At 35.9% G+C, this 144179-nt stretch overlaps 5 protein-coding genes and 1 pseudogene across 7 annotated transcripts; 2 read left to right on the forward strand and 4 right to left on the reverse strand.

The window, feature by feature from the left end:
* Positions 1-22742: 22742 nt before the first annotated feature.
* LOC116114502 lies at positions 22743-31015 on the reverse strand (annotated as a pseudogene).
* Positions 31016-40727: 9712 nt separating this feature from the next.
* Positions 40728-41721, reverse strand: LOC116114535. Its single transcript, XM_031400680.1, has 2 exons — positions 41416-41721; positions 40728-41348 (listed from the first exon to the last, which is right to left on the reverse strand). The coding sequence occupies exons 1-2, from the start codon at positions 41611-41613 to the stop codon at positions 41103-41105; spliced, it is 444 nt and encodes a 147-aa protein (XP_031256540.1). The 5' UTR covers positions 41614-41721; the 3' UTR covers positions 40728-41102.
* Positions 41722-43168: 1447 nt separating this feature from the next.
* Positions 43169-71394, reverse strand: LOC116114503 (mitochondrial Rho GTPase 2-like). The gene is given in 11 exon segments (XM_031400647.1): positions 43169-43341; positions 43661-43770; positions 51496-51714; positions 52071-52282; positions 55008-55114; positions 55240-55426; positions 55555-55705; positions 56047-56159; positions 56557-56626; positions 71037-71248; positions 71380-71394. Coding segments are annotated over 11 exon segments (1569 nt in total).
* A 6422-nt stretch (positions 71395-77816) lies between these two features.
* LOC116114527 (nudix hydrolase 23, chloroplastic) lies at positions 77817-81802 on the forward strand. Of its 3 annotated transcripts, none has more exons than XR_004125566.1 (8): positions 77817-78405; positions 79790-79921; positions 80306-80382; positions 80559-80694; positions 80788-80928; positions 81024-81082; positions 81224-81380; positions 81544-81562. XR_004125566.1 is itself a non-coding variant. In XM_031400674.1 (8 exons), the coding sequence occupies exons 1-7, from the start codon at positions 78163-78165 to the stop codon at positions 81282-81284; spliced, it is 849 nt and encodes a 282-aa protein (XP_031256534.1). In that variant the 5' UTR covers positions 77817-78162; the 3' UTR covers positions 81285-81327; positions 81596-81802. The 3 variants fall into 3 exon arrangements, 2 of the variants coding, with proteins under 2 accessions (XP_031256534.1, XP_031256533.1); XM_031400674.1 differs by lacking the exon at positions 81544-81562 and adding an exon at positions 81596-81802 and having other exon boundaries at positions 81224-81327; XM_031400673.1 differs by lacking the exon at positions 81544-81562 and adding an exon at positions 81596-81802 and having other exon boundaries at positions 77818-78405; positions 81224-81323.
* Positions 81803-83410: 1608 nt separating this feature from the next.
* On the forward strand, positions 83411-87350 carry LOC116114532 (metal tolerance protein C2-like). The gene is made up of 10 exons (XM_031400678.1): positions 83411-83849; positions 83947-84055; positions 84365-84404; positions 84553-84629; positions 84880-84968; positions 86205-86274; positions 86364-86402; positions 86542-86692; positions 86793-86882; positions 87032-87350. Exons 1-10 carry the CDS (start codon positions 83525-83527, stop codon positions 87128-87130), a joined length of 1089 nt encoding a protein of 362 aa, XP_031256538.1. The 5' UTR covers positions 83411-83524; the 3' UTR covers positions 87131-87350.
* A 2380-nt stretch (positions 87351-89730) lies between these two features.
* On the reverse strand, positions 89731-91701 carry LOC116114504 (probable L-type lectin-domain containing receptor kinase S.5). The gene has a single exon (XM_031400648.1). The coding sequence runs from the start codon at positions 91699-91701 to the stop codon at positions 89779-89781; it is 1923 nt and encodes a 640-aa protein (XP_031256508.1). The 3' UTR covers positions 89731-89778.
* Positions 91702-144179: the final 52478 nt, after the last annotated feature.

A 144179-nucleotide genomic window follows, 5' to 3' on the forward strand; every position in this document is an offset into this window, starting at 1 on the left:
CTATTCAAGGACGTCTTCCTATTCCTGATCACTTTCCCACTTTGCGAATTCTCCTAAACAGGGTTACCTTCCTATTTGGACATTGGTAAGACAACTCACCACGACCCTAATTCTTCTAGGGTTTACATCGGAGTCACATTAGGACTCCTGCTCCCACCAGGATTGGGAGACTAGACGACCACTATATAAGCAGAGGCCAGCCCTCTCACAGAGGACATCGACATTACACCTTCACACCCGAGACTCTTTGCTCGAGAGTTTCTCTGATTCGCCGTGGTCACAGTCCCCGACTAGACTTCTGGTAATCTCTTATTCCCTAGCCCTCACTATATTAGCCCTCACTATATTAGCCCTTCAGCCTTGCTGACTTGAGCGTCGGAGTGCCTACGGAAAACACCACCCTGGTGTTTCCCGTTCGCTTCACGCGTGTTTTTCTCTACGTGTGCAGGTACAGCAGATCGCTAGTGGCCTCAACCTCCCGGGATCAGACCCTCCTTTCTGTACAGGTAGATTTTTATGTCTACAATAACGAAGGTTGAATTTCCATTATCAAAAATTTTCTAGCTTGTGTTTTGTTATTGTTGGAATCACAGTACCATAATATTATTAACTTTACTTTTGCAAATAGATTCCATTTACAATAATGGAGAGAGAGTGAAAATGAAACAGCATGTGCACAGAAAATATTGTCCTTTGAAGATATTGTCTTCCTTCTTTTAATTGCTTTGCTTATTGCTTCAATAAACTTGTTAAACATCAACGCCATTTTCCCAAGCTTTTGGCTAACAATTTGTTCACAGTACAAGCTATGCGTTGATCAATGAATGGAAACCCACCTCTGCTATTGAATAACTCTAAAGAAAATTTTAACTTTGCTTTTTTTAATTTCTGAATGAATGGTTATATAACCATCAATAGGCCATCTTCATATTGTTAGCCAACTCGTATTCAATTGGCTTTTAACCTTAAATGTACCAAACATTATCCTTTGGCCTTATTTTTAGCAGTTTACCTTATTACTGATAAAATCCCACTATTAAAATTTATGGGTCCCAATCAGATATTTCAATAAGATCTTCATCTTCAACAATAAGTCTATTTGCCTAGTATGAGAATGGTGGTCCCTTTTCACCAATAATGTTGATGCTTGATTTTGACACCAACGGCTCACACATGTAAAGTGCTAAGATGGTCGTAGAAATTACACGTGAATGATTGTAGATAATCTAATGCAAAGACCAAATAATCAATTAAAGACGATTTTTAAAGCGGTTCGGATGCTTAACGTAAGTCCTACGTCCACTGTTCTTTTATATATGAGAGATTACAAGAGGTCACGTATAGCGAACAGCGAGCAGAGATACAATAACTAATTATTCAGATAGAATATTAAGTCAGTCTCTTTCTCGCAAGTTATCTTTGCTATAAGAATATAGATTACAATCAGAATGTGAGTTTTTTGTATTAGAATCCCGAAAATAAGAGGGGGAGTCCTCTACTATAAGTAGAAAAATTCAAGGTAATGATTACAAATCTGCAAGTGGGTAGGTGTTGTGCAAGTCCTTCCTTGCCTCCTATTGGCTGATAACTTAGGAAATATCCTCAAATTACCTAGGGCTTGGACAGATGTGCGGCTCCCATTCACTCATAGACAAAACCTAAATCTGCCAAGTTGGTGACAACCGTATTCTTTCTGTCTGGGGCAACGTGGCAACTCCTGGACGGTACAAAGTCTTCCTAAACTCTAATTGGAGCTAGCTGATGTAAGCTTACGTCAGCCCTAATTTTTTTGGCATAACAGAAGCTCCCCAATTCTTATGGTTCAAGAATTCAATCTTAAGAACTTCATGATTATGCCACGATATGACTTGTCTTGAGGAGTACTTGCTTGAACTAATAGTTGAGAACAGTCAAAACGACATGAGGTTGATAGCTTAACTCGACCAGCGAATTGAGTAGAGGTTGCAACATGGATCTTCGAGAGTTATACAAGCAACTTGAGGTGATTGTTCCAAAAGGTTCAACAACCTATGTCAGATCCTACTCAATGCTATACCAATGTGTTTCGAACTTTATCTGTCATTCGCGACCTGAAAATACTTAGGATATTTTACTATCAAAAACTAAGAATCACCTCGCTTCGAGCTTGACACATGGAGAAGAGTGTTTTATTTGAATGACCTCTTCAGATGTTATCCGTTGCACTTAATAGCTGTCTTGGTCAATAAAATAAGCTTTATTTGACAGACGTGTCTTGGCGCAATAAGTTTCAGCCATGAGCATTAAATGTAAGTCATGTTGAAACGATATTCTCTTTTGAAGCATTAAATGCGGATGAAGGCGCATTTAATGTGGAGGAGATAACCACACCGACGTTTGGTGATTTTAATGAAAGGAAACGTCAATTGGCTTCCATGAAGCATGAAGGTTACTCTTTGCGCAAATTGATGACACGTGGTTACAATCAATGGCTGTAAACGCTTCCCGCCCAAACATCGCTTATAAAAGAAATCCAAACGTCGCCTTCTTCCCTATAAAACCCTAAGCCTATTCCAAGTTTTTCATAGAACTTACACTTTCACAGAGAAAAATAGCGTTTTTACACTCAAGAAATCAATTCATCCTCTTCCGGGTTGATGCACACTCATCGTTACGATATGACGTTCATTCCCAGCAATCAAGAGGTAAAGAAAACTCTTTTCTTTTTCTCCTTTTTATTCCTGTTAAAAAAATTAGTTTTATAATAATGGTGGGTATGAACTTCTGGTAGACTTAGAGGATGAACATTCTCGGGTAGTGTTTGAAAAGAAACACTTTTAAGAGTAGAAACTTAGGGCACATATCCTTAGAAAACCACCCTTAAGAATCTTTAGGGTTTTTAGGGTTCATGGAAGAGAAATTATGGTTTTTTTTTTTTTTTACTCTTTTAAGTCGTCATACGAGGCAATGTGTACGAAGACTGAGTCACTTCTACATGTCGGACATTTTCAAACTTTAAAAGCAATGGACGCTCTTGAGGTAAGAACAACAAGAAAGGAAAGCTTGCAATCATTGGGCACCTTGGCAGGTCCTGGACATGCGATATGAACAACAGTTACAGGGGATGAGATACAAAAAGTGATAGACCAATTTGCGATCAATGTAAACATCTACCAACACAAGTCACACACTACTTTGGATCCTCCCGAGGGAATGGCTGTGATCTTGAAAGCGATCTTCACATGTGGGGTGAGGATACCCCTTCATCCCTACATCAAGTTGATCCTCGATCACTTTCAGATTGCACTATTCCAGTTGACGCCTAATGCATATATGATAACAGTCGATATGTATATTGTATTTGGCAAAAACAACCTTGGTGTGCCAACAGCAGTGGAACTCGGCTACGCCTATTATCTAAAGAGGAGTAAAGACAAAGATTCATACTACCTCTCTAAGCGATAAATGATCAAGGAGGGATATTTGGTTACCCCAACAATAGAGCTTATGAAACCAAGTATTTCTTCTTCAAGTATGATGGAGTCTGTAAATTTAGGGAATCGAGTAAGTTTTCCTTTTAACTTCCAAACCACTTATCCTCTATCTTTAATTCTTCCTTGATAAATAAGGCTAATGAATTTTTTGCTTTCTTGCAAAAAACAAAATGATTAGGTTGTCAGAGTTAGCTAATTTTAGCCGCATTGAGGCATTTGGTCGATTGCCTGACTACAGTCGCGATGTGAGGCTGCTCGTGACTACCACCAATCTTCGAAAGTATGGGTTTTTCAACCCCAAAGCATCCTTAGAAGCTCTATCCCATAAGTAACTTCATATGTAGAAGAATTTTAAGTCTTTTACTAACAAAAGAAAACTTTTCTTACTGATACCTTTTCATGCCATGCAGCAACTATGCCACCAAAGGTCCTAAAGACGACGAAAAAACTTGGGGGGTTCGCATTCCCCAGAATTAACCCGACCGAACCAGTCGAAGTGACCTCCAGTGGTATCCCTATGGGGGGGATGCAAATTGGTGCCGAAAGACAATAATCTACAGAGTGACGCAAAGAAGCTCCTCAGCTCCCGACTGCTTTTGCTTCGAAGAAGAAGACCATAGGCCATCAAGAAAGGAAAGCAATTACCCACCAAAGAAGACATTGAATCTAAATCAGAAGGCTTCGGGGTATTGCCAGGTAGGCTCCCGCCTTACCAAGTCTTCTCTATGGGGGCATCCTCGAGGGATGTTCCCAAGACTTTGACTACTCCTGAGAGCTCACAAAAAGGAGAAAGAGCGACCACAGCTGCCCAAAAGGAAGTAGGTGAGCAACGGGTTGAAGGGGCACCTGCCCCACGAGGCTAGACCCGTTTGTGTTGGATTCATTAGGGCAACTACTGGAACATTTACAGTCGATGGTTTACACCCTCTTAGAATGTCAACTTGCCATAGCCTTTGACGGGTTCGTGGCTTCTTAACCCACCGACCTGGTGGCCACTGCACTCCAAATACAAAGTTAGGTAAAGTGACTCATTCTCTTCGAGAACTCATCCTTACCAGTCGAAGCCTTAGTTTTTTAAGAACTTTGAAAAAAACTAACTTTCCATTCCTTATCCATGCAGTCTTTGCTTGCCTTGAATGTGGCTCAACAAAAGATGGATATGGACTATGCCGACAAACTTCACGAACTGAAGGGAGAAAATGTCAAACTAAAGCAAGATCTCACGGCTTTACATTCAAAGGCAAAAGTTGCTCAAGTTCAGATGAATCTATACCTGATACTCTGCGAGCATCAGACTTCAACAAGGTTAAGCTTGAGAAGAAGACTAATGAAAATAAAGAGTTCCAATGAACAATAGTGAGGCTTACTAAGGAGTTGAGCCAAAGAGGAAAGGAGATGCAAACGAGCTTAAAACGTGAAAAAGCAATAGAAAAGACTCGAGTTGAGTTGCAAGAAAACTCCAAAAAGTAGAAGAGGGCGCTGTAGACAGATCTCAAGCTAGCTCAAGGGTGAGTCACTTCGTTGAACGAACAAATGAGGTGCCGAACCTTGAGCTTGAAAGGAAGGCTACTCACTGGGCAATACAAGCTATATACAGCTTGCGGTCGAGAAATCCAAAAATGGATATCTCCAACCTCTTTGATGATTACCAAGCAATTCTTGTTTCTATGCTCTAGGCCAAAAAGGTCTAACAACGAGAGGAACAAGAACCTCCCCCGGAGGACGATCAGTCAAAAATAGATATTCATGAAGATCGTGTAATCGACCCAGAGGTTAGCGATCAGCCAAACGACCAAGAGGTCGCACCCAGGGATCCCGAAAACGAAGATCAGTGATCACTCTCTTATCTGCTTGAACGAAGTCTTTTTTGCTTATCTTTTGCTAATGTAGCTCCTTGCCATTCCTTGTACACATTTATTGAATATACATAAAGGAATTTTTGATCACTTGTGATAGCACTTTTATAACTTAAACACTTCATAAAACAAATATAGCATATCCGATCATTAAACTTGCAAAATGTTATAAAGAACAAGATTATTAAAAACTTGAGATTACGACACAAGTATTCCTTTGAGAAGAATTGGAACAATAAGTAAATCAACCTATAAGCGAGTTTAGAATTACTAATAATAAGGGTGAAGATGTTTAGCATTCCAAGCTCGCGGCACTTTAAAACCATTAAACCTTTTGAGGTGATACGTTCTAGGTCGTATTACATTAGCGACTTGATATGGACCTTCCCAGTTAGTTCCTAATACCCCCGCACTTGGTTCTCTTGTGCCGAGAAGGACTTCTTTCAAAACTAGGTCACCAACCCGAAAGTCTCTTCTCCCGACTTTAGAGTCAAAGAATCTTTTTGTCTGTTGTTGGTAGGAAGCTATCCTTAATCGAGCCTTGTCATGGTGTTCTTCAACTAAGTTTAGACTTGCACGTAAGAGTGCTTCATTGTCTATTTCATTGAAAAATTCCCTCTGAAGTGAACTAGTCCCTACTTCCACTAGAATCATTGTCTCTCAATCATATGCTAGCGAGAAGGGTGTTTATGAAGTAGAGGTTCTCGGAGTTGTTCTATATGCCCATAGAACTTCTAGGAGATCACTGGCACAACTGCCATTGGTTACGCCAAGCTTTACCTTCAATGTGTGCTTGATAGTCTTGTTGATAGCTTCAACCTGACCATTGGCTTACGGTCTTGCTATTGAAGTGATTTTTTTATGAATTCCTAGCTCTTTGCAAAACTACTCGAATTCCTCATTACTGAACTGTTTCCAATTATCTGAGATGAGTTATAAGGAATCCAATAGCGGTACACTATATTATTGAAGATAAAGTCTTTGAGCTTCTTTGTAGTGATCGCAGCCAAATGTTCTACTTCGACCCACTTAGTGAAATAATTCACTGCGACTACTGCATACTTGACACCCCATTTACCAGTTGGCATGGGTCCAATGTGATCAATTTTTCACATAGAGAATGGCCAAGGACTGGTTATTGTCGTTAGCTGGTGGGAAAGAGCTCACGAGATGTTCGCGAATCTCTGGCACTTATCACACTTTTTCACAAATTCGAATGCATCTTTGTGAAGTAGAGACTAATAATATCCCTGACGGATAATTTATCGGTGAGGGATCGTGCAGTAGTGTAATTACTATATATCCCTTTATGTATCTCTCTCATGATATGGTCTGTTTCATCATCGGTTACACATCAGAATAAGGGAGTGCTAAACCCTTGCTTATATAGCTAATCCCTAATAAGTGTGTAACGAGCAGCTTAGTTCACAAGAGTCTTGCTTTAGTCTTGCTGTCGGGCAAAATCCCATCTCGGAGATATTGAACAATTGAAGTCATCCATGAAATAGACTCGGTTGTAGCTACGGCTTGATCAAGCGAGCTGATGCTGGGAATCTTGATATATCAAACTGAAATACTATCTGGGGCATTGAAATCTAGCAATGAGGAAATATTTTCCAAAGCATCCATGATAGAATTATTGTCTCTCGAAATTTGCTTGATCATATAATGTTTGAAGTGCTCGAATACGGCCTTGGCTTTCTTCAAATAACTAATCATATTCTCCTCTTTGGCTTGATATTCTCCCAAAATCTGATTGACAACCAGTTGGGAGTCGCTATTAATGTCGATCATATCTGAGCCCATTTCTCTTGCAAGTTGCAGACCAGTAAATAGCACCTCATACTCAGCCTCATTATTCATAGCCTTGAACCTAAACTTAAAGGCTCCATAAATGCAAGTCTCTTCGAGATTGATGAGCAAAAGACCAGCTCCGACTCTTCTCTTATTCTAAGACCCATCAACATAGAGGCTCCAGGTTGACAAGTTTCAAACAGTTTCCTGGACAACTTCGTTGGCTGGCTGTTTGGATTCCTGATCTGGTTAATGAGAGAACTCCAAAATAAAATCAGCAACAACCTACCCTTTAATTGTTGTCTTCGGTCTGTAATGCAGATCAAATTGACTCAGTTTCATAGCCCACGTAATCAACTTAGCCGAAGCCTTTGACTTTTGAAGAACTTGTCTGAGTTGGTAATTGGTCAATACATGAATGGTGTGAGCTTGAAAATAAAGTCACAACTTCCTAGAAGCGATCAGCAAGGCATAAGTTTATCGTTCCATCTTTAGATACCATGTCTCGGTATCTAGTCGTCGCTTGCTCGTGTAATATACTGCCTACTGAATTTTGCCTTCTTCCCAAATGAGAGTTGCGCTAATCACATACTGAGAGATAGACAAGTAGAGAAATAAAATTTCCTTGGGAAAAGGCTTGGACAAGAGAGGTGGCTTTCCAAGATTCTCTTTTATACTTTGGAAGGCTCGCTCACATTCTGAAGTTCATTCAAATCTCTTGTTGGCCCTAAGTACATTAAAGAACGGCAAACAACGATATGTTGCTCTTGATATGAAGCGACTGAGAGCCGTTATTCTCTCATTCAAGCTCTGAACTTGCTTTCTGTTGGCAGGACTTTTCATATTCAGGAGAGCTTGGACCTTTTTGAGGTTGACTTCAATTCCCCAATTGTTAACCATATATCTTAAGAATTTTCCCGAAAGTGGATTAAGTTTCATCATATATCTCCAGAGTGTGTCAAACATCTCTGCGGGATTGGCTATGTGATCTGAAGTGACATGCGACTTGACCAGCATGTCATCGACATAGATTTCTATTGATTTCCCGATCTACTCAAAAAACATACGGTTAACCAAACGCTGATAAGTTGCCTCAACACTTTTCAGACCAAAAGGCATGACCTTATAACAGTACAGTCCTCAATCTGTAATGAGCGAGTTATGCTCCTCGTCAGACGTGTACGTCGAGATCTGATTATACCCCAAGTAGGCATCCATGAAGCTTAACAGCTCATGCATGGAAGTGGCATCAACGAGCTGATTGATTTGGGCAAAGGGAAACTGTCATTCGAACAAGTTTTGTTAAGGTTAGTGAAATCAATGCAAGTTCGCCATTTGTCATTGGGTTTCTTCACCAAAATAGGATTGACGACCCAACTCAGGTAATAAGCCTCCCAAATGAACCAATTGAAAGGAGTTTATCCACCTCAATCTTAAGAGCAACATAACACTCTTGGTCCATGGCTCTTCTCTTCTAGCAAACAGACTTGATTGCACTGTTGATGTTGAGTGCATGACATATTACATTTGAGCTGATCTCGACCATGTCAACATGAGGCCATGCAAAAACATCAATATTCTGTCTGAAGAAGCTTGTTCTACATGGAGTTGAGGGCTGAGATTGCTTCTAATTGTCAATACCCGAGTGGACTCATTTTGGTTGATTGATACCGTAGATAGAATCTCAATAGACCCACTGTGGGAACACTCCTCCTGAACACGAGGATTTATGTTGTCTTCCACTGGACTTGGCTGTGGTTCGATCCTGTTGATTATCATAGCCTTCTTAGGAATGCCCATTGGCTTCCTTTTCCCTTTGCATGTCATTTGTACTGCTTTTACATAGCAGTTACAAGATTCACGCTGAGACCCCTTAACTTCGCCATATCCTATTGGAGTGGAAAATTTCACCTTCAGATGATATATGGAGGTGACAATTTTGAAGTTCCGTAGTAAAGGTCGGCCCAAAATGCCATTGAAAGCGGACAGACAATCTACCACCAAAAACTCTGTCATCTTAGTCACTTTATAGGTCTCACCCAAAGTGACAAGAAGTATAATTGTTTCCTTGGGAATCAGATGATCCCCTGTAAAACCATAAAGGGGGATAGAGGCAGGCTTCAGATCTGCCTCGTCCAACTAATTTCCTCAAATGCTCGCTAAAATAGGATATTCACGGTGCTATCATTATCCACCAACATCTTATAGACTTCACATCGACCTATTTTAGGCGCAATAACGAGTGCATCCTCATAGAGGTGATGCAATCGTACTGCATCTTTTTCTGAGAAGGTAATCTCCTCTTCTCTGCGCACCTTAACAGGTTATGACGCCGTACTTATTACACTCACAAGGTCTTGGCGAGCTTCTCAAGCGTACCTTTTCTAAGCACTTCAAGAATTCCTCGTGAGATGTGGTCTTCCAAATATGATCCCAACGAGTTGGAGACCCTTTCGACCACGGCATTTCTTCCCTTAGTCCCTTTGATCCTTTTCCCGAATGGGAGTTAGACCATCAACATACTCCTTGAAGTGCCCATTTTTAATTATGTCTTTAATTGCCTGCTTAAAAGCCTAACATTCATCGGTATGGTGCTCAATATCCCGATGATAACGGTAATATTTCTTATTGTTCCTTGCTAAAGGGGGATTATTCATGGGCTTTGGCTCTATGAGCAGATTAGCTTCTTTTGATTTATCCAGAATAGCTGATACCGATGCATTTAATGGAGTATACTGATTTTTGTCGCGATCACGACGAGGAACTTGGGCATAAGATTTCTTAGGCTCAAACTGTTGTTTCTTTCCCTTTTGTTGATTGTCATTAGCCCATTTACGATCAGTTCCTCTACTATTCTCCCCCTGATTTCTCTCCCTCTGACTAGGAGCACTAGTCGAAGGACCGGAGTCATGGCGATTCAGAGTGGCCATGGAATTCTCGATCAAGAGATATTTTTAAGTAAGATTATAGAAGCGATTGAGGGAAATATCATCCTCAGATTGCAGCTTTTTCCATAGGTCGGTTTGCGAGTGAACTTTTGCGATAATAAGAGTCCGAACTGAATCTTCGGGTGTTTTAGCCACCGTATTCAGCTCCCTGTGGAACCTGTTAATAAAGGACTGGAGGGACTTATTCCTTTCCTGCCTTATATTGCTCAGATAGCTCAACGACATTGAGAACTTCCTATTAGCATAGAAGTGTCTCAAAAATAACGAACTCATCTGCTACTACGAGTTAATAGATCCTAGTGTAAGCTATCTAAACTAGCGGTTGGCATGGGCAGTTAGAGTCACTGCTAAGCAGCGACATTTAGCCAAGTTAGAAACTTGGTGAAGCTCTATGAGATCATTAAACTCATAGAGATGATCCTGTGGATTAGAATTCCCATCGAATGCTCACATGTTGGGCATTCTAAATCTTGAGGGAGAGGAGCAATCAACATTGCTGGAGACAAAAGAGACGCCTTAGCAACCTGCCCAAGCTCATTTTATTGAGCTCTAAGCTGATCTAGAGCTCGTTGTAACTCTTCAGTCTAAGAAAGCGGAGCTACTTGGGGATCATTTTTCGCAACGTGGGTGTGCCTCTCATGATTGTGGTTGAGGAAAAATCACAGATTGTACTTTTCTTCACCTCGGCCGGAGCCTTCGGCATGCCTTGACATACGCTGGCTGGAGCCATGTGAAGGCACTGAATGGCCAGGGGAGCTATACCAACCTCCACGGTAGTTAAAACCATCACGCCAACGATAATGGGATTCTCCCTACCTTACACTCTTTTGGGGGTGCCCATGCAATATGGCGTGGGATGGCTCATGATGCGAGATACCACCAAGTCGCAAAACCACAAGTATCCTACCTACTTCATGACCGGTATTCGCTAGTCCCTTAGAGCCATTTTGCCATCATCTGCCACATGTTTTCTCTTGTCTTTACGCACTATAGTGCGTGTGGCATGGGCTTTCGTCCATTTCCATGATTTAGCGCAACCTATAGGCGTCTTTGGCTGCGGTACCGTCTTGTCAGAATCAGGCGGTATGACTTGATCCAAACGATCTAGCCTTCGGCTAACCGTTTGGAGAGTATTGTTGAACCTCTCTAGATAACTCATCACAACTGGATTGAGTTGTGAGCTCGAGGGAATATATGTCGCAGTACTTTATGGAATTGGAGGTACTTCAGAAGAAGTATCATCATTTACCTGAGGGATCTCCTCGTTGTTAGGGCTAGTTCGCTCGGTTTCAAAACCACAAGTCATTTGTTCGCGAGTGAAACTGATTGATCAGAGATTCTTGATAAAGAGCGGATACTAAATTAGACCCCTCCTTCTAGTGCCAAACTATTGATGCTTGATTTTGACACCAACAATTCGCACGTGCAAAGTGTTAAGATGGTCTTAGAAATTACACGTGAATAATTGTAGATAATATAATGCAAAGATTAAATAATAAATGAAAGACGAATTTCAAAGTGGTTCGGATGCTTAACGCAAGTCCTACGTCCACTGTTCTTTTATATATGAGAGATTATAAGAGGTCACGTATAGCGAACAGCGAGCAGAGGTACAATAACTGATTATTCAGATAGAATATCAAGTCAATCTCTTTCTCGCAAGTTATCTTTGCTCTGAGAATATAGATTACAATCAGAATGTGAGTTTTTTGTATTAGAATCCCGAAAATGAGAAGGGAAATCCTTTATTTATAGTAGAGGAATTCAAAGTAAAGTAGGTAGATGTCATGCAAATCCTTCCTTGCCTCCTATTAGCTGATAACTTAGGAAATATCTTCAAATTACCTAGGGCTTGGATAGGTGTGCGGCTGCCATTCACTCATAAACAAAACTTGAATCTGTCAAGTTGGTGACAGCCATATTCTTTCTATCCTAGGGCGACGTAGCAGCTCCTGGACAGCGCAAAGTCTTCCTGAACTCTGATTAGAGCTAGCTAATGTAAGCTTACGTCAGCCCTGATTTTTTAGGTGTAACAAATAATAATACTCTTTTTTCTTTTAGTTTTCCATGCACATATTCATCTTCAACTTTATGCCTCTTTTGAGCACATGAAATTTCTCTATATGATTATGGAGACCCACAACAATCTAGAAAATTGGATGTGATATGTTTCTAAAATGGTTTACTTTAATTCTCCACCATAATTAATTAACACTCGTTTTCTAAACTTATCTTAACAATCAATTCATCTTTTCTCTCACTTTCAAGCCTTAGAGATTCTTTAATTTGTGAATGATTTTTGTTAATCATTAGTTAATTAACAACTTAATTAAAAATCAAGACTCTCCTCATCAACTTATTTGTTCACTGAGTTGTTCAAAGAAATTAAAAAGTTATGATTAATTAATTAAAAGATTATTAAGAAAGTGTTTTTTTTTTTTGGATTATCTAAAAGTAATTTATAACTCTTAACTAATTGTGACAAAATTTTACTAGATAGATACATAAAGGAGATGGTAAACCCAACTCACCTAAAAATTTTACTTATGTACCCTTGACTTTAATTGCATATAAGCATACCAAACTGGCCCTAAAGTAAATGGAGTAAAATTTTGTGCGTAAAAAAGAAAAATGTTGGGTGAATATAAATGAATTTCTTATTATATCACATAGTCAATGCCACCTATTGAGTGAAATTTTGTTTCACTATGTTCAAGTACCTAATTTTGCATGTACGGAAGTAGGGTTTGATCCTGTGAGATTGAGGTCACTGACAATGCGTTGTACCTGCACAAAGGGCAAACAAACGTGGAGCTTACTTGGACATCGATGTGGTGTCTGCTGTATGCCGTAGGCACTCAAACGCTCAAGTCAGTAAGGTTAAATAAGGTGATTTCAGTGAGGGTAGGGAAAGGAGGGGTTACCAAAGGCCAAGTCGAAGACTAGAACCACGTTGTAGTAGGATAGCTCTTAGGAGTAAAAGCGCAGGTTTAGGTAGGTAGTGTTGAGGCTGCATGCCTAAATAGGGGAGCAACCTCTGTTTATATAGTAGTTGTAGGATCTTTGTATCCTAATAGAACTCTGAATCCTTGAGAGAAGAGGTCTCGTGGATAGGAAAGATCATGATTCACTTGACTTAATAGTAACAAGAGTCTTAATCGGCCTAAGATTCGAAATCTTGGGCGAATTAGGATAAAGTAAAACAGGAAAAATGCAACTTACCTTGGTCCGAAAGGCCTGGCCTTAGGTGCGCTGCTAGAGTCACCCATTCTGGAGGGAAGCTGGATCTGGAGGTCATGATTCGACCTAAGTCACAAGCTCAGATGTTGATCCAACCGAAATTGGATAGCAAGGTTGGGCTGGCATTGTGGAACATTCCTATTTGGGCCTAATAAGGCCTCGTATGATTTAGACCCCCACATTGCACTTTATTGATGCATAGGTCTTGGAAAAGTGATTCCTCATACTTCCATTCCATGCATGCTTTTAGAATCATGAACAGTGGCAAGAAGCAATGAGAAATGTAGCCACCAGGCCGCCAACCAATTTTGACTTAAGAAATTGCACCGCTGACTACCCTGAGAAATTACTTGTATAATTTTACCATTTTTATTATGTTACCAAATAAATATTAAATATTAATTAATTAATATTGTATTTGTTCATATAATAAATGGCTTAATGCTTATTCCATCTTTTATAATATTAATTTTTAATTTTCATATTGTTAGCCTCATACATTAATTTCACATTTATGCTACCATTTTGACCGAAAAAAAAAATTAGATTTACATTTCGTTTAATATCAATAGTAGTTTATTATATAAACTTTTTTTGGTTACAAAAACATTAGCAAAATTTAACATATCTCTTACAAAACATATAGAAAATCGGAGATAGATCAATAATTATTATATAAAATATGCTTGTTCCTTTAACGGTTAATTAATGTCAAGTTTTTTTCATATTTTTTTTCTCATTTTCTCGTTCCATCACTGATACGTATAATAAACAAGTTTTTGAAGGTGGGAAAGGAAGAAATGAGTACTATTAGAGTTGAAAGAACAAAAAAGACTATTATTGTTTTAGTTATAGAAATTTAGTTCTTCCGTTTCAATTATTAAATAAGTATAACCTACATAATCATGTGAGTCAATTAGGAAGGTTTATTATTGTGGAAGAAGTGGTTTTTGCCGTGGTGTGTTAGCTCGAAGGATTTTAGCAAGAGGGAACGTGGGCTGCTCTTTTATGGTGTGCTGGAGAGGAGAGGGATTATGAGTTGGTTAAATATCGGAAAGATTTGGGCTGAACTCTGAAGTCTAACTTGGGGTGGTGTTTTATGGCGGCTGGTTCTTTCCGGGCTGGACAAGGATTATTGGGTTTGGGAAGACTGGGTTACTTTGTTTTGGGCCATGCTGGTCCTTGGGAAGGGGGACCTGCTGTCCATTTCTCCGTGGGCTGTGGTGTGCCTTTCTCCTTTTTCGGGCTGGGACCGCCTTTACGTATTTGTTTGGGCCTGTGCTCTTCTTAGTGTAGCCAGGCTATGCCCACTGTTTTTGGGCTACTGCCTTTGTTTTTTTTCAGTTGTATAACCTTTCCATTTGTACAGGCCTAGGTCTGTCTAGGTCGAGTGTGTAGGCTGTTTTTTATGGGAATCTGTTTTGGTGTTTACCCCTTGGGCCTGTCCAAGGGTTTGCAAGTTTAAGGGTTACTCCCGTATTTCCGTATCATTCTTTTCTTCTCCTAATACATTTACCGAGGTTACTCGAAAACAAAAATTATTGGACTTTCAAGACAAGGAAATTTCAGCTGGAAATTGTATAGATTATTTGTAATATCTAAAGAGAGAAAATGTTATTTTGTTAGACCTAAGGGGAAATTGTATTAAAGTCCTGAATACTATTAAAATTCTGAAAGGGAAATCCATCAAGTGATGGCAAATGAAGAGAACTGTTGCAGGGAAAATGTTATTTCGTAAACTAACAACCAAAAAGAAATTGATATGTTCACATATTTGCGTTAATGAAATTAATGCTTTTGAGAAGTAATATTGATTTCCAATCTTTCTTCCACGGCTTGGTTCTATGTTAAATAATTTATGTGTTGACTTCTTGCCCCATTGGAAAATAAATTTTAAAAATTGTATTAAGTCACAAGAATTATCTTGTTAGAGTCAGTCTTTATGAAATTATATGATCTGTATGAGCTGTGACAATTGGTTTTTTCAATACGACAATATCATCAACTTGAACCATTTTTCCTATTAGTTTCTAAATATCATAGGTTGCGTTTGTTTCCCTATCCTATTCCTATCTTAGCCAAAATACATATTTATTTTTCTATTCTCAAAATTCAATCTTATTCTATTTAACTATTTTTAAACTTGTGACCAAATCTGGCTGTCAACAACGATATTTGACTGTAGATTTGGCATTTTCCGATCAAATCCATGGTAAATATGATTGGAAAAGGCCAAATCGGCGCACGACAGGCCAAATCTACTCGGTCGTGCACCATTATGACGACTTTTAGCCACCCTCCAACGGTGGTTACCAAATAAATATTAAACATTAATTAATTAATATTGTAATTGTTCATATAATGAATGGCTTAATGCTAATTCCATCTTCTTATAATATTAATATTTAATTTTCATACTATTAGCCTAATTATTCATATATTAATTAAATTCACATTTATGCTACCATTTTGACTAAAAAATTTATAGATTTACATTTTGTTTAATATTATATAAACTTTTTATGGTTACAAAAACATTAATAAAATTTATATTGCTAATCATATTTTTAGTTAAATTTAATTCATAATCATTATTTTTATATTTACTTTAAAAAAAAAACTCAAAAATTTAAAGATTTACCCAATAAGAAATTTCAATATATTATTTTAAGTTTAAAAATATATTTCTTATTAAATATATATTTAGTATAGAGGTTGCTAGATGGAAAGAAAAATGATCGCATAAAAATAAATTCATACTGGAGACTGAAACCGCATCAATTAAATTATAGTCTTTTTTACTTCCCTTCTTCTTTACGCATATATTAATTGAGATTGAAAGTGAAACCGCGTGAGATTTTATGGTTTCATTATCAAATAATTAATTCTAGATATTTTCAAAGATACGAAGCCTAAAACTTGGCTTTCCAGGCCAACCCTTCTTTAGTTTTAGCAAATACATCAACTTTCCAACTGTTGATAAAACCGCGTGAAATTATGCATTTTCGTGTAATTAACCAAAATGTCTTTCATGGTTGGTAAAAGCATTTATATGGTTGTCCTATTGCCAATTTTATTTTCCATAAAAGTGGAAACCCACCATTTGGGCATCAATAATTGATCTCTCATCCAAATTTATGAAATTATGAATGCAAGAATGCCCATCTTTTGGTGGATCCCTCATCCAAAATTTTGGTTTAGATTTTAAAAAGAGTTAAGAGACGTGTTTAGACAAGAAAATGATTGTTGTATATATTTAGCTAGATGCATTAAATATTCATGAATTTTCTCAAAGAAAAGGTAAAGTAAAATCGTGTAAGATTTCATGATTTCATTATCAAAGAATAATTTTAGATGTTCACTTAATGAATTAAATTGACATTTTCAAAGATTTGGAACCTAAAACTTTGGCTTTCCAGACCAACCCTTGTCTAGTTTTAGCAAATGCATATATTTTTCACTTTTTTTTAGTATAATTTGTAATCATATTTACCTGATCTAGGTGACCATTGAAAACAAATAACCTAACTGGCTAAACTGAAATTATGCATAACTTTGAATACCCTAAATATCACTAACCCATTAAAAATAAAGTCTATTATTTGCATGAATTATGTCACGACTGAAACCTTATTCAAATTCTACTTTCTTAGAAAAGAATTTCTTAAAGTCATAAGAGTAACAAAATTGGAATTGAATTTGAGGTCCTAAAAGGACATAATAATAATAATTATTATTATTATATCTATATTTTTTTCTATGCGAATCTTTCGTTAACATATATACATCAATTAAGATTATTAGTACAAAGTTTAAAGAATTTTGATTAATTAGTCTTCTGTATGTAAGAGGAATTACTCCACCAAATATGGAAAATAATGATCATGTAAGTTTAGTGGGAAGAGACTGGCTGGAGCTGGACAGTGTTACTCAAAGATGCATATCGTGTAAAGAAAAATCACTTTTTGTATCGTTGTGTCAACACAGTCCCCACCCACGTGTCAACACCTCATTCGTTTCTGTTCCCCACGTGTCGCTCTATCAACGGCCCCATTCATTCCCTACTTGCGTCATCACCTGGTTAATTCCCCTCTTCTCCATCTCACTCCTTTTCTTTTTCTACACACTACTCTGCATGAATTCGTCAACCTTTGCAGTGCATGCTCTTAATGACTAATTTCAATTTAAGGAAAGCTTTATCATTAACTTCTATTGAACGTTTTGCTTATCCAAAAGTTGGTTCATGGGATAGTGTAGAGTATGATGAGTAAACTGGTCATGTGATTGGCCTAAACCTTCGTAGCAGTTGGCTTTACAGTTCTTTCAACTCCAATAACACCTTTTTCCACTTTCCAACCTTCAAAAACTTAAGAATCTTTCTGATACTTACTTTAAAATTAAGTTTTTGAAGGTGAGAAAGGTGGAAAAGGGTGCTATTAGAGTTTAAAGAACCGTAAAGCCAACTACTACTAAGATTCAAACCAATCACATGACCGTTTGTTCATCATACTCTACCCTGTCCTATGAACAACAATCATCATTTTCTCCATGGAGTTTCCATGAAGAAACTTTTTCATCATTGTGGCGCAACTCTTCCTCCTTGGGCGCTAAGATGAATGAATTTTTAATATATATACTTCAGTTGTTTTACTATTTAAGATATATTTTTCTTTATTCTGAGTTTAAAACATTTTCAGGGAGTTTTATTCTGTAATTGTTATGGAATGCATGGGAGGAGTTGACAAGATAATAGATATATAATAAAAATCTCTTTTATTACACCACATATATATTAACGGTTATGTGCTAAAATCCCTCATATATATCAAGTTTACTGTCTTAATAATTGTTCGTCTTGATCACTCACAGAAATCCAAAAGTAAGAAATCACGTTTATGTTAATGTTATATTTACAAAGTTGAAAATCCATGCCTTAAATTATCATTTATAGCACTTTTGTGGAAAATAATAAATTATTATTTGTATAAAAATCTTCAGTTCTAACATCACCTAACTCCGTTAACTTGTAAATTAAAACTTATGTAAAATTATTATTTTTTTATTTTGTTAACTTCTAAATTAAAATTCAAACCTCTAACCAAATATATGTTAATAATATTTTATATAAAATTATTATACAAACATAAAAAAATATATTGAGGAATATAATAATAAACACCCCATTTGATGCTCTAAAATTCGTCCTTGAATGGGTGATGGTTCCATCCATGTGTATGAAATTTGTAATGAAGGTCTGCCGACTGCGTGGTGCATAAGCTATTTTTTTTTTTTTTTTTTATCAGAGATGTCTGAACCAGTTTACGCATACCTCGACTAGTCTTCAGACCTCGAACAATACTTCCAAAACAAGTTAATCCCAGGAATATAATGGCAAGCCAGAAAAGCCGGTAGACTATCTCCACCTCCAAAAACCAATGCCTAGATGCATTTATAATAACAAAGGTAAGCTAGTAGAGATCATTAACACAACTAAACCTACCAATACCATCTTTGTGCAGATTGTATAATCCAACTTCTATAACATAACAACCATTAATTAACCTAACCTTCCATAGTTAAGGTATTGATGTAACTTTAACCATTTTTATTATGTTAGCAAATAAATATTAAATATTAATTAATTAATATTGTAATTGTTGATATAATGAATGGTTTAATGCTAATTCCATCTTCTTAATTACGATATTAATTTTAAATTTTCATACTATTAGCTTAACTATTCATATATTAATTTCACATTTATGCTACCATTTTGACTAAAAAAATTATATATTTACATTTCGTTTCACATCAATTTTAGTTTATTATATAAACTTTTTATGGTTACACAAACACCAATAAAATTTATAATTGCTAATCATATTTTTAATTAAATTTGATCTATAAACATTATTTTTATATTTACTTTAGAAGAACTCAAAATTTAAAGTTTTACCAAATAAGCAATTTTAATATATCATTTTAAGTTTAAAAATATATTTTTTTATTAAATATATATTTAGTATAGAGGTTGGTGGATGGATAGAAAAATGACTGCGTAAAAATGAATTCATACTAGAGATTGAAACCACGTCAATTAAATTATAGTTTTCTTCACTTCTTTTGTTCTTTACGCATATATTGATTAAGATTGAGAGTGAAACTGCGTGAGGTTTCAAGGGTTCATTATCAAAGAATTATTCTAAATATTTTCAAATATTTGAATACCTTAAATATCACTACACGTATTAAAATATTGCGTCTATTAGTTAAGAAATGTTGTATGAATTATGTCATAACTTAAACCTCAATTCAACTCTGCTTTCTTATAAAAAAAAAAAAAAAAAAATTCTTAAAGTCATAAGAGTACATAGTAAAATTGGAATTGAATATGAGGTCCTAAATAATAAATCGGTAATATTTGTATGCGAATCTTTGGTTAACATATATATACATCAATTAACATTATTAGTACAAATTTAAAGAATTTTAATTAATTAGTCTTCTTTATATAAGAGGAAATATTGCGCTTCAAACTTTTAGACACGGGATTCCAACTTTATTATCATGCATTCCTTTATGACTTTTTCTAATGGGTATAACTTTTGGTGCGTGGTTCCAATTCCAAGTTCAATCACCATGAGCCTATCTACCTACCCTTTCACGTTTCTTGCCTTTGTTGAGATGTTATGGTACTTTTATCTCATTAGTGCACCACTTTTATCGCATTAGTGGATGTTTATGGTTACTTTTGTCTGCAGAAAAATGACCAAGCCGTAATACTCTTATTAATAGAATAATATTACAAACACCGAAGATTTACACCAAAATTTTATGTTGAATGACCTGTCATGCAGTCACGTAACATATTAACAAATATTTCGTGAATGAACGGTCATCTATCAAATATGGACGGACGTATGTCATTATTGAATAACCGTTCGAACGTCCGTCCATAGTTTAAATTAAAAAAAATTGAAAACAAAAATAACTTGGTCACTTTCACCAATAGTGCTTACTGTTTTTTTCTCAACCACCGCACATGGGAAAAGCAGAAAAAGTTTACAGCTTATTAAAACTGTAGAGGAAAAATAATTTTGGGATCTCCAAAAGTCTACTGTATAGGATTGGTCTCTTCCATTCACTGAGTTGTCTAACATTCAACATTTAGTATGGAGTTGTTATAAAATAGAAACAAAGAAGATGAAACATAGACCCAATAAATATTTTGTGAAGACGATCTTTCATAAAATGACAAAGAAAAAGAAAAAACTAAACTATTTTAAAAGAAAGAAAAAATGTTCTCTCACTAAAAAAAAAATAAAAAAGTGGCCAACCACCAAGTGTGAAACACTTTGCGTCTAAATTAATATTTATAGTATTGTTTTAAAATCCGACCCGTTTGTGAAACTTGGTAAGGTGATCGGGTTATAGGTTACTAGTTCAACTGGTTTGATCGATGACGTCAACAATAATTTTATTTAAAAAATTAAAATATCCCTTAAATTGTAATATATTACAAAAATACCTCTAAAATTTTCTAATTAGTCTCTAAATTTTTATTATTTAAAAACCCCAAAATTACCCTTAATCCCTAATCTTTTGACAGTATCCAAAACAGCCCTATAAAATCAATTTGTCCCATAAATTGAAATATTACATAAAACCCCCTAAAGCTTGAACCGGACGGAGAAGCTGTCGAGTCCCAATCGGACCCGTCTGGTGGGTTTAAAACAGAGATTATAGTGTGTGAAAATCATTACTTTCATCAAATTTCATTAAGGATAATTGTAATGTATTTAATAAAGTTATTAAAATTTCAAATATTTATTACATGTTAAAAAAAAATTTTTAACTCAATTATGTGTAAATTCCAATATTTTAATTAATTAAAATTGTATAACCAAAATATGAAAGTCATTGACTGACTTTGTAAACTTAGGAAACTAAAATACATAAATAGTTAGCACTTCTTGAATTTACTCCATCAATTGATTAAGATCATCAAAACTAAAAAAATTAAATTTGTTTCCGTGAGCCTAATAATATATTTTTACGGAGACCTCAGTTAAGTGGAAACTATCTTCAAAACAAATGGAGGTAAATCATTATCAACGTTTTTTCTTTCTTTCCTTTTTTTTTTTTTTTTTTTTGGTAATGGGGGTGTCCAAACAGCTTATGGTACCTCGATTAATCCCTCGAGACCTAAGGTTAACAATCGGATAAATCCTCTAGTGTTCACTCACCTTAACAACCGAAGAAAAAAACTCAAGACCTATTAAGTAATACACTCAAAAATCTTTATCGTCCTACCCGACCACCCAAGGGTGGTATTTATTCAACGTTAAGTTAGGCTTGTGATCTTAAATTATTTATATGACTGATAAATGAAACACTTGAAGGCATCTCCTTTTATCATGCTCATGGAGTGATTGAACAACAATTTTTTTAATTTCAAGTGCTATTAATTTCTAATTTAATTTACATCGTTGTGTATATTTTATATAATATTATCATCAAAAATTTCTACAAAATATATATAGAAAATGATCTAACATTATCTTTAGATGACGAGGCATTATCATTCTTAATTAATGAATTGATTTTTTCTATTTATTCATCTATTTATTGTTTACCGCATCACTTCATACACATTTTTATCTTATTTTTTGTAAAAAGACTTTGTATTTGAAATATATCTTATTTTTATAATAATATAAAATATCAAGACTTCGTTGCAAACCTAGCTGCCAATTTTGATAATTTTCAAGAACTTGAATAGTTGAATGTTGTTGATTGGCACATGGGCTGCAAACGAAAGTGAAAAAAGTAAATTATCAAAAAAAAAAAAAAAAAAGATGAAAATTCTATTTCGATTTAGCAACACAAAGGAAATGCATTGCACCAAAATCCAAGGGACATGGAACCTAGATCAATGGGAGGGCATACAATAGATGCCACTAACCACTTTTCCTTTGCAGGCAAATTAAAAGTACAAGATGGTGACTAAATTAGACCCTTTCTATCGGCGACTGAAAAAAAAGAAAGGCGGTAGGGCGCGGACGCAATGAGTTGAATGAAAAACCGATAAAAATCATTTTCTATGAGACAAAGGTGGCATAATACAACGCAGATCATTGCAGGGGGGATGATAAACTGAGAAAGAACACAGCGCACGTGCAAGATCTACAATTCTTAAAATTACTTATCTCTCTATCCATCAGTTCTCTGTCCATATTATCTTTGTGCATCTCCAAAACCTGGATCACAAATAACTATCGGCGTAAGGAACCACATTAACAGTCCGCTGCAGCACGTGTGATTATGAGAGAGATACTATTATGGTAAAATTTAAAGCAAAAAGAATTTAATTCTCGCACCCTGGAGTGTCAACGTCTAGGTCTGGTTTGCAGCGGATTCAGCTAAGAGTGCTATAGATCGGAGGACCACTCTGGAGAAGGAAGCGCGTGTCTTCCTCAAGCTATCCTCATCTAAGAGCTCCAACAAGGACTCCACCGTTAAAGAGTCCGCTGAAAGTGAAAGTTATAATTAAGAATTTACATCAGCGTTGAGAGAGACTCAGAAGAATAGGAGAGAAAGTAAAGCAAATGAAAGCAAACGGTTATGAAAGTTCACCAGTGTAAATATGTAATCTAGAGTGCCGATAAAATTCTGTGCAATGCGTAAATAAGGGTTCATTGGTTGAAGGGTCCATTCTTCTCCTCTGCTGATCCATACCAAGCCAACACCCATTCTTGCGAAGGATGAATATGCACTGACCTGAAACACTTAGAATGTCACGAAGTAGAATCGACAAACTCTAATCATCATTTGCTTTTTCTTATACTTTCCTCCGTAAACCCAAAGAAAAAACAAAAAGGTAAATCAATCAATTCTTAAAGTTGTTAATTCATGTCAATATCATACAGATAAATTACCAAAGGTAGTGAGATTCAACTTCGTGTGAGGACGCAAGTAGTAAGAGGATCTATTCCCAGGTCTGGATGAATGGATCAACCTTTCCCATTGCCAGAAGGCATGGGGAGCACTGCAAGAAAGTTCGAAAGCATCTACAGTTAAGCCACATATACATAGTGATATGAGATAAAATGAATCTCCTATATGAGTTACAACATCAGAATAATAGACAGACCTTCAGGAGTGGAATTAAAATCTCCACACACCAACTTGGGATGTCCGCACTGGCAGCTATTTCTCAATCCTTTTAAAAGTGTATGAACCTAAATGGGAAAATTAAAAAAGAAAATATATATATATACACATGACGAACATTCAGTATGAATAATCAAGAACAAATACAGAGGCACACACAAGACAACAATAATGAATACCTGCCAGAGCTTGACATCCTTTAGATCTTGGTGGATGTGACATGTGTATTTGCCTGTAATAAAAACCAAGAAAAATGAGGTGAGATTAGGCATCTGCAACAGGAGTTACATATAATGTACAAACCACTATATCCATTCATTTACTGGAGCACATTTTCATGGATTTCATAACATCCTTACCACTGTCAGGCCCATTTATTGGCACATAGTTATGGACATTTAAAAGAAAAAAAAACACAAAGAGAGAGCAAAAGAGATAGAAAAACACCAATATTCTCAACACAGAATTTCAAAAATAAAAATTGAAAAAACCGAAAATAAGATTGAAAGCAATAGCTTTCTCCAAGGAGAAACAACTTTGTAAAGCATACAGATGCTACAACAGAAATATGGAAAAGAGAGCAATGAGGCTGATTTTGACATGTGAAGAACTCCAATTATTGCTATAATTGAGCTGCATAAACTCATAGCAAAACTTCATAATGACAGAATTGATATGTCTGACGTGGATAAATGCCAATGATGGGGTATGGAAACTTTCTTCAATACCAGGCCGAGTTGAACACTAAAGATAAGCATTGGAATTAAACAGAATTTAAGTTGACTGTAATACACATTCATGGGGAAAAAAAAGATTCCTCAGCCAGTATATTCAACTTTGGGCATGTTAAAACAATCCATCTAACACAAGTTCAGATAGATTCTATCATGATTATCAGGAGACAGAAATGAAAAGCACATGGCCCCGTAAATCAGCCTAACTAATACCAACCCCAATCTCTATAAGACCACACCAGGGAGAAATGAAAGATATCCACTTTGTGCTAAACTAAAATCATTTCAAAATTTTCCCCACACATAAATTTTATTACAGGAGCACCTATATTCTCTAATATGGACCAGAGTCACTCAGTGAATGCCTACATTTAGGCCAGGTCATGAGCAAAGTGGAATGGTATAGCGAGGTTCATGATTTAGCTTGAAGCAAGCTCAGCGAAGATTCAGTTTGTGGCCAGTCTTACATCAAGGGGAAAATTGCCTTATTGCATAATGGTACACATGGATTATGCTAAGAATCAATAACCCATTGTTTTGTTGAGTTGCAATTCATGACGTGCTAAGGTCAAACTCTTCTATTTACATTCAGAACATGTCAGCATGATGACACATTACCCTATTTATTGTGCTCTCTTACTCTTAACCCCAAAATGACCAAGGACCAAAGCAATTTGCAGCCAATAATGCACCTCAAATCAGAGACATAAAAAAAAGGGGAAAAACAAAGTGTTTGCATCTATCACGATTCTGAATGTTCCAATGTTAAAAAGAGAAAAAGCAAAAAGCGTGAAAAGCAAGATAAAAATAACAACGAAAAATCTTACCACACAGAGAAGCTGCCGTTTCCCAGGATTATCAGCTCCTTGGTTATTGAATTTTGCTTCCAAAACCACTATTAATGCAACATTATCCTGTATACAGAGTTCACATGAGGACAACTGAAAACATATAGACACAGCTATAAGAAAATATTAAAAACTGAAAGATTATCAAGCTACCTTAACCAATCGATTCAGAGCATTCTTTTTCTGAGCACTTGGAAGTATAGCATCAGTCAACGACTGAGCAGCCTTATTAAATTCAACCTGCATACAAGTACAAGTTCCTTCAGCATGTGAAAATACTCAAGATGTAGTATACATTATCAAAGAAAAAAAAAAAAGGCATCCAAACCTCATATTTTTTGACATGTGAAAATCTATCTCTACGAAAAAATGTTGCACAACCATCAATTGTATGTGTATTTCCAAGGTAAACCTGAAATGAACAACTGAATCAGTAACCAAAAGTAAAAATTATTACAGATATGTCCATATCAACATTAAGTTCTTAAACAAACCTCATTCGTTTTTCTCTTATAGAGAGCTTGATATCCATGCTTATCCAGTTCAGGCGCAAAAAATTCCTCAAAATGATCATTTTGAACCTAAAAGAAAGAAAAGGAAGAGCAATCACAACCAGTTCAAAAGTTTCACAAAGACCGTTGGCAAATAATGAAGAACCCAGTTGACAAATAGATTCTAACAATTGATAAGGAGAAACAAATCAGCCTAAATCTAGTTATTTTCATTAGCATCTTTCTCTTTGTTAGAACTTTATGCACTTTCAGTGTCATCAATTTAAGCTTAGAGGCCATTATCATTATTAAGAAGCTTGACCCTGAATCCAATATCAAAAAAAGTAGAAACACAAATTTATTTTTTTATTTACCTATGGTGTCCAAAACAGATAGCAAAAACATATGGCAAAACATCCACTATACAAAAAGGTTAAAGTGAAGAGAGTAATTCCAACTTAAAATTTGCTTGGCTAAAGAGATAAGCAACTTTCAAAAAACTAAAAGTTTAACCTGAAAGTTCCAGAATTAGCTAGCATTGCTCCAAAAATTGAATTCTTAAACAAGGCAGTGCTTATATATACCTCCTGAAGACAAACAATATCAGCACGATAGCCAACAATTTCCCGCAACAAATTCTGTCTGCGATAAGGCCAGGAAAGAGCCCATGATGGGCAATAACTATATGATTCACTTGTGGCATACGCATCAGACAAAATGTTGTACGAGAGTACAGTAAAAGTCCCAGAAGATGAAAGACGACCATCTGAATCTAGCTGCCCCATCATATCTGCTCCATTGACTGGGATCAAGCGACGAGGACTAGGAGAGGGGGCAGGGATAACACGTGAAGTCAATAGGGTGCTACCAGGTCCCACAACTAGTTTAGTCTCTGCATCTACCACAACACACTCAAACTTGAGAACATGGCCAATATCATCAGCTGTTGGAGTGTATGTCTTAGATCGTCCTACTTCAAACCAAGTTTCACCACCACTCCTCTGTGCAACTGTTGCAGGATATAAAGGTGCTGAGCCATTGGTCAAACTAGTACTTGATGCAGAACCAGGTAAGCTAGCATTGATAACTCCAGAGCCTGTGCTATTAAAGCGCCCAAATAACTCATCCTCTTCATTTCCATTTTCATTTACAGCACTTGCAGCACGGTCATGCAGAACACGATGGTGTTGCCATGCATCAGAGAAGCACTTGGGAGAACAATGGTAACTCTTGGCAACAGGTATTTTAGCCTTAACACAACCTAGACATTGCAGTGTGGCCTGCTCAGATGGATGTACACTACACACAGCAACTTTTCTATCACTCTGTATACGATACCTGCAAAATGAGCCCAAAAACATGGTAAGAAGAATCTGTCAAAGTATCACAATCCAAAAGTGTAATACAAATCTCAGAAAACTCAGAGATTAATATTCAGATGCTGGATAAATCACAAAATAAGACAACACAATGATCAGGCATTAAAAGATATTTTCAACTCAACAATAAGCCCTAAAATGCTAAATGCAGTCATTCTATACAGAAAAGTTTCCACTTCAAGGATAAATTTAGCCATTAAAAGATCCAGTAAATACCCAATAACTTTAGTTGTGAATGGCAAAATCTGAAGATTTAAACAAAGTGCTAATGACCATAATGGACATTGTGAGGTAATACTTTCTCTAAGGACAGATAGTAAAACGTACTATTGTATATATTAATTAAAGGATACTTCAAGAACTGCAATATCATTTTTGAATTCCTGAGATATTCATTAATTTCAATATGTGGCTTCCTATCCTCTAATCATTCTAACTACCAGGATATGTTTCATTCCAGTATGTGAGACCATCTCACCAAATTAATACACACCAGACACTACTGAAATCCAAATATGGAAATTAAAAACTTAGAACAATTGAGGTACTTTTGTCCTTTTTAAAAATCCCAGTGCCACCTGATCAGCATCATGGCCATGCACTACTAATACAAGTTGACACACCCAGCAAAACATGTTTTGCACAAATAGTTCAGTCAGTCCCATAATTATCACGTAAATTTAACATGATGTGTCACAACACATTGATACGTGTCACTAATAGTGAAACATAGTAAAGTTTAAGTGTCTTAATCTGTGCTAGAGATTCACACTTTCTTCAATCTCCCATATAGTTGTCTCCAAATCGCTCTTAAATCTTCTAAAACCCTTTTCCCCCCACTTATTTGCTAAATTTGGCCATCAAACTAAATATTGAAAAACTTTTAAGGATCTTAAATTTGTTGGGGCCTATATTCTCTCTCTTCAAAGTAAGAAATATATTTATTGCTTTTCCATCTAAAAATTTGGATTGCAAATAATTAAAATATTGTAATATAGATATGATCCATCCTTCCTGAGGAGATTTGACAGCGAAATACATGTTTAACTGATTGTCTAATTTATGTTAAGTCTTATTATACAAACAACTTATATAAGCAGCAAATAAAAATCTAACACTATTTGAAGTAGTTTACTAATTATACCTAGATATATACTCATACACACTACAACCTATGAGTACAGATATAAGGCTGGATAGAATCACCAACATCTTGATAGTAATAGAGTACTGCACCAACAGTGACCTTTATAGACCACTAAAAGACACAAACAGTTGCATGATTATTCCTTCAGTCTACTTAATGACACCTAGATCTGGTGTCGACAGCCAGATTCATACAGCCATCAGTCTTGATAATCATATATAGCAAAAGTTCCTTTTTTTTAATTTATATTCTTTTCTGGTACCCAAGAATCCCAGCCTTCATAGTTCCTCTGATGAATCTATTTAGTATAAATATAACTTCATAACAATTTCCTTAATGTACATTTCAAAGCTTCTGTTTGCTCATATAAATTTTGCGCAGAACAGCTCAGCTTTTCTTACAGACATAAACTGCATGCAGAATAAAATCAGTGTGCTTTTGCTGTTTACACCCATTGTAACAGAAAAGCAGCAGGCTATGTAATTTTAAGAAAAGTAGTAAGATATTCTCCCTAAATTACACAATGGGACCAAAAAAACATAAGCAAAATTTAAATGCACAGACGCCTGCTCATGATATAATTTAAACATGCAAAGCAAGCAAACCCGTAACTATTAAATGTGATTGTCCCTTGTCACCTTCTTTTCATAGAACTCTATGTCGGATGACAAAAAGTTAAAAAAACACATTTTCTATAATAGCTAGGTTTAGAACATTCCTGAGCTACAAAGTAGTTATTACATCCACATTGAGCTACTATTTGGAGAGAAAACCGCACAAATATATTGCATTGACAACCACAAAGCAGTCTAAATACATAATCTCAACATTATCAGCAGGCAGGTCAATTGTCATCAACACAGACAAATCAAGTACACTAAAAATGCTGTAACTTGAATAAAAAGACATAAATTGAAATTTCTGATGAATAGATAATATAAGTTTGGAAAGAAAAATGTTATGAGATGACTACTCCACTGAGCAAAGCTATATACTGAAAAGGAAAATTCAGGGAAGATTTTGATTTTCATTGATAGCCAGTCACTTTCTCAATACCTTACTAGTGTCATCTTCAGTAATTTTTTTTTTTTTTAAAGAGAAATCCCATGCACATACACATTAGCCGTTAAACTATTTATTCACTTTTTATCAAACAAAAACACTAATCACAGCCCAGACATGTATACTGAAATTCAAACTATAGTCAAGCTTCTGATTTTGGCAATGTTATGGCAATCACAGTAATATGCATTCAGACTACTTCTCATTGTAATAAAATGTTGCAAGCTAATAAAGCCAAGTTCACAAAGAGTTTAGGCTAATCTATCATAACATACAACCTTGGAGTTCTTAGCCAATCCTCCATCATTCTTCTTCAAAGTAAATACAGCAGATTACTAAACTTGATAGATTGGCAGAATCATAGATTTTATGCCCTGCTGACACCTTTGGAATTGATAATTATCTACCGCAACAAAGCCCTAACCTTACAATCCAATAACTTAAAAAAGAATCCAATAACCACACATAAACCACCATACAAGATTGTATCACTCTAGACGGGTGTTATTTGTACTCACTCTATATTTTCAGCTTCAAGCTCAAATGATTAATTATCACATTAGCAAGGTTTACTAATGATTTGCATTGGGCTGAGATGGATTCCAACATTTTGTATTACTTTACAGAGTTAGCACTTGGTTGTTAGCGTAATACAGATCTAATTGGGGTATTAAAACGGTTAGACAAATGAAAGCAAAAACAATGCCAAATTAAAACACCATGCATATAAAATATGTTTATAACCTATGATATATCAGAAATAAATAGAAAAAGAGCAAAAGTAAAATGGTATAACAATAGCCAGGATGAATAATATAGCAATAAAAGAGTGATGCCAACGGTTTTGTATACATCATTTTGTATGTGCAGCATTACTCTAAATGCAAGTACTGAAGTGACCAAGAATCACATATCTATTGAACCTCATTTCACAAAATAACTTCACAAATGCTAATACATAGTCATACTCATCAATTCGATCATTATCACAATAAAACCCTAAAGACTTTCAATCTTAACTTTAAACACCCCCAAACCAACCAACCAACAAAAATTAAACACAAATTCACTTGTATCTCATTACAAAATATTATCAAACTGGGCCAAGATTGATTGACTTTCGTCGTGCACTTACCACTTGTATCTCAAGAAATGACCGTCAACAGGAGCAGATTCCGACACGTCATCGGTGGTGACGGTCTTGTCGGGGCGCCGCAAAAGCACGTACGGCGTGAGTTCACAGCCAACAATTGGAATATCCGACGGAAGGTGCACACGTAGCACGCTCAGCATGCTTTCACTCTTCACTTTCCTCACCGCTCTGTCTTCCTATCAAATCCGCCAATCTAACAATACCTCTCTTCGCTACTACCGCTCTTGTATTATTATTATTACCGTCGCTGCTGTAACCCTGGCGGACACGTGGCGGATCCGCCATTTACTCGACCCGATTACCCGCCAGCCTTTACCGGAAACCCCAAAAATCAAAAACCCTAAAAAAGATCGTGCGTCAACAACGGTTACAGATCTTGTACGACGACTGAAATTGACTATAAATTGAAGGAACACGAGAGGTTTACAGACGGGAAAAGTTAGGGTTTTTGAATGGATCGAGGGAGAAAGAGGAGGATCGATAATTAGGGTTTTACAGAGAAAAGTTTTGAAATGAAAGGAGAGTATTTGATAATAGAAAATTAAAAATTAAAAATTAAAATAAAATAGGAAATATTTATATTTAAATAAAAAGATTTTATTTTTGCTTCTGTTTTTTTAAAAGTAAAATAAAAATAAGGTGGCGGTGGTGGTGGTGGCGGAGAAGGTTGTTTCGAGTCTGCGCGGTATCGTATGCGGGAAATGTTAATACACAACGAGGGATTCTGTGTGTTTTATTTTATTTTATTTTTGGGATAATATTCTTTGGGTCCTGATTTTCTTACAAAAGGATCCTTGTAGTTTACGATATTTACGAAAACTGCTAAGGTAATGGGCCTGATGGATAAAAATTAAAGTTTTTAAAAATAACGAGTTAAATAGTTTTGGTCCCAAAGGTTCAGTCTAAGTCATGGATTTAAAACCTAGCACAACCCGACCAATTCAACCGAGACCCGAGGCCTTCACTGAGCCGGGTTATCCATTTTTACTATTTATCAAAAACCTTAGAAATTAGGACAACGATCAATGTACAATTGAAGGCTAGTGTGTTGGGGCTTTTGAAGAGGAAAGACTGGTGAGTGGAAATGTGGTGACAGATGTAATTTTCAGTGAGTGAAAGACTGGAAGTCGCAAAATAAATCGCTGGCAAAAGTAGACGAGGTGAACGGGGGTGTGATGAGATAGGTTTTAGTCAGAAGGTTGAGGGGAGAGTTTTTTGTGGTAATAGGGTGTGTTGTTGACCTGGATTGTCGACACCGGCAGTGTAATTTGAGGTGTTTTGTAAGATTTTAAACTTATAAGGGCTTATGAATTTTAGGGATGTTTGTGCTTGATTTTAAACTTTTTAACATGCTGACATCACCGGTTAAACGGATCAACCTGAGAGCCAACCACTTTGTCAAGTTTTAAAACCTTGGTCTAGGTAACATAAAGTCCAATAGAATCTTGATTCTTTTGGTATTTTAAATTTAAATTTTAACTGTTAATAGACAAGGACCTGGGTATTACTTTCAGATTTATTGGACATAATTGCTTAGGCTAAACCTTAGGGATCAAAATGTATTTAAATACAAGAATTTTAGGATATCTCAGGGAGTTTAAACCAATCAGCTCCCTTGTGATTTACAAAATTCAAGTTGGTCCCTTGATTATGCGAATTATCCCCCCCCCCCCCAACACAATATTTTAAGAAATGTTTTGAACTTGGTAGGTTTTAGAATACATTTTAGAAAAAAAAAAAATATTAAAATTTTTTATTTTATTTTAAATCTTTTATTAATTTAATATAATTCTAAGATTTTTTGGCATTTAAAAAAAATAAAAATTTTAGGCTTTTCTTTTAATTTTTAAAAAGCTATTTTAAGGGTAATATTGTAGCGGTCAAAACCAGACAACAATTAGTTTTAATGGAAAAAACTGGTAGGGGAGGTGATCGGATAATTCGAGGAACCAAGGGACCAACCTAAATTTTGAAAACTACTTGGGGGTGACGTAAAACCTAATTAGGTTCTAATTCTTTAAAGGTACTTAACATTTCAAATATCTATCATTAAGCCCCCAAAGGGCAAAGGTTGTGGACCTTATTGATAAAAATTAAATTTTTTAATAATAAAATTACATGAATTTTTTCTATATATGTTTAGTTTGAAATTTGAACATTTTGAAAAAAAAAAAAAAAAATTACGATTCTAAAATTTAGGCGTCTTCATTGTTGTTTTTGTTTTCAATTTTTTTTTTTGAGTTTTTAAGTTAATCTGAGAAAATATGTAACATTTGTTCATTTTGTTTCCTAAAGTAGAAAAAACAAAAGATTCACATATATAATTAAAGAAGTGAAAATTTACGAACGTAAAAATAATGTTTTCTATGTTTTCATTCTCTACGTTTTCATATAATCATATTCGCCATTAAAAATTGATAAGTTACACGTCATCACTTTTTTAAGATGTTGTTTACACACTTTCAGTTTTGTAGTTACTGCTTAATCCCCCTAAGTTATGACATAATTAAAAAATTTCCTTGAAGTTTTTGAAATAACAAAAATTCTCATGTCTTTAAGTTTTAGGTGTTAAAATAAACGATAAAAGGGTAATTTGGTAATATTTACAAACTCATAACATTGTAGGGTTCGTTTGTTTTGTTATTTTGGATATGATTTTAGGAATAATATTGGGTAGTTGAATAGGGTGATATTACGAGATAAAATTTAAAAATTAACAAAANATTTTCATGACATTTCCCACCCTTTGCTTTGAAAGTCTGAAGCTGAACACTAAACTCTGAAAATTACCGTCGGAATCTTGCCTTCACCGTTGAATCTCCTCCCATTTGCCTTCACCGTCAACGGCTTACTTCATCGTCAGTTGGGGTACCGCGAATCTCCTCCCATTTCGCGATCTTCTCTGGCCTCACACACTCTTCATCACCGCTGATCTACGTCGGACATCCATCGTCGTCATTCTTCTCAGAGCTGCATAGTGGAGACTCGATCTCGATCTCGGAGCTGCACACACTCTTCTTCACATTGCTTGAATCTCAGGACTCAGCTCTTCATTGTTAAGAAAGCTCCTTAACATGTTTGATTGTTTTCCTAATTTTTATGATAATCTACTATAGGTGGGACCATAGCAATTCGGTGGTGACCCTAGATGAGGACGTCTTTTACCTTGTTGCTTTGCTAGGATCGGCTTTGGATACCGGAGATGAGATCCATAATTTGGACTACCTCAGTAATCAGAACCGTCGGGTCCTCAGATTCTGTGATGATGCGGGAATCAAAGTGAAACAGTACTTGCCTCATTACACTACACAAGAGGAGTGGATGGACCACTTTGGAGATAAGTGGGGTCAGTTTTATCAGAGAAAAATGTAATTCGACCCTAACAACATTTTAGCCACAGGCCAACGTATATTTCGACCTTCCTTTACATCTTCTAATGTGGCCTTATAGTGTTATTGTCTTTGGAATATTCTTATTGTTGTAAATATAATGGCATAAAGGAGAAACTGGGAAGAATAATTTTGTTTATTGAAGATGATATTGAGTGATTACGTAGTATATAATTGGAGATTGGGTGGGGTTTTTTGGTTTTACCGGTGAAAGCGGTTGAGGGAAGAGATCAGACGATGGGATGACAAGTGTTTGATTGAAGGGGTCCATGACCATGTACAGTAGCACATGAGACGTTGCAGTTTGCAGTGGATTTTGTGAACAGTATTTTGATGATGTCATCATGCTGACATCACTGGTTGAACCAGCTGGTTCAACCGGTCGACCTGGGACCCGGCCATCTTGCCGGGTTTTGTCCCAGGTCAGTTTTTAAAACATTGATTGGAACATAATACTCATTTGGAGAATCCATTATGAATTTATGATAAAATAATAAATAACTAAAATGGAAGAAATTGAATAATATAAATAATAATATGAATAATAGGTGAATAAATATAAATATAAATTGAATTTAGAAAAAATGATAGTATGAGGCATAAAGCATAAGTGATGGGAATGAAATGTTAGTTCTTTTAAAATATANGTGAAACGTCACCGTTTGGGTCAGTTTTTGAGTTGGATCCTGACCGTCAATTCAACACCAATCCAACGGCTGGAATTCCTACTTCAAGTCAACGATATAAAAGGGCGACAAATTTTAGGAACACCCCAAGTCCTCTTTCGAAGCATTCTGTTTTGTTTTTGTGTTCTCTGTTAGGGTTTACAATTCTAATTTGAAATTTGAGTGTAACATATGTGATTCTTGAGTGATTTGTGTTAATCATTCAGAGAAGAGTGGGATAACTCTTGTTCTAGGGATCCCGTGGGTTAGAGTCTCCCTAGGGTCAAGTAACGTGTTGTATTTCAGGACTGTGAGAGGAGGATCTTGAGCTTGTTCTTGAATAGGGTTGTAAATTGTTGATTCAATATTAATAATAGTGCAGCAAGCTCCCCATTTCCGGAGATCAACGTGGACATAACTTGCTCGAATCTAGAGCAAGTGAACCACAGTAATTCTAGTGTTTGTGTGACTGTTTTTTCTTTAATTATTGTGTGTGTTTGTTCTTGATTGTTTTTCGGATTATAGCATAACAATTAATTTAGTAAAGGTAATGCTAGAGGTGCAGAGAAAAGTATTGATAAACTTATAACATTCAACCAATGATTGATTCTATGTTGACTACCATTTATTCTACCGAAAACTAAAGTTATACTTATAATAACATCCAACAACTTTTGGTAATGTCGACTGTCATTGATTCTACTTAATACTAATTATAAACTCGTAACATTCAACGATAACAGATTTATCCCTTAATAACAACATTAGCAGCCATGAAGTAATCAAACTCCACTATAAGAGTTGCACTGTTCCATGTTCCATCAAATGTAATATTTGACATAATATCTTTTACTTCCACCAATCTTTATCTTCTCTATATATTCTTCCCCGATCCATAAAATCACACACTTTGAGTTCTTGGCCAGATTGTTGTTTACGACTTCATTTGTACTCTTGAATTCACCATTCTCATCTTGCCTAACCTTCACAATTATTGGTTGAGCCTCAATTGCCTCTAGTTCTACTGCTAGGGTTTCCTTTCTCTCAATATGAGCTTTTACATTGGCGCTACACCAGGGGGTTACTCACTTATTTGTGATTCATCAACCATAATCATCGACGCTGCCCTTAGTCAGAGGCTCAAAGTTGGTACTCCACCGCCAGCTATGACGTCTACCGGAACTGACGTCCTAACGAAAAAAACAATTGAATGGAGGAAAATTGTCAAAATGGCCACACGTGTGGCAATTTTTTTTCTTTACTTGACAATTTTGTTTTTACTTAATTGTTTTAATTTGTCTTAGTTTGGTTAATTAATTTAACTTAATTTATGAGGTGATTAAGAGTTAATTATAATTAAAGAGCAGGCGCTTTTTGCCTTGTGATTAATTCTTGTTGAAATTAATATAAAGAACTTTGGTGTTGCGTGAACAACGGAAAATTAATTAATTAATTAAATTATGAAATTTAAGAACACCAATGTTAGTTTCATATCAAAATTATAAATTAAATGACATTTAATAATTATTTAAAAAACGTCGAAACACTTGAAACTTAATTCTCTCTCAAAGGTTAATGAATTTTACGGTCTATTAATTTATTAAANGCAGCGGCCAGCCAGAGCCGAGAGAGACTGAGACTCTGAGAGTGAGAGAGATAGAGAGTGTGTGAGGTCTGTGCTGTGCGTGACTGCGTCTACGTGTTGTCGTGTTCCAGTGAGAGAGAGTGAGAGATAGGCTTCTGACTCCCGGGTTCTGGCGAGAGCCGAGAGAGACTGAGACGAGTGAGACAGACAGAGTTGAGTAATTGAATTTGAGTTAATTGTGACATTGTGTTAGACTTAGGGTTATTGACTTATTGTTAGTTGTTACACTCAAAGGTCAAAACGACGTAGTTTTGTAAAATCCGGATTGGATTCGGATATCCGAATTTTTAACATTCCCGATCCGGTATCCGATCCGAATATTCGGATTTTTTAAAATAACGATCCGTATCCTATCCGAATTTTTGGCTATCCGATTTTTACAAATCGGAGCTGATCGGATCCGGATCGGATATCGGATATCGGATTTTTTTGCACAGCCCTAATTCTGCATCAAAATATTCACAATATTTTCATTAATATATACATCAAAATAAATTAATATATTATCTGATAATTTTTTTATGATTTGTTGAAAATTCCAAAGGTATTTTCTTTTTAGTAGAAATATAAATATATGAAGATGAAATATTTACTTGGAATGTTATTCACGAAATATATCTCAAAAATCTTATCCCAAGTGATGTGTAACCCTATGTGGCATTAGCAAGTAAAATGAATTGTTAATGTTGAAGTGAATGCTAAAAGCGTCATTATATTGGAGGATTAGTTAAATCGTCACCTTACTATAATTATCTTAATTAATTTTGAATTTTAGTGATGAAATGTACCTTGCTATAATAATTAATAAATTGTAAGGTTATTTTGTTTATTATTATAATTCGCAATTTCGATTATGGTATTGGAGCTAATTATCTTAAAATTAATGGCTTCTAATTAATATATATATAATAATAATAATTTATAAAATATGTTCAGTGTTTTTTTCACATATTTTGACGAGTATTTTACACTTATTTTTTAAGTTAGAAATTAAAATTGTTTGATAAATTAGTTTAAAAAAATTATTATGCTAAAATAAATGATGAATAATTATTTAATACACTAATAATTAGCCTAAATTTTAAATTTCTTATAAATAATTATTTAATAAAATATTTTAAAATTTTAAAGTTGAAAACTTATGATTGTGAATAATGTCAGTTTTATTGTTTTTTTTTTTTTAAATTGTTTGTAATAGATTTAATTAATACATTAAAAAATTTATTAAAATTTAATCATTTTATATGTAGTATATCTAGTATTTTAAAAATAAAAGCAAAATGAATTTCTTTAACTCCCCCATTATTTATTTAGCTAAATATCATGACTTGATTCTAAAAAGATTTTTTTTTCTATCTTAACTAATATGAATTTTTTATATCATAAATTTTTTTGCAGAATTTATAACAATACTATATTATTTATTATTATTTTTATATCACAGGGATTTGTTCATCATAATGTTGTAATTTTTAAGCAATTTAATTAGGAATATTATTATTTGTGCAATAAATACTTTATTTAATTAAGAATTCAAAAATCCATTCCATTTATTCTAATTTCATATTTTTTTAAAATGCCAATTAGAGTAAATAAAATTATAATTATTCAAACCTTTGAGCATTCAGTATTACTTACTATTATATTATCTTACTATTTAAATTTATTTTAATATTATCAAAATCTTTAAGCTATTGGTGAGTAATCTACTGATTTGGAAATTCTTAATATATTCTTGTCAATTTTAGAATGAAGGGATTCTTTTCTGTCTCTCTCTCATTTTTTTTTTTAAATTATTTTTATTTTGTCAAAATGGCAATTGAATAAATTTAATAATTAAATAAAAGAATTATTTTCAAAATTTTGTTTAGAGATGAAGTTTTCTTCTAATAATTTCTTTGCTCTTCTCCTTGTTTTTTTAGGTATAATTTTTTCTATCTTTATTTAATTTATTTTATTTTTTATGCAAGCTTTTTCTACCCTAAAATTATCATGTCATACATATATTTAATTTTAATTAACCCCCTGCTTTTAAAAAATGACAAATACACCTCCAATAGTTTATAAAAATTACAATTAAATCCTGGTTCCCACCCTAGTACCCAGACCTCGGTTATGGTTTCGGTTCCTGGTTCCAGCACTGTAGAAACAGGTACCAATCTCGGGAATTCCCGTTTCCAATTTTCTAGAACCAGAACTAGACCCTAATAGGGCTGACTTTGGTTCTACCTTTTACCCATGCTCACCCCTAGTTTAACCCTCAATTAGTTTTGCGAGCCAATATTCATAAACATTATCGAATCAATAACAATCAAGTTTATTTATAAAACCAAATAACTTGTTATTTACCACATTATTGGTTGATTTTTTTGGTGGTCGATTTATTGAGCTAATTTTATATATATATTAGTTGCATTGCCATTGATGGTGCCTCAAGTGGATTCTCAAGTGGAGCTAGTTCCAGTGGAAAATGTGATGCCGAAATTTGCAAGAATTTATGCTCCAATTTGCACAATGGCACCGGAATTTGTGCTCAGGGTTTAAATGTTTTCTACTGTTTGTGCACATTCAATTGTTCTTAATTAGTTATCATACTAATTATATGCATTGATTTTATTGACACATTCTTAATAAATCTTTTTGAGCCGTGATTATTGTTAGCCACCATGAACAATACTTTCAAATCCACAAGGAGGATTTTTGAATCCAAAAAAAAAAAAAGTCGAATCCACGACAAAACAATTTTATTAATAAGTCATTGATTATTGTTTGTAACATAACAAACATATTTACATAATTGATAGTATTAACTGAACACCCAATTGGGGCGGAGCTAGATAATATTTTCCGAGGGCACCAAAATATTATCTTTAATGAATAACGGAGCCAAAAAGTAATGCTAAAGTTACATTTATTGGGGCTAAAGTGTTATCTTCTAAAATTAGGGATAATTAGAAAGGAAAAACTACATTTAAAGGGGTTAAACATTATTTTTCTATATAAATTTTAAAAAATTCTGTGGCCTCAGGTTAGCCACGGCCACGCCAGGCCTAAACATTATTTTGATATATCAGCCCTCAATATATCAAAATAATGGATCCAAATCCAATGCTACACTAGTTTTTGTTATTAATTGAACCTTTATAATGTTGTAGGGCTAAGTTGAAGGCCGAATTAAGCACACAACTGAGTATAAGATCAACCAGACCCGCAAGCAGAAGCTTAAACCACAATTATGACAATAAAGATCTTTTTCTGGGATTTTACCCAGAAACCATTTCTATGCAGTTCTACTTTATGCTTAAAAGATGAGAATGGAGGAGGCACATACTGAATATTGATACTTGATTGCATAAAACTATCCATAAAACCTGAAAATAAGCTTCTAACTCATTAAAAAAACTTTCTCAAATGTCCAGCGAAAAGGTATCTCAGAATCTCAGCAATTCACATCACAAAAAAGTTACTTCTTAAGTTGAAAGATTAACAAAAAATGGAGGAAATCATTTAACTAATTTTGAAGACAACCTCCAACAAATATTAACTTTGCATTAAAAAAAAAACCTTGTTTCTAATGTAAAACGTGACTAAATAAAAACTATCCAATCATATCGGGTTTGGGCCTTGGTTCGGATGTGGATTCAGGATCAAGCGCGGGTCTTGGTTCGGGNTTCCCTTCTTATATACTTCTTTCAACTGTGCCATTTTGAAGCCTCCAGTCTTCTTTTCCTTTGTATCAATTGCCAAGCCAAGTTTTCATTATATTATCAATAACCATTTGTTTTATTATGCTGATGAGATTTGCTACACTTAACGGGGATCCTCTCTCTGGATATTTATATATATATATATATTTTGGTATCTAACGGTGTTCGAGTTAACTTTTGCTTACCTTGACTATTCTCCTTAAAACGGTCAAATAAGTATTCAGTAACTACCCCTTATTAATAGTCATAAAATTCAAGCTCAAAATCTATTGAGTAACACACCCAATAGTCCTAAGCAAACCACCAAACTATCTAGTTCTTAATCTTGATTTGGATTCTCTGCTAATTTGTTTGAAAGATCCAAAAACATGTCAGTTCAACCATCTAATGAATATGATTGATTTTTTAATTTTATTTTCTTTTTTACCCAAAAGATACTACTTTTTCTTAAATTCAACTTTACTTGGATGGTAGTTCTTTCTCGTCTATCATACACACGATTCACACCTGAATTAAAGAATTTTTTTTTGGACAAATTATACTCTAATAAGAATCAAATTCCAAGAAACATAGTTGAACTTGAATCGGCACAAAACAAGTTATTCTGGTTTTAGATTAATCCAGAAAAAGTTGGATGGTAAAGGATTCCAAGAAACATAATTGAACTTGAATGAACACAGTACAGATTGTGTTGATCCGAAAAAGTTGAATTGAAACATGAGAGTTTTGTTAAGTCTTAGAAGTTTCCAAACAGCCAGATCAGCCCTCAATATGTCAAAAATAATGGATCCAAATCCAATGCTACACTAGTTTTTGTTATCAACTGAACCTCTATACTGTTGTAGGGCTAAGTTGAAGGCCGAATTAAGCAAACAACTGAGTATGAGATCAACCAGACCCGCAAGCAGAAGCTTAAAACACAACTATGACATTAGAGTTTAACTTCTTTTTCTGGGATTTTACCCACAAACCATTTCTATACAGTTCTACTTTATGTTAAAAGATGGGAACGGAGGAGGCACATACTGAGTATTGGTACTTGATTGCAGAAAACTATCCATGAAACCTGAAAATAAGCTTCAAACTCATAAACAAAACTTTCTCAAATGTCCAGGGAAAAGGTATCTCAGAATCACAGGCATTCACATCACAAGAAAGTTACTTGTTGAGTTGAAAGATTAACAAAAATTGGAGGAAATCATTTAACTAATTTTGAAGACATCTCCATCAAATATTAACTTTGCATAAAAGAACAACTTTGTTTCTAATGTAAAATGTGATTAAAAGAAAACTATCCAATCATATCGGGCTCGAGCCTGGGTTCACATATGGGTTCAAGAACAGGTACGGGTTTTGGTTTGGGCATGGGTTCAGGAACAGGTTCGGGTTCGCATTTAGCTACAGTTCGGATTTGGTTTTCAGGTCTGGGTTCAGATCTATGTTCAGATTCGGGTTAAGGGGAATGAAGATTTGTCCGCCGGCGTTCGGCTCAGGAATCATGTGGTTCACACAATCGTCGATTTGCTGGAGGTTAGCGTTCATTAAAATCAGAGTATTATATTTGAGTTCTTGAAGAATCTCTACCGCTTTGTCTTTGACCTCTTGGAACCTGTACTTGGTGAGCCAGCTCACAACACTCCCTAACTGCAAAAAATCAAAACATCTGTAAAGTAATATAATAGAAATGTAGTAAAATAAATCAGATCATTACCTCAAAAATTTTATGTGATTGAACAGAATCAAACGTCTTTCCATCGAAACGGTTTAAAATATCCAGTACGGAATTTTGTTCAGCGTTCGTCATGGCATTTGCTTGGAAAATTCTGTCCCCCTTTCCGTTTATCTGCTTGTATAAGCTTTGGAGAATATCATCAACGTCGTCGGCGGTTAACACCTCTAAATTTTCCATGAGAAAGAGAAATATGAAAGCAGAAGAGAAAATGAGGGAGTGCACGGTTTAGATGGGGGCTACGAAAAAAGTTTATAATATTGTGCTAGTGAAAGATCAATCATGAAAGACAGAAGAGAAAAATGAGGGAGTGCACGGTTAGATGGGGGCTACGAAAAAGTTTAATATTGTGCTAGGGGTGGTCCTAGGTTTATAATCTTGCGCCATCTGTCCATCCAAAACTGATTTTGACACCTCACTTCATCCATATCTTTCGCCATCGTCCATCCCAAAACTGATTTTTGACACCTCGATGAAAATTGCGACTTCACTGCCTTGTTGCCTTCAGGCAGTTTTAAATTTTGGGTTCTTTAGAACTTGTGTTATGAAACTTTAGGATGTCCCATTATGTTGTAACAATATCTCATATCTCATGTGACCATCAAATTGTCAACATAATGCGACTATTAACATAATGTTCACAACTTAGGTGATTAATTTAATATATGTTTGTGACACATTTAATGGACATCACTTGAAATATGATTTAGGATTTCATTGAGAATAGATATAATACTACTCTCTGTTTAAATTTTGGTTTACTAAAGTCATCCACTCAAAATACCCAACAAATTGAGATATCTCAATGACATTATAATTTATTTAATATAACTCGTAATTTACTAGATCAATTCAATCAATTTTTTAGTGGTGTTATGAGCAATAGAAAACCATTATTTTGGTATTGAGTGATCTTCTTGCAGTTTTTTATCTATTATGATTATGATTAACTTCTCTTCTGTTGAAAGCAGACCCTGAGCTGGGTGACAAGCGGATGTGGGGGCAGAATCCGTAAATAAACGATTTAATTGGGGCAGGAGGAGGAAATATAGCAACCAACTACCAAAACTGAAAGAAATGTATCTCCCACCTCACTGAAATTTTCACAAAAGTCATACACACAAGCTTTTGAGAATGGCAAATATTGTGCAAACTTGATGGACCTACAGAGAACCAACCATTTATGGGGACGACGAGACAGCAAAATGCAGTTGATTAATGGCCAAATCCCCACTACCTCTTAAAGTTTCCTGCTAAACATAGCTTTCGCTCCTGACACTCAGTTAGAATTCCCCTAGCAGCATAGGCTCGATAAGCTGCCAGTCCAACAATAGTAACGGCAGACCCAAACATAAATCAAACATACAATCCCGTTAGAAAATGTACATTAACAAAATAAAATCAGTGCTATACAAATTCATGTGTAATCCTGGGAGATGGGAACTATAGACAACACAACACACCAGAACACAAACATAAGTGAGTTGTTGACAAGATGCGGTATCGCTTCCTGCCCTTCCCACCTCAGTTTCAGGAATGTTCAAATGAGGGTGTTCGCTGCCCTCACAATTCTGCTGAATAAATTTTTGGAATCTCTCTTTCATGCTTACACGAATAGGAGGCTTGATTCCATCTCCTGACTAACCTAAAATTGAAAGGAAAGGAAATTATTTTTTCTCCATAATCAATAACATTTCTATAGGAACAATCATCCAAAGTTTATACTTGTACTAGTCTAAGTAGCCAAAGAAGTTCTGTACCATTGCTGATCTTGTACGGTGATTTGACATGGATCCAAGTCATCCTTGGCTGCAATAAGAAGGCATGGCACCCGCATGACCCTGACTTCCCCTTGCCGGAACCTCCTCCAGCAGTTCCTTTGTCCTTTTCCATGAATGTTCAACTGAACTGGAAATAGAAACATGCAGTTCATGATATCTACTTTCAAATAAATTAAAAATCATGACTGAACGACTCACAAACACAAAGAGGAATGAAATTAAATTCTGTGCTACTACTCTTGTTAAATCACAAAAAGCCAACGAAGATAAATTAAAAGCATCACCCCATTTTAATTCTGCCATGGTGCAACGGCAAATGCATGACGAAGGGAGAGGAGGCAATAAATCCATAAAATGACAGTAGTAAAATCATAGACAAACAATCACAAGCACTAATCCACAAGAAGAGTTCACGTTGAAAATTATGCATAAGAGTATTCAAGTACCTACATAGACGAATAAAGCAACATCACAGGTTGCCATATATTCCTCATAAGAGAGAACTTCTTTCACTCCATCTTCGGTATTTCTTGCAATATAGTGTCTTCTTAGTTCCCTGCACCATCATCATCAAATTTGTAACATCCCAAGACAATGGGAACATGCATAACACAATGTACGAGATATCGAATGCTGAAAACATAGAAAAATGCCACTAAATCTGCAACGTCTTTATTACAGATGACATGTATAATATCCAGATATCAGAATGATGATAACATAGATAAATCCCATCAAGTCTCAACACTCATGACAGATGAACGATGTAGTGATCTCCCAGATATCAGAATATTGATGATAAAAATAAACAGGAAAAAAAATTCAGTTCACTTCCAGGCCGAATTTTAGAGAATACACGAGAAAGGGAACTAAAATATAAGTCCTTAGACAAGAAGTCAAAAGTGAGTAGACTCTACAGTCAATAAATAAAAACTAGATGAAAAGTAATGTACGAAATTAGCAAGATCAATAACTGACTATGCTACATTGAAATTGGTAACAGGTCAACACCTTCCCAAAATGAATCCAACAGTGCAGACTTTCCAGCATTTTAGAGCCAAAACAAAGCAGCGAAAGACATTTTCTTCAGTTAGTTGCTCCTTACGATCGCTGATTTTCCTCTAGTAACATGAAACACTTTGGCAGCATCACACACTATATCCAATGATATCAATAAGCCAAAGTGCGTCGTGGCTCAAGTATGTCATTAGGGCCCACTGCAACCAAGCATTTTACCAGACAATTAACAAATACTTCAAATTGATTAATCATCAATTAATATTTGTGGAAGTCATATATAGGAGACGATTCTTCTGCTTTATACTACCAAAGAATGTACACAAAGGGGTAAATAATACAACTAAACGAGACAAAGTTCCTGGAAAAAAACTAGGGTAGGACAGACAGATACAGACAGAAGAAAAAGATTAAGACATTAAAAAACTATAGAAGCATACAACCGTACAACTATATAGTCCCAGATGAAGTCTTTCTTGACAAAATGTAAAGCCTTTATTCATAGGAGAAGCAAACGAGTCAAAAGCAACAATAAAAAGTTGGACTGTCAATGAAAAAAACTGTATAAAAACCAGCAACCTGTGACTATAACATAACAGTAATAATAACATATGAAAAGTCAAAAGATGTTTATTAAGCACCATTAATCCCAAAAACTTTATAGGAAACACCTACAAAGTTGTAACTCTTGGCAAACCCCATCCGATGTATGGCCAAATATAATTTATAAACTTGTCATGGGAATCCAAATAACACAAAAACATACATGGACTGCTCATGTGTTTAAGCACAGCTTACCATAGTTAATGAATAAAATCGAGGGGATTACAAAAACCTCATGGTCAACCTGGCTTTGATACAATGTTCGGAATGATTCATTCTAAAAGTTCAAACTAACAGAATAATGGTCCTCAACATGGTAGTAGAGCCAAGTCGACTAGTATGTTTTGTTGTTCACATTCTCATTGTACTATTTAAGTTTATAACCTGTAGTAAATGGACTGTATTTGGATCCAGGTGTGTGTTCATTTTAGTTCCATAAACAAGTTTGTCAATTAAAATTTGGCCGTGTTAAATAGGACACATTAGAGTTTAAATACTATTGCTAGTCTTTTTCCTATAAGCATTAAAATTGTGTTAACTCAGATGAGAATGCAATTTGCATGTTCACAGAACATAACTGATTAATCATTTAACATATAAACTAAAAATTGAGACAAGACACAGTGAAGAATAAGCCCATAAAACATTGCTGCATGATAACATAGTCACCATTAGCGATATTAACCCATGGAAGGGCAAAAATCAAAGTGACAGTCATACACCTCAGATAGGAAACCCTTAAGATTAAATTGCCCAGCGATGTTTTCTCTACAGCTCCCTGTAAGAGCTTCATCCCATGGACTGGATTAAAAAAGGGACAGTACATAAGAAATTATATTTGGTAATTACATGGCACAGATAGTATGATAGCGAGTCCTACGCAGAAAACTTTTAAAAGAAAATTTGCTAAAGATAGCAAAACCTAGAAATTAAATTATTGGCTGATAGAGGAACAAGTCTGAAAAACAGATTTCACCTTTCTGGTGGCGTTGAAAATAGATTTCAAGCTCAGTGGGCTCAAAGCTCCATCCTACAAAAGCAATAAGAATAAAGCATTCAGAGATTCAGTGCATGTATTAGTCAACATCATAAAAGACAGCCCAAATATAAAGCACTCTCAATGGCATGAAGCCATAATTCATATTGGCAAGGGTAGAACATACATTATCCTTGTCACTCCAAAAACCACAAGAAATCCACAACCTCACTTGCCAGCTCCACACTCTGCAGGGCATCAAAGGGTAATATCTCAAAAGATGTATGAAAAGTTAATGAAAGATTTCCTTTTTTTTATTCAGATAATATAAAGAAGGGCAGAGAGAGGAACATTTTTATAAACCACATAAATGTAATCCAACAGCCACATGTATAAAAGTAGGATTTTGAAAACTTAACGGAATGATGTTCAATAATTCTCTTAGTTGAGATACGGGTCAGGAGCAAGCTTAGGTGGGACAGGAAGACACTCATCCCTTAGTTCTAAATCATCGCGTACCAAATTTTCTGAACACCCCGTAGTCTCAAGGTGCCCATTCCAAGATAAGAGCCTGGAGAGTGATGAATCCTTTAAGGTAACACCACGACCATTGACTCCATCTTGTCGCTTCTCTTGTACACTCTTCACTGCCGCTATTTCTAGGTTTCAATGAGCTTTACAGCATTTACCTGTTTAACATCAATTAAACATGTTAGAACCTCAAAGAAGAGTATAAATCAGCCATGGTAAGAAAGTATCAAAAGGAAAAAAGCAGAAATACAAACAAACCCAAAATCATTAAACTCTGCATCACTGAGGGCGTCATCCTTGTCTCGTCACAAAGAAAAATACCTTTAATGCCCTGACAATCGTGGTTCAGATGTAGTGAATCACGATCAGAATGGATCTACTGGATGAATTACTGCCTTCCGCGATAGAAAATGTAATGGCCTACCTCAAGGTAAATTTGATTAATCTTAACGTTCAATAAGATCTCAATACAAAAAGTGGCAAGATTAAAAACTGAAAAAACTAACAATTAAACCTGAATCATTTTAATCGCAGAGCATTGAAGACAATGTCAATCTCCCTAAACTGTCCGTGATCGGTTCCATCATCTCCTTCAAGTTCACGGAAAAAGGATCACCCGCAAATCTGACTTGCACTCAGCACACATAATAGGCACCTTAACCTATCCGTGCAGTATAATATTATACACAAAAAGCAGGCTGTCATTTTAGTGAAATTTAGAAATAAGCAGTACGAAACAAAAGCGTAAAACATACAAACCTCTAAACTTCGAAGCTGGGGAAGCCAAAAGAAGTCAAACTAGAAAGGACATGGGCTATCACATGCATATGTAAACACGGCATCAGCCTTCTTCAATTCTTCAGCATCAGCATTGTTCAATTTTTCATTATTTTTACCTTATTCTCCAACCTAAAATTGAACATTTATGCACAAAAATCAAGATACTCGCACACTACTTTAAACCTATACGGTTAAAGCTAAGAGCCTAAAGCTTAAAATAAAAAATAAAAATAAAAAAACCAACTAAAAACAAATCAAATCAAATATGAAATAGGAGTTATGCCATACGGATGTATAATATGTATACAAGAGAGGTGTGTACGGACAGTGCACCTGGAAGAGGTGTCGATGTGGTTACAGGGACGCGTCGCGGTAGAACCGGGAGGGAGGCGCGTGGAGGATGAACTGGAGGGACCTTCTTCGGGACCGTTCCGAAGCAACAGCAGATATAAGGCTAGATTTTCCGGTGCCTGGGTCGCCAACCACCACAACTCTCACCCTGCTCCGAGCACTAGACCCTGGACCACCTGGCATTTGTTCAAGATATAAAAAATTTTGAGGTTTTGTTGTTGAAGAATCAGAGCTTTTTAGAGCAATTAGCGAATTAGTGTGTGTATTTGATATATTTTTAGCAATAATCCTAGTTCCACGATCTAATTTCATAACCTTTTCTCTTAATCTCCCGATATAATAATTCATAATAATTACTCATAATTTTTAGTTTGTTTAGGAGTCTCGCTTATCTATTTGCGAGTGCAAACTAACAAATTACGATCTATCATATCACAACTTATAGAAAAGGTTGTAAGATTTGATCATGAATCTAGTATTATTTATATTTTAAGAGAGTTTTCTTATATTTTTAGGATTTTTTGTAATTATTTCACGTGATTTATAGAAATTTATTCTATTTTTAAGGTTTCATGATACAAATTTTTATACGCAAGTTTTTCAACAGTTAGTGATAAAACCCTGCGTTTTGGGATCTTAAATGGAAAGTAAGTAATTAAAAAAATTATGTTTGGCCAATTTCTAATCTCTAGATTGATTGTTGTTAAGTTTAGGTTAAGATTATGTTAGACGTAGATTTGGGCAATTTTTTTATTGTTGAACGTTTGTTTGATGGTTTATTACTTGATTATTGTGATTGGGTGTTTGTGAAGAGGTGATTTTGTTGTTTTGTTGGAAGAAACTAATAAATGGAAATGATAGGAAGTTGCAAAAAATTATAAAACAGATTGCAAATTTGCTCGATAGCCTTTATCAGACACAATCAGGTTAATGAGGCCAACATTTGAAATGGTGACAAAAGCCCCCATATGGTGATATTAGAAGGCATCGGACACTTAGTATTCTAAATTTAGCCCTATACCTTCCGATATGATCCTATTTGGCACCATAGTGCATTTGCGAAAATAACCTAATGGGAGTATTGAGCGGTTTAGGACATATTTGGGCGCTTTATATATTAACAAATAGGGGATTCGGCGGTTTAGGGCATGTAAGAAATGACTTGATTGGAGTATTGGGTGGTTTCGGGTACTTTTACATAACATTATTGCTTGTGTGAAACTAAGTTGTTTTTTTTTTTTTTTTTGGGTTTCTTTCCAACACATATGTTATTATATATTATTTTCATGTGATTAAAAACATAGTTTGCTACTTTGTAGGGGGTAAAATGATAATTATTAGGAATATTTTCATAACATCGGAATATGTGGAGCACTACAGACCATATGTTACCAACTGTTGCTAATTATTGACCCTCACTTGTTGAAGAAGATCGGTTACTTTGAAAAATACCTGAATTGTGGTTCAAAAATGGAAAAATTTGAGGTGAAGAGGTTATTACATGATGTCATACTATAACAAGATACATAGTTTAATGATTGTAGCACATTTACGTTGAAGTTTATTATTATAAAGTACCTATAACATCCCGCTTTCCTATATTGAGAGACATGATGGACCCACACTTAGGAGGCATATTGTGTATTCTATTTTCTATAGAGAAATGCTTTTATAGTAGTAATTTAATAAACCATATAACTGTACATGCTTTTATTGAAGTTTAATGATAATATTTGTTTTTTTATATGTGTTTAAATGAGTTTATCGACAAATTATGCTTTCGAATAGATTGTTCAATGCCTTTCAATGGTATGGTTCTATAATACCCACATTCAGAAATATGGTAGAGATTATTTTATAGTCATAGTGAATATATTTAACTAGTTTTATAGAGAAATTCCATAAAAGTTTCAATATGGGCAAATTGGTCATTTCACACAGAATCACATGTTCAAGTAAAAAGTGTGTATGATAAATATAATGCATTAAGTGTGTTAACCATGAGAATAGAGTAGCAGAAAAATTATGGAAAATAGACGTAATGTGATGCCGAGATAAATACGTGCTCGTAAAGCAATAGAAAGAAATTAAAGAATAAGGATAAAATGGTCTTTTCACTCACAACTAGATGAGTGGGGAGTGAAAATGACCAAGAACATGTGTTAAATCCATTGAAAGTGAGGGTATATCGATAAATGCACGTATGGTATAATTGGAATTATTATAAAAGTGCAAGGGCAAAAAGGGTTATAAGGCTTTAATTGACAAACCCTAGCCATTCCCTTCCCTTAAGCACGCCACCTTCTTCCCCCATTTCTCCTCCATTTCTTCAAAGTCTTTCAAGAGAATTACATGAGAATTCATGCCTAAGTGAACATATGTTCATTTTGTGCTTTCTAAGGGAAGAATTTTAGCAAAAGTTTGTGATTTGTGTTTTATAAGTATGAGTTCTCATGAATTTATGTGTTTTAGCATGAATCAATGGAGAAAGTGAGCAAAGGAAGCAAAGAAAAGGATTTGTGCAAGAAAAAGGTAAGTAAATCCAATTTTAGTTTTGATTTGAGCAATAATTCTATAGATTGATTCTTGTATGTTTGTATGTGATTGTATAGTGAGAATTATTATCTGTTTTGTAGTACCTCTTTCTAGCTAGTATACTTGGGAGATATAATATAATAAAACACATACGTATATAATTGAAAGATAATGGGCCCGAAAATTTTCTTTACTTTATATATTAAATTTTGTACATAACAAAAATATTATATACAATAACTTAAAATCAGTGGACAGTAGTGCCATTTCTCTCCGCTTCCCGACGTCCATTCGATCGCTTCTCACCTATTTCTTGCAAAAACATTTGGAAACAACGAGGTGAACACTAGTTGCTCAGTATGTAAACCCACTAATCTACTCCTCTCTTTCCGTTGTTCAGGTTCCGAATTTCTTTCCTTACATTACTCTTTTTCTTTTTTCTCGATTCTTTCTTTGTTCTTTCTCTATTCTTTCACTATTTCTAGTCCTCAATGTTCTTTCGTTCTAACTTTCTTTGTTCTTTCTTTCTAGTTCTCTCTCTCACTACCCATGATAGAAATTAGTGTATTATGCATATGTATGATGCACATGCACAAATGCATAGAAATGCATTTTCTTTCTACTTTTCTGTTTCTTATTCTGTTCTTTCTTTCTCTTCTTTCTTCTTCTCTTCTTTTCTGTTCTTTCTTTCTCTTCTTTCTTCTTCTCTTCTTTTCTGTTCTTTCCATTCTTTCCTATTCTTTCTTATGCTTTCTTATTCTTTGCCGATCAGACTTGGTTGATGTATAGATTTGGAACCCTGGCCGTGTGAGTGAGTACAATCCTCATCTACATGCACTCTTGCGAACTGTACAAATTCTTCTTCTTCTTAGGCCACTCATTAAAGGTGGCGTGCATGTAGGTATATTCTTCTGGGTACAGCCCTCATCCACATGCACTTTTACGGGCTGTACAAATTCTTCTTCTTATTCTTAGGCCGCTCACTGAAGGCGGCGTGCATGTGGGAATATTCTTCTTTTTATCACCCATGGGTTCCCCATCGCAACAACCTTTCTTTTCTTTTCTTTAGCACTCTTCTTTCTTTCTTTTTATTCTTTAGTGCTTTTCTTTCTTTTTCTTTGTTCTTTAGTGTGCTTGTATGCATGTATGCATGTAGATGGATTCTTCTTATTATTCTTTCTCAATTCTTAGTTAAATGCAAAAATACAATATGGCATGTAAACATGTCATTTTCTACNAACGAAATTAAATTACTGTGCCTACATACTCTTGTTAAATCACAAAAAGCCAACGAAGATAAATTAAAAGCATCACCCCAATTTTAATTCTGACCATGGTGCACAGGCAAATGCATGACAGAAGGGAGAGGAGAGGCAATAAATCCAATAAAATGACAGTAGTAAAGAAATACATAGACAAACAATCACAAGCACTAATCCAACAAGAAGAGTTCACGTTGCAAATATATGCATAAGAGTATTCAAGTACCTATCATAGACGAATAAAGCAACATCACAGGTTACCATATATTCCTCATAAGAGAGAACTTCTTTCACTCCATCTTCGGGTATTTCTTGCAAAATAAGTGTCTTCTTAGTTCCCTGCACCATCATCATCAAATTTGTAACATCCCAAGACAATGGGAACATGCATAACACAATGTACGAGATATCAGAATGCTGAAAACATAGAAAAATGCCACTAAATCTGCAACGTCTTTATTACAGATGAACATGTATAATATCCAGATATCAGAATGATGATAACATAGATAAATCCCATCAAGTCTGCAACATCTCATGACAGATGAACGATGTAGTGATCTCCCAGATATCAGAATATTGATGATAAAGATAAACAGGAAAAAAAATTCAGTTCACTTCCAGGCCAGAATTTTAGAGAATACACGAGAAAGGGAACTAAAATATAAGTCCTTAGACAAAAAGAAGTCAAAGTGAGTAGACTCTACAGTCAATAAATAAAAACTAGATGAAAAGTAATGTACGAAATTAGCAAGATCAATAACTGACTATGCTACATTGAAATTGGTAACAGGTCAACACCTTCCCAAAAATGAATCCAACAGTGCAGACTTTCCAGCAATTTTAGAGCCAAAAACAAAGCAGCGAAAGACATTTCTTTCAGTTAGTTGCTCCTTACGATCGGCTGATTTTCTCCTAGTAACATGAAACACTTTGGCAGCATCACCACTATATCCAATGTATATCAAATAAGCCAAAGTGCGTCGTGGCTCAAGTAGTGTCATTAGGGCCCACTGCAACCAAGCATTTCTACCAGACAATTAACAAATACTTCAAATTGATTAAAATGCATAGTGCAAAAAGTTAAATCATAATTTGTGGAAGTCAATATATAAGGAGAACGATTCTTCTGCTTTATACTATCCAAAAGAATGTACACGAGAAGGGGTAAATAATACAACTAAATGAGACAAAGTTCCTGGAAAAAAACTAGGGTAGGACAGACAGATACAGACAGAAGAAAGAAGATTAAGACATTAAAAAACTGTATAGAAGCAATACAACTCGTACAACTATATAGTGCCCAGATGAAGTCTTTCTTGACAAANCACTAAAATCTCTTTCTCCTTGGTAGTCTTCCTCTTTCTCTAAAATCCTAAGCATATAAACTATAAGAACTCAACACTTTAATAATTATTCTCACACCTATTTACAAGAATTCTTACCTTGAGATGCTTAGGATTGAATATCTACCAAAATCCAACCAAAAGTCCCCTAAATCTCTTTGGAAATTGATGAAGGAATTGAGAGAATTTGAGAGTGAAGGTGGCGTGTGAGGTGTAGAGAATGATAGGGTTTGTATGCTTGAATCTTGAATATCTCATATTATTATGCATACTTTCCCGTTTTGCCCTTATACTTTATTAGAAATTCCATCTTTGCCCTTTAATCAATTACAAAAATGCCCTTACCTTCATTGCATTCTCCATAAAATTTTCTTACTTTTCACTCCCCACATTACAGCTAATTAGGGGTAAAATGGTCACTTTGCCCTCAAGGAAATTTCCCTAGAATTTTCTCAAGAATTTTAGCCAGCTCTTCGCCTCGGGGAAGCATTTCAGAGCATACGTCGCCACGGCGAATTTTCTTCTTGGCCGCGGCAAATCCTGCAAATCTTAAACTCGATTTGGGCAAAGCCTGCAAGCCTAGTCTAATCAGCAAATCAGAATAGAATACAGAAAGAATTTCAGAAAAAGAAATATAAATAGAATAAGAAATATAAAACAGAAAGAATTTCAAAAAGAATCAGAAAAGAATTTTAATAAAGAATACAAACATCATTTGCATATGCATCAGACATTTTATGTGTATTGCATCTCATGCATTTATGCATAGATTAAACAGTTTATTTTATTATTGTGTGTTTGACTAGTCAAGAAAAGAAAATAGAAACCCATGAGAATAGAGAAGAAAAGAAAATAGAAGCCTACGAGAATAGAAAAGAAATTAGAGATATACAAGAAAAGAACAGAAATTAGATACTTGCTAGAAAAGAACAGAAAATGAAAACAAGACAAATAGCGAGGAAACTTAGCTATTTGTTGAGTAGAGAAAGAAATAGAAAGTTATAATCTAGTAGATAAGAGAAATAAAATGATAAAGAATAGCACAACACTAGAAGGATTTAGAAAGATTTGAGAAAAATAGAAGACTGCTAAGTAGTACGCCTGAGAATAAAGAGAGAAAGCAAGCAGAAATTTAGAAGCAGTACAGCGAAAATGGGGACAACAGAGTAAGAGCATAGTTACATTTGGTTTACTTACTAAGCATTTATAGCTCACCCCGTTGCTTTTTTTATTTTGCAGGTATTAGATTGTAGTGGTTGGGAGATGTCAAGCTGACAAGAGGATTGCACACACTGTCTCAGTGAAGGAATTAATGTGGATTTATATATGTGAGAAATAGTCACTGTGTAATAGTATGTTATAACTGGATTAAGGATACAAATTTTAGATGAACACCCTTTTTTAAGCTAGCAATTCTCTAGATTCTCTCTATAAGATACTCAGTGAATACTTGCCTAGTGAGATATTATAGGTTCATTATAACTATAAGTATTAGTTCTTTCAAATTGGAAATTTAGAATTACGCAGATTATCATGCCTTATTGATTGACAATATTATAGATACTGATCATTATATGGAAAAATACATTTAGAATACAAGTTACAAAGCATTAATCACACCACTTAGGTATGGTTAAAGTGTAAGTAATCAATAGTTCCATACGTTATAAGCTAAAAAACATACTCAGTAAAGTGTAAATCATTTATACATTGCAATATTGAAGGAAAAATCTTCCCTTGTACATATTGTACTGCGCTATCGAACTCAAGACTCCAAACGCCCTCTGTACTTCACAAGAACCTGAATAACATCCATTGTTCTTGCAAACTTAGTATAAGATGTTATATATGCACAAGTATAAACAATTTTCAGAATTCTGAACACAAAATAAACAAGTACCAATTCAATCCGATAATGCCCGATACCGCCTGATACATATCAATCATGCATTATTTTATAACCCATACTACTCGACATAGCTTAATATCACCTGATCCTTTTTGTCGAGTGTTTCTACTTCAAATGTGCCCTATACCATATTATCTGGCACTTATTAAGGTACTGAAAGTATATGCCTGATAGTGCCCGATTAGCAAGTATATGGCATTAGTTTTCTTCTAAATCTAGCGTAAACTTGGTTGAAACTATTCCAAATTCACAACCCAAACTATTTTATATACATTCTTACTTACAAATGAAATAACAAGCATACATATTATCAAACGCAAACTTATATACAATATATCATATCAAATCTATACCTCACTGAAATTTTCATAAAAGTCATATACATAAGCTTTATGAGAATGGCAAAATATTGTGCAAAACTTGATGGACCTACAGAGAACCAGCCAGCAAAATGCAGTTGATTAGTGGCCAAAGCTCCATTACCGTCTTAAAGTTTACTGCTAAACATAGCTTTCGCTCCTGACATTTAGAATTCCTCCTAGTAGCATAGGCTTGGTAAGCTGCCAGTCCAACAATAGTAACGGCAGACCCTAATATAAATCAAACATACAATCCCTGTCAGAAAATGTACATTAACAAAATAAAATCAGTGCTATATATACAAATTCCTGGACGTAATCCTGGGAGATGTGGAACTAGTAGACAGCAAACACACCAGAAACAAACATAAGTGAATTGTTGACAAGATGGCGGTATCGCTTCCTGCCCTTCCCGACCTCAGTTTCAGGAATGTTCAAATGAGGGTGCTCAGCTGCCCTCACAATTCTGCTGAATAAATTTTTGGAATCTTCTACTTTCATGCTTACACGAATGGGAGGCTTGATTCCCATCTCCTGACTAACCTAAAAATTGGAAAAGGAAAGGAAATTATTTGTTCTCCATAATCAATGACTAGGAATTTTTGTAGGAACAATCATCCAAAGATGTTTATACTTGTACGTAGTCTAAGTAGCCAAAGATAGTTCTGTACCATTGCTGAATCTTGTACGGTGATTTGACATGGATCCAAGTCATCCTTGGCTGCAATAAGAAGGCATGGCACCCCATGACCGCTGACTTCCCCTTGCCTGGCAACCTCCTCCAGTAGTTCCTTTGTCCTTTTCTGTGAATGTTCAACTGAACTGGAAATTAGAAACAATGCAGTTCATGATATCTACATATTCAAATAAATTAAAATATCATGACTAGACGACTCACAGGCAACATAGAATGAACGTAATTAAATTACTGTGCATAAATACTCTTGTTAAATCATAAAAAGCCAACGAAGATAAATTAAAAGCATCACTCCAATTTTAATTCTGACCGTGGTGCACAGGCAAATGCATGACAGAAGGTAGAGGAGAGGCAATAAATCCAATAAAATGACAGTAGTAAAGAAATACATAGACAAACAATCACAAGCACTAATCCAACAAGAAGAGTTCACGTTGCAAATATATGCATAAGAGTATTTAAGTACCTATCATGGACGAATAAAGCAACATCACAGGTTGCCATATATTCCTTATAAGAGAGAACTTCTTTCACTCCATCTTCGGACATTTCTTGCAAAATAAGTGTCTTCTTAGTTCCCTGCACCATCATCATCAAATTTGTAACATCCCAAGAAACTGAGAACATGCATAACACAATGTACGAGATATCAGAATGCTGAAAACATAGAAAAATGCCATTAAATCTGCAACGTCTTATTACTGATGAACATGTATAATATCCAGATATCAGAATGATGATAACATCGATAAATCCCATCAATTCTGCAACATCTCATGACAGATGAACGATGTAGTAATCTCCCAGATATCAAAATCTTGATGATAAAGATAAATAGGAAAAAAAATTCAGTTCACTTCCAGGCCGGAATTTCAGAGAATACATGAGAGAGGGAGGAGTGGACATCAAGATGGAGGGGAGGGAGTAGAATTATAAAACTACCAGATAACATTGTGTTTCTAGTGTTAGTACTTACCCCAAGCTGGTCGACCACATTTGCTGCATATCGGTCAGAAGTTGTTGGATAATAATATTCTGAGAAAGGCCTGTGTTATGTCTGAAAAAGTAGGGTTGACGCCGCGCCTTGTCAGCTGTTAGAGTAGATGCCCTAGAGCCAATCAATTATTGTAGAATTGACTCTTTGTAATAATGTTCATTAATCAATAAAAGGCATTTTATTCTATATCGCGTAAATCATTATTATTGCAATATGTATTGATATATGTCCTTAGAATGGTAGAACCGTGACGAGGGTATCAAGTGTTTCAAATCTTGATAGTGAGAACCCTATGAGCACATATGGTGGCCATTCTAGAAACGTCCGTAGCCCCAGTATTATTCTGAAGTAAGGGCACAGATAATACGGTAAGGCTATCATAGTGTTGAACGACCCTGTCGAAAGGCAGTGACTGATCTCACTTGTCAAGGTTGTTTGGTGACAACCTGGTGCAACACATGGGTGCTTGTTGTAGGCGATTACACCACAGCAAGTTCACTGGACTGACCCACCAGAGGATTCCATATGGATGGTAACCCCAGTGTCTATGGAACAAATCCTCTAACGAATGGTGGTGCATGTGATCCTTAGACTTGAGATCACCGGAGCGCCTTGTGCACCGATTGGTGTAGTTTGACACTAGCCTAACGCAGTTCTTTTCAGAGCTGTCAATACGGTGGTGATTGGCTGCATCAAGGAGTGTATCAAGACTATGGTGGATTGACAGAGGATTCATCACTCCCGGGTACGGGAGAAAGTTATCTCACAGCGCAATTCAGTATATGGCAATGACACTAAAACGGTGGCCACAGTGGGATTGAGTTGTTGCTCTATCCAGTTTATAATACGGGTCATTGGTCCAGAAACTGAATACATAATATTGAGAGTAACCAAAGGTTGACACTATTTCTATGCCTTCGTCTCGTTGAGATAACGTATGATGAAAGGATCGAATTGCACGGTAACCATATCGTTGATAGGTAGCTACTTTGCTGAATCCGAATCTATCGGGTGACCATGATGCTTTGCTAGGGGCCAATCTTGGTCTGTGTATTAGTGAGACGATTAATTGGTGTTAATCGGGATACTGTACACTGCCGATATGATGAGAAGCCTATGGGTCACACATATAGAAGACACTTTAAGATCCAAGAAGAAAGAAGAGCGTTTTCGTCTTTTAAGGCGAAAGGGTATTTTGGTAATTTCACAGTGCAATTAAATTTACTGAGGTCGTAGCCTTTATTTAATTTGTTAGAAAAATTAAATAAGTAAAATTACGTTTAAATGTGTGTTCGCACATATTTAAATATATTATCATTATTGTTAAATGTTAATATATATATTTAAATATATATACTAATTGATTTTAATTGAGATAATGATGGAAAATAAAATAAATCAAATTGGGAGTGTTTGGCAACATGGGATGTTTGGGTTGGAGCCCAAGCCTATTCCGTATGGGATTAGGGCAAATTTTTTTTTTAATATAAAAGGAAAAGTGTGTGATTTTTAATTAAGGTTTTTTTCTTTGAAAAACAAAACACACAGCCCCATTTTTACATTCCCACGGCAGAAGCAATTTTGCTTAGAAATCAATTTAATTGATCTTCCTTTCTTCTTAATCTTGAAGCCAAAGAGGATCTAGCAAATCCCTCTTTGGTTCTTTTAAGATTGTCTTCGTGTAGACTACGCAGGTTCGGTAGCAAAACATTCGTCGACAAATTTGGAGGAGCCTCCAACGTGCGTTTGTTTCTCTTAACTCATGTTTAATATTTCTGCAGATTCTTATGATGATAAAATTGTAAAATCATACCCTTGATCTTGGCTCATGTAAACGATCCCTGAGTTTTATTATTTTTTTTTCCGCTGCGTATACGGGACCGTTTACTAACAGTTAGCATGGGCGGTCAGAGTTTAGGTAGGCTCTGCAACCATTCAAACGCAGCCATGTCACATGCTGATGTAAGCGGCATGCTTCTGCCAATGCAATGGGTGTGCGCCAGGCTGGCAAATGGCTGGAGAGGTTCCACGTGTCCAATCCCTACATAAGTCGAGGAAATCACTCGAGTAGGTGAGCAAAGAGACATAAAGAAGGATCTGCACGACAATCTGACCCACTCACAGATTAAGTAATCATTACCTCAATTCATCTCACTATAATAGAGGGCTCCTCTCCCGTTTGTGGGATTAGCTAATCTCTTTCTCTCTCTCTCTCTCTCTCTCTCTCTCTCTATCTTGTAATCACTTGTAAATTAGCTCGCTGAATGTGACCTGACCTCATATATTAATACAATACCAGTGGATGTAGGATTTGCTTACTTAAGCATCCGAATCACTTTAAACATTGTTCTTCATCTTATATTCCGTTCAATATCCCCATACATGTGTGTCTTCTGAGTCAGCTCAGCATTTTCCACGTGCGGTTCGTTGGTGTCAAAATCACGCATCAATAGTTTGGCGCTAGAAAGAGGGCCTGATTTAGTACTTGTTCTTCATCAGGAGAATTTCTGACTAATCGACCCCACTGCAGCAAATGGCTCGCCAATTCGAATCTGAGCGAACCAATCATGGTGATGAAGAGATCCCCCAGGTACAAGAGGACACTTCTCCCGAAGTGCCCTCAGTCCCATAAAATATCATGGGGGACATCCCTTCAAGCTAACGGCTTGATCTAGCTGTCATGAGCTACCTAGAGAGGTTCAACAATACTCTCCAAACGATCAACCAAAGGCTGAACCACTTGGATCGAGTCGTGCCACCCGAATCAAATGAGGTGGTGCAACCGCTAAAAACACTTGTAGGTCGTTTGAAAGCACGAAAAAGGGCAAAAGCCCATGCCGTGCGCACTACAGTGCATGAAAGGAAGGGAAAGCAAGTAGTGCACGGCAGACATAGAGGCTCCAAGGGGCCAACGAACACCGACAGTGCCCTTGGTAGAATACCCGTGGCGTTAAGGCTCGATGACATGTCGTGACCTGAGTCGTCCCGTGCCACATCGTGCGAGCACTCCCACAAAAGTGCAAGGTAGGGAGATTCCCATAATTGCCAAAGTGACGACTCTGATCATCGTCGAGCGGGAGATTCCCATCGTCCGCAAGTCGGTTCGTACCACCGCGAAGGTCGGGAACATTCCTCGAATCATTCAGCACCATCACACGAATCTAGCCAGCATGTGTCAAGATTGGCTAGGACTGCCAACCGAGGCGAGGAGAATCCGACCTATAGTCTTTCCTTAACTGCAACCGTGAGGGTCGAACCCACATTGCAGAAAGTGATCCCTAGGTGGCTCTGCTACCTCAGATTGAGGAGCTACAACGAGCACTGGATCAGATAAAAGCTCCGCAAAAATGAACAAGGGCAGGTCGCAGAGGCGTCCCTCTTTTCTCCGATGGTATTAGCCGCCCCTCTCCTATCAAGATTCAGAATGCCCGATATGCGAGCATTCGATGGGAATTCCGATCTGCAGGATAATCTATACGAGTTCAACGATCTCATGGAACTCCACCAAGTCTCTAACTTGGCAAAATGCCATTGCTTGGTAGTAACTCTTACTTCTCACGCCAAGCGATGGTTTAGGTCGCTCCTAACAGGATCTGTTAGCTCGTGGCCTTAGATGAGCTCGACATTCCTAAGACACTTCCAAGCAAACATGAAGTTCTCGATGCCTCTGAGCTACCTCAGCAATATAAGGCAAGAGAGGGACGAGTCCCTCCAATCCTATATCGATATGTTCTACAAGGAGCTCCATAAAGTAGCTCATACTCCCGAGGAGTCCGTGTGGACTCTCATCATCGCGGGAGTTCATCCACAGACCAATCTATGGAAAGAGCTACAGTTAGAGGAAGATGTTTCCCTCACCCGTTTCTACAGTCTTACAGAGAAGTACCTCCACATTGAAAACTCCGTGGAAGCGCTTAACCGCCACGACTCCGGTCCTTCGGGCAATGCACCTGCTTGGGGGGATAATAGGAAGGCTGATCGTTGATGGGCTAACAACGATTAGCGAAAAGGAAAGAAATAGCGATATGAGCCCAAGAAGTCTTATGCCCCAGATCCTCGTCGTGATCGCGACAAGAGTCAATACACTCCTTTGAATGCCTCAGTCTCGGCTATTCTTGACAAATCAGAAGAAGTCGGCCTGCTCGGGGAGCCTAGCCCATGAAAAATCCCCCTTTAACCAGAAACAGTAAAAAGTACTGTCGCCATCATCAGGATAATGGGCATCACACCGATGAGTGTCGAGCCCTTAAGCAGGCAATCGAAGACCTTATCAAGTAGGGGCATTTCAAAGAGTACATCGATGACTCTGCTCTTGTACATGAGAAAAATCAGCAGGAACTAGGCAAGAAGTGTCGCGATCGCAAGGGTATTTGCAGCTTGGGTATCATCTTCGGGGGGCCAAATCTCGCAGGGAATTCGTGAGGTGCCCAAGAAAGGTATGCTCGCACAACCCATCATGACCCCATCAGTGTATTGAACATGACGCGACAACCGCCTAAGGTTCGTAGAGAGGAGGAAATCTCCTTCTCCGAGAAAGATGCAGTACTGCTGTATCATCCTCATAACGATGTCCTCGTCATCATGCCCCAAATAGGGCGATGCAAAGTTCACCGAATGTTGGTGGACAATGGAAGTGTAGTGAACATCTTGTTCATGCGAGCTTTCGAAAGAATAAATCTTGATGAGGCCGATCTGAAGCCTGCCTCCATCCCCCTATACAGAATCACCGGGGATCACCTGATCCCCAAAGGTACGATCTCGCTCTCGATCACATTGGGTGACTTCGACGAAGTGACTAGGGTCACTGAGTTCTTAGTAGTGGAATGCCCCCTTCCGCTTTCAATGGCATCCTAGGGTGACCTCTACTGAGAAACTTCAAAGTAGTCACTTCGATTTACTATCTCAAGATGAAGTTCCCCACCCCGATAGGGATAACGGAAGTCAGCGGATCTCAACGCGTATCTCGCGACTACTATGTAAGGGTAATGTAGATAGCGTGCAAGGGAAAGGGCATTCCGCATGGCATTCCCGAGCAGGCAATGGCGATCAGCCCGATCAAACCACAGCCTGGACCAGTGTGTTAGTGTATGCCCTAGAAACCATTCGTGTTGTCAGTTTCAGAGCATTTTGTCTTGTATCTATATATATCATAAATAATAGAAGAAAGAGTTCTTCAATTCATATATGTAAATTGCTTCCTTTATTCAGTCATGCATTTAAAATAAAGTATGTATATGAATTGTCCAGATGATTCATTTAATAGGTAAATGAATTATCGAAAAGGGTTCCCTACGGAAGCAATATAAATTTGGGCAACTATATTGTACAGTAGGCATACCGGATGCTTCCGAAAGATATCATGAGTTGATATAAGTACGGATGACGATGATAGTCATGTCACTAGGGCATTGGTATGGATTAACGGTTGGTGAACTGTTTTTCGAACGTGACCGAATAACGACAAATCACTTGGAAAAGCATGTAGTCAATGATTTATCGTTTGGTTATATCAGTGCACGATGTAGTCCTTTGACCTGAGACATTGTAGTCGGATCCGATATGGATGCGTATGGTTCATACGGTGTATAAGTACGAGACTAATCATGTTTCGTACAATAAAGCCTATTTGGTCATGCGTTGTTCATATGCGGAAACGAACGATGGTCAAGAGGGGATCCATTGACTCGGAAATATAGGATCGGGAGTACCGCTGACTCCATCCGGATTCGAGTTCCTAGACGAACATCGATAAATGTCAGAAAACTGAATCTCTGGCCAGAGTCTATTATTAGTCATACAAAAGTAAGTTTGTGATGACAAGTTCCGGACATATTGATCGACAATTCGGTAGAAGATCGAGTTTAGGATTTTGACGTTCCATGAATCCATACTCGATTAGGATATCTCAATGGAGGGACTTTACCTGCATGGTACGTATGATCTGAAATGGGTTCGATGAAGTATTTCTTCATCGTGGTTTAGGGACTATGGCACATTGCTAGATGTTTACCATAGTCGTTGGGCCTCCGGACGGGTTTCCGGATTCATCCAGAACCGGCTCACGGCTAATCCACGGTGGACCTACATGGTCACACCAATAGCCTTGAGAAGTTAGAGAATGATGAGAGAGAGAAATGATTATCCGAAGAGGGCTAGCACCTTCCGAGGGTAATAACGGGATTTCTATAGTAATAGTTACATAGAAAACAATTTGTGACATTTTAAGGGTTAAAATGGTCAAGCAATAATTAATTATATTTAATTATTATATCTTAAAGTGTTAAGATTAATGAGATGAACAAAAATAACCTTTTAATAGTTAAAGGGTAAAAAGGGTAAATTTATGGGTTGTTAATGTAAACTAGTTTAGTTTACATGGGCCCTTGAATAATATTGATTATTCAAAGGGTAGCATATTAAATTCGTGGGGTCCCTTTATAAAATAAGATTTTATTGGGCTTGGAAGTGAAAAATAAATAATTGCAAAATAGCCCAAGTATATATAAGTGCAAAAGGTTGCATTTTTGTTCATTATTCACTTGTTCACTCAAACACAAACTAAAAGCTCTCTCTCCCTAGCCAAGGCCACTCTCTTATCCTCTCAAGGTGGTGTTAAAGTGTGGAGGTTTCATCCTTTTGAAGCTAATCTTCATCAATCCAAAGCAAAGGAGTAGGTATAATCTCATATCCAAGCTTTGTTTGAAAACCGTTTTTTTGAATCCAATTTTTTATGCTTTCTTCTTCATTTCCACCACTCTTCATGCATGCATGCTGAACTATCACAGTGAAGGATAACTTGGATCCTCGTATCTAGGAAAGCCCTTCCAGTGGGCCAGTTGAGGACCTATCTGAAGTGTCAGTTGACTAGAGCGAGCCGAGCTGAGTGTTGAGAATTGGAAGTAATCTCAACCCCCAGCTCGCCAGCGACCTGACCAGCTTCCTCACGGATAATATCGATGTGTTCGCATGGACTCATGCCGACATAGTCGGGATCAGCTCGAATGTCATTTGCCATGCCCTGAACATCGACAATGAGGCCAAACCGATCTGCCAAAAGAGAAGAGCAATGGATCCAGAGTGATATGCTGTGTTGAAAATTAAGGTAGATAACCTTCTTTTGAATGGATCCATCCGGGAGGTGCTCTACTTAAGTTGGGTTGCTAACTCAGTTTTGGTAAAGAAGCCTAACGGCAAATGGCAGACATGCGTTGACTTCACTAACCTCAACAAAGCGTGCCCAAAGGATAGGTTTCACCTACCAAGGTTCGACCAGCTTGTTGATGCCATCTTTGGGCATGAGCTGCTGAGTTTTATGGACGCCTACTTGTGGTACAATCAGATCCTAATATATGCATTAGACGAAGAGCATACCTCATTTGTTATAGATCAGGGGCTGTATTGCTACAAGGTTATGCCCTTCGGCCTAAAGAATGTTTAAGCAACTTACCAGCGGCTGGTTAACCGGATGTTTTCCGAACAGATTGGGAAATCAATGGAAGTCTATGTCGATAACATGTTGGTCAAATCGCATGTCGCTTCTGATCATATAGCACATCTCGCTGAGATGTTCGGGATACTCCGAAAGTACATAATAAAGCTCAATCATCTCAAATGTTCATTCGGAGTCTCCTCGGGTAAATTTATGGGATACATGGTTAACCAGGGGAATAGAGATCAACCCCGAGAAAATCCAAGTTCTCCTCGACATGAAAAGCCCGACTAATTGAAAATAGGTTCAGAGTCTTAATAGGCGAATGGCGGTACTCAATCGCTTCATATTGAGGGCAACAGATCGCTGCTTGCCATTCTTCAATATACTTAGGGCCAATACAAAGTTTGAGTGGACTCCCGAGTGCGAACAGGCATTCCTAGAGCATTAAAGAGTACGTCGAAAAGCCACCTCTCATGTCCAAGCCTCTCCCGCAAGAGATTCTCCTCTTGTATCTGTCCGTCTCTCAGTACGCGGTCAGTGCAACTTTAGTTTGGGAGGAGAGTAGGGTTAAATGGCCAGTATATTATGCTAGCAAGCGTCTGCTAGATGCCGAGATATGGTATCCGAAAATGGAGTGATTGGCTTATGCCCTACTGATTGCCTCCAGAAAGTTGCGACCTTACTTCCACGCCCACACAATTCATGTATTGACCAATTACCCACTCAAAAAAGTCCTTCAGAAACTAGAGGCTTCAGTTAAGTTACTCAAGTAGGCCATGGAGCTAAGTTAGTTCAATCTGCAATGTAGATCGAAAGCAACCATCAAAAGGTAGGCTGTTGCCGATTTCATCTCAGAATTCTCTTATCATCCGATGAAGGAATCTTAGCAACAAGCCATCGAAGTCACCTAAGAAACTGTCCAAAATCTATCGACCTGGAGTCTGTATGTCGATGGATCATTGAACAGAAAAAAGGTTGAGGTTGGCATTCTCCTTCTAAGTCCCGAACGGACTCATATTCATGGCATTCTCCGTTTTGGGTTCAAGGCGACCAACAATGAAGCTGAGTATGAAGCTTTGCTCATTGGATTGCGGTTAGCAAGAGAAATGAGGTCAACCGCGATCAGTAGCCATAGCGACTTCATGCTAGTTGTCAACCAGATTTTGGGGGAGCATCAGGCCAAGGAAGAGAATATGATCGGCTATTTGAAGAAAGCAAAAGCCGCACTCAAGCCGTTTAAGCACTTCACAAACACGCAGATTCCTAGAGACAACAATTTTGTCGTAGATGTCTTGGCAAAGATAGCCTTGTCGCTAGACTCAGACGTGCCAGAGAGCATTCCTATTCGGTTCATAGAGGCACCCAATATCAGCCCGCCCGAACAGGCCATGAATGTGACCAAGTCAGTTTTTAGGATGACCCTGATCTTCCCGTATCTCTGAGATGGAACTTTGCCTAACGACAAGATTGAGGCAAAAACCCTGCGAACCAGAGCTGCTCATTACACGAGAAGACCAGTTGTACAAGCGAGGGTTTAGTGCCCCTCTCCTCCGATGTGTAATCGATAAGGAGGCAAACTATATCATGAGGGAGATACATGAAAGGATCTGTGGTAATGACACGGCTGCACGATCCTTAGCCAAAAAAGTTGTTCGTCAAGGGTACTACTGGCCCTTGATTCAAAAAGACACCTACAACTTTGTTAAAAACTGTGACAAATGCCAGCGGTTCACGAACATACCGCGAGCTCCTTCCCACTAACTGATAACTATGACCAGCCCTTGGCTATTCTCCATGTGGGGAATTGATCTCATTGGTCCCATGCTAATTGGTAAAGGAGGAGTTAAGTATGCGGTGGTCGCGGTAGACTATTTCACTAAGTGGGTCGAAGCAGAGCCATTGGCCCCGATCACCACCAAAAAGCTCAAGGACTTCATCTTCAAGAACATTGTGTGTCGTTATGAGATTCCTCATACCCTCATCTCTGATAATGGGAAGTAGTTCGATAACGAGGAATTCAAGCAGTTTTGCAACGAGCTATGTATCCATAAGAAATTTGCCTCAGTCGCGAGAGCGCAAGCAAATGGTCAGGTTAAAGCCATCAACAAAACCATCAAGCACACTCTGAAGGCCAAACTTGGTGCAGCCAAGGGAAATTCGACCAATAATCTCCCTGAAGTCCTATAGGCATACATGACAACTCCGAGAACCTCTACCTTAGAAACTCCCTTCTCGCTAGCATACAGCTGCGAGGTGATGATCCTTGTGGAGGTAAGAACCGGTTCACTTTGGAGAGACCTGTTCAATGAAACAGACAACGAGGCGCTTATATGCGCAAGTCTGGATTTAGTCGAAGAACATCACAGCAAGGCTCAGTTGAGAATAGTAGCTTATCAGCAACGCACGAAAAAGTTCTTTGATTATAAGGTTAGAAGAAGAGATTTCCAGGTGGGTGACCTCGTTCTAAAAGAAGTCCTTCTCGGTATAAGAGAACCAAGCGTTAGAGTTTTGGGGCCGAATTAGAAAGGCCCGTACCATATTGCCAAAGTGATAAGACTGGGGACTTATCACCTCAAAAGGCTAAACGGTTCCAAAGTACCTCGAGCTTGGAATGGTGAACATCTTTGACTATATTATCAGTAAATATTTTACTTTTTTAGCTTTGTAAATAATACAAGTTCTTTTGTAATCGCTTTTTTTCGTGTGTATATAACTCTGTTCGAATAGACATTATACGAATGTTATTGTAAACAGTTAGAACGCGACCTTATGTACAACGATTGTGGGATACAAAAAATTGTAAGTACTCACAAGATTAAGAAAGCGAAATCTTTATTCATTAATAAAAATTAAAAAAGTACATATAAGCGAGCAAAGGGGAGGCGATTCAATAATAAGAAATCACTGGTCTTCATCCCCAGGTGTCGAAGGCGCAGCCTCGTTGTCTTCAGGCTAGTCACTGACCTTTTGCTTAGGTGGGGGCTCCTCTGGGACGTACTCCAGATGCTCCTCTTCCAGGGTTGGTCCTTGAGTTGCCTTCTCATCCTCGGCCCGCGCCATAGCGTCGAGGGCATCTCGGTACTCTTTGGGGAGGTTGGTCAGGTCCATGGTAAGGTTTTTTGGCCAAAGGGCATAGATGGACTGGATTATCCACTCGGCAGCTTTCCTCTTTATGTCTAATTCTTGCTACTACATCTCCGCAGTCATCGAAGTGACCCGACCTTGGGTGAAATGGAGTTTGGCCTCAAGTGTCGACCTCTGCTTCTCGGTGATCTCCCACAGTTTCGCCCATTCCCTCTCTGTTAGCAAGGCCTACTTAGAGTTCGTTTGTAGCTCATTTTCTTTCTCGCTAACCTCTTTGGTGAGTCTGGCCACTGTCCTCTGGAGCTCCTTTAGTTCCTCTCCTCACTTCTCTAGCTTAGCCTTCTAAAAGTCCACCGTGCGAAGAGCAGCATTCCTTTCAGACAGGTATTGATTCGCCTGAATGGTGGATGAATCTCTCTCTACTTGAGAGGCTTCTAAATCCTGCTTAAGCCGCATGTTCTCTTCTCTCAACTCGACCAGCCCCTCGGTAGCCCCCAACTAAATCTTCTACAGGGACAAGTGCATGGAGAGCAGGGCCTGTGTAATGAAGAGAATAAAAAGTTAGTTTCCTTTCTACTAAAAGCAAATGTAAAGTCCTCACCGAGGACAACTCGTTCTACCTGGCTCAGGTGCTGAAAGGATGTGGACATCAAGTCCATAGGGTTAGCAGCCACGAACTGCTCAAACGCCTCCGCGAGCCCGCATTCCAGTAGGGTGAAAACTACCGGCTGTAAATGGTCTAGAAGTTGCCCCATCGAGTCCAGCACAGGCGTGCCTATACAAGCTGTAGGTAGCATTCCCTCCGCTGGCTCCTTGGCCAACCCCCCGAGACTCGCAGCCTCCTTTTGCCTCGTCCACGAACCCTTCGGGGTGATAGAAATACCGATCGTGCCCCTGGGAGGTCCTCCTGAGCTGAATGCTTGGTAAGGCTACGACCTCTCGGGCTGAACGCCTAGGCCTTCCGTCTCAGACTCTGACTCTTCAGCCCGAAGTTGCTTTCGCTTCTTGGACTTTTGAGCCATCGTCTTGTGCTTCGGGTGAACAGCTGAAGGTTGGAGAGCACCTACAGGTCAGACCGGAGCACCTGTCGGTGTCCCTTTGACAAGGGGACCGCTGGGAGCGACTCCAGCCGGTCCGATGACGCCCATGCGGGGTAAGTTGAACTGCCTTGGTCGCGGTGATTTGGGCACTTTAGAAGGCATGGTCGTTGCATGTAGACATCGTTAGCAAAATAGTTCAATACATGCAAAGAAAAGAAACGGGCTAAAGTTATGGTACTTACTCGATGTGGTCTCTAGGGTCGTTTTGGAGTTGAGAAAACCATACTTCCACAATTTGTGGTTGTCATGAGTAGTCTTGCGTCGCGATTTTCTTCAGGCAGAAAGTCAATGGTAGTGATCCTGTCTGGATCCTCGAGGAGCGATAACTAAGTTGTCTTGTTAACTGCGAAGAAACAGAGAGCTCGTTAGCAAAGATAAAAAATAAGTTCGTGAACTCAAACAAAAATAACCTACTCGGTTCCCGGAATTGGCAAATGCCATCATATCGAAAGAAAAAGAACTTCGTCTCATATGCCCTTACGTTGCTCAGGTAACTATGTATTCCCGCTTCGATGGTAGGTCACTTGGAGAGGTAATAGGAATCCTTGTCTTTACTCTTCTTTAGGATGTACGAGCAACCGAGCTCTAGCACGGTTAGCTCGCCTAATCCGTTTTCATCGTATATGATATACATAGCCACGACTATTATATACACATTTGGCGTGAGCTGCAGCGGTGCGATCCCAAAGTGATCGAGGACCGACTTGACAAAAGGGTTGAAAAGGATCAACCTCTCACTCTTAAAAATGTTCTCGAAAATCGCAGCCATCCTTTCTGACGGATTCCAAGCTGTGTATGACCTATGCTGGAAGACCTCTACGCTGAGGGCGTACTGGTCTACCACCTTCTGAATATCCTCAGTAGTAATTGCTGACAAGATCTCCTGGGAGGGACCCACTGGGGCATCCTACACTGGCAAGTTGTCTCCCTTATCTGTCCGGGTCGTTGATGGGTTCATTCTTCAACAGTCTAAAAAAAAAATGACATGTAGGAAATCACTCGGTCCTCGTACACTGTTTCGTACGATGACGTGAAGGAAAAGTAAATACTTCCTCCCTTAAACCCTAGAAAAACCCTAAAAGAATGTTTTAGAGCCACCATCAATAGCTCAAACCCAAGGAGAATATTTCATCTCCGATCAACTACTGGTAGACTGTCATCGCATGGCAACTATCGAAAGCAAGAAATAATAATAAAAAGTGGCAGAGGAACCATCGTTACCTATTGAAATGAGAAGAATAATCCTCCTACTCTGAATGTCAAGTGCGCACCAGTCTGATAGACAAAGAACCAAGGCTCGCGAAAGTTTCTTGCTCTCTCTGAGAAGATGAGTATTGTGACGTTACCTGAAGTGAACTTGGGGTTTTATAGTGAAGGAAGTGGCGCTTTGCTTTCCTGAAGTCAAACGGCGTTTGGGCGAAAAATGCATCTCATCGTTGATCGCGACCATTTATCGCAGATCAACGAAGAAGAGTGACCATCACACTTCGAGAAACCAAATCGTCGTTTGTTTCTGTTGAAACACCCAAGCGACGACATGTTTTCCCTCTTCCACATTAAATGCACCCACTTCCGCATTTAATGTTCTGATAGGGAATCTCATTTCAGCATGACTCGCATTTAATGTGCATGGCTAGCACTTATTGCACATAAGACACGTCTTTCAGAGCAAAAGATATTTCATTTAATGCATTCTCTACAAAAGTGCAACGGATAACACCTAAAGAGGTTGTTACATTAAAACACTCTTTGTCGTGTCAGTCGCGAAGCGACATGACTTTTTGTCCTCGTCGTGTCAGTGGCGGAGTGACGTGACTTTTTCTTTCAACAAAGAATTTGCCCAGTGTAATCAGGTCGATGGCCTCAGTCGATAACCTCGGTTGAAAACCATAATCATCGTTATGGCACTGGATAGGATCTAGAACAGGTCGCGGACCCTTAAGAAGGTCATTTCAGGTCGCCTGCGTTGGAATGTTTCTTTAACCTTTGTAACAAGGTCGGATCGACTAGTGTCCATTCGACGCATTTCAAATCAAGGCATAATTGTGTAGTCTTCAAGGTTTGATTCTCAAACCTTAAAAACTAGGGGGCTTCTGTTATGCTTGAAAAAGTAGTGCTGACGTCATGCCTTGTCAGCATGGGCGGTCAGAGTATAGGTAGGCTTTGCAGCCATTCAAACACATCTACGTTGCATATTGACGTAAGCGGCATGCTCCTGCTAGTGCACTAGGTGTGCGTCAGGCTGGCAAATGGCTAGAGAGGTTCCACATATCCAAACCCTGCATAAGTTAAGGAAATCACTCGAACAAGTGAGTAACGGGACATAAAGAAGGATCTGCACGACAATCTAACCCACTCACAGATTCAGTAATCATTACCTCAATTCATCCCACTATAAATAGAGGGCTCCTCTCTTGTTTGTGGGATTAGCTAATTTCTCTTTCTCTTTTTCTCTCTCTCTCTCTCTCTTGTAATGACTTATAATTCAGCTTGCTGAACACGACCTGACCTCATATATTAATACAATACCAGTGGACGTAGGATTCGCTTACTTAAGCATCTGAACCACTTTAAATGTTCTTCATCTTATATTCCATTCAATATACCCATACACTTGTGTCTTTTGAGTCAGCTCAGTATTTCCCACGTATGGTTCATTGGTGTTAAAATCACGTAGCAACAGCCTGTAATCGAATTCGAGACACTAAAATATAAGTCCTTAGACAAAAAGAAGAGTAAAATGGAAAGTCAAAATGAGTAGACTCTACAGTCAAGAAATAAAAACTAGATGAAAAGTAATGTACGAATTAGCAAGATCAATAGCTAACTATGCTAGTCAACACCTTCCCAAAAATGAATCCAACAGTGTAGACTTTCCAGCATTTTTAGAGCCAAAAACAAAGCAGCGAAAGACATTTCTTTCAGTTACTTGCTCCTCACGATCGGCTAATTTTCTCCTAGTAACATGAAACACTTTAGCAGCACCACCACGATATCCAATGTATATTAAATAAGCCAAAGTGCGTCATGGATCAAGTAGTGTCATTAGGGCCCACTGCAACCAAGCATTTTTACCAGACAATTAGCAAATGCTTCAAATTGATTAAAATGCATAATGCAAAAAGTTGAATCGTAATTTGTGGAAGTCAACATATAAGGAGAACGATTCGTCTGCTTTATACTAACCAAAAGAATGTACATGAGAAGGGGTAAATAGTACAACTAAACGAGACAAAGTTTCTGGAAAAAACTAGGTAGGACAGACATACACAGACAGAAGAAAGCACATTGAGACATTAAAAAACTGTATAGAAGCAATACAACTTGTACAACTATATAGTGCCCAGATGAAGTCTTTCTTGACAAAGATGTAAAGCCTTTATTCATAGGAGAAGCAAACGAGTCAAAGCAACAATAAAAAGTTGGACATGTCAATGAAACAAACTATATAAAAACCAGGCAACCTGTGACTATAACATAACAGTAATAAATAACATATTGAAAAGCCAAAAGATGTTTATTAAGCAACCATTAATCCCAAAAACTTTATAGGAAATAGCCTACAAAAGTATGTAAACTCTTGGCAAACCCCATCCCATGTATGGCCAAGTATAATTTATAAACTTGACATGGGAATCCAAATAAACACAAAAATGTTGAGTTTGTTAAGAAGCAAGTTGACAGAGGAGAAGCTGAGCTGTGAAAGTTAGTTATGCTGAGTGCCGAGCTGGAAGTTTTAGTTAAAGTTTGTTAGCTTTTTAGTTAGAGTTAGTTAGATGGTTATTTTACAAGTTGTATATATATGTATATTGATGTAAACGTTGGATTAATGAGAAGAGAGTATTTCTTTTCTTTTCATTTGTTTTCAGTTCTTCCAAATACATTTTCTTAACATGGTATCAGAGCCTTGATCTAAGGCTTAAAATTCTTGTTTAATCATCAGATTTTTTTCACCAGATCTAGTGCTAATCTACTATTAAATTTCAGTTCTATTTTGTCAAATCTTTCAATTCTTTCAGTTTGTTTTTCCTCACTCAAACTATTGAGCAAATTCGGTTGCTTCGAATACAACATTTCATCTGAGATCTTTATAAAACATTAATGGCAACTGAAGGAAATGACAACATCTCAACTGGAACTGGATCTCAGAATAATCAAAGTTCATCAACAGTGGACTTCAATCATCCCTTGTACTTGCACCCCTCGGATACTCCAGGTTCTATCTTAGTTTCTTTTCAACTCATTGGAATAGAAAATTACTCACTATTCGATCAATGAAAATTGCATTGCTTGCTAAGAACAAGATAGGTTTTATTGATGGAACTTGTAAAAGAGACACAATTTCACTTAACTTGCAACAACAGTGGGACAGATGCAATGCCATTGTGCTCTCTTGGATTATGAACTCTGTAAGTAAAGAATTGCTGAGTCGTATAATCTATGCTTCTAATTCACACATGGTATGACAAGATTTAAAGGAGAGATTTGACAAAATCAATGGTTCAAGGATTTTTCAATTGCACCGAAACATTGTTACTTTAACACAAGGAACTTCAACTATATCCACTTATTATACTAAACTCAAACTTTTATGGGATGAATATGGATCTATCATACAGCTACCTACATGTGAATGTGAGATGTCAAAGACTTATGTGGAACATATGCAGAATCAAAAACTTCTGTAGTTTCTCATGGGACTGAATGAGACATATGTGCAAGCAAGAGGACAGATCGTGATGATGAATCCACTGCCTAGTATTAACTAAGCTTATTCCATGCTTGTGACAGAAGAAAGTCAAAGGAGCATAGTAGGATCTATCGCATCAGAGTCTTCCTTGGAATCCACTGTCTTATACTCATCATCATCACACAACAACAGTCCAAGGGAAAGAAAAACTGGAATATTACCTGTGAGCACTGCAATGTGAGAGGTCATAAGAAGGAAAATTGTTATAGGCTTATTGGCTATCCTCTTGACTTTAAGTTTACCAAAAAAAAAAATTCGCAGGAACTCAATCTTCAGTCAATAATGTTTCGGCTTCATCTACTAATCATGCTGAGCCTAACAGTTCAGGATCTGCTGCTCCAGTATTCTCTAAGGAACAATATGAAGAGATCCTCAAACTCTTGAATAAGGACTCAACTACTTCTACAGCAGATGGAATGGTGAACATGGCAGGTATAAAATGTTTTATATCTTCACTAGGTGAAAAACAATCCTGGATTCTAGACATAGGGGCTAGTCATTATATGTCCCTTTGTATTGATCTATTATCAGATTTAGTATCTTCACCTATTTCTATATCAGTTCGATTGCCTAATGGTCATGTGTCTAAAGTTTCTCATATTGGATCACATTATTTTGCTTCTGACCAAAAACTCACCAATGTTCTCTATATTCATGATTTCAAATTCAACTTGATTTCAGTTGCAAAGATGACAAGAGATTTGTCTTGTTTCATCTCTTTTTTTCCTTACTTTTGTATACTTCAGAACCTCTTCAGTGGGAAGGTAAAGGGGATTGGTAGAGAAACTGAAGGTTTATACTTTTTACTGCCTTTTAAACACCATGCAGCACCAACTATGCCTCAACATCTCTCTACTGTTCCTAAGGTTTCTCAAGTTTCCACAGTGCATGAAGATCTTCCTACTTTATATAATAATTGTTGTTCATCTTCTATTGAATTGTGGCATAAATGGCTTGGTCATGTGCCTATTCTCAAATTGAAATATTTTCCTTCAATAAAGCTTACTCAGAGTGATATAAAATGTGTGGCAGATTGCAGAATATGCCCTTAGCTAAACAAGTCAGATTGCCATTTACTTCAAGTCATACTAGAGCATCTCATCCTTTTGATTTATTGCATATGGATGTTTGAGGCCCTTATGCTCACCCCACTGTTGATTATCGTAAGTTCTTTCTCACTATAGTAGATGATCATACAAGGATCACTTGGGTTTTCTTAATGAAACATAAGTAAGAAACTATACTCCATCTTCGAGAATTTCGTTTGCTAGTCCAAAATCATTTTTCTGCTTCTATCAAAGTCATTCGATCAGATAATAGGGGAGAATTTTTTAACACTGCTTGCACTAAGTTGTTTACATCCTTGGGCATCATTCATCAAAGCTCTTGCGTCTACACCCCTCAACAGATTGGGGTGGCAAAACGCAAACACAGGCACCTGTTGGATGTAGATAGATATTTGAAAATCCAAGCTGGAATTCCACTTCAATACTGGGGTGACTGCATTCTCACTGCCTGTTATTTGGTGAACAGGTTATCATCTCCTGTTTTAGGCAACAAGTCTCCTTATGAAATATTGCATGGAACACCACTACCAATTGCTCATCTTCGGGTATTTGGTTGCCTTAGTTATGCAATTCATTTTACTTCAATAGATAAATTTGCCAAGAAAACTATTCCATCAATTTTCATGGGATACTCAGCAACTCAAAAGGGATATAGGCTGCTGAATTTGGAAACTTACATGTTTTTTGTAAGTAGAGATATGAAGTTTGTTGAGCATGTTTTCCCATTCTTTCTCAATCTTCTTCAGCAGCTTTGCCTCCTTATCATTCCTTTTCACCTGCACATCCTGAGGATTTTGAGTTATCTTACAAATTTTTACCAATTGATGCACCACACCAGACTTCTCCACCTGACAATTACCTTATGCCACCTGATCCATCTAAGTCTTCTGAGCATGTCCCTTCTCCTGATATGTCATCACCTCCTATATCCCCTCCANTTGATTGGGTCTAATAAAAAATTAAACCCATGAAACTAAAATGGAAAACGTTTTATCTTAATTCGGGGGTTAGTTTCATTGGTTTTGGAGATGGCTAAATCTAAACAGCATAAAAATCTCACTATGTAAGAGGTTTTTTTTTTTTTTTGATATATTTTTAGGGAGTTTTCTGATATTTTAAGGGATTTTATTTATTTATTATTTCATGATGATGTAAGAGATTATTATAATTTTTAAGGAGTTTCATGATACAAATTTTATATAACAAAGTTTTTCAATGATTAAGTGATAAAACATTGTATCTCGAAATCTTGAATGGAAAGTAAATAATAAAAAAAAATTATGTTTGACCAATGTCTAATCTTTATGATAGATTGTTGTTAGAGTTTAGGTTAAGATTATGTTAGACGTAGATTTGGGCAATTTATGATTCTTGAATGTTTGTTTGATGGTTTATTGCTTGATTATTGTGATTGGGTGTTTGTCTAGAGGTGATTTTGTTGTTTTGTTGGAAGAAACTGATATATGGAAGTGATAGGAAGTCACAAAAAATCACAAAACGGACTTCAAATTTCGCCCGATAGCCCTTTATTGGGCACGATTACTTAATTAGGCAAATATTTGAAATGGTGACAAAAGCCCCCATATGGTGATATCACAAGGTATCAGACACTTAGAATTCTAAATTTAGCCCGATAACTTCCAATATGATCCTGTCTGGCACCGTAGTGAAATTACGAAAATAACCTGATAGGAGTATTGAGTGGTTTAGGACACATTCAAGCACTTTATAAATTAACAAATAGTGGTGACTGGGTTGCTTAGGACATGCAAGTAATGACTTGATTGGAGTATTGGGTGGTTTCGAGTGGTTTTGGCACTTTATTGCCTGTGTGAAACTGAGTGTTTTTTTTGTTTTTGTTTTTGTTTTTTTATTTTTTATTCCAACATATATGTTATTATATTTTTTTCATGTGATTAAAAACATAATTGCTACTTTGTAAGGGGTAAAATGATAATTATTAAGAATATTTTCATAACATCAGAATATGTGGAACACTACAAAGCATATGTTACCAACGGTTGCAAATTATCAGCCTTTACTTGTTGAAGAAGATCGGTTACTTTGAAAAATACTTGAATTATGATTTAGAAATGGAAAAATTTCAGGTGAAGAGGTTACATGTTCATACTATAACAAGATACATAGTTTAATGATTGTAGCACATTTATGTTTAAGTTTATAATTATAAAGTACCTTATGTAGAACATCTCGCTTTCCTATATTGAGAGACATGATGGATACACAGTTAGGAGACGTATTGAACATTCTATTTTCTATAGAGAAATGCTTTTATAGTACTGTTTTAAAACCCGGATCGAAGGGCAACTCATTTTGCTACCCAGGTCATGGGTCAACCGGTCCAACTGGTTGGACCAGTGATGTTAGCAATAATTTTATTTTTAAAAAATTATTATTAATCCCTTAAATTTTAGTATATTATAAAAATACCCCTAAAATTTTTCAATTAGTCCCTAAATTTTTTATTTATTTCAAAAATATCCTAAAAATTACCAATGGATCCCTAAAATTTTGACATATGTCCAAAACACCCTTAAAAAATATAAGTGAGTCCCTATAAATTTAAAATATTACAAAAACCCCCTGAAACCTGAACTGGACCGGAGAAGCAACTGTGTCCCGGTCTGACTGATCCGACCAACCAGTCTAGTTCGGGTTTAAAAACAAAGAGTAGTAAATTAATAAACCATGTAACTGTACGTGCTTTTATTAAAGTTTAATGATAATATTTGTTTTTGTATGTGTGTTTAGACAAGTTTATTGGCAAATCGTGCTTCTGATTAGATTGTGCAATGCTTTTCAATGGTATGGTTCATTATAACTATAGGTATTAATTCTTTCAAACCGGGAATTTAGAATTATACCAATTATCATGCCTTGTTGGTTTACAATGTTATAGATACTGATCATTATATGGAAAAATACATTCAGAGTACAAGCTACAAAACATTAGTCACCCCGCTGATGTATGGTTAAAGTGTAAGTAATCAATACATTATAAGCTAAAAAACATACTCAATAAAGTGTAAATCGTTTATACATTGCAATCTTCAAGGAAAAACTTTCTCTTGTACTTTTTGTACTAAGCTATCGAACTCTGACTCTAAACACCCTCTGTATTTCACAAAAACCCGAATAACATCTATTGTTCTTGCCAAGTTAATATAAGATGTTATATATGCATAAGTATAAACAATTTTTAGAATTCAGAACACAAAATAAAAAAGTACCAATTCAACCTGACAATGCTCGATATCACCTGATACATATCGATTAGGCATTATTTTAAAACCCATAAAACCTGACATAGCTCGATATCACCCGATCCACTTTGTCAGTGTTTCTATTTCAAATGTGCCCTATACCTTATTATCAGGCACTTATTAAGTTGCTAAAAATGTATGCCTGATAGTGCCTAAATATCAAGTATCTGACATTAGTTGTCTTCTACCTCTAGCGTAAACTTGGTTGAAACTACTCCAAATTCACAATCTGAACTATTTTATATAGATTCTTACTGACAAATTAACATAACAAGCATACATATATCCAACGCAACTTATATAAAGTATATAAAATCAAATCTATAAGAAATTTTCAGTTATATACTAATCTACCAAATATTTTAAACCATAAAAAACATACCTATTGGGTTGTGGTTTCTAATGGACGAAAAAGTCAACAAATTAGTAAAATGATGTCTTCTTCCCAAGAAAATAAAGCTTCAATAATATTGGATGATGTGAGAACTTGTTAAGAACAGAAAAATTTGAGAAAAGAGAAAATAAGTGCCAGGCTAAGTGTTAATTGGAGAACAAAGAGACAATTTCGTCCAAATTGTGACTTAAAATATGTAGAAGAGGTATGTAGTGAGAGAATTTTTTTTTTTTAGTTTGCTATTTTTCCATTCCCTCAATTAGGGACATTTAATGTAATTTCTCTATCCCAAATTTTTTTCTTTTTTTAACTATTTCCATTTTTTCTTTTCATCGTTTAAGAAAACACTTTCAACAACTCATTAGCTTTGTCTCCACAACGACCCAATCATCATCCTTCAAACATAACACTCTTTTTGTCTCCCTTCCAAATCAATTATTGTAAAGATTCCATTTTTTCAATTTTCAAGTAGCTATGCTTAAAGCCATACAGATTCTTGGTTCTTCTTCATCCGGGTTCGTTTCACAAATTTGGAGAAAAGGACATAGCCCATTGGCGTTTTCTTCTTCAGCTGGTGCAAGAACAAGGATTTCTACGACACCGTTTTCGCCTCGAGGAACTCGTTGTTTTAGAGCCAATCGAGTTTATGCAACTGGGTCTAAGTCTGAGTCCAACCTGGATGCTGTTTCTTCTTCTCAAGTTGCTGTTCAGTCTGCTGTGAGTTCTTTCTGGTAGTTTATGTTCTTTACTTTGATGGGTTTGATTTGGATTATTTTGTAATTCTGAATTTGGTGTAATATTTAATTTTTAGTTTCAAGATAAGTCTTTTTTTTTCTTGGAATTTTGTGATTTTGTGTTTGGTGGGTTTGTGATAGAACATGGGGATTATTTGTTTATGCATAATGATTGTATCTTTATTATGAATTATGGAAAATTTTTAGTTTTAATGGTTTGCGATGGAACGTGATTGGACTTTTAGAGACTATATATAGAAAACATTTGTTTTTGCATAATGATTATGAAGAGTAGAGTTGCTTATTGCTTTGAGATGTGTTATTTTGAGTCACTATGGGTGAAAATAGAGGCTTTTGATTCAGTTATGCTAAATGATTATGAAGAATAGAGTTGCTTATTGCTTTGAGATGTTATTTTGAGTCACTTTAGGTGAAAATAGAAGCTTTTGATGGAGTTTGGACACTCTATTTGTAGGTGTTTCCCTGCAAGCTCAGTTGAACTTTTGACCTTTCAGCTTGCCGACTCTTGAATTGTACTACTAGGTAATTCGGATTTGGGTTTATGAATAGTATGAAGTTAGTGAAATGTGAACTGTGTTTTTGGTTTAGGTTTGTTACTAAAGGTCTTATTGTTTTACTTCCTAAATGCAACTCAGTATCATGAATATTTTTTAAGTGTTCCTGTTCTTTTCTAGCCTATAGTAAGACAGATTGAAATTTTTAATATTTTTATACCTCGAAATCCCTTGACCTTTCTCATCCCTGTGTTCACCAAGTTTTAAATGAAGGGCTAATTCCAGCCCTACAACTTAGTAGCAGGGAAACTTGTGGGATATGAAATCCCAAGAAGATGGCAAGAAAAATTCTTCTTGTTTTTATTTAACAACTTCTCATCTGCATGGATAGTGTTTATCTGATCCATTGTGGGATAATATTCATAACGTGTATGAATTGGATTTTAGGCATGTGGGATATAACTACCCTAGGTTGTTGTTCATTGCATGGTGAGTTTTTGTCACTTTTGAAGTGTTTGTGAAATTGGTTGATGTTGTGGACAATTTTGAAAAGATCCATGCTTCTCATTTGATGGTAAATATTGATTTTGGACTAAGCATTAATACTGGAATTCTCACTGGTAGAGGTAGCCTTGGCTGATTATTGTATAAAAGATGGTAGCAAACAAATCACTTTAATCAAGGAATGAGAGAATATGTATATTTTTATAACATTAATGGCCGAGGTTTTTTTTTTTTTTTTGGGTTATATGTAATCTATCTTGTCAACCTAAGACTAAGAATCTTGATATAATATATTAATTTGTCTATATGCCCTTATTTCTCACAGTTTTTGTTTATAATATCTTGTAGGGCAATGTTCGTAAGATAAAATTCTGTCAGTGGTGTGGAGGCCCAACTAAATATGATATACCGGATGGGGAGGAAAAGATGAGAGCCATTTGTACAGTATGCGGGAAAATTGCCTACCAAAATCCAAAAATGGTATGTCTATTATAGCATGGTTGAAATTGGGTTGAGCTTTCTGTTGCTTACTGCAATTCCGCTTGTTGGGTCAATTTTTCTAGATTATGTTAGGTGGTGACCATTTTATTGTAGGTTTTCTTCAAGTTGATGTTTGATATCTTCTGGAAAGTGGACAGTTTTATTGTTTTTATCTTCATTTTGAAATTATTTTGGATAGACCAAGGAGAAGTATATTTACGAACACTTAGATTTCGACTAATTATGCCTTAAATGCAGGTAAATACCATTGGAATTTCAGTGACATCCTGCTCTGCCGTGACTTTGATAAATATGATACTTATGATTTTATAAATGTTGATACCTTTCTGGTTTAACGTATTTTTTAACACTGGCACTTAATAGGTTGTAGGCTGCCTCATTGAACATGATAAGAAGGTTCTACTTTGCAAGCGAAATATTGAACCGTCTTTTGGTCTTTGGTATGTATACTGGAGTTTATATTGTGAATAGAATCAACCTATATATTTCTTTGTCAATTCCTCAAAAAATTAAAATCAGGCATTTATAAACTTAGATGCTAGCCTTTTTCTTTTTTCCTTGTGTATCATTGTTTCTCACTGGACATGGTTTTGCATAATTGTTGATGTTGATGTAGGACTCTTCCTGCTGGTTACATGGAAATTGGGGAGTCAGCTGCCGAGGGGGCAACTAGGGAAACCTGGGAAGAGGCAGGTGCAGAGGTTGAAGTTCTGTCACCTTTTGCTCAACTGGACATTCCTCTTATTGGCCAAGTAAGAAAGAGATATTCTTCAATTAATTTTATTGCGTTCTCCTTTGCACTTGCTTAATATGCTTGTGTATTTGTCAATCCGTGGTTGAAGCAGACTTACATAATTTTCTTAGCAAAGCTGAAGATGCCTCACTTTGCACCTGGTCCAGAATCATCAGAGTGCCAGCTTTTTTCACTTGATGATATACCGTTTGATTCTCTGGCATTTTCATCAATTTTTGTTACCTTAAATTTGGTAAGAGGTTTAAGAAATGAAATATTTATCTTCATTTAGTCGATTGCATCACTTATATACATTATGTTACTAATTTGTATCTCCTGTGGTTGCAGTACATTGATGATATTAGAACTGGAAAACTAAGTTTTCACTATGGTACCATCAATAAAAGGTATTTTCACTCTTTAGCTTAAACATTATCAAATAGTTTATCTAAAATCCCGACTCGTTAAGTTTTGTTTATCATATTTATTCATTAATTCTCTCTATGCTTGTTCTCATAGTTTTTTTCTCTCCTGATGCTCGCTTGTAGGCCGGGTTCAAGCGCTTCCGATATGTGTGCCTTTTCTCTTGATCATCATTTACTATCCTGACATGTGATTAACTTGCCATGTCATGTGAGATGAATCGTTGTATGTAAGAGAGATACTGAACTGAATAAATGAAACTATATCCTCTCCCTCATTAGAATACTTGACGAATAATACTGTGGGTACTAATGGATTTTACTAACTAGTGTACTAACCTTTGTTAAAATCACACATAGTACCCGTACTATACGCATGGTACCTGTATTATGCTTTAAGTTAGTACACTGGTTAGTAAAATCCGTTAGTACCCATAGCATTACCCATACTTGACAAGGCCTTAAAGTACTTTATTAATTTCCGATGTCTGGTTGCAGAATTCTGTTTGTGTTCAAAACCTGAAAATCGAAGGAGCAGAAAGCCTATCGGTCAAGTTCTGAGTATGTTTCTCCCTAAGCCCTCAAAACCAGTCTCTCTGTTGAAGCATGTTCATGTTACTTTGATCAATAACCTGGATACCATAGATGAAAGAAAGTCCTGCTAGAATGAAGTGTACATCGCCAAGACTTGGCGATTTCTCTGTTTTCTTGAGGAAGAGTGAGAGTTTTGAACAGAACCCTTTTCGTGACAGCTTTCGTTTGCTATACTAACAGCCAACAGCTAGCTCTGTTTGAGAAATTGTTAGGTTAGTTTTGGAAGATTTTGTTCTTGTTGGATTAACATGTGAAATGATTTGGTAACCACAATGCGGTGGTTGGAGAGGTCACTAATTTTCAGTTGTAATAATAATATCTCTTTGAGGTTTGAAAAATGACAATTACATTATATGATGTTTCATGTTAAGGATTTAAATTAAACCTAATTCCCCTTTTTACAACTATATTTTGTGGCAAAATTGCAAAAGTCAATCACCTATAAAGATTTTTGGTAAATTTATTCATAGGATTTAATAAAAATAACCATTTTCAATGATTTTTTAATAATCTCCTTCTCCCATCTTTTGGGCTAAAAGATGTTTTATCATGGTTGTTAGTATCCTACGATACCTGATACGTATCATACGATACGATTCGATACAGGTCGTCAACGATACGTATTAGAGAGTGTACCCTAAACCATTCGATATATTGATATGTATCTTACGATACGATACGTATTCGTCCGTATCCTTAAAAATATCGATATAAATCGATACGACTTTATTAATTTTGGCCAAATGTCCAAAAAAAAATTTGAGTCGAAACCGGGTCACCCAATCCGATTCACTAAAACCTATTCAAATTTACCTATTTTGTATAGAGAAAGTGAAGAGGAATATGTGTTGCCTATTTTACATGATAATAATAATATAAGTGGAGATATAGATATTATCATTGATCTTAGAATTTTGTGATTAATTTTGATTATGTAATACTGTAATTTAAAGTCAATAATACCACGAAATTCTTTAATTAATCTTGGGAATTATATTAATTTTTAGAAAATTTTGATTATTTTATTAATTTTTTTGAAAAAGACGTATCTTACGATATGATACGATACACGATTCAAAAAATTAGGTTTTCGATACATGATACGATACGCGATTTGATAACCATGTGTTTTACAAATGCTAGATGATGTTGAAAAATTACACTAAAATCTTACACCTTTACCTATATATAATTATAAAGATCAACATAAAAGTAATAATATTTTAAAAATATTAAAAAACAAAAATGAGGACATATATTTAAATTTTTAAAAAGGCAAAAATAGGGCAGTTAACTATTGCTTTTGTATGGTTTTAAAAAGGCTCCTATCTATCTATCTATCTATATATGTGTGTGTAATTGTGATTTATTTAGGCTCATCCCTATATATATAAACATGTCGAATTCTACGTTAAAAAAACACTTAATCTGTGTATTATATTATATAAATAATTAAATATAAAATCTCAAAATTATTAAAAAAAAGAAGTTATATTCATTATATAATTTAAAAACTAAAAATAAATTCAAATTTTAAAATTATTTTTAAATCAGGAATCAAACAGTGGTTAAATTTTTGCCCAAAACTCAACTAAAAAAGAATAATTGAAATTTACTATTAATTTATTTCTATTTTTTTAATTTGAAAAAAAATGAAATTATAATAACAATTAACAAGTCCACTGGTTTACTTAAAAGACTTTTGAAAGCCGCCTTCTTGCCTCATTCTTCATCAATACAAACAAAAAAAACTCCCCCTTTCTCTTCAATTTCTCCTCAAATTTTCCTTCTAAAACAACCCTTTCGTCTTTCTCTTCATTGCTTTTGATTCAGATGGAAAAGTCCAGTTCTTTCAAGTATTACACGGAGCAATCCGATTTGGGATTCAATACAACCGATCGCAGATTAGCCTTTTCACGTCAAGCTTCGTATAACGAATCAACCAAGCCTTTTCTCTCGCGTACTAGTTCAAGCATCGATATCCCACCTGGGGTTTCTTATTTTAACGATAAATCGTTCGCTGAGCCCGATAAATTCTCGATTTTTCGGGCTTTGAGGTCCATGAATCGCCCAATGAAGAGATTGTTTATTTTGATTTCGTTAAACGTTGCGTATTCTACTGCTGAGTTGGCTATTGGGCTCTTCACGGGCCGTGTTGGTATGAAAACGGTTCAAATTTGGGAATGGTTATCCGGGTTGTTTGAATTTTCTTTTTTGATTTTGAATTTGTTGAAATTTTTGTGAATTTGTTTCAGGGTTGGTGTCTGATGCGTTTCATTTGACGTTTGGTTGTGGGATATTGACGTTTTCGATGTTTGCCATGGCGGCTTCGAGGCAAAAGCCTGATCTTGTGTATACTTATGGGTGAGAATTGAGATTAAACTCTGTTTTTGTATGGGAACACTTGTTATTTGAGTACTTTGTTTCGGTTTCGGTTCGGTTTCGTGTAATTCGAGCAATAATGATAATCATGTTGAATTGTAACTCAGTTTGACTCGTAATGTTTAGCATAGACTTACAGCATTGAAGTCAGACTTGTCAAAATGCAAGTAATTTGGTTATATTACTAGCTATCTGTTTTGGTGGCGTTGAACGGCGTATATTGTGGCAAAAGTCTAATAGCTTATGTGCATGATTGAGCTGTAATTGTTGCATTTGTTTTTTCATAATCAGGTACAAAAGGCTTGAAGTTTTGTCTGCTTTTACCAATGCTGTAAGTATATGGCATTTTCCACGATATTGGTGTCGCTAAATATTGTTTTTACAACAGAACTTTCATGTTCTAAATCTAAAATTTTGTGTGAATTTTTTCAACTGTGCTAATATCTTGATATTTTTTATTTTGCTGCTGGTTTAGACAGCTGTTCCTTTTGTTCATGTCATTCTCCTTAGCTGTGGAAGCACTTCATGCGTTCATTCAGGATGAATCTGAGCACAAGTAAGTTTTTTTGTGTTGAATTTGATTAACAAGATAACATTTTGAATATGTTTTGGTGACGAACACCATCTTGTGTCATGCGTATAATGCTCAAACATACTTGGTGAATGTGTAGAAGTTGATGCATTAATCGTCTACCAAGTTTTTGGATCTCTTGTCTTTATATATTCTTATCTTATTTTTGGTTCTTGCATTTTGTTTATAAAAAACTTGTTGGACAAGATTTTAACTAGAAATTATCTTCATGCAGACATTATTTGATTGTTTCTGCGGTAACAAATTTATTGGTGAATCTTATTGGGGTCTGGTTCTTCAGGAATTATGCACGTATTAATATTGGTAAGTCTTCTGATGGAGCTTGTAGTTTTCTTAAGAACTGTTCTATATTTAAGTTCTGAGTTTAGTGAGAATGCCTACATGTTATGATAATTTATCTGTATGACCCTCTAGTTATATGTTAAGTTTACAGGGAATGACTTAGTTAAGTAAAGTGTTATACTTAGCCGATGCAGAACTGGTCCACAGTGTTGGGTATTATTAACATTACAATAAAAAAAGGCGATGCTGTTTTCTCTTTTCAGTGTTGTGATATTGTTTTAGCACTCTCAGTTCAGTGTATTGGTCTTCTTAGTTTAATTACCAGTTCTTATCTGTGACGTAGTTAGAACATAATTCCTTCTTTCTTCTGTGCTGAATGGGAACAATTATGTATTAATCAGCACTCATCTGCTAATTTAATAATGCATACTGATGGAGAACCGGGGGAAGAATAGATAGAAAAGAAAGACATAGAGAAAGAGAAAGAATGGATAGAAGAAGAGGGAGAAATTTAGAAGAAAACTGGTAGAGATTCTAGGAAAACAATACTCTTCATTAATCAATCATCAAAGTCTATTTTCCATATGAACATACAGCCTATTTATAGCCTTAAAATTCTAGTCCTAAACAAAAGCAGAAATATAATCCTATTAAAAAACATAATTCTCATCCTATGAAATTCAAAATAAAAGTCTAAACAACTTGAATACGAAATAAAACAACTCCCTAAGATTAATAAAACAAACGACCAAAAATGCAGGCCTTGGTTAATTGTTCTCAGACTTGAATGTGATTTGATGATTAATATTAAAGCTTTGTTTTTCTTGAATTTCTGCATTCAAGTGTATAAGTCCTACATCGCATATAGTTGACCTTATGTTGCTTGGTATAACTAGGTTGGGTGGCTGACTGAAAACTAATCTGGTTAGAAGTTGGAATTTACTGAGAGCAGGGTATTGAAAAGTTGTAGTCAGGGGCAGAATATTATCAGAACTCAATTAAAAACAGTTATCTTTTTAATTTCTTGATAAATGTTCAATATAATACTTCTAATATGGCCTGTGGTTGAATTAGCTTCTATGCCAACAAGTGATTCCTTTCTAAAGCAACTGATGAAGTATATTTCGAATTGGAACTTTGTTCACTCTTAAGAGTTTAAATGAACTTGACTGCTGTTAGGCTTGAGTTTGAGTTGTAAAGTAGTTTTTATTCCTTTCCCCACCTGATTATTCTTCTGTTGTCCATGTTTTGTTGCAGTGTACAGAAAAGCGGAAGATATGAATTACCACTCAGTTTGCTTGCATGTTCTTGCAGATTCCATACGCAGGTGTCATATTCTCTCTTTCTCTCAACATGCATAGGTTTGTTTTTGCATGTATTACCCATCTTAAGCTGGTGTACACTTTTGTTTTGCAGTGCAGGTTTGATTTTAGCATCCTGGTTTTTGTCCCTCGGGTAATTCGCTACTCGTTTTTCACATTTGAATTGCTACTACACAACCACCAATCCACTTGTAATACATTTGTATGTCTGTGTAAAAATGATTTCTTTTTGTCTTCCTATCAACAATACATTTCTTTTTGTGTCTTTCCAGGGTTCAGAATGCTGAAGTTTTATGTTTGGGACTAGTTTCAGTTGCTGTTTTTATGCTTGTCATGCCACTTTTTAAGACAACTGGTGGTATCTTGCTTCAGATGGCACCACCTAGCATTCCAGCGTCAGCATTAAGCAAATGCTGGAGACAGGTGATTTTTCTTTTTTCTTATACGAATATATAAATTCTCCATCAAATGAATATTTTCTTCTGCGTTAATTATATTTTTCTGAAAACCCTCCTTTGGACAGGTTACTTCTCATGAAGATGTTTCTGAAGTTTCCGAAGCTCGTTTCTGGGAACTAGTGCCTGGTCATGTTGTTGGTTCCATCTCCCTCCAGGTACGGAACTGAAAATTTGTTTTATATGTATCAACATTGATGTGGCAAATTATTGGCCATTTTAGGATTTTCCAAATGTTTTTAGCTTTTTCAATATATAGTGGATAAGTTGTAATTACTAGTTTTCCTTTCCGGGATGATACTAACAGGTGAAGGAGGGAACAGATGATCGCTCCATACTCCAATTTGTGCATGGTTTATACCACGATTTAGGCATACAGGATTTGACAGTTCAAACTGACTATTGATTGAGCTTCTTTTTTATTTTTCCAATTTCATGATAGTGATTGTTAGTAATAGCTTTTATACTGAGGCCAAGCATCACGGGGACAGCTCATGTGTTGTCTCACGAACGATTATACTACTAGAATAGGGAAATTTTTTATTCTATTTCTCATTTGGAGAAAGTTTACGAACATCATCTGCATTGTGATTAATTATTCATTGTCGCGGAAGAAAGTAAGTTGACTTCGTTCGGAACTTGAGTTGTTCTTGTTGAATGTTTGTATTTATATTCGTCTGTTTTGTAGTTGTAGTTCTCAGTGACTTGTTTAATACCCTTCAATGGATTCAGGTGTAAAGATTATATGATCCATTAACTAAACCCTGCCTGTTTAACATGAAAATTGATTTACTTCCTGATACCTCTTCCCAGTACGTTTGCATACTCGACCTTTTTCGTTTCATTTTTCTTTTCGCAGTTGAAGAAATGTTTCAAACTGGGTATGATCATAGTATGTTATGGCGTCGATATCAAACGCTAGATTTTAGAGTATGGTGTCAATATGTGATGACCTTTACCTGCCTTGTTAGATAAACAATCCTTTTGATTAGGGGGTCAATTTATGGTATTTGGTAGAAGCCCTTGGCATTTCTAAAGTAACACAATCCTTCATTCCTACTAATGAACACCATTGTTTTAAAAACTGGACCGGAGGGCAATCCGCTCTGCTGGTAGGGTCACGGTTCAACCGGTCTAACCGGTTAGATCGCCGGTTGAATCGGTGATATCATCACACATCATGATGATGTCAACACATTTTAAAATCATACTGTTATATACTAAGTGTTAACCTAACATTTCAAATTCCTCTTCCAGTAAGTTGAGTAATTAAAAGCTGGCCTCCCAACCATTACAACTGGCTTGTTGAAACTTTATTTGTATTACAACAATTACAAGATTAAAATATTTACAACACCCAAGTAAATAAGTTGTGTAATGGCTCCAAACTGGGATTGTTCATTGTCCCCAATTCTTTACACTAGAGCATGGACAGTTTATGACTTCCAAATGATAAAAGGGATGAGTAAAATTTCAAAATCTGGATTCACACTATTTCAAAACAAAAGCAAAAATGATAAAATAAACATAAAGTAGATCTTTTTATTTGCATATAAAAGTTATACAGTGGCTTGAATTCTAGTTCTGAAAATGCTTCTTATTAATACAAATAAAATTATATGACAACCAAGGCAAAAATAATTCATAAGTTTGGAAATCACAGAGCTTGAAGGACATCCGAAGACACACCTTCAAATGATTGAATCCATATGGCAAAATGTTACCAAAATTCACAAACAATCCACTATCTGCAACGCATCATTCAAAAAGGGTAATCTGAGAGTACTAAGATTGTAATATATACTTCCCATACATCACTTCCACCCAAACACCAATAGCACCAAACAAAGTCAGAAACAATTCCATGCCAAAAATAATCTCCATAAATCTCTTCCACCCAAACAGCAATAGCACCAAACAAACGGTTGCTTAAAAATTGTACAATAAAATATCCAGTACTGCCCAGATAATGGGGTGCGAATTCTGTTAAGAAATTGTAGCTCAAACAGTCAAACTTACTCTCTATTAAAAAAGGACAAAGACAAAGCACACATTTCAGATTTCACAGCAAAGGTCCCGAAGATTACAACTCACCTTGAATCAAATTGGATTGTCAAGACATGCATGCCAATCAGTCTTCATGCGTCAATTTCCGGCGAGGGAGGAACGCGTCGTCCTGATTTCAGAGACTGGAGTTGCGATCAATTTCAGCAACAAATGGTTGCGATTTCAGCAAGGGATGGTTGCGATTTCAGCAAGATTGAGTTTTGATTTGTGATATTTTTCAGATTTTCGTGATTTCATTCAAATTTTTTCAGAGTTTTTTGCGTGTAGAGGAACTGAGGAAGAAGAAATGCGCAGCGCAAAGGGAGAAAGTGAGAAATTTAGGGTTTTTTCATTTTTCAGATTGGGCCAGTTTTTCTTGCGGTCCGGTTGGACCGGCGGTCCAGCACTGTTTACACGGTCCAAAGACGGGTTAAAACGGTTTATTATGCAATAGCGGGTTTTATGCTGACTCGAACTGGACACGTGACCAGTTCATAGTCCAACCAGTTGGACCGACCGGTCCGGTCCGGCTTTTAAAACTGTGATGAACACAATATAATGTGTTTACATCAAGTAGACACATTATATGTGATGAACACTTGGCGTGAATCTCATTTCAAAAACAAATCCATGTGAGCTAGCTGCAAAATAGACAATATTTACTTGGTTAAGTTTGCTATGTGAATTCAAAGACAAATGCATTCAATTTAAATTTAAAATTGATAATAGTTACTCGGTTGGATTCAGACTATATGACCTTTAGGCTGAGTTACAAACTTTATATGACCTTTAGGCCGAGTTACAAACTTAAAATATAAATAGTGAAATGAACTTTGCTTCTGTTATGAAAGCAAAAGGATTGACCATGAACAAGCAATTGATTTACATAAAAAAGAATGAGAAACTTTCTTCAACTTACTAAAGAATCTACAATCTCCAAATTACACTTCAATATTTTACAGCATAAGGTACCTTACACTAAGCTATTAATCTTCCTCTTCCAATCTTCTACCTCCCACTGAGTTGTGAAAACGGAGTAAGTTGGCTTCCTGCAAGAGAGTTATCCGATTCATTGAAAGATGGAGGCATGGCTGGCCACACGAATGAAGGTCTCTCTGTTGGGACTTCTGGGACAGCTGTCTCTCCTGAAAGAACCTTCAAAACCAATTTCATCGATGGCCTCTGGTGCAGATTCGGATGGCAACAAGCCAACCCCAGAATCAAAATACACTCCATTTCTTCCTCCGAAAACGTCCCTTCCAATCTCGGATTTGCGGCATCAAGAATCCTCCCCTTCCTGTGAAGCTCCCAGAGCCAATGCACAATGCTGTTGTTGTAACTGTTTTGTTCACTTTGATTTCCAGGCTTCCTTCCGGAAACAACTTCCAGGATCAGCACCCCAAATGCATAAACATCTGTTTCCACAGTGGCTCTCCCTGTCAGGAAAATCTCTGGCGCCATATATCCGGGAGTTCCGGCTATCTCATTCGTGGAGTGGTGGGTTTTCTGATCCTGGATCGTTCGTGCCAGCCCGAAATCCCCCAGTCTTGCTTTGAATTCTGAATCGAGCATTATGTTGCTCGCTTTGATATCTCTGTGAAGCACCCTTTTCTCACACCCATTGTGGAGATAATCCAGGGCCTGAGCGGTTCCATGGATTACGCTCACTCTTGTTTCCCAATTCAGAGTTGATTCCCCCAATCCTGTCTTCTCGTCGACGAATATGCACTTGTCTAAGCTTCCATTAGGCATGTAATCGTACACAAGAAGGAGCTCATGTCTCTCGTAACACCAACCAATAAGTTTGACGAGGTTTTTGTGCCTCAGGCTGCCAATTGTTGTGACTTCTGCAATGAATTCTTGCTTGCCTTGTCGCGACGTCTCCGAAACTCTTTTCACAGCTATCTCTCTATTCCTCCAGGTTCCCTTATAGACTGTTCCGAATCCGCCTTTTCCCAGCTTGTTTTTGGGGCTGAATCTCCCTGTTGCCTTCTTCAATTCCCTCAGTTTGAACTTCTTCGGTGCCAGGTTGAAGTCATTGATATGACTCTCCATGCGCTGTAAATCCTCAAGCTCCCGGAGTTCATGTCTCCTTCTTTTATACAAGCAAAATCCGACACCGATTAACAAAAGGAGAACCACAGCAACCACAACAACGATCCAAACCCAGAGTAGATTTCTCCTTTTATCAATATCTGAACCGTGAAATTCCCAGGATAAAACACAATTCGACTGGCTAAAATTGCTCGTTGACGCCGAGAACCCGACAAAAACCTTCTCCGGGAGATACTGAGAGAGATCAATAGGTTGAGTAAGCACTTGATTCAGCTTCATGAACTCATATCCCACAAAAGCAGTCATGTTTTTGCCATCATACTCAACACGAACAGTTATATTTTTACCCGAAGAAAGCTCGACGCTCAGAGGAACTTGATCCACAGAGAAAATACTGTTGACATTCAGTCCAATATGATTATCATCTGCATCCTGGGAAAAGCTCTTCCTGGTGTCAAACTCAACCGCAACAATCTGTGCTTCGGAGGATCCATTTGTAGTCGAATTCACAATCCCGAGCCATTGCCCTTCACTGTTCTCGGGAAGATCACGCTTTCCGGTGATTATAAATGCCAAGCCTTCGCCCCCAGGATTCGACTGGTTAGCGATGTTTAGTGTAAAATTGGTGCTGAAATTTGCAGCAGTGATGACATTTTTGCTATTTCTTCTCCACAAAGTAAACGAATCTCTGTAGAAGGCTCGTCCGGATAAATTATCCATACGATTTCCACTAAGATCATATGTTACTTGGATGGCGTTTTTCAGCAGACCTGAATCGCTCATTGTGAGCTCGCCCGTACGTTGATAAGGAAAGTCTGGAAAATTGAAATCATGGAGGTTTTTGCAGTTTACATGGGGAAAAGCAGTAATCCCCATGAAAGCTGCAAATATCAAGAACTTAAATACCAGAGAAAAGCTCATAATGAAATGAAACTATGGAGGTTGAAGATGATGGTGATGTAATGAGACATATAGATTCTTGTTAAATATATAGCTCAAATAATGTTATGTATGGAGACAATTTCCATGCATTTTCTGCTGAATATTTATTGAAAATTATTGGATGTATAAATATTTGAACACATTTTATTTATGTTTTTTGGGATTCAATTCTTTTATTTTGGTTGACTTGGATGAGGTATATGTATTAATGTATATATTTATAAATGATTCAATTTTTGGTTTAATATTCTTAACTATTTGTAAACAGAAGAGGTCCATTTTTTTTTCTTTTTAACCTTATATATATATATAGGGTTAAAAAGAAAAAAAAAATCGACCTCTTCTGTTTACAATTATAGATCTGAATATTGAAAATAATGCAAATGTTTGTATCTAAAAATGTCACATCTCACGTTGTTAGTAAAAGAATATTGTGTTCAGTTTATAATTATTCAATTTTCTTTACTAAGGAGACACGTTTTAGATGAAGTATACTTGTGTAACGCTAAAAAACCAGACAATATCTATCCAATTGGTCTACTCTTTAAAAAAAAAAAAATTCCGTATTGCAAATATAAATATAATTTCATAACTATTTATTATTATCATTTTTTTGTTTTGAATATGAGATCAAGGTTTGTGATAAGACACGTGTATGTAGATTAATGTGTAGTTCTGTTTTTGTATTAGCTGCTTTAGCTCATGTCCTAATCATAGTATGTCCTCATCATAGATTAATAGGTAAATTTAATATGAATTAGCATTTTCTTTTTTTAATAAATTCAACGAAGAACAAGTCCACGAAGTAACATTATCTAAAGTCTCCATCTTGATTATTCAACAATCTAAATTTAAAAAGCCTTGGAAAAGATCAATAAAAAATATTAGTCAATTAAAGATGATCAAACCTTCTTATTATGTCATTTGTTTAAACAATTTTTAAGCCGTTAGATTAAGATATTCTGGACAATCATAAGTTACCTGTAATACGTATGTAATGTATACAAAAAGCAACACAATTTAAATTCAATCTCAACTATTCAAATATATATGTATGAAAATTTTCAAATGCAAACGTTTTATTATTTTAGTAAGTCCATACTAAATTTTTTTGACATGGGAAATAATTAAAAGCCAAAATTCCAGTTAAATTTCTCACATCAGAAATTCAAAGATTTTTTCTTTTCTTTTAATAGATTCCTCACGTCAGGTGCGAATGTACATATATTAACATAAATTCTTCTCCGGCTAATTGAGCTAATTAATAAAGAAAAACTTTACCGATATTGACATGTATAATTAATCTGAAATCCTTAGAAAATTTTAAAAGACAAAATAAATTAAATTTTTGCGTTAGTTAAGACTTTGTTCTATCAAAGGGGCTAGAAATTTTATTTTATTTGTTTTAGAAACTTTTGCTTGCATTATAACCGTGCATTAGTTGTAGCTAATTTGTCTTTCTCTTTGTTTCTTGTGGGTTCATATTTTTCTTTGTATATAAAGTTTCCAAATTTGTTTTTTGTTTTGATGTATAAGAACTTTCATTTGTCTCTTTTTCTATGGTCAATTTCCTGGAAAGTTGAGGATATGTAATATAATCACTAAGAATTTTATTTCGTTCAATAGTCCAAAGAGTAGTTCTCAAGGAAGATAGAGATAAGAATAAAAAGAATAAGAAGATTAGAGAGATGAATATTAATGTGAAAGTATGCTACCAAGGATTTATTGACCTTAATTGATTCATTTGCACGATAAGTGCAAACGGCTTTTTATATGAAAAGTGTTGAATGTTGAACATATAGAAAAACCAACCTCAAGAAAATTTTGAATGAATTGGTAGAAAATTTAGGCAAAATACGTTCCAAGTCCTTGGTTTAACCGGTTAATGAAAGGTTAACATGAAAAGTGTTGAATTTTGAACATAGGAATAACCTAGTACAGATATCCATGGTGAATTAATTTCCTTCCGTTTTTCGCAATCGAACTAAACTCATGCTGTAAATGTCTGGACATTACTATATCATTTATCATATGATCTCATTATCTATATCGATGTCATTATCCTATTAGAAAAATACATCATTTTAAATAAGACATGAGATGTTTCCATTCAACAAAATGAACAACCGGAACTTTTACTCATAAGTCTACGGAAGAATAATAGACCCAATTGCTAGTATGTCTCTTAGCCGGCGGCCTGACAAATTCACAGTACTTAGTATTTTGCCGCAATTATCAGTTTAACATACAATAAATACTTGATGGTGAATGCATGCAGTAATAAATGGTGACATTCTAGTCAATTGCAACAAGACAACAAGATATAACAAAACTATGTGGAGCCTAGAATTAACTTAAGAAGCTAACAAAAAGACAGTGACTATAAGTTTGATATAATCTTAAAATAGCAGAACTTTTTATTCACCATGATAAAAAAAAAAAAAAAAAAAATTCAATTTGAGGCAACATAATTCAGTTTGAATGTCTTGAAAATTTTAACGTGTAGATCATGAGCACGCCATTATTCTCTCTTAATTAATAGAATCAGACTAAAGAAATTTTGAATGGTTCGGTAGAGAGATTTTAACCTTGAAGCTTAGAATTCTTGGAGGTGATATTGTAGGAGCAGAAAATTTAATTAGGCAAAAATATGTTCCAAGTCACTGGTTTGACCAATTAATGAGAAAAAAAGCGATGAATATTGATTTCCTTATAATCGTCGCAGCCAATTGGAGAACTCGGACGTGAAAGCTTGGATTTGGAAAACATCATCTCATTAATTATTATATCGTCTTTGTTGCTATTGTATTCGACAACACATAATTTAGAATGAAAATTTTTGAACGGTACACGAGAAGTTTCCATCAACATGGACTACTGGCGATCGAGAATAAACCCAATTGGTTAGGTGTCGTCTTAGTATTTGCCCTAATAATACATCTTCTACATACAAGAAATACTTGATGGTGCGGAGATGGCAAGTAGACTGAATCTGGGTTGACGAAGAAAATAACGATTGGCTATTTATATCAAGTCAATTTTAAGAAGTTAATAGTAATACAATGACAGGGACGATGATTTTGATATATTTGATAAATTATTCTTTTTCCTTTGAGAAGGTGGTTGCTCATTGAGAACGCTAATAAGTTAATTAATAAAATATATCTTACTTTCCAAGATTGTTCAAATTACATGCATTGAGCATAGATAGAAAATACTTCCATATTGAGATTGAAATGGAGTATATTTTAATTTGCCAATGACTAGTGACTAGTGATGAATTTGAAAGTCAAACACGTCATAAGTAAAGTATAAAATAATTAAAGACAGAACACAACATTATACCCCTATTCGTTCCCTTTTTCAAGGAACTATGTCTAGCATTGAAATATATTTATTTTATTGAATATCAGAACACTGCAGAATACAAAGATGAACAGTTTCGACATCTCACTCTTTTCTCTCTATTCTTTCACACATTAGATTTTTTCACTATTACAAAAAATACATAGTAAAAAACCTAACCCCATTTGGGCTTATACGAATCTAACTCGACCTAGGCCCAAATATTAGTAAACTAATTCTAAACCCAATTAGACATTGAGACCTCCCAAATGAATCACCGTAAGCCGACAATCCATCAAGGCTAAGAGAAGTATACACCATATCCAACAACTAGCTAGTTTTATTTCCATGTTGAAAACTTTATAAATCATTATGATATAATCAATTAAATATTTATTTGTTATGAATTTATGACGATCCAAAATACTATATATATATATATATAATATATATATATATATAAATATATATATATATATTATATATATATATATACACGGGTTCTCAGCAATTTCTAAACTTATGTAATGGATTGATAGCTATAAATTGGTCACAAATTAAATTAAATATTTAATTTAGTGGAGCCTAACCTATTGTTGATACAAAAATTCGTACCAACCAGGAGATCTGATTGACCCTGGTGGAATCGGAACGGATGTGGGTGTGATTACGGATAATCAGTGGTGGATGAATGATAAATGCAATACAGTAAAAGACAATAAGATTTTTAAAGTGGTTACCGAGGCAACCTCTTATGCCGATGTCCACTGTTCTTGTATTAACTGTGAGAGCTTACAAAAGTGTTCTATGGAGAATTTCTAACCCCCTTTTCATCATTTGAGGGAGTTTATATACAAGGTTTGTACAAAGGAAAGAGCAAAATAAAGGGATTACATTGATCGAACGCAATTTTGTATTCTCGCGTTGAGGCGCTGTGATTGGCAGAAATTGTTGTTAATTAGTCATTCCCGTAATATATGGGATCTTAAGTTATCTGGGAATTGATTGAATGACCATTCGAGTTGTTCAGACTGCTTAGCTGGGTCGGACAACTGATATAGGGACTGATTCTAAGTCAATCTAATAACTCGCAATTCACCGAGCGATGGAAAAATCACACACAACATCTACCCTCTAGTGTTCGATGCTCGTTTCAAGCTTCGAAGACATTGCTCGATTTGACATCAAGCTTGGCACTGCCAGCAGGTTACCAGATGTAGGTTCGGTCGAGCTTCAAGGGTCGACCTCACACCCGGTCGATGTATTTCATACTTGGACTTTCATTTCCTGTGATACCTGACAAAACTCGAAAATGAAAAATTAGGACAAATATGTAATTTCCATGCAGTATGTCGCATTAGATGCTTCAGCCTTTATCAGCCATGTTCGTCACGCGTGGGCGACTACAACTTCCACGGACGAGTCGAGGCAACGTGCCATGACGATTACCATTGTAACAGTCTGATGGTTCATCACCCTCATGGATGGATGACAAGTGGCCACGTTTAAGGGGAGATTGCTTGACAAATGAAGGGTCGAGATTCTTTATAGATGACGGCTACGATTAACTTCTTTATAGATTGCGGCTACGATTAAACACCCCCCCCCCCCCCCCTTTTTGTCTCCATACAAAAACCATATAAAAGGTGACGAAGTTGTTAGAATACAATAAGTGGTCACTTTGCTACTATTCCATTGTCGTCACGGTGCTCTTTCTGGCGAGTTTCTACACATCTTTGTTTCGGTAAGGTTCTTTTCCCTTTTTTATCCGTTTTTCCAATTTTCGTGTCAAAGGGTGGCCATTGCTGTGGCCATATTGAGTGTTAGGGCTTAGTAGGGTTTTTGAATTCGTCTTCAGCGGTCTTGGGTTAAGGAGGGTTTAACGCAGTGGTTGCCAGAACAGGTCGCGGGTGGGGTTTGTTGTGGGCGCAAGCTATCTTGGGTGCTAAACTGAAAGCAAGTGTGAAGTGATCGTCGAGTTTTTCGAGCTTTGACACATGTTTGTTTCTGTTTCAGGTACCCAGAAGCGAATATAATCATGTTTTCTTCAACAGTCACATAATCGATCGCATAGTTCGATTTGCTCGCGGGCTCGGCAGTCCCTGGGGATTCAAATCCTGAGGTCGAGGAAATCATCGCACGAAGCTCAAACGCGAAGCAGGCTCTTTCGACTGGCCTTGATACAGTTAGCTCAATCCAGGCGGTGTCCAGTCCATAGGCTACAGAAGAGAGCCCCAATCCTCAATTACTATCCGGATTGGAGCGCATAAGACGGTCTATAAGTTGTAGCTAATTGATGGTTCCGGAGGACTCTTCTCGAAAGAATCTCCCGCTTGGATGGGTGGCCATCTTTGAGATCCTCTTGAGATGGGGGTATCCATTTCTCCTCATCGTTTTATTGACAGCATGCTGAGACGGTTCGACATCATTCCTCTCTAGCTGTTCGCAAATTCATATGTAATTTCATTGCTCTGTACATAGTGTATAGATCGCTGAATTGGATGAGCCATCAATGAGGAGCTCGTCTATCTGTATAGGCTCAAGAAAGGGCAAGACCAGATGTGCTATCTTTCTAAGGGGAGGACAATTTCCATGCATTTCCAGTGAAATTTATTGAAAATATTGGATGTATAAATATTTGAACAGATTTTATTTATGTTTTTTGGAATTCAATTCTTTATTTTGGTTGACTTGTGTGAGGTATATATATGATATATTTATAAACTATTCAATTAAGTTTTCGAAGTAATTGAAAGTAAGAGTACAGGTATGAATTCTTGTTTTTATTTATTTAATTATTTTTTGGTTTATATTCTTCCTTTCACTTGATAGATAATCTTCAATATCAAGTCATACATGATTATAAATGTCAACTCTTTGTAAACAGAAAAGGACGATTTTTTTTTTTTTTCCCTTTAACCTTAGAATATTATATATAAAAAAATATTAGTCAATTAAAGATGATCAAAACTTCTTATGTCATTTCTTTATGTCTTGTTAAACAATTTTTAAGCAGTTAGATTAGGTATTCTGGACAATATAGATTACCTGTAATACGTATATATGTATAAAATAGTAACACCATTTAATTCAATCTCAACTATTCAAACATATATGTATGAAAATTTTCAAATGCAATGTTTTATTATTTTAATAAACCACACAATATTTATTTGACGTGAGAAAGAATAAAAACAAAATTTCAGTTAAATTCTCGGTCAGAAATTCAAAGGATTTTTTTTTTTTTTTTAATGGTTACTCACGTCAGGTACAAATGTAATGTATATAACATAAATTCTTCTCCTGTTAATCGAGCTAATATAAAGAAAACTTTACTGATATTGACATGTATAATTAATCGAAATCCTTAAAAAATTTAAAGACAAAATAAATTAAATTTTTGTGTTAGTTAAGACTTGTTCAATCAAAGGGTTAGAAATTTTATTTTATTTGTTCTAGAAAATTTTGCTTTCATGAATCATTATAACAGTGCTTAGTTTTAGTTTGTCCTTCTCTTTTTTCTTGTGGGTTATATTTTCTTTGTATAAGTTTCCAAATTTGTTTTTTGTTTGATGTGAGAATTTTTAACTTTCATTTGTCTCTTTTTCTTCGATCAAGCAAGTTGAGAATATATATAATAATCACTGAGAATTTTATTTCGTTCAATAGTCCAAAGAGTGGTTTCAAGGAAGATAGAGATAAGATAAAAAGAATAAGAAGATTAGAGGATGAATATTTATGTGAAAGTATGTTACCAACGATTTATGACCTTAACTGATTCATTTGCACGATAAGTGTAATGACTTTTTAGATGTGGTGAGATTGTCAATAAAACAAAAAATGTGTTGTATACAGAGGGGGCAGGGTATATATATATATATATAATGAAAAATAAATGCATTTAGAGATATTATTATTTAAAATTCAGTATATGTTCTTATTCTTGTTTTACACAATTTTTTTCTTCATTTTTTTTTCAAAATTTTAAACTAAAAATCATTTTATCTCTTTTCAACAACATTAAAATAAGTTTAATTTATGATGTGGTTAGTATCTTTATTTATCTTCATTTTCAAAAAATGATCAAACTTATTATATCAAATAAACAACTTTTTATTAAAACGTTAAAACTCTTTTTGAGAATTAGTAATGAATGTTGTTTTATTATATGGCCTTATGTGCACGTTAAAAAAGTAAAGTTATAAGACTGTCTCAATTTTTTTTTTTTTTCCTGTTAAATTATAGGAAAACCAACCTAAAGAAAATTTTGAATGAGTTGGTAGAAAATTTAGGCAAAATACGTTCCAAGCCCTAGATTTAACCAATTAATGAGGGTGTAACATGAAAAGTGTTGAATGTTGAACATAGGAATAACATAGTACACATATCCATGGTTAATTTCCTTCCATTTTTCATGGTCGAACTAAACTCGTGCTGTAAATGTCTGGACATTACTATATCATTTATCGTATCATCTCATTATGTGTATCGATGTCATTATCCTGTTAGAAAAATAAATCATTTTGAATGAGACTTGAGATGTTTCCATTCAACATGAACGTCGTCTGGCCATTTTACTCACAAGTCCACGGAAGAATAATAGACCCAAATGTTAAAACGTCTCTTAGCCGGCCGGCCTCACCAAATTCACAGTACTTAGTATTTTGCCCCAGTCTTCAAACATACAATAAATACTTGACGGTGACTGCATGCAAGAATAAATGGCGACATTCCAGTCAATTGCAACAAGACAACAAGATATAACAAAATTATGTGGAGCCTAGAATTAAATTAAGTAGCTAACGCAAAGACAGTGACTATAAGTTTGATATTTTGGATGAATGATAAAAGATTTTTAAGAGAGCAGAACTTTTAATTCATCATGATAAAAAAATTCAATTTGAGGCAACATAATTTAATTCAGTTTGATATATTTGAAATTATGTATGAAAATTCTTATACGCAAATGTCTTGAAATTTTTAACGTGTAGATTGTGGGTACACCATTATTCTCTCTTAATTAATAGAATCAGACTAAAGAAATTTTGAATGATTTGGAAGAGAGGTTTGAACCTTGAAAGTTAGAATTCTTGGAAGCGATACTGTAAAAGCAGAAAAATTTAAGGGAAAATTAATTAAATATCATTTCAAGTTTGAAACTCTTTTACTAAATGATCATTTGCTAAAGCGATATAAGCTTATCTATAAGTTTATCTTTTAAGCGATTTGTGTTAAATAGTATAAGCGATAAAATTTATGACTGTTTAATTTATTTCAAACTTGAGATGGTGTTTTAATAGTCAGTCTCGAAAATTTAATTAGGCAAAAGTATGTTCCAAGTCATTGGTTTAACCAATTAATGAGAAGGGTAAAAAAGGGATGAATATTGATTTCCTTGTATTCGCAATCAAATGGAGATCTTGAACATGAAAGCCTGGATTTGGAAAACATCATCTCATTAGTTATGTCATCCTTGTTAGTACCGTATTAGAAAAAACACATCACTTAGAATGAAAATTTTCGAACAAGAACAAACCCAATTGGTCACGTGTGTCTTAGTATTTGCCCTAATAATTCATCTTCTACATACAATCAATACTTGATGGTGAAGAGATGGCAAGTAGACTCGAAAGTTTTAAAGGGGTTACCAAGTGATTAAAACTTATGCGGAATGGATTGCTTGTTCATATTGTGCACAAGAGTTGTTCAAACCATAAATGAAACATCCATCATGTTAGCTACAAGCTGAATTGGCAAGCTGAAGCTACAAAGTAGTTCAGCTTGAGGGGGCTTGTCAGTAAGATAAACTTGCGCCAAGTCTAAAACACTGTCGTTTTAGACTTCAGTTTCAGTTTTACCAAAACTTTGTCGTTTTGACCAATTTCCTTTCTTTTCTATTATTTGTAGAACTTCAGTTGAAACTTCTTTGTATCTATAAAGAGAAGTCAGCCGTATTTTGACTTTAATCTCAATCAATAGAAAGTTCTGATTAATGACAATTTTCTTTCTCTTTCTTTCTCCCCAATTCTTTCTTTAAGCTTCAACACCTTTACTCTCAAAATTCCACATGGTATCAGAGCTTTGACAAACGTCAATGGCTGAATTCTATCCTTCTAAGTCCATTAACACCGACAAGATGCTGAATAACTTCAGTAATTCCAGTAATTTGGCTTCGCCTGTGTTCTCATCCAGCCTACAAGTGATTAACCCTAAGCTCACTCTTGACAACTATCGGTTCTAGAGGTCGCAAGTTCTGTTCACCGAGGGTGCTCATGCATTGGAAGACCACTTGATAGGTACAGTTCCTTGTCCTCCACCACTTATTTGTACCAAGAAAGATAATTCTGGAATTGTTGGTGAAACTATAGACAAAGAAAACGTAGTTATAGAGGAAATTAATCCAACTTATGTTGTTTGGAAACAGACTGATAAATTCTTGGTTAGTTGGCTATTAGCATCAATTTTAGAAAGTATGTTTGGCCATGTCTCTAAATGTCGTTATTCAAGTGAAATATGATTTGTCTTAGAGAATGAGTTTGAAATAGATTCTAAGGCTAGAGCTTTGCACTTAAAGAATTTGTTGCAAAATACTCATAAGAAGGACTTAAGCATAAATAGTTACTTCAAGAAAATGAAGGAGATTGCGGACAATTTATCTTCTAGTGGACAGTCCATATTAGATGAGGATCTTCTCCAATATATCCTAGATGGTCTTGGCCTTGAGTATGATGCAGCTGTTGTGAATTTAACTTCACATATTGAGTCTAAAGTGGATTCTGTCTTTTTGCAAGAAGCAAAGTTTTTGATGCAAAAATATGAAATAAGGCTGGAAAAATTTAATACTTTGGACTTCTCAAACAGCTTAGCTAACATAGCTACTACAGCTACTGGAAATCAGTTAACATCAGTGGTGAAACATGAGAATGCTCCAGTGTTTAATGGACCTACATTGAATGCTTTACATAGTTTACAAAGTCAACAACCACATTCCACTTATCCTGTCCCTGTAAATTCAGTACCTCAATTTAGTTCTCAGAATGCTTCAATACAACTGCCTGATTCTCAAACTGATATGTCCTAGAATGCCTACAGACCTGCAATGTTTAATAATTCCGGTAGAGGTAGAGGTAAGTTCAACAATAGAGGCAGACCTATATGTCAAATGTGTGGTAAACTAAGACATACTGCTATCCAATGTTACCATAGATATGACTTAGCCTATTCTGGAGGATTTCAATCATGAATGTTTCCATCTCAGTCATAGTTTAGCAATGGAAACTATCAAACTAGAAATTCTCACTTTGCAAGGCCAAGTTCTTATCCGTATGCAGGCTCCCCTTTATCTTCACAGTTTAATTCTGGTTCTTATGGAAGTTCAGGACACTTAGGACACTCTGATCAGTTTAATCCTGGTTCTTATGGAAGCTCATGACACTCTGGATACTCTGGTCCTATTGCTCTTCCAAGCCAGCAGATGTTAGTTGGTCTTATTGGTCTCCCAAGCCAACAAATGCCATCTGGATCACAAGCTTACTTTGCCGCAATCCAGCAGTCCCCACTAGGCTCACAAGCACACTTTGCTGTGCAGTCCCAGTAGTTTCCTGCTATGACTATGCAATAGTACCCAAATATGGCTCCACAACACTTCCCAAACATGTCAACTTCCTTTGCAGACTCAGCAACACCTACTGATCCTATCTGGTATATGGATTCAGGTGCAATAGACCACATTGCCTCTGATCTAGCTCAATTGAATGCCAGCAAACCATATGAAGGTACAGATCAATTGCAAATAGGAAATGGTAAGTTCTTAAACATTTCTCACACTGCTTTTTCCTCATTACCTAGTGTATTACAATCCAAATGTTTATACCTTAAAAATATCCTCTGTGTGCCTAAAATCACCAAGAACTTACTAAGCATTTCAAAATTTACTAAGGATAATAATATGGTTGTTGAGTTTAATTCTAACTGTTGTATTGTGAAGGAAAAAATTTCCAAGACTGTGCTACTCAAAGGAGATCTTAAAGAAGGGCTATATCAGCTGATGCTACCTTTTAGTATGTCCATTCAACCCCCACTTTCATCACAAGTCAAACTTCCACCTTTACCTTCTGTTAATTGTACAATGTCTAAACAGGTTTAGTATTCAGTAGAAGAACTTTTAGAGTTAGCAATGTTAGAAAAGTCGAATTCTGTAATGTTTGATGTCAATACCACTTGTAATAATGACATTGTTTGTGTTAAATCTTCCTGCAATAAAAATAAAGTTCCAGTTTCAGTTTCAGTTTCAAATGTCTTAGTACCTGATGAAAGTTCTAAGGTTGATAACTCTAATGAATGTCATCAACATGATTTATCTGATGCATATCTTAAGTATAGTACTGTGATTAAATCTGCTACTACTGATAAAGAACACCATATGAATGATCTTTCTAATGCTGAGTTTTCTGATGCTGTTTTGCTATATTCTGCTTTTATTATTCCACAAAATAATAAACAATTGTCTTTAGATAGTTCATCCTCTCATGTTGAAGCACTTGTTACTACAAATACTAGTGTTAATTCATTGGTTTGGCATCAAAGACTAGGTCACCCCCATAGTAAGGTTTACAATCAAATCATGCATCATTCACTACAAAAGTTGAATTTACATCCTGTTGAGTTCTATGATGCTTGCTAATTAGGAAAGATGCATCACACTTGCTTCCCCAAATCACATTCTAAAGATAATTTTCCTCTTGAACTCATCCATAGTGACATATGGGGTCCTGCACCTATTTCCTCAATTAAAGGTTTACGATATTATGTGCAATTCCCCTTTAGAACTAAGGCTGAGGTTAGGTCTATATTCATCAAATTTCATCATTTATCTAAAAGACAATTTGGTTATAAGCTTAAGTGTATCCAATCTAATCAAAGAGGTGAGTATAAGAGATTATTGCCATATCTAGCTAGTGAAGGAATTCAGTTTAGATATTCTTGTGCCTATGTTCATCAACAAAATGGAAGGAGTGAAAGAAAACATAGGCATGTTGTAGAAACAGGTTTAACACTATTAGCCCATGCCTCTATGCCTTTAAATTTCTGGTGGCTTTCTTTTGAGACTGCAGTCTACTTAATAAATAGAATGCCTACTGATGTACTGCAACATACATCTCCCTATCAGTTACTGTTTAAATTTCCTCCTGTGTATGATACCTTGAAGGTCTTTGGTTGTGCTTGTTTCCCTTTCCTAAGAGTTTTCAATAAACATAAGTTTAGTTTCCATTCAAGTAAGTGTGTCTTTGTTGGATATAGTTTGATGCATAAGGGTTACAAGTGTCTTAGCTCAGATGGTCGAATCTTTATCACCCCTAGTGTTAGATTCAATGAGCATGAATTTCCTTTTTCTTTTGGTTTAACCACTGTTAAACTTGTCCAGTCTTCCTCACCTGAGTCCCTTTCCACTGCACCTACATTTTTCCCTTTCATTTCCATCCATAATCCCTCATGCTCAACTAGCTCTGATCCTTTTAGAGTAGCCTGTCCTTCAAATGATTCTCCTCCAACAAGTGGTAAGGATTTACTCTTCTCTCCATCTATTACTCCTGTAACTCATCAATCACTATCATCCAGTGCATCTCTACCATCAAATACACTGCCTGGTACTATCACAGTAGACTTAACAACTTCACAACTCCCTAATCCTTCACCATATCATTCAACTCTACATTATTTTCGCAAAACTGAACCATCCCTCTACAACCATTACAAACCATAAACAACCCTACACAATTCTCAAAGAACAGAACCAGCCATACATAATTCTCAAACTCAAAGAACAGAACCAACCATACACAATTCTCACAGACCAAAACCATCCTGTTCCATTGAAATTGATCTGAATCCTTCCAAGTTTGTTGGCATTCCAAGCTCTTAAGATGTTCCCATAAACACTCATCCTATGATTACAAGAGCCAAATCTGTTGTTTTTCCCAAAACAGCATTACTAGCTGCTGCCTCCATAATACCTGAACCCAGCACTGTCCAAGAAGCCTTGTCTAGCAATGAGTGGAAGTCAGCTAGGCAAATAGAATATGATGCTCTAATTGCCAACCATACCTGGTCCCTTATCCCATTTTCCTCGAAAATGAATGTTGTAGGGAATAAGTGGGTCTTTAGGACAAAGTCCAATGCCGATGGGTAACTCCAAAAATATAAAGCAAGGCTTGTAGCCAAAGGTTTTCAACAAACCCTTGGCCTTGACTATTTTGAAACCTTTAGTCCAGTAATCAAGCCTTCCACAATACATATCATCCTTACCTTGGTAGTGACAAATAATTGGGATATCCAGTAGGTGGATGTAAACAATGCTTTCCTCAATGGCACACTAAATGAAGTGGTTTATATGACTAAACCTTTTGGTTTTGAAGATACCACAAAACCAACTTCAGTTTGCAAGTTAAATAAAGCCTTTTATGGACTTAAGCAGGCTCCAAGGGCTTGGTTTGACAAGCTTAAACAAGCTCAAACAAGCTCTTCTACAGAAACGTTTCATTAACTCTATATCAGATTCAAGCCTGTTCGTCCTTCATCAAAATGGTCAAGTTGTTTACATTTTAGTTTATGTTGATGACATATTGTTAACTAGTTCAGATCTGTCTTATATAAAACAATTAGTGTAGAAGCTTAATGACCAATTTGCACCCAAGACACTTGGTTCAATCCATTATTTTTTGGGGCTGGAAGCAACAAGGATAGCCACTGGTTTACATTTAAAACAGTCCAAATATGCTACTGATTTGCTTGCCAAGACAAATATGTTAGAAGCTAATGCATGTGCTACTCCTATGGCTACTAGTGCAAGACTGTTTTTAGGAGATAGTGAACTGTTCTCTAATTCCAGCTTGTTTAGGAGTACTGTAGGAGCTTTACATTACTTAACTTTAACTAGACCAAATCTGAGCTTTACAGTTAATAAGTTAAATCAATTCTTACAAGCTCCTACCACCCTTCATTAGCAAGCTTGCAAAAGAGTCCTGCGGTATACTTAGGGTACTAAAGACCATGCATTGAAAATCACTCATGTTGTCTCTCTTCAAATTCAATGTTACGCTGATGCTGATTGGGGAAGTAATATAGAAGATAGGAGGTCAACTAATGGATATTGTGTGTTCCTAGGTCCCAACTTAATCCAATGGAGCTCTAGAAAACAAAAAGTGGTGGCTCTTTCTTCTACTGAAGCCGAGTATAGGGCACTAGCACACACAACCACTAAAATTGCTTGGCTAAATAGTGTGTTTACTAAATTAGGACTATACTTCAACAAAACTCCAATCATATGGTGTGACAATATGAGTGCTGGAGCCTTGGCCTCGAATCTGGTCTTCCATGCTTGTACCAAACACATAGAAATTGACACTCACTATATTCATGAACAAGTATTGGCTCATAAGGTTGTTGTTCAGTATGTACCTTCTAAGTTGCAAATTGCAGAAATACTCACCAAGCCTCTTTCTACTACTCAATTTGAAGGACTAAAGGCAAAGCTGACTGTTAAATTTGCTGCTCTATTAAATTTGCCACAGTAAAATGCTGATTAAATTTTTATAGTGCTTCTTTTCTTTGATTGACATCTTATGAAGAACTGTAGTATCAGCTACAATGAAGCAATGAGCTACTATGGTGCAGAAAGCAGTGATTAAGCTACTGCTGTCTAAAGTAATGAAGCAATGATTCATTCATGTTGGCACTATGTGATGGTTTATTGTTGTGTTGCAGCTACTATTGTCTAAAGTAGTGCAGCAGTGATTAATTCATGTTGGCACTATGTGGTGGTTCATTGATGTGTTACAGCTACTATTGTCTAAAGCAGTGTAGCAGTGATTAATTCATGTTGGCATTATGTGGTGGTTTAGTGATGTGTTACAGTTTGTAAGTTACTGATCTGCTAAAATATCAGCTACTTATAAGTTTCCTTAAGAGGTCACTCATTGCAGCAGTTTAAGAAGACTCAAAAGAAGAAGATTTTATGCTTCAGCAAATTTAAAAATGTATGTAGAATTTATGTTTCAGCAAATTGAAAGAATGTTTACAGATTTTGAGTTTCAAAGCAGAATTTCAGTTAGTCAAAATTTCAGTCTTACCTAATGTCTATAGATTTTGAGTTATAGAACAAAAGCAGCAGAATTTTAGGTAGTCAGAATTTCAGTCTTGCCTTTCTGAGTTTCAGTCAGAATTTTAGAGAATTTCAGTCTTGCCTCTCTTTTTTTGTTTACAAACTGAAGCTACAAGATTGTTCAGCTTGAGGGGGACTGTTAACTACAAGCTGAATTGGCAAGCTGAAGCTACAAAGTATTTCAGCTTGAGGGGGGCTACCAGTAAGATAAACTTGCGCCAAGTCTAAAACACTATCGTTTTAGACTTCAGTTTCAGTTTTACCAAAACTGAGTCATTTTGACTAGCTTCCTTTCTTCTCTATTATTGGTAGAACTTCAGCTGAAACTTTCTGTATATATCAAGAGAAGTCAACCGTATTTTGACTTTAATCTCAATCAATAGAAAGTTCTGATTAATGACAATTTTCATTCTCTTTCTTTCTCCCCAATTCTTTATTTAAGCTTCAACACCTTTACTCCCAAAATTCCACACATCAAAGTAAGAAAAGAACACACTCATTTTTACATGGTTCGACAACATTCCTACATGCATGGGATCAAGTCCAGAAGAAGCAAATCCACTATGTAAACTTATGAGTTCAAATACAAAGCGAGAAAAACATAGTTGCAAAACACTCTCTATTTTCAATACATCCATCTTCTTTTCTTCGGTTGAACTTCAAGCCACCATAGCAAGCTTCACACACAAGACCACGGGGTCACACTTGAGCTCCTCTCAAGTTTCAACAGCGAAGACCAATCTTCGGAACAATAGCTTTGCACACATCCAAGTATCTGTAAGTAATTGATCTACCATACGCAGCGGAAAACAAAAATTCAATTGGTAAATCAATTACCTTTCTTTGCCTAGATCCAAGTATAGATTATACCGTTTACATGTTTATAAACAAAAATCTATATAAAGTAAATCCATTGAAGGATTAGAATACTTACGTACATTTGGAGGCTTCTTTGAATATCTCTGATTTTGGACAAGAATACTATTCATAGTCTACTGTTCATGGTTACTATTTATAGTCTCCTGTTCATGATTACTGTTTATAGTCTACTGTTCACAGTAGTGTTTATAGTCTATTGTTCACAGTTACCGTTCACCAACTACTGTTCACATAATTTTTCACCAATCGATCCAAAGTAGGATCGCACTCACGGAAGTCCACACGAAGATAATCCTCAGAACCCTTGATTATTTTGCTAGAATAATCAAGGGCTTCAAGAATCAAGAAAGAAGAAAAAGAAAAGTTTTCTTCTTGAGAGAGAGAGATAGGGTGGCTAGGGTTTTAATTGAATGAATAACTATATTATGTTTTAATTTTAAGTTGCACTTATATAGTGCAACAATTAAAACCATATTCCACTTAGGAATAGTCATGGGCCCATCCCTAGTTCACCCTTGCAACCAAGCACACTCTTTATGGTATTTTAATTAATTAATTATTATTATAATTAAAATCAATTAATATATAATAATATATTAACATTAAATTAATGATAATAATTCATTTAACTATATACATAGATATATTTAAATATAATCTCACTAATTTAATTTTAATATTAAAATTAAATACAGGCAACAACCTCAGCAAATTTAATTGCACTGTGAGATTACCAAAATACCATTTCTTCCTAAAAGATGAAATTACCCTTCTCATAAATTGATTCTTAAATTATCTTCTAAGTGTGTGACCCATAGGCTCCTCATCATATCGGCAATGTGTAGTATTGCGATTAACACCAATTAATCATCTCACTACGCACAAACCAAGATTGGCCCCTAGCAAGGCATCATGGCCACCCGATAGATTTTAATTCAGCGAAATCGCAGCCTATCAATGGTCTGGTTACCGTGCAATCAAATCCTTTCATCAACTGTTATCTCATCGAGACTGAGGTACAGAAATAGTGTCAGCCTCAGATATCCTCGATATGTTTGTATTCAGTTAATGGACCAATGACCGGAATAATAAATTGGATTAAGCATCAATTCAATCCCACTGTGGCCACAGATTTAGTGTCATTTCCATTTACTGAATTACCTAGTGAGATAACTTCTCCCGTACCTAGGAGTGATAAACCCTTTGTCGATCCACCATAGTCTCGATACACTTCTCAATGTAGCCAATCACTACCGTATTGATAGCTTTGAATAGTGCCATTTACTGAAAAACCTGGTGAGGTAACTTCTCCCGTACCCAAGAGTGATGAATCCTTTGTCGATCCACCATAGTCTCGATACACTTCTCAATGTAGCCAATCACTACCGTATTGATAGCTTTGAATAGAACTACGTTGGGCTAGTGTCAAACTACACCAATTGGTGCACAAGGCGCTCCGGTGATCTCAAGTCTAAGGATCACATGCACCACTATCCGTTAAAGGATTTATTCTGTAAACACTGGGGTTACTAACCATATGGAATCCTCTGGTGGGTCTGTCCAGTAAACTTGCCTCTAGCAAGCACCCATGCGTTGCACCAGGTTGTCAGTAAACAACCTTGAAAAGTGAGATCAGTCACTGCCTTTCAACAAGGTTGATCAACACTATGATAGACTTACCGTATTATCAGTATCCTTAGTCAAAATAATACTAGGGCTACGGATGTTTCTAGAATGGCCACCATATGTGATCATAAGGTTCTCACTATCAAGATTTGAAACACTTGATACCCTCGTCACGGTTCTACCATCCTAAGAACATATATCATTACATACGCAATACAGAAGAATATGCCTTTTATTGATAAATAAACACTTATTACAGAATCAATTTTACAATAATTGATTGGCTCTAGGGCACATACTCTAACAATCTCCCACTTGCACTATAACCAATCATTCATATATTTAATACCGAATGACCTTAAGTGTTTTTCATGCTTCTGCTACGACAGAGGCTTCACCAGTGGATCGGCGAGATTGTCATCAGTATGCACTTTACTAATTTGTACATATTTCCTCTCAACCATTTCTCTGATGAGATGAAAATGTCTGAGTATGTGTCTGGACTTCTAGTGAGACCGTGGTTCCTTTGCTTGAGCAATTGCTCAATTGTTGTCACAATAGACATCTATTGGATCAACAATCGTGGAAACCACACGAAGTTTGGTGACGAACTTCTTAATCTAGACTACCTCCTCGACTGCATCGGATAATGCAATATACTCAACCTCCATTGTAGAGTCCGCTAAAATGTTTTGCTTGGAGCTCTTCCAGCTCACTGCACCCCGATTGGGACAAAATACAAACCCTGATTGTGATCAATAATCATCTTTATCAGTTTGGAAACTAGCATCATTGTATCCTCTTACAGTGAGCTCCATAAACCAAGAACATGTCCTTAGTTAAATGGATCTCTGCAACTTGCATACCTTCTCAACTTGCCCATCAAGAACAAAACCATCGGGTTGTGTCATATACACATCCTCTTCAAGGTTTTTGTTCAAGAAAATCGTTTTGACATCCATTTGCTAATGCGTTGTTACTACAACATGCAATGATAGCAAGTGCACTAGTCACACAAAGTAATAGAGTGATGAGTGAGTATGGTTCCCACGAGGATTGGTTGTTAAGCACCAAATTTCCTAACCGTTTTCAAGTTGGAGATTCTGAATTTGTTGGGATTAATAGGAGAGATTAAAACTAAAACTAAAACAAAACTTACTAAGTATTAAAAGCTAATTAATGAGAGCAAGAATCAAAAGCAAGAGTAATATCAATTTAACAAAAGGTTAGGGTTTTGACTTCATTCGGACTTTATGGATAAATTTTACGGATTATGCTATTTTCACACTCACATGCATGGATTGTAAATCGAATTCTCTAAGTTGTCAAACATACCTTCTCAGGCTATGAATTCCTACTTTTTCCTATTAAACTTCCGCACCCAACAATTTGAAGAATAATAGATCCAAGTTCATTAAGCTAATGGAATCCTAGATTGATTTCATTGATTCTCAAATCTATCTCTAGCATTCAATAATACAATGGTGATTACCCAAGAAGCTTAATATGATTTATCTCTCAATCTCATCATATTCATCAAATAAAATCAATAAAAATAGAATAACCACACAATATGTGCAATAGAATATCAAAATAACAATAATCAATTGATTAACCCATAGAAATCCAAGTTACATCAAAACCCTAACCCAAAATGGGTTAGTTCATAACTAAATCAACACAAATAGCAAGAAAAACAATAAACACAATATTCAACATATTGAAATGCAGAGAAAAGAGTAGAGATCTCCCATAGTTGAAGAATCCACAAGATTCAAGCTCAAATCTTCTCTCTAAATGTCAAATCTATTCAAAACTCAATGAAAAACAGACGAAACTAGACAAACCCCCCTCAAAATTGTAAAGTTTCTCTTAAATGGCTCGCCCCAAAAGACCTAAAACTTCCTAAAATAAAACTGTGCATTTTGGAGAAAACTAAAATTAGCAGACTTCGCCGCGGCGAAGAAAGAATTTCGCTGCGGTGATGAACTAAAGCTGAATCTCGTTCTTGGCTTCTTTCGTCGCAGCGATAGAGTGGCGAAGAATGACCATCACCGTGGCGAACCTTCCTGGAAAATTCAGCATTTACTGAATTGCCCTCGTTTGCTTTCTTGCATGAAACTTCGATCCTCAATGCTTTCCCATTGGAACAAGCTTCATAGTGCTTTGACTCTGCTTCAGAACTTTCCCAAAATCTGAGATTAGCTGACTTCTAAGTCCAGAAACTCCAATTCGCTCATTATTCGCTCAAAATGTCCGTTTTAGCCTAAAACATAAAATAAATGGAATTAAGTAGCAATTCAGGCATAAACGAGCTAAGAAGTATCTAAAATCCGGCCAAAAAGCCTAAATAAAACAGTATAATCCTCGAATTATCATTTGCCAAATCTCATAATCATGATATGCAACAATCGCAAGCATAATCCGGATGGTTTAATCATGGCAACCGGCGAAAAGGCTTCCTCATAGTTAATACCATGAATTTGCTTGAAACCTTTGGCAACCAGTCGTGCTTTATAAGTATGCACCTTGCCATACATGTCAGTCTTTTTCTTGAAGAACCATTTACACCCTATAGGTTTTACCCCTTCAGATGGTTCCACTAGGGACCATACTTGGTTCTGGTACATGGAGTCTATCTCAGATTTCATGGCTTTAAGCCATTTAACGGAATCTAGATCTGATATGGCGTCTTCGTAGGTTCTGGGTTCATCGTCTTGGTAGACAAGTACGTCACCATGTTGAGTCATGAGATAATTGTATCTCTCAAGCTCATGGCGTACTCTCCTAGATCTACATAGCTCCTATGCTACTTGAGGTGGTTCACTATGATCCACAAGTTGTGGAGTAACCTCCTCTTGATGTTCAACCATTGCTTGTGGTACATCTTCCCATCCTTCGTCTAATATATCTTGTAGCTCTAGAACTTCATCAAGTTCTACTTTTCTCCCACTAGTACTTCTTAGAAAAATTCATTTTCTAGGAAGACACTAGTACGAGCAACAAAAATTTTGCTCTCTTCTATATGGTAGAAATAGTATCCTTTGGTCTTTTTAGGATACCCCACAAATATACATTTGTAGGATTTTGGGCCCAGCTTGTTCGAAGTCAATTTCTTGACATAAGCTTCGCAACCCCAAATCCTTAGATAAGACAAATTGGGCTTTCACCCATTCCATAGTTCAAATGGAGTCTTGTCTACAGACTTTGACGACACACAATTCATAATGTGAGTCGTAGTCTCTAAGGCATAACCCCAGAATGATGCATGTAATCACTAAAACTCATCCTGGACCTAACTATGTCAAGTAAGGTCCTATTCCTCATAATGATTATCATCATTTAATGTCATTTGACTTATTTAAAAAACTTAACAATTAAGCAACCCCATTAGGTAAATGACTAATTTACCCTTGGTGCACTTTTATAGATACTTAAATCATATGGATTTGTATGAAAAGACCATTATACCCTTGGTTACTGTTTACGCCATTTAACCATATCAATCAACTTTATGACCATTCTACCCTCATTTCTCTTCAATGACATCACCCCTTACACTTTATAATGGCCACATCTCAAAATACATGTAAATTGACCATTTTACCCTTCTATTCAAAAAAAAGAAAATTACTTAAAAAGGTAAATTTCATACCTTAAGGCATCGGAATAATAACACGGGGTTTACAATCAACCCCCCTTATAAGAATTTCGTCCTCGAAATTCAGTGGAAGAGGTCTGGATATGTTTCCTTCATATCTTGCTCAACCTCCTATGTCGCTTCTTCTACATTATGATTCCTCCACAGTATTTTAAGTAGCGGTACTTTCTTATTTCGAAGCTCTTTTATTCTTCTATCCAGAATCTGAACTGGACGTTCTTCATAAATTAGTTCATCTTTTAACTCCACTTCATTTGCTTGTAATATATGCGAAGGATCACTAACATACTTTCACAACTGGGAAATATGGAAAACATTATGGATTCGGTCCATACTAGCTGGTAAGGCAAGTCTATAAGCTACTTTGCCTACTTTCTCTGATACCTCATATGGACTGATATATCTAGGGGCAAGCTTCCCTTTTCTTCCAAACCTCATCACCCTCTTATAAGGAAAGATTTTCATAAACACTTTGTCTCTTACTTGGAACTCTATATCCTTTCTTTTCGGGTCTGCATAGCTCTTATGTCTGTCTTGGGCTTGCTTCATTCTCTCTCAGATTAACTTTACATCTTCTATCATTTTTTGTGTCATTTCTGGACCAAGAGCTTCAGGTAGTGCATTCTTTTCTCCTATTTCATCCCAATGTAACGGAGATCTACATTTCCTTCCATACAAAGCTTCATATGGTGCCATTTTAATGGTTGCTTGATAACTATTGTTATAAGCGAATTCAACTAGAGGGAGAATGTCACAGCAATTCAACTTGTGATCAATACAGCATGCCCGTAACATGTCCTTCAATATTTGATTCGTTCTTTCTGTCTGTCCATCCGTCTGAGGATGATAGGCTGTGCCGAAATTAAGCCTAGTATCCAATGCCTTTTGCATGCTACTCCAAAATACTGACATAAATTTCACATCCCTGTCTGAGACAATACTACTAGGTACTCCATGTAATCTTACTATTTCTTTGACATATAATTGGCCTAGTTGATCAGAGGAGATCTTGTCTGTAACTGGAATGAAATGAGCAGATTTAGTCAATCTATCTACAATCACCCAAATGGCATTATAACCCCTTTGCACTCTAGGAAGACCTAAAATGAAATCCATAGAAATATCTTCCCATTTCCAGGAAGGAATAATAAGGGGCTGCAACAATCCTGAAGGGCGCTAATGTTCTGCTTTAACCTGCTGGCACACCAAGCATCTGGTAACATACTCAGTTACATCTTTCTTTAACCTTAGCCACCAATAGCTCTTCCTCAAATCCTGATACATCTTTACACTCCCTGGATGCGCAGTGTACAGAGTACTATGTGCTTCCTCTAAAATCTTCTTTCTTAATTCAATATCCTAAGGAACATACACTCTATCTCCAAATTTTAGGATTCCATTCACCCAATTGAATTCTGATTCTCTGCCATTTTTCAACTGTTGCTTAATTCCTTTAATAAACCCATCATCCACTTGTTTTTCTCTAATTTCCTCCAACAACTTAGACCGAACTTCAATTTTGAAAAATTTCCCAATCTCCAACTCTATCCCCTCCTTCATTATCTCTTGTTGCAGGTGCTTCTGAAAAGTTAGTTGAGCTAATGAGACTTTCCTGCTGAGGGCATCTGCAACTACATTAGCTTTCCCTAGCTAATACATAATATCACATTCATAGTCCTTCACCGCCAAGCCATCTCTCTGCCTATATTCAATTCTTTCTAGGTGAAAAAGTTTTAGACTTTTGGATCTATGTAGATATTACATTTCACCCCAAAGAGATAATGTCTCCAAATCTTCAAAGCAAAATCGACAGCTGCTAATTCAAGATCCTGAGTGGGATACCTCTTTCATAGTCTTTCAGCGACGAGAGGCATAAGCAATCACCTTGCCTTTTTGCATCATACCGCCCCCAAAATCATTATGAGAAGCATCAGTATAAATATCATAATCTACTCCATCCTCTGGAAGGGTTAAAACAGAGCAGTAGTTAATCTTCTTTTCAATTCTTGGAAACTTTTCTCATAGGCTTCAGTCATCTAAATGGGGCTTCTTTTTTTGTCAGAGCTATGAGTGGAGAAGCTAATTTAGCAAAGCCTCCACAAATTTCGAATATCCTGAAACCAAGAAAACTTCTAACTTCTTTTACAGTCTTTGGTCTTGGCCATTCAATCACTGCTTCATCTTACTAGGGTCCACAAAAATACCCTTTTGTGAAACAACATGTCCCAAGAATACTACTTGATCCAACCAAAACTCACATTTGGAGAACTTAGCATATAACTTTTTCTCCTTTAGTATTTGTAACACAAATCTCAAATGCTCTTCATGATCTTCCTGTGTTTTGGAATAGACCAGGATACATCTATAAAAATTACTAGAAATTTACCAAACAATCATGGAAATCCTATTCATCAAATCCATGAAGACCGCTGGTGCATTAGTCAATCCAAATGGCACACTATAAATTCATAATGCCCATATCTGGTTCGAAATGCAGTCTTGGGAATATCCTTGTCAGCAACCCTCACTTGATGGTAGCCTAACCAAAGATCAATCTTGGAAAAAACCGAAGCTCCCTTTAACTGATCAAACAAGTCATCAATTCTTGGCAATGGATACTTGTTTTTCAACGTACCTTATTGAGCTCCTTGTAATCAATACACATTCATCGAACATCTTTTTCTTGACAAATAAAATAGGAGCTCCCCATGGAGAATGACTGGGTCGAATGAAACCTTTATCTAACAACTCCTGAAGCGCTTCTTTAACTCTTGTAACTCTGCTGGAGCCATTTTATACGGGGCTTTAGATATTGGTGCCGTACCAGGAGCAATTCTATACAAAACTCACTTCCTTTTCTGGAGGAGTCCTGGCAAATCTTTTGGAAATACAATTTCGAATTCTCGTACTATGGTGAAATCCCATACACTGAACTGGAAACTTTTCTTTATTCACCACATTAGCTATGTACCCTGTACAACCCTTCCGTATCATCTCATTGCCTTCAATGCACTTATCATCAGGCTGTATAGATGACCTTCCCCAAAGGTGAAATTGCCTCCAGCATCTAAGTTAAACCTGGCCTTCTTCTTCGACAATCTATCAATACTCCATATTTGCTCAGGAAGTCCATTCCCAAAATCATATCAAAATCAGGCAATAAAAAACAATCAAATCAACATTCAACTCATGCCCATCAATCACTATAGTTTCCCCCATCAACAACTTATAGAAAATAATTCTCCCCATTAGGCATCTCTATTTTAACAGCATGTTCCACTTTACAAGGCTTAAACCTAATCTTTTTATAATACCATATGAGATAAAAGAAGGGTAGCCCTAGAATCAATCAGTAATCTAAAAGAGTATAATGGAATTGTAACTGACTAGTACTGCAGATGGATTGGCTTCGACTTTTTTCTGAGCCACTGAGTAAACTCTGGTAGTCGAACCTCCAATAGTTGAAGGGAAGTAGCCTGAGTAACTTTATAGCCTTTGCCATGTGTCCCGGTTGTTTACATTTGAAACACACATTGGTCCCTAATAGACAATTTCCTTTATGCTGCCTCCCATATTTGACAATGGGGAAGATTATTCCTTCTCTGTTGTTGCTGTAGAGTCCTTTATTCTTGCCACCTTTCTTTTGAAATCCTTGCTGAAAACTTTCTTTTACCTTTGTCTTCCGGGGTGAGTGGAATCCCACTTCAACTTTCTGAATGTTGTCTGGCCTAAATTAGAACTACCAATCACTAACTTGGGGTTCTCTATCCGCCTCTCCTTATTCACATAAATCTGCTCTTAATGCTGTTCCAGGGTCTCACTATAAGTCTGGGGAGGTTGACCACCTGCTAAACAATCTGGGCATTTTAGGTGCAGTCTTAACAAATCTCTCTAACCGGCACTATTGAGTACTCACCATAGTAGGAGGAAAACGGGCTAAGGAGTTGAACATTGTAGCATACTCTCTAACAGTCATATTACCCTATTCAATTCGTGAACTCTTGAGTCTTCATAGATAACATGTCCGCCGACCGGTATTCTGCTTCAAATAGCCTTTTTGAATTCATTCAGGAAAGAGCACTGTCACATAGGTATGCTCCATTACCTTACCATACCCGGGCATCTCTTCTCAACAAAGAGGAAGCATAGAAGACTTTTCCTGGTCACTCAAGGGAAACAGGCCATTGCGTTCGACAGTCTCTAGCCACTTTCTGTCACCATCGGATAGTTTGAACCACTGAACTCCAGAGGTTGTGCTTTTGAGAAAGATTATAGATTGGTTCCACTTGTCCAGAAGGTGTAGCTCCCATCGACATAACTGGTCTAGTTACTGGAGGTGGAACTGGTATTTGGAGCTGAGGCTCAATATTGGAGCTGAGGGATTTGTGTTCACTTGGTTACTTATACTTCCGGGATAACCCTCTAAAGGCCTTAGTAATGGTGCCTGAATCATCCTGTTGATGTGCACTCATCCAAACAGAAGCATTTTAGGGTAGACGTAGCTGGTCCACTTTTAGGGGGTGCATTAATAGTTGGAGCTACTGGCTTCTAGTGCTGCTTCATTAACATTCTCCTCGCCCTCCCTATTAACCTTTCGTGAACGCCTTGTAGCCAACCCTTTACTCACACAAATTTCAATCAACATTAGCTAATTCTATTCACTAAGCAGTAAAGAATACTTACAACAATTGGCTGGAGAGAGTGTCTTGGGGACGCATAAGGAATGATACTTCATTACTTACAAACACCATTTCCCATCCATCATTAAATATAAAATAACTATAACAATTCAATCAAAACATCATTTTGAACACCCAAAATCGCGCTGATACCAAATGTAAAACCCCTCCCTAGCCAGGATTTCCTAAGTATCCCTTGGCATTGAGAACCTAGAAAACGCACCACTAGGAAAGAAGTTTATTTTAAAATCTATTTAAAGAATCACTTGTAGTTTAAAAAAATATATATTTTAATTTAATTTAATTTCTAAACTATAATAAGTTCATTGTACAAGTAAAAAAAAATAGTTTCCTTTCTTGGAGTACATTATGAAATCCATAGTAGTACTTACGAGAATATACACACTTTTACAAAATTTACTAGCAATTTGATTTCCTTTATTAACACAAACAATATACTCCATAATAACATGGACATTTACTGCATTAGAGATATAAACATAATACTACACTAAATACTAGCAAAACCATTCAATAGTCATAATTAAAACATCCCTTCATGCTCATAACGTCCTTCAGAATCCTTCCTAGCTTCATGCCTAATCCTTACCTGCAAAACATTTTAAAACATTTCTGGGGTGGTGAGCGCTAATCGCTCAGTAAGGATAGGCCATTAAAACTATTAAGGTTCATTATACAAGTATATTACTTAGGACCTACTCCCTACAAAACATGACCTTCATTCTTTGACATAACAAGTTCATAAAACTATCATACACTTTGGACTTTTCTCAAAACATAAGTCACAACTAACCATAATAATATAACAAGAACATATATGACTTATGAAATATATGTACATGGCATGCTTATTTATTTGTTCTTATAATTATGGTTTCATTAGTCTTTGTTATCCAATCGGATTCATTTGAACCATTACCTTGTTCTTGGTCGTCACCTCAAAGGACTCATGGTTTCCATAAGAATTCCATTCTCTGATCTTTGTTTATCCTCAAGATACACATGAAATTCATTCTTTAACATTTCATAAATTTTTCATAGACAACTAATAAGTATATGCATTACCATTATGAATGCAAACTATGGACTAACATCTCCCATGTCAATCATACTATATTCTCCTACTAAACTTCTTAATAAATTCATTCAATTTCTATACAATACAAGGAATTAGTAGTAATATTATTCAGGGGTTTATTAGAATTAGAAACAAATGGGAATTCCATTAAGAAGGTGGATGCCATATAGTTCATCACTTTTCAAGCAATTTTCCATTATCTCCAATTCGAATTGATTTTGGCTAAAACATAAAGTTTTAGTTCTGTTTCTCAAATTTTTAAAACTTCAAGAATCAACACAATCAGACTTCTAAACTCAGTTATGATGATTCAGTGAAGCATGGACAGTATAAGTCTCAAAAAGCCAAATCCGAATTCTATTCATTTTAACCATGTCACATTCATTTGCACATTCATATCATTTGCCATGTCATTCTAAGTATAAAAGGCCATAAAAACCTCCCTTTTTACAGAACCAAAAAGTGCAAAACATCATCCAACTACAAATCTCTTAATTGGCATATCATCCTCCATATGCACACGTACCACAATAACACACACCATTTAAACAATCATATACCAAAACATGGCATCACACTCATATAACATAAATAAATGTAAGTTCCATAAACGCTAGGTGTTATCAATTGTAGTCATAAGGAGCTTTTTTCCTTACCTTAGTATTCAAAGCACAAAGACACTCCTCCTTAGCTCCAAAGGTTCACCCTTTCTACCTTATACACATAACCACTTATGAATTTCCCTTTTAACTAAAAGATCAGAACAACTAGGGTTTTGAAACTCACCTTAAACCCTGAAATTGAAGTTCTTTAAGTGTGGATGGTGATCTCCTTTGAAAATCAACTTGAAATCCTATGAAAATTTGAGAATAAAATGCTTGGATTAGTGGCTTTTATGGTGGATTTGAGAGATGAAGAAGAAGATGATATATTTGGGGTGTACAAGGCCGACTACTCTCTCTTAAAACCATGTAAATATTTATTCCATTGTTACTCTAATGTGATTGGTCAATAAAAGTTAGATATAAGGGTGATTTGGCATAAATTTTTCATACAAGGGCGTTTTGGTCATTTCCACCACAACATAATGATTATCACTCATTTAATGCCATTTGACTTATTTAAAACACTTAACAATTAAGCAATCCCATTAGGTAAATGACTAATTTACCCTTGGTGCACTTTTATAGATACTTAAATCATATGGATTTGTATGAAAAGACTATTATACCCTTGGTTACCGTTTACGCCATTTAACCATATCAATCAACTTTATGACCATTATACCCTCATTTCTCTTCAATGACATCACCCCTTACACTTCATAATGGTCACATCTCGAAATACATGTAAATTGACCATTTTACCCTTCCATTCAAAAAAAAGAAAATTACTTAAAAAGGTAAATTTCATACCTCAGGGCATTGGAATAATAACGCGGGGTTTACACTGAGATTAAGTATTCACCTCTTCGATCCGACTGAAGAGCTTTAATACTTTTGCCCAACATATTCTATACTTCATTCCTGAATTCTTTGAACTTATCAAAGACTTCAGATTTATGTCTCATGAGGTAGACATAACCATATCTACTGAAATCATCAGTAAATGTGATGAAGTAGGAATATCCACCTCTGGCTTTAACTGTTGGTGGACCACATACATCACTATGGATGATGCCTAACAGTTTAGTAGCCCTTTCACTTTGTCTTGTGAAAGGTGACTTGGTCATCTCGCCTAAAAGGCATGAATCACATACCTCAAATGACTGGAAGTCAAAAGGGTCCAAAACTCCATCCCTTTGAAGTTTTGCAATGCGGGTCTGATTAACATGACCCAATCTACAATGCCAGAGGTATGTATGGTTTTGTTTGCTATGCTTAGCTTTCTTAATTTTAACGTTGAAAATATCCTTATTGTTCAAATCAAGAACATATAATCCGTTACTTAACCCTACAATGCCAAATAGAATACCATTTAAACTAAAGGACAACAATCCATTAGAAATCTCAAAATGATATCCTATATTATCCAAAGTGGATACTGAAATAATGTTTCTAGAAATCGCAAGTACAAAATAACAGTCTTTGAGTTCTAATAATAAGCCCGAAGGCAAAGACAAACAATAAGTCCCTACAACTAATGCAGCCACATGTGCTCCATTTCCAACTCGTAGGTCCACTTCTCCCTTGGCGAGCAATTTACTCTACCTTAGTCCCTACACATCAGTACAAATATGAGTACCACATCCTGTGTCAATGACCCAAGATGTTGAAGGATCTCAATCATAAACATACCTGAAGTTGAAGCATCTGACTTTTTCTTGTTTGCGAGGAAAGCCTTGCAGTGCTTCCCCCAGTGGCCAGGCTTGCCATAATAGAAGCAGACTACCTTCCCACTTTTCCCAATGCCACCCGCAGGCTTGAGAGCATTCTGTCCTTTAGGCTTGGGCTTGCGATTGGTCTTGGCCTTTCCTTTGCCCTTACCCTTTCCTTTACTGGTGGCTAACAGTAAAACAGGCTTAGACTTCTTCAAGTCCTGCTCTACAGTCCTTAGCATGTTCAAAAGCTCTGATAGGGTTTTCACCATAGCGTTCATATTGAAGTTCATTATGAACGGTGCATAAGAGTCAGGCAAAGATTACAGAATTAAATCCATTTGTAATTTTGCATCCAACTCAAACCCCAAAGTCTTAAGCCTCTCTATGTGCTCGATCATTTTGAGCACATGAGGGCCAACTTAGGCTCCCTCGGTCAAGCGACTTTCAAACAGTGCTTTTGACACTTTGTATCTCTCATGTCGACCATTCCCTTTGTAAAGCTCCTTGAGGTGTAGAATAATGGCAGTAGCATCCATATTCTCATGCTGTTTTTGTAGCATTAGTGTCATCGATGCTAACATCAAGCATTGAATGCCATCAGCATCATCAAGGAACTTTTGATAAGTATCCTTTACTTCCTGATATACAATTTCTTTTCGAACTTAAGTATAATCCAAAGATTACAATACCACTCTGAGAAATTGGATCCATCTAACCTGTTTTCTTTCTCGATTATCGGTCGCAAGTTCATAATGCTCATTTTTAAGTGAATCTACAATTCAGAAAAGTAAAGTCAATATAATGTTTATTATTTCTTAACATGGTCTTTTATTAAAAAACACTCCCATTATTTTCCTCAAGCCAATAGCCCTCACTATTAACTCGAGAAAGCCTATTGGCTTTCCTAGTGGACTGAGATCCCATCTGGCCCATTTCAAACCTTCGCTGTGGCGAACAAGCCAAAATGGGTTGATTAGATAGGCTAACAAACTTAATCCACACCAGTTGATAGCTCCCACTACCAACCTCAAATGTGAAGTAAGCCAACAAGCCAATCACGCAATCCAACGGCCTAGCCATCGTCCTCAAGTGTGATTCCCAGTATCAGTAGAATCGACACTACATGTTGTCACATACACTCAATATGTGTACTTCTCTACTATGCCTATGACGTGTTTATCAACCTTTGTTGTGGAGAACAAGCAAAACTGTCATTTTAAGTCGACCCATCATCATTAAGGAAAACTTCAATGAATTTTAACCTCCCACTGGTAGAAGTGTACCCTTCGTTGTGGCGAACAAGGTTCCGACGAACATTGGTTTGATTAAAACAATGGTGATGGAAGGCATATGTGACTTAATATATCTTATTTGAGGGTTTTTATTTAGGGGGTGTTTGTCTAAGCTTATAAGCTGGTCAAACTTGCTTATAAGCTCTAAAATTAAGCTGACCTGTTTGTTTATAATCTTTTTGAGCTTATAAGTTGAGCTTATAAGCAAAAAAAAATAAGTTGGGGGAGAGGTACTTTTTTTTTTTGGCTTATAAGCACTCTGCTTATAAGCTAGTTTGACCAAGTATATTACCACATTATCCTTATTTAATTTTAAAATTCCATAGTATACCCTTGGTTAATGTAGTACCCCTTTTAGTCATTTTATAATAAAATGTACTTATAAGCCACTTTTACCAAACACGTCAACTACTTATCAGTCACTTATAAGTACTTTAACCAAACATGTAATTGCTTAAAATTTTAAATGCTTATAAGCTAAAATTAGCTTATAAGTACTTGTTGCTTATAAGCTAATTTTCATAAGCTCAGACAAACACCCCCTTGATGTCTCACCAGATTATTATCTTTGTTTAAATGTCATTGTTTGGCATGTTATTGAAGATTCAACCTTAGCATGCATTCTAAACAAAATAAAATGTGCCGGTACAGGGCCCACTAAAACCGATTTTCTCAAGCCTAGAGGAATCGGTGGGTCAACCTAGGGTTTAAAATAAATATTGGATCTTCAAGTTATTCCTCTTCATAGCTCCTTCGTTTCTTTTTCACGATCATTACAAATAATTTTATAATAAAAAAACCTATTCTAATTTACATCAATAAAATAGAAACCTCACGTTACATACGAGGGGAGTGAGATGAGGAGAAGAAATACATTGAGATTTAAGAGAGAGAGGCAGGACACGCAAGTCTTAGTTGTTTATAAAAATTACAAACAAACCCAATAAACAATAAATAATAGGTGTAAGGCTCATGTACCGGGCACCATGCAATTATCAAACAAGAACATTAAATACATTAATAAACAATCAATTTTTGAATTGGGTGGGTTGAATTATCATTTTACCACCTTAAACGTGCAGAATGAATATTGGCTTTAAAGGTTCAAAAAAATTGTAATTTAGCACCTGTATGAAAAATGGAAAACAAAAAAGGAACAGTAGGTTTCTTGCCGTGGCGAAGAAATTCTTCGCCTTGGCGAAGTTCATGCATACATGGTCGCTGTGGCAAAGTTTTATTTTGCCATTTCTAGATCTACTTTTCCAAAATTTCGCTGTAGTGAAGGCTTATTTCGCCACGGCCAGATTCACTTTTTGCATCTTGTTGCGGCGAAGTGTTATTTTGCCGCGATTGACACCACAAAATAGTGAACTAGGCACAGTAATGTATGTTGCAATTTTTCGCATAATGACACGGATCTAAATCAAATCGAATGCTTAAACATTCGACCAGGATACCAACCAACCAATACACATTCAATCAACACATTATTTAATCAATTGATTAATTAAGACATTCAACATACAAAATTTTTCCAGATTTAAAAAATACATCAAATCATGCAATAACATGTTATCAAACAAATATACATGTTATGAAACATCAATTAAACAATATAATATAATACCTAAGGCTCTGATACCACTGTAAGTAATTGATCTACCATACGCAGCGGAAAAAAAAATTCAATCAGTAAATCAATTACCTTTCCTTGCCTAGATCCGAGTGTAGATTATACCATTTACATGTTTATAAACAAAAATCTGTATAAAGTAAATCCATTTAGGGATTAGAATACTTGTGTACGTTTGGAGGCTCCTTCGAATATCTCTGATTTCGGACAAGAACACTGTTCATGATTACTATTCACCGTCTAATGTTCACGTGATTTTTCGCTAATCGATCCAAAGTAGGATCGCACTCACGGACGTCCACACGAAGATAATCAGCAGAACTCTTGATTATTTTGCTAGAATAATCAAGGGCTTCAAGAATCAAGAAAGAAGAACAAGAAAAGTTTTCTTCTTGAGAGAGAGAGATAGGGTGGCTAGGGTTTTAATTGAATGAATAATTCTATTATGTTTTAATTTTAAGTTGCATTTATATAGTGCAACAATTAAAGCCCTATTCCACTTAGGAATAGTCATGAGCTCCAACCCTAGTTCACCGTTGCAACCAAACACGCCCTTTATAGTATTTTAATTAATTAATTATTATTATAATTAAAATCAATTAATATATAATAATATATTAACATTCAATTAATAACAATAATTCATTTAAATATATACATAGATATATTTAAATATAATCTCACTAATTTAATTTTAATATTAAAATTAAATATAGGCAACAACCTCAGCAAATTTAATTGCACTATAAGATTACCAAAATACCATTTTGTCTTGAAAGACGAAAATACCCTTCTCACAAATTGATTCTTAAATTATCTTCTACATGTGTGACCCGTAGGCTCCTCATCATATCGATAGTGTGCAGTATTGCGATTATCACCAATTAATTGTCTCACTACCACAGACCAAGATTGGCCCCTAGCAAGGCATCATTGTCACTCGATAGATTCGGATTCAGCGAAACCGTAGCCTATTAACGGTTTGGTTACCATGCAATCAAATCTTTTCATTAATTGTTATCTCATCGAGACTGAGGTACATAAATAGTGTCAACCTCAGATATCCTCGACATGTTTGTATTTAGTTAATGGACCAATAACCGAAATAATAAATTCGATTGAGCATCAACTCAATCCCACTATGGCCGCAGATTTAGTGTCATTGCCATTTACTGAATTACCTAGTGAGATAACTTCTCCCGTACCTAGGAGTGATAAATCCTTTGTCGATCCACCATAGTCTCGATACACTTCTCAATGTAGTCAATCACTACTATATTGATAGCTCTGAATAGAACTACGTTGGGCTAGTGTCAAACTACACTAATTGGTGCACAAGGCGCTCCAGTGATCTCAAGTCTAAGGATCACATGCTCCACCATCTGTTAGAGGATTATTCCATAGACATTGGGGTTACCATCCATATGGAATCCTCTGGTAGGTCTGTCCAATGAACTTGCCTCTAGCAAGCACCCATGTGTTGCACCAGGTTGTCAGCAAACAACCTTGACAAGTGAGATCAATCACTGCCTTTTAACAGGGTCGTTCAACACTATGATAGCCTTACCGTATTATCTGTGTCCATGGTCAGAATAATACTGGGGCTACGGACATTTCTAGAATGGCCACCATATGTGATCATAAGGTTCTCACTATCAAGATTTGAAACACTTGATAACCTCGTCATGGTTCTACCATCCTAAGGACATATATCATTACATACACGATATAAAAGAATATGCCTTTTATTGATAATAAATAAACATTTTTTACAGAATCAATTTTACAATAGTTGATTGGCTCTAGGGCACCTACTCTAACAACATCAACATGGAACCATGTTCAAAGATCGTCACAAGAAAGACAATGTAAGAGAAGGTAATTTTAAGCCTACCAATGCATTTGAGAAACCATAAACAAAAACAAAAACCTCAGAGGATATTCAGTGATGAATTAGAGGCAATTAGGTTTCTTCAGAAAGACACCCGAAAAGTATGAATATATATAGAACAAGGTGACTAAGGTTGGGGGACAAAAATGTTAAAGTAAAATTTTTGTGTTTTTCTTTTTACATAAGAAATTTGGGACCACAAACAAAAGCAATATTCATTTTCTCACACAACGAATAGAAAGTGGACAAGTAGAAAGGCACAAAACAGAATATCTACAAGGAATAATATTGTCCAAAAAGCAAAACAGGTGAGTGATGTGTGATTGAGGAAAAATATCAGTTAGATGTATTGTGAGCACATAGACTCTAAAGTGCTCATACTTGTGAAGGTGATCACCTTTAGAGAGTGTGCCTACATTGGCAGAAAGGAAAAGATAGTGCAAGACTCAAAACAAGATCATAAGATGACAAAAACACTAACAATCTGCCCCTTTGTCAATCTTATTAACAAAGCACAATCTTTTCTTTCACAAACTTGTCTCAAAAAATCAATGATCAATCAACAAGAGACAGAACTTAAAACAACACAAAAATATATCTCATAAGGACATAATCATCAAGGCATAGAGATAAGTATAAAATAAAAATAATAAGCAAAACATAATCAGTATGGTTCAATTAAAAACAGTTTTGCAAGATTAGAAATTGAACTAAAAAACTCTCCTTCAATTAGTATACTCCCCCTAAGTAACTAATCCAACATACATAACAAATTTACCAATCAATTTCTAGAAGGGGACAATTCAAGTCACACATGGACTAAAAAGAACGTTATCTGCAAATCAAGAGAAGAATTAGCAAGAATTTAAAAACAAATAACAACACAATACAGTTAGAAGACAAGCATAAACAAAATTTACTACACAAAACACAACTACATTAGTTAATAAAAAACAGCAGAGCAAAAAAGATAAATAAGTTCAACAACTCAAACTTAACTACAAACAAAAGTTCAGCAAAAATAAAAAGAGTTCTGCAAAAAAAATATCCTTCAATGTGATCACAATCAAGGCAGTTGTGATCACTTTCATAGATGAGAATGAAGCCCAATGAAAAAGATTAATGCCTACTCTCCCTCTTTGTTCATAGATGATCATCCTCTGAGTTTGCTGGATCTCCTAAAGGGAAGTTTCTTGGCATAGGCAAGGTGAATATATCACATGCGGTGTGAGCCGATGGAACATATTGATAAAAAAATCACAAAGAATCAGTAGTCATGTGATGATACAAGTGTCAAAGTGAGCACACAAGAAACATATAAACAAAAATAAAACCAATTCAAGCATTGTGTGGTGACCGTCAAAACAAGTGAACACAAAGAGTCAAGCAGACAAGAAATGGTAACATCAAACTTCGAGTGAGCACAATCAAAATATATGAGAACAAAACAGCAAGCATGTGATAAGATAGGTTCTCAAAGAGGTGACAAAGGTACAAAGGCAGTAGACAAGAGACACCTATTCAAATTTATTGAACACAAGGGAAAAAGAAATATACCATGAGATCAATTTCATTAAACAACGTTTTATGGAGGCAAGTAATAAAGATTAATGTGACATAAAAAATCACCAACTTGTTGGGGATGCAAATGAATGTTCTCAACATAGCCACTTCCACAAACAACAGTAATTATTCCTTTAATCATACAACAACAATAATGCAAGGATTCTTTGTCATAAGTGTGTGAAGTGTCCTCAAAGGGTAGCATCACTTATTGGTCAATTTCATTTCATTCAACTCCCATTTCCCTCATGCCATTTTTTTTTCAAACAATTGAATTCTTTTTTACTTCTTTTTCTTTGTAATAGATAAGCAATGGACAAAAATTCTCTGAAAAGCAAACAAGTGTAGCTTTCACACTTACAAGGAGGTAGCCCTTTAAATGGTAGATCTTCCAAGAACATAGGGATCTCTACATCCTAGAAGATTACTCAATTATGACTTTCATGCTACAAGCAAGGTAGCTCTTTCACATGGTGACAAAGTCAAACAATAAAAACTCATGGAGAGAAAAGTTATAAATGCTTTTAGATATGAAAGCAAAAGGTGGACACATCACAGCAACATACTACCACAATACAAGAATAATTATCTTACACCGACACTAATCAAGAAAACCTGCAACAATAAAAAAATGGAAATTTTTCTCATGGCATTTATTAGAAAAGACAAAGACACAACTCAAATTGAATAAGTCCAATGGACTTCCTTAAATTCACAAACGTTTGCAAGTCTAAAGCCTTTGTATTCAGGTCAGCAAGTTAGGAGTTAGTGTTAACTTGCAACAATAAAAAATTGGAAAATTTTCTCTTGGCATTTATTAGAAAAGACAAAGACACTACTCAAATTGAATCAATCCAATGGACTTCCTCAAATTCACAAATGTTTGTAAGTCTAAAGCCTTTGTATTCAACTCAGCAAGTTGAGAGTTAGTTTTAACAGGAAGTGTTTTGCACAAGAAATTCGGGACCACAAACAAAAGCAATATTCCTTTTCTCACACAACAAGTAGAAAGTGGTCAAGTGGAAAGGCACAAAACAAAATATCAACAAGGAATAATATTTTCCAAAAAGAAAAACAAGTGTGTGATGTTTGATTGAGGAAAAATATCTATCAAACACATTGTGAGCACACAGACTCTAAAGTGCTCACTCTTGTGAAGATGATCGATCACCTTTAGAGAGTGTGCCCACATTGGCGGAAAGGAAAAGACAGTGTAGGACTTAAAACAAGATCATAAGATGACAAAAAGACTAACAAGACTGAATCTGGGTTGACAAAGAAAATAACAAATGGTGAGTCTAGCTATTTAAATCAAGTCAATCTTAAGAAGATAACAAAATGATAGGGACAATGATTTTGATATATTTGATGAATGATACGCAAGCTTTTTAAAGTAAAATGTTTAAATTACTCTTTTTCCTTTGGGAAGGTGATTGCTCATTGAGAACGCTAATAAGCTAATAAAATATATCTTACTTTTCAAGATTGTTGAAATTACATGCATTGAGCATAGTTAAAAAATATGTCCATGTTGAGATTGAAATGAGTATATATATTTTAATTAGCCCATGACTAGTAACTAGCTACTTATTCGTCATGCATTTATCGCAATCCAATAGACTTAAGAATTTAGTTGAATAAACCAACCCTTGGTTGGCTGAGTGATTCGATAGGGACTCTTTGGTGTATTACTCAAAAGGTCTTGAGTTTGAATACCTCATCAGTTGCTAATAGGGGGTCTCTGCTGGAGCTCTTACTCGGCCGATAGTTCCAGGCCTAGTTAGTAAATACAGGTACGACAAAAAAATGGTACGAGAATTCTACGGGTATAATATGACAAACGATGAAAAATACGTTTATAAAAATTTGACCATAAAATTCGGATACGGGAAAAATACGGTACGGGTATATACGGGTTTAATACGGTGCATTGTCAATGATACGTTTTGAAAAATATGGCAATATCAATCTTAGTTTTAACACTTTTATGGACTACCTGGTTTTAAAAATTCATATTTTAAACATACTTATTGTTAAAGAAAATTAAAAAAAAAAAAGTTAAATTCTTATTCCAAATATTACCATTATTTCAATACAAAATCAATAAATTAATACTAAATCAAAACAAAAAATTCTATTCAAATTGGATAAGAAATATATTTAAAATTCAAAGAAAAAAAAAATCCTAATACAAGTATATATTTCCTCTATTACCAAGGATCCTGTCCTTTTAAGGCTTTAATCACTTACATTGGCCATAATAATCACCCGAGGACCACCCAAAATGTCGATTAAAATCCCTCATGAAAAGTCAAGTATGTCCTTATAGCCTTCCCTAAACTTCCCAAAACCAAAAAGACAAAAAAAAAAAAAAAAAAAAAAGCAAAAGGTGGGTATTACAGTAAATTCTCAATCCCATAAACCAAAAAAGACATCCTCCACTTCTCCTTAAATTGTTTGGTTTGGAGTCCAGCTGAGCAGACCAGACCAGTCAGCCTCTAACATAAATGATAAAACATTTCTTTGTAAACATTTTTTTGTGTTTTTTTTTTTTTTTTTTTTAACAAACAGATCTCACTTAACTACTCTTAACCAACTGTATTTTTGTTAGTGTTATTTTTGTTGTTGTTGTTGTTCTAAAGCACTTCTTCTTCTTCTTCTTCTTCTTCATCTATGGCTGGCTACAGAGCTGAAGATGAATATGATTACCTCTTTAAGGTGGTGTTGATTGGTGGCTTTGGTGTTGGCAAGTCTAATCTGCTTTCCAGGTTCACTAGGAACGAGTTTAGTCTCGAGTCTAAGTCCACTAGACAACCTTCCTCTTCCTCTTCTTATTCTTCGATCATACTAGTAACAAAGCTTTGTTACCTTCCTCTAGAAGTGGGAACTGAAGAAGAACCGAAGAAGATAGATCTGTTTTAATTTTTAGTAAAAACCCACTAAAACGATGTCGTTTTGGGAGTGAGCTTTTTTTTTTTTTCCCAATAATTCGTGAATTATACAGGAAGCCTTATTATACGCTTATAATTCGGCAGATTTTACAAAATATGTATACGTGCGTTTTATACGCGAATTATATGGCTGTTCGTACAATTTACGTATAATACGTGTTTTTACTAACTAGGGTTCCAGGATCCCAAAAGACTAATTGAGGTGCGCGTAAGTTAGCCCGAACACTCATGATCATTAAAAAAAAAAAAAAAAATTTGAATTTTTTTTTTCACGAGTTCTCAGCAACTTCTCAACTCTACATATAATCGATTGATAGCTATGAATTGGTATCACAAATTCAGCACATTAATTGAAGCTACATATAATCGATTGATAGCTACATATGATCATGCTTTGCTATTTTACTATGTAATTTTTTCTATTGCTCCTAAATAAATAATTTGTGTTAAAACCAGCAATGTAAATCACTCAGAATCTACATGTATATATTCGTATCATTATTCATATACATGCTTATATATTCATGAAGATTTGCTGAAGCAAAATAATTTAACCACTAACCTCCAACCATAGCAATTTGTTATTGCTGTGTTCTTCAAAGGTTACAAACTCTTCCAATGCACTTCAATTCTCAAAACGATGGTTTTGGGAAATCAGAATAATTGCGTGTATTGGGGACCTGTAACTGTTCCCCTTTTAAAGCAAGCACAAGACTTTCCATCAAAGACAATTGTTAGGGATAACTGCCTTAAATTGCTCAGTAGTTTAAATTTTATATAAAATAATATATATAAAAGTGAAGGACCAAATAGTAATTTTAGGGCAATGAATTTTAATTAATTAAAATTCTAACATTCTCCCACTTGGTCCAAACTTTTATTACACAATCCACAATATAGTAGTTTTATGTTCTTTATGTTTAATTAGAAAAATAAAATTGATGAATTATAGTGGTAAGTCCCTTTTAACAAGTATTACCTTCCATGTATTACTATGCAATTTTCTCTTTCTAAATAAACACTTAAATGTGGAATATTACTTTATGAACAAACTTCAAATGTTTGTTCTAGGTCCTCTAGAATGTTTGTTTGTCTCTAACCAAAATGTATACAACTTAAAAGAGAAAACAAACCAAATTACAAAGTTTCAGAGAATAAAAGTATTACCTCTCATAGTGACAAAGTAGGACATAAACCCATTTGAACTACATGATCCTTGAACGTCTTTGGTGGCATGCCTTTTGTTAGAGGATTAGTAATCATCTGCTCGGTGTGTATGTATTCAATGAGCACTTCTTTGGCTTTAATGTGCTCCCTTATTACTAAGTATTTAATGTCGATGTGTTTACTTCAACTCCCACTCTTATTGTTCTTAGCAAAGAACACAGTAGCTGAATTGTCACAATACAACCTTATTGACCTAGAGATAGACTCAACAACTCCAAGCCCAAAAATGAAACTTCTCAACCAACTACCTTGTGTAATGGCCTCAAAACAGGAAACAAACTCAGCTTCCATGGTAGAAGTGGAAACCAAAGATTGTTTGGTACTTCTCCAAGATATAGCACCTCCGACTATCATAAAAACATATCCCGATATTGATTTTCGAGAATCAATACAGCCTACGAAGTTTGAGTCTGAATATCCGATGACTTCTAAAATGTCAGACTGTCTATAAGTAAGCATGAAACCTTTAGTTCCTTGAAGATGCCTCATGACCTTCTTTGTAGCTCTCCAATAATCTAAACCTAGATTGCTTTGATATATTTCTAACAGGCCAACTACAAAAGCAATGTCTGGTCTAGTACAGACCTGAGCATACATTAGGCTTCCAACAACTTGTAACGCCCACATGGAGGTACATAATTTAATTTATGCTCTTATACCTTTAGTTGATTTTTGCTAAGGTTATTTTAAGGAAAATGTGAAGAAAATGCCTTAAACTTGCATTAAGGGTAAAATGGTATTTTTACTCAAAATTAGTTGAAATTGTGGAGAGTGAAAAGAGATAGAATTTCATGGACAATGCAATAAAAATGAGGGCATTATGGTAATTGACTAAGGGACATGGATGGAATTTTAAAGAGAGTGTAAGGGCAAAATGGGAAACTTAATACGTAAGAAATTGAGGTAGGTTTTGACTGTTTGACATATATAACCAACAAGTTCAGTAAAATACTAGAAATATATATAGTATATTATTTGTCACCCCATTATTCTTTAATTAATTAAAGCGTTTGGTGTTCTCAATCTGTTTATCGTAAATCAAAATTAATTACCTTGCAATTCCTAGCTTATTGTAGTTTGATTTCAATCTATTATCCCTAATTAATTAATGAGTAACTGACTTTTTCCTACCCAAAGTTTGCCTTAATGACACTTTCCCACCCAAAAAGTTTTAAAATACCACTTTCTCACCCAAAGTTATATTTTATTACTACCCAAAGTTATTAACTCATTATCGGATTTGGGCTTAGAAAGATGAATAATTATAATATTAGGTTTTAGTCTTTTAAACCTAGTATATAAACTTCTTTTTTTTCTTGTATGTGAGTGATAAAAAATCATAGAATAAATTACTTTCATTGTAACTAGAGAGGTGATACAGTATTGAATAATATTGACTCTGCTAGATGTAACATGTTAATTTGGTGAACCAAAGTAAATCGCAAGTATATTTCTTTCTCTTTACTAGATTGATATTTGTGTGTGTTTTCTGTCTTGATTTTGTATTGCTCTATATTGTTTCATATTTGGCATAGAGTCCAAAAATAAGGCTTTTGTTCTGATTCCTTTTCACCATAGGCATCACAAGTGAATGTGATGGCCCTCATCCAGTGAATGAATCGGTGTAGCTTTAGGTTCAATGACTCAAGGCTACTTAGCGCACTTGATATCAAGGCAAAACTGATCACAACGAGGACAACAATAAGCCATCCTTGGGCATCTATTGCAGCAGATATAACAAAAGCTACGATGGGAGTTTGTCACGAGAATTAGCAGGTGTTTGTTGTGAAATGGTGCTTAATCTTATGTGGTAGCTCTGCACAAGTCTTGTGAAGCAAGAAGTTGTTAGAGTAGGTGCCCTAGAGCCAATCAATTATTGTAGAATTGACTCTTTGTAATAATGTTCATTGATCAATAAAAGGCATTTTATTCTATATGGCGTAAATCGTCATTGTATATATTGATATATGTCCTTAGAATGGTAGAACTATGACAAGGGTATCAAGTGTTTCAAATCTTGATAGTGAGAACCCTATGAGCATATAAGGTGGCCATTCTAGAAACGTCCGTAGCCCTAGTATTATTCTGAAGTAAGGGCACAGATAATATGGTAAGGCTATCATAGTGTTGAACGACCCTGTCGAAAGGCAATGACTGATCTCACTTGTCAAGGTTGTTTGGTGACAACCTGGTACAAGACATGGGTGCTTGCTATAGGCAAGTTCATTGGACTGACCCACCATAGGATTCCATATAGATGGTAACCCTATTGTCTATGGAACAAATCCTCTAACGAATGGTATTGCATGTGATCCTTAGACTTGAGATCACCGGAGCGCCTTGTGCATTCGATTGGTGTAGTTTGACACTAGCCTAACGTAGTTCTATTCAGAGCTGTCAATATAGTGGTGATTGGCTGCAGCAAGGAGTGTATCAAGACTATGGTGGATAGACATAGGATTTATCACTCCCGGGTACGGGAGAAGTTATCTCATGGCGCAATTCAGTAAATGGCAATGACACTAAAACTATGGCCACAGTGGGATTGAGTTGTTGCTCTATCCAGTTTATAATACAGGTCATTGGTCTAGTAATTGAATACATAATATCGAGAGTAACCGAGGTTGACACTATTTCTATGCCCCGGTCTCGTCGAGATAACAGATGATGAAAGGATTGGATTGTACGGTAACGATATTGTTGACAGGTAGCTGCTTCGCTAAATCTGAATCTATCGGGTGGCCATGATGCCTTGCTAGGGGCCAATCTTAGTTTGTGAGTAGTGAGATGATTAATTGGTGTTAATCACAATACTACACACTACGGATATGATAAGGAACCTACGGGTCACACACATAAAAGATAATTTAAGAACTTGTTTATAAGAAGGGCGTTTTCATCTTTTTAGGCAAAATGATATTTTGGTAATTTCACAATGCAATTAAATTTGCTGAGGTCGTAGCCTTTATTTAATTTGTTAATAAAATTAAATAAGTGAAATTATGTTTAAATATGTGTTCGCATATATTTAATTAAATTATCATTATTGTTAAATGTTAATATATTATATATATATTAATAGAATTTAATTGAGATAATGATAATTAAAATTAAAATATCTAAATGGGGCTGTTTGGATATAGGAGTTTTTTGGGTTAGTGCCCAAGCCCATTCCATGATGGAATAGGGTATAGTGTGCACTATATAAGTGCAACACTTTGTGAAATAATTAATTTCATCACATTATTTCATTCGCAAGAAAACTCTAGCCCCCTTTTTCTCTCTCCCACGCCAGATTGGTTTTGATTGAAATCAAAGTTTGCCTGATTTCTTCTTGGTTCTTAAGGCTAAAAAGGATCTAGCAAATCCCTCTTTAGTTCCTTGGGTTATCTTCGTGTGGACTATATTGGTTCGATCTTACTCTTGGGTCGGTAGCAAAATCGTTTCAGAGACAAGTTGGTGGAGCCTCCAAACGTGCGTATGATTTTTAAACTCTAAACTGAAAATATGCAGATTCTAATATTATGACTAAACTATAAATTTGTGCCCTGATCTTGGTTCTAAGGAACGATCTATGATGTAAATAATTTTTTGTTTTCCACTGCCATGTATGATTGTTTCCTAATAGAAGTTGTATTGGCTACAGCTGTAGCTTGGACTCAATACTAGTTTCTCGCACAAGGAGCATGAAATTTGCTCTATGTGATGTTCTTCATTGAAGAGCAGGGGGTGTTTGTGGCTAAAATGTTTGAGATGGAAATGAGCATTTGGAACTGACATGGAAAGCTTGTACTTATCACATTGATCTTCTTCAATCGTCTTCAACCTTACAATTGAAGAATGAGTTTTGTTTATTACTAAATCATTGAATTTCCAACTCCATAGCTATCTGCTTATCTTCAAGGTTGATCGCGTTTACCCCATGAGTGATTGAGTCCATGATGCACCCTTTAGAATCTTCATCTGCAAATTCATATACAATATGTACATAATTCAATTATATGCTTTCTTTAGCTCTTTCACAACTCATGAAGTCTAACACGCACTGAGATGGGAAAGATAACTACATTCCAAGCAAAAGTAACATCCATGATCTGTAAGAATCTCATCTTTGCAAATGCTAAACTATTGCTTCCTAGATTCATTTTCATGAAGGAAAAATGTGTAGGTGAGCGGGTGGACATGTTTTGTTGTCTCAATTTGCAGAAAATTGAGATAAAGTAATTTGCAATCAGAATGGATGAGGATTTGGCATTTGGTGCACAAGTAAGCATATGCATCGCGTGAGCCATCAATGCCACAAGAATCACAAATATAAGGGATTCTGGACTCCACAACCAGAGTAATTGCTATTCATTCTTTTTAGGTTCAAGAGAGCAGGAGACGAAGTACATTTCATGTTAAGATTGAAGTTACTAAGAGAGCAACGACACGACTGTTAGAAGGTTGAGGTTGTTTGTATCTCTTACTGTCTTTCAAGTTAGTAGAGTAGTTGTGTTAGTTGAAATTTTTTGGTTAAAATGTACGGTGATCCTTAATTCAAGGAACTTTTGCTTCTTTATGTATGTTGTGCTTTAATTAAGGAATGGTTGTCTCAGTTTTTTTGTATATTTCTAAATCATATGCATTGTATGAATATCAAGAGAATGAAAAATGTTTTCATCTTCAGTTATCGTCTGTTTTTCCTTCCTCTAATCCTCCTAATTTGCTTCCTTATTGCATAATTTAGTCTTGCTTCATTAGTCTAATTTTTTCTCAGCCTTGACAACATGGTATTAGAGCTTTTCTGATCTTAAGGGGTGTGTTCATTCTAAAGTTACAGTGTTTTAAAATTTGGTTTTTGATCACTAGTTCACCATGGCTTCTTCATCTTCATCCATGTCACCACCAGTTTATAACAGTGAGCTCTATTATATATGGGCTATCAAAATAAAAGTCTACATGAGAAGTTTAGGCCCATGGCAATATGTGGAAGAGGAGAACAACCTCCTCCTTTGGGGCCAAATCCAACATTGAATCAGTTAAGATTGCATGAAGAAGAAGTTGCTAAAGCACCTAGCTCTTTATCAATCATTCATCAAGGTGTAACTGATGCACTATTCACTAAGATTGTTGCATGTGAGACTACTAAGGAAGCATGGAAAGATTGAAAGAAGACCCTTTAAGCAATGAAAGATCAAGGTAGATGAATGTCCTTAATCTAAGAAGAGAGTTTGAAGTTCTTAAAATGAAGGAGGCTGAAACTATTAAGGAATATGTTGATAGAATTATGAAAGTTATAAATCAGATAAGGTTAATGGGTGAAACTCTTTCTGATCAGAGGATTATGGAGAAAATTCTGGTGAGCATTCCCTAGAGGTATGAGGCTAAAATTTCCTCCTTAAAGACTAAAAATTTCTCTAATCTTACCTTGTTTGAAGTGATAAATGCCTTGAAAGCTTAAGACCAAATGAGAGTTCTAAGGCATGAAGAATCTGCAGAAAGTGCTCTTAAAGCTAAGCTACATGAGAAAAATTCTATCAATAATTCAATAAAGAAGCAGACTATTGACAGAAAGGAGGAGAGAAAAGTAAAAGGCAAGTTGCAAGGTGAAAAGAAAGGCAAGTATGTTCCTTGTCCTCATTGTAAAAAGAAAGGGCATTCTCTAAATTATTGCTGATACAGACGTAACGTCAGATGTAGGTCATGTAACCAGCTTGGACATATTGATAAAGAGTGCAAAAATGTAAGTGGAATCCAAGCTCAGCAAATTCATTCAACTGAGAAACAAGAAGATGTTGGAGAAAATATTTTTGTTGCAACTTGTTATGCAACTCAGAATAATCAAACCCCATGGTTAATAGATAGTGGCTGTTCAAACCATATGACCTTTGATGCTAACATTCTCAAAGACTTGGATGAATCTTATTTGTCCAAAGTGAAAATTGGAAATGGTGAAATGCTAGACGTCAAGGGAAGAGGAGCGGCTGTAATTGATACTCCAGCAGGTACCAAATATATTCAAGATGTTCTTTATGCACCTAAAATTAATCATAACTTGCTAAGTGTAGGACAGATGCTAGAAAAAGGTTATTCTCTGTATTTTCAAAACAAATCATGCACCATTGTTGATCCTTGTGTAGTGAACTTATGACTGTCAATATGATAGACAAGAATTTTGATATATATAGACTGGAATGTCACTAGCACTAAGGCTTATCAGCATACTAAAATTGATTCAAATTTATGGCATAGAAGGCTTGGACACTTCAACATGCAACTTAAAAAAATATGTATGATAAAAAGCTAGTGCTAAATTTACCAACTATTGATGATCATCATGGTGTTTGTGAAGTATGTTAGTTCGGCAAACAATCCAAGTTACCTTTTTCAAGTCGCAAACGGAAAGCTACTGAGAAACTGCAACTTGTTCACTCAGATTTATGTGGACCAATAAGTGTTACTTCTCTAAATGGGGGCAAATACTTTTTAATCTTATTGATGACTTCTCAAGACATTGCTAGATTTATTTCTTGAAGCAAAAGTCAGAAGTTTTTGATGTGTTCAAGAGATTTAAGGCAGAAGTCGAAAAGTAGTCAGGGTGCAAACTGAAGATGTTTAGATTAGATAATGGCTCAGAATATTCTTCAAATGAATTCTCCTCTTTTTGCAAAACAGAAGGTATAATATCAACTGACCACTGTTTACAGTCCACAGCAAAATGGAGTGAGTGAAAGGAAAAATAGGCCAGTGATGGAAATGTCTAGGTGTTTGATGTTTGAAAAAAAAAAAAAACTACCAAAGCATTTTTAGACTAAGGCAGCAATTACTTCAGTGTATTTTTTAAATTTGTTGCCCACTAAAGCCTTGAATAATGCCATTCCTTATGAAATCAGGCATGGTTGTAAACCTTTTGTTGATCATCTAAGAATATTCGGATGTGTTTGTTATGTTCTTGTTCCAAGTGAAAGAAGACGCAAGTTAGAAGCAAAATCAGATAAAGGGGTGTTTGTTGGTTATAGCCAAGTATCTAAGGGCTATAGAGTGTACAATCCCTCAACCAATAAATTTATGGTTAATAGGAATGTCATATTTGATGAACAAGCAATTTGGAGTTGGGCAGATGATAATGAAGTGAAAGCAGGTTCAAGTTCAAATCCTGGAACCAATGTCTTGTCAGAAAATGATTCATATTCTAGTGATGAAGAAAGTACTCTTGCAACAAAAATGAGATCTCTTGAAGATATTTATGGCAGGTGTAATGTGGCCTCTTTATTTGATGAAGCTGTCTGCATTGAAGGGTTGAAAACAGCAATGAAGAATGAGATGGAAATGATTAATAAGAACTCTACGTGGAGCTTAGTTGAAAAACCTGAAAATCACTAGGTGATTGGTGTCAAGTGGATCTATAGAACAAAATTCAATCCTGATGGCACTATAAACAATCTCAAAGCTAGATTAGTTGTCAAAGGATATCTACAACAATATGAAATTGATTTCACTAACACTTTTGCTCCAGTAGCTAGGTATGATACTATCAGATTGCTTGTGGCTTTATCTGCTAAACTTGGCTAGAAAATATACCATCTTGATGTTAAATCTGCTTTTTTGAATGGTATACTTGACGAAGATATATATGTAGAGCAACCTGAAGGTTTCAAAGTGCCTAGGAAAGAAGAGCAGGTTTATAAGCTGCATAAGGCTCTTTATGGCCTGAAACAGGCACAAAAAACCTGGTATAGTAGGATACATACTTACTTGCTAAACCAAGATTTCTGTTGCAGTCCAAATGAATCCACTCTTTATGTTAAGAAGGTAAATGGTGATCCATCTCTTATTGTCTCCTTGTGTGTTGATGACATCTTTGTGATAGGAGGAGATATGAAATTAGTAGCTGATTTCAAGGAGAATATGGAAAAAGAATTTGAGATGTCAGACTTGGGTGAAATGAAGTACTTTCTGGGTATGGAAATAAATCAAGGTCACTCAAGCATATTCGTCTCTCAAAAAAAATATGCTCAATATCTATTGAAAAGATTTCAAATGGAAGGTTGCAAGGCTATTGCAACACCTTTAACAGTGAATGAAAAACTGAAAAAGATTGATGACTTAGAAGAGAAAGCAAATGTTACATTATACAGAAGTCTCATTGGCGGCATGCTTTCTTTATCCTCTACCAGGCCAGATATAACGTTTGCTACATCTCTACTATCTAGGTTTATGCATTCACTAGGAAAATCCCACTGGTGTGTAGCCAAAAAGGTGTTACGATACATAAGGGGAACTATTGATTTTGGTCTGTGGTTCTCTTAAAAGGGTAGCAGTCAACTTATAGGCTACTCAGACAGTGACTAGGCAGGGAGCTTAGATGATTTTAAAAGAACTTTGGGTTACAGTTATTCATTTGGAAGTGCTATGTTCTGTTGGAACTCAAAAAAACAAGAAATAGTAGCTCAATTATCAGCAGAAGTTGAGTATGTAGCTGTTGCAAATGCTGCTAATCAGGCCATTTGGTTGCAAAAAATTCTTTCAGATTTGGGACAAGATGAACAAGGAAGTGTTACACTTTTTATAGATAACAAGGCAGCCATAGCAATCACCAAAAATCCAGTTCATCATGGTAGGACTAAACACATTAGTGTCAAGTTTCATACTATTCGTGAGGCTGAAAACACAGGTGAAATCAACCTGATGTGCTGTAGTTCAGAAGATCAGGTGGCAGACATTTTGACCAAATCTCTTCCTAAGCCTAAGTTTGAAAATCTGAGAATGAAACTTGGGGTATTAAATCACAAACACTTCAAAGAGGAGTGTTACAAGATTGAGGTTGTTTGTATCTGTTATTGTCTTTCAAGTCAGTAGAGTAGTTGTGTTAGTTGAAGTTTTTTGGTTAAAATGTATGGTGATCCTTAATTCAATGAACTTTTGCTTCTTCATGTATGTTGTGCTTTAATTAAGGAATGGTTGTGTCAGTTTTTTTGTATATTTGTAAATCATGTACATTGTATGAATATCAAGAGAATGAAAAATATTTTCATCTTCAACTCTTGTCTATTTTTCTCTCCGTATTTCCTTCCTCTGATCCTCCCGATTTGCCTCCTTATTGCATAATTTAGTCTTGCTTCATCAGTCTAATTTATTCTCAGCCTTGACAACAACGATGAAACTCCCACAGATATTGCCATAACAATTACACAAACATGGCAATCATTATGTGAGGGAATTTCTTGAAGAATAAGAGGGTGTTTGTGGTGAAATGTGTCTCTGCACAAACCTTGTGGATCGAGGAAGAAATTGCAGACCTTGCCACATTATGTTGGGCCAGAAATCGGTTCCTTACACCCAAAGCAAGAGAGGTTTTGATCTCCAATTTGTTGCAGTTCTTCACTAAAGATTAGTGTATGCTTGTGGCTGAGAGGTTTATTTCCATCGTTCTCTGGTTAAACACAAACAAAAAGAAATTACTGATGTGATGACAAACACAAAATGCATGTGCATAAATAGCAATTTGAAGTCTAAAGTGGTGATAAAACAGTATGGAAAACCTTTAGTGCTAAGGAAATCTCTAACTAAATCAACTAGTAATTGTTACAACCCCACCAAAAGTTGACTTCTAATTAATTGTAAAAGTCAACTGATGGTGGCCGTAGAAAATTGCTCACTAGTTTATTCTTAAACTTGCTTAGCACTATACTTACCAACTTCAGATTGCTATAAATCAATCAATTTTCATGACTGCTAGCACCATTCGTAAAAATTTGTTCTCTGTGTAAGCTAAAGCTAGAGAGATGGCGTTTGAACATTTCAGCCATAAGCACACTCTAGTCCTCAATGAAGACCTACAACAAAATGAAAAACTTTCTCGCTTCGGGTGCAAGGAACCAATTTCTAGCCAAAGCTACAACTGCAAAGAGTGCAATTTCTATTAGTGATTTTGTCACCTTATGATCTTGTTTTGAGTCCTGCACAATATTTTCCTTTTCTACCAATGTGGTCACTCTCTCTAATGGTGAACACCTTCATAAAGTGTGAACAGTTTCGAGTCTATGTGGTCACAATGCATCTAGTAGATATTTTTCTCAATCACACATTACACAACCATTTTGCTTTTTGGACAATATTATTCTTTGTTGATATTCTGTTATGTGCTTTTCCACTTATCAACTTTTTATTCGGTGTAAGAAAAGTTGTTTTGCTTTGTTTGTGGTCCCAGAGATTCTTTTCTAAAAAGCAAAACATAAAAGTTTTACTTTAACTTTTTTGTCCCCCAACGCTAGTCATCTTATTCTCTATATATTCACACTTTTCTGGTGTCTTCTTTAAGAAACCTAATTGCCTTTAATTCATCACTAAATATCCTCTGAGGTTTTTGTATTTGTTCAAGGTTTCTTCTATGCTTTGGTAGGCTTAAAATTACCCATCTTCACTTGTTCTTGTGTGATGACTTTGGAACTTGGTTCCATGTTTATGCTTGGATGTGTGCAAGCTGCTATCCCGAAGTTGATCCTTCGCTATTGAAACTTGACAAGAGCTCAAGTACGACCTAGTGGTCTCATCTTTAAAGCTTTCTATGGTGGCTTGAAGTTCAACCAAAGAAGATAGAGTTGTCGTGTAGAAAACAGCGAGTGTTTTTGTAACTTTAGTTATCTTGCCTTGTATTTGAACTCATAAGTTTACATAGTGGATTTGCTTCTTCTGGACTTAGTCCCATGGATGTAGGCATATTGCCGAACCATGTAAAAATGAGTATGTTCTTTACTTGGTTTTATGCATGTTTTAATTCAGTTATTCACAACTCATATGCACAATATGAAGAAGCAACTCATTTCGCACAAGTTTTAATCACTTAGTAAAATTAAAACTTTCAATTTCTTCCTCCACAAGGCTTGTGCAAAGCTCCTTACCAGATTAAACACATTTTTTATCGCAAACACCCTCTTATTCTTCAAGAAAATCATCCACATAATGATTTGCCATGCTTGTGTGACTCTTATGGCAATATTTGTAGGAGTTTCAAGTATCATTGCTCTCTTTGTAACTTCAATCTTAAAGAGAAATGTGCTTTGCTTCCCTGTGTTCTTGAACCTGCAAAAAACAATTACTAATTTCTCTGGTTGTTAGACTCTAGAATCCCATATAATTGTGATTCTTGTGGTGGGGGTGGCTTTTATGATTCTTACGCTTCCTTATGTACCATATGCCAACTCCTTGTCCAGTATGATTATCAGTCATCGTTACTAGAGTATCCAACAATTCCAACAATAATACACTATTATCCACTCACCCATACATTTTTCATTCATGAAAATGAATCTGGAAAGTAGTACTATGGCATCTACAATGATGAGATTCTTACCGATCATGGATGTTACTTTTGCTCGCAATGTAGTTTTGTATCCCATGTATGCTACGCATGTGAAATAATTTATGAAAGTACAACTATGATGGCTCAATGCAATGTAGAGGAATCTGTAGATCACTGTGCGATAGAAAGGAGCACCAAAGTTGAATTCATGGACTCGATCAATTATAGGATAATCGAGATGAAAATTGAAGACGAATCAACAACTATGGAGATGGAGATCGAGAAGTTTAGTAATGCACATTGCCATCTCAAACATATTAGCCACAAGCATCCACTGCTTTTCAATGAAGAAGAACAACAAAATTACAGTTACAACAAGGAAAATTCATGCTTCGGATGCGAGGAACCAGTGTTTGGTCCAAGCTGCAACTGCAGCCAATGCAATTTCTTGCTTCACAAGACCGCTCAAGATTAAGCAACCATTCCACAGTAAACACCCTCTAGTTCCCATTCCAGACTCCTTGAATGTTGGTTGGCACCACCCAGCCAGTTTTGTTTTTTTTTTTGCACCGGAAGTTGCTGAAAGTTTGCTTATAGTTGTTCTAATTGTGCTTTTTACCTCAACATCAAGTGTGCTACTTTGCCTTGTTTCTTTGAACCTAAAGCTCATGAGTACCAATTCATTCACTTGCAATGCCTGCGGTGAAAAGGAATCAAAACAAATGCCTTATTTTTGTAGCGTGTGCCAAGTCAAGGTCACAAAAGCTGCATTTCGTTGCCACATAGTATCAAAGTAATTCAG

This window comes from Pistacia vera, unplaced genomic scaffold, assembly GCF_008641045.1.
Source record: "Pistacia vera cultivar Batoury unplaced genomic scaffold, PisVer_v2 Contig712, whole genome shotgun sequence".
Classification (NCBI taxonomy): Eukaryota; Viridiplantae; Streptophyta; class Magnoliopsida; order Sapindales; family Anacardiaceae; genus Pistacia; species Pistacia vera.

Coding starts and splice junctions, on each gene's coding strand:
- LOC116114535 (XM_031400680.1), bottom strand. CDS start 41,613: ATGGAAAATTTAGAGGTGTTAACCGCCGACGACGTTGATGATATTCTC. Junction 41,349..41,415: donor AATCACATAAAATTTTTGAG/GTAATGATCTGA, acceptor GATTTTTTGCAG/TTAGGGAGTGTTGTGAGCTG.
- LOC116114527 (XM_031400674.1), top strand. CDS start 78,163: ATGCTTAAAGCCATACAGATTCTTGGTTCTTCTTCATCCGGGTTCGTT. Junction 79,922..80,305: donor CCTACCAAAATCCAAAAATG/GTATGTCTATTA, acceptor GGCACTTAATAG/GTTGTAGGCTGCCTCATTGA. Junction 80,383..80,558: donor GAACCGTCTTTTGGTCTTTG/GTATGTATACTG, acceptor ATGTTGATGTAG/GACTCTTCCTGCTGGTTACA.
- LOC116114532 (XM_031400678.1), top strand. CDS start 83,525: ATGGAAAAGTCCAGTTCTTTCAAGTATTACACGGAGCAATCCGATTTG. Junction 83,850..83,946: donor GCTCTTCACGGGCCGTGTTG/GTATGAAAACGG, acceptor AATTTGTTTCAG/GGTTGGTGTCTGATGCGTTT. Junction 84,969..86,204: donor TTATGCACGTATTAATATTG/GTAAGTCTTCTG, acceptor GTTTTGTTGCAG/TGTACAGAAAAGCGGAAGAT.
- LOC116114504 (XM_031400648.1), bottom strand. CDS start 91,701: ATGGGGATTACTGCTTTTCCCCATGTAAACTGCAAAAACCTCCATGAT.